The following is a 144179-nucleotide window of genomic DNA, read 5'->3' as shown; positions in this document are numbered from 1 at the left end:
AGTAGGTATAGCACCTGATTTGATACACCCAAGGGAATATAATATGGCAGCATTATTTAATTGCTTTTAATGTCGTTATTACTTTTTTGACATTGCATCTGCGCTTTTTGATCTCTATCATGGAAACGGAATCAATAAATCCTGGAGGATTACGTACTGAGAGGGCAATGAAAACAGTGGTTTTCACAGTGAGGAGATCGTGCTCAAGGATCTTTCTTTTTTTCTCCTTGGCGCATTTTACTGTCACGTCTTTTTTTGGGATTACAATATCTTTCTTTCTTCCTCTTTTTTTTCCCCCTGTCGCTGGGCTTTTGGCTTCAGCACCATGGACAGCGGCTCTGCTCCGGCAGACGGTCTCATCGGGCGAATCTCCTCTGGATTGCCTGCACCCTCGTTTGAACGGACAGCACCGTGCGTGTTAAAAAAAAAAAAAAAGTCAGCCTACAGAAAATATTTTCAGGGGCTAGGGGATACTTTGTACGTGTGTGAAATGATCCTACTTAACACCATGGAGATACTGAACGGACTTTTCTATGAGCCCATCTTATTATTAATATTATTGATATAAATATTATTATTATTATTATAATATTATTACCGTCATTATTATCATTATTCGTATTGTTTCCGTTTGCCCTCTCTTCCTGTGTTATTATTTATTTATAGGCCGGCCGGATACTAAATCACAGCCCCATGAGCTTTTCGAAACGGCAGGTTCGCCAACTGCGTTTTTCACTTAAACCGTTGCTCCCCGAATCCTCCGATGGCATCACCACTTGAGGAAACCCAGAAGAAGTTGACTTGATTGTATGTTTGGCAAATCATTGCAGGATCCGTTGTAACGACAAAATCGACAGTTCCCTCACTCTTTGGACTTATATAACGTAACCCAAGAATACGCAGTGGGAGAATAATAGTCTCGGCTTTGCCGTTTTCTGCACGTCGGAACAGTGGCGGTTCTATGCATTTATAACTGGGGTGGCCCAGGGGTTGCAACGGAATGTCTAGAGGTGGCAACCAAAGATGCCAATGCCTGCGCACAGTTAGGAGATTTTTGTTTTAGTTTGCGTTAATATTCTACTAATAATGGACTAAAACAGAATATGCAATATGCACACACAACTGTTGATGGCCGGTCTCCTTCTGCATAACTTTAAGTTAATTAAGTAGGCTACCATTCAAAATTAGAAATATAACCTTTTTCCTATAGAGCTCCCTTACAAAATGTAATGCTCACCACCAAACAAAAAATGCACTATGCAAACCCTGGGTTTCATCTTCCTCTAATAATTCAAAATTACTAATCTGAATTATGTACAGCATACATTATATCATATGCTGATAAAATAAGATAATTAGCCTGGAGGTTTTTGGATAACAAATAAACAGATTCTGACCATATTCAAGGCAGTTAAAGTCATGGACTTTGTTCTGCAGAACAAACTGCAAGGTGTTGGGCTACTCCTGTCACAGTACACCAACATCCATGTACAGTCTTACTCTGACGAGAGTGCATGAAGTAACTTGCATTGTTGTGTGTCATGTGATTTGTTTAACAAAGACTAAATGTGTATTACCATCTTCAGGTTCCTGAGCTTTATTATGAAAAATGTCATTCATTTTATGTATTGCATATATTAGAATATGGGAAATCCTCTTACCTGTAGCTAAACCTGTGCAAGTATTCATTGTCATGGATAGCAAACCATTCATAAAAAAGATGACGAGGCCTTAATAATATTAACAACAATAACAACAACAACAATAATAGTAATAATACAAATAGAATAACTATAACGGTAATAAGCTGACTTAATGAATGGTATAAGCTTTATAAGTAGAATTGGATGGAGTGAATGGATGCTGGAGCAGTTGCTCTGAGCATCTGTATTGCTGGGGATGGATTTTTTTTATTGGAGTTTTAATTGAAATCCCAGTGCGTCTCAGATACGCTTAAGGGTGCCTTGTGCGTCATTATCAGATCCCGAGGGCTGTGACAAACCGACAGTAATTGAAGACCTGAGAGTCCAGTCTGTGTTCCACTGAAAAGTTGTGTCCTGCTCCGGTGCTGGCACGTGTTTATGTTGCTGCAGAGAGTGGAGTTTTGTTGCCTTAGATGCAAACCAGCACGGCATCAACCATACAGGCACAAGTAATGGGCTGGCCAAACACCCGCCCCACAGCAAGGTAAAAGCCAACAATGTGGCACAAATGTGGGGTTGGCGTCTGGGGTGGCAAATCAGATTGTAGGGGTGGCACTGGCCACTGCTATAAAACCGTGCATGTGTCAGAGTCATTGGACCTATTTTGACAATTTTTTACCTTTTTTTTTAAAAAATATCTTTAAACTGGTTAGTGGCACTTTTTGGAATATCATATTTCTATGAGTTATAGACTAGAACATATAAATATGTTGAGATTAATCTTAACGAGACTGATGTTCAGCAAGTCCCTTGACAGTCCTCTTCTCTTCCCACTAATGGTCACCGAGCTGATACCTATTCCATTCCTGTCCACTTCCTGCGATATACTCTCATCTACCGAAAGAGGGATTGAGGTCCCTGTTATGTAATAAATACAGCAGGGGGACAGTGTCTCCTCACCACTAACCTTATCCACCTGCTGTTGCCTTCGTTTATTCACGGTGATAAGCATCTCTAAGGGTGATTTATTGCGACCTTACCAGCATGTCTGCTGTATAATAAATGACAATTCCGCCAATTTACTGTTGTTAACTGTCTCGATGCAGAGATTTGTTTGTGTTGCTAGGTTTCATATTACCTATCCAACAGTGCTGGGTTTATATACATGTTTTGAAATACCCAGCCATTGACACATCGGAAGTATTGTCTCCAATGTCATTCTATTATCCAATGGTATTCATTTAAAAGCTGTATTCCATTATATTAAAACTAACGCACCCTTCCTCTCTTTCTCTCCTACATCTGCTACTTCTGTGTGTATTCCCCACCCCCATTACCTCCCTCCCATCCATTCTCTCTCCCTCTGTTCTTTGTTGCAGTGCTGTGAAGTGGCTCTGTCCCTGGAGCCAAGACTTCATCCCTTTGGTGTCAGCGAGGATGCTGTGGGTTACCTTGCTGAGCACCATAGCCTTAGGATGGACCACCCCGATCCCACTACTAGAGGACTCCGAGGAGATCGACGAGCCCTGTTTCGAGCCCTGCTACTGCGAGGTCAAAGAGGGAATCTTCCATGTCCACTGTGACAGTAAAGGATTTACAAATGTCAGCCAGATCTCCCAGATATGGAGCAGGCCGTTCAAGCTCAACCTGCAGAGAAACTCCATGAGGAAGCTTTACTTTAACAGCTTCCTCCATCTCAACAACGCCATATCCATTAACCTGGGTAATAACGCCTTGCAAGATATCCACGCGGGAGCCTTCAATGGCTTAGGAATACTCAAACGGCTGTTCTTACATGAAAACAAACTAGAAGTGTTCCGGAATGACACTTTTCTGGGGTTGGAGAGTTTAGAGTATCTCCAGGCGGACTACAATGTTATTAAACGGATTGAAAGTGGTGCGTTCAGGCATCTTCACAAATTGAGAGTGCTCATACTGAATGACAATTTGATCCCCGTGCTCCCAAATTATCTTTTCCGATCTGTGTCACTCACACATCTGGACCTAAGAGGAAACAGACTAAAGACATTGCCGTACAAGGGCACACTGGAGTACGTTGGAAGGAGCTTAATGGAAATCCAGCTGGAGGAGAACCCCTGGAACTGTGTGTGTGAGATTGTCCAGTTAAAAACTTGGCTGGAGAGAATTCCTTATACAGCTTTGGTAGGTGAGATCACATGTGAGTACCCATTCCACTTACATGGGAAAGACTTACGGGAAATCAAGCGCAGTGAGCTCTGTCCGCTGCTCTCAGATGCAGAGATTGAGGCCAAGCTCGGAATTCCCCGGATCCCATTCAGCAATGAGAACACATGGCCTACTAAACCTTCCTCCATGCTCTCGTCTTTTCACAACACAGCCTCTTCTGTGGAATACAAGGACAGAGTTGTCAAGCCCACCAAACGACCTCGGCCCACAAAGAACCCTCCAACCCCTCGTAGCATCTATCCAGGCATCAACCAGCCCCCTGTTGCTGGCTACCAAACAAGGCCCCCCATCCCAATAATTTGTCCAGCTGGATGTACTTGCAACCTTCACATCAATGACCTGGGGCTAACAGTGAACTGTAAAGAGAAAGGCTTTCACAACATCTCTGAGCTCCTCCCACGGCCCCTCAATGCCAAAAAATTGTATCTTAGTGGGAACCTAATACAGAAAATATACCGATCGGATTTCTGGAACTTCTCAAGTTTGGATTTACTGCATTTAGGAAATAATCGGATATCCTACGTCCAAGAAGGAGCCTTTATCAACCTGCCAAACTTGAAGAGTTTATATCTGAATGGGAATGACATTGAGAAACTCGCCCCTGGGATGTTTCGGGGGCTTCAGATGTTGAGTTATCTTTACTTTGAGTATAATGTCATACGTGAGATACAACCTAACTCCTTCTCCCTAATGCCAAACCTCCAGCTGGTTTTCCTCAATGACAACCTGTTACGCTCCCTTCCCAATGACGCTTTTGCTGGCACCAACCTTGCACGCCTCAACCTCCGAAACAACTACTTCCTTTCCATGCCTGTGCGTGGCGTTCTGGAGCATCTGACCTCCATTGTCCAGATTGATCTCCATCAGAACCCCTGGGACTGCTCCTGTGATATCATCCCCCTCAAACAGTGGCTGGAAAAGCTCTCCTCTGTCATTGTGGTTGGAGATGTCAAGTGCAAGACACCCGAATTTGCGTTTGGGAAGGACCTGCGTTCACTGGAGGTCGAAGTCATCTGTCCTGAGCTCAAGTATTCTTCAGGCCCCTCCCCGGCCCTTCCTGGTAGGGATGACTTCACCACAGGGAGCTCTGACATGGGGGAAGCAGGTGGGAGAGGGGCTGTCCCACTGTCTGTCCTCATTCTCAGCCTACTCATCCTCTTCATATCTGCTGTGTTTGTTGCTGCCGGGCTTTTCGCCTTTGTTCTTCGTCGAAGGAAGAACCTTCCTTTCCGGAAACGTTCCGAGGTAGACCTGACGGGGATCCAAATGCAATGCAGGATTTTTGAGGACCCACCAAGACAGAGCAGTGCTGGTAACATCGGCACACCAGAGAAACCGACACCCAGTATGCACACACACACTCACACTAGTCACACACATGCCCATGGGCACGTTTATGATTACATTCCCCATCCAGTGACGCAGATGTGTAACAACCCCATCTATAAGCCTAGAGAAGGGGAGATAGCAGTGGAAGACAGAGCGCAGTTTTCAGAGAAGAAAGACAATGGCAGCAGTAGCAACAGTAACTACAGAACCTTATTAGAGAAAGAGAGAGAGTGGACCCTGGCCGTCTCCAACTCTCAACTCAACACTATCGTCACAGTTAACCACTCCACGGCTGACATGGCAGGATTCCATGAGAACGGAGGGCTCTGCCCAACAGTAATTGACAGTCAGAGGCCCACACCAACAGTGGGCTTTGTAGACTGTTTGTATGGGACAGTACCCAAACTAAAGGACATGCATGTGGCGCATGCGCACCCACCAGGCATGCAGTACCCGGATTTGCAGCAGGATGCACGGCTGAAGGAGACATTGCTTTTCACGGCGGGGAAAGGCTGCTACCCCGACCCGTCCCAAAGCGATTACCTCGAGTTAAGGGCCAAACTTCAAACCAAGCCGGATTACCTCGAAGTCTTGGAAAAATCGTACCGGTTTTAACATCTCTATCCCATGGAGAAAAAAAACAAAACACAAAATCAACACATTCACTTCGCCACCCTGAAAACAAAAATCACCCCAAACCAATATAACAGAAAACAAACTTAAGAGAGCAGCATGATATAAAATAAAATATTATATTACAGTTACAACAAAGTTTCCCCCCAAAATCACTTTGGAGGAGAGGCCATTCTCAGATATTTCAATGAAGTGCCTTTTTTTCAGAGTAGCCAGCAATGTCAACAGCCGTTATTTTTATAATATATAAATATCTCTATATGCCCAAGAAAGAGCAAAAGAGGAATGAGAGGGGCACCGGGGAATACAACATATAAAACATCCTAAAATACATCTGTCACCATAACCCCTTTTCATGGAGTTACCATGATGCTCAAGAAGCTCGGGAGCTGGACGTCTCCCTGACTTTGGGGTTTCTTTCTGTACTCTTTAACCCCTGACTAGGATGTACAAACACCCGGAGGCCGTGCACATGAAGTTTGTAGGAAATGATCGAAAGAGAGAGAAAAAAATACATATATTAAAATGAACTGCAGTTTGCTGCATGCACTCGCTTCAGTGCAGGAAGCGAGGGGATTTACTCAGACTATCACATCACATTATGAACAGAGATACTGCAACACATTTACAGTTCAGTGTTCTATTTAATTTTTATATCTTATTAATATGGTTATTACTATTAATGAGGACTTCTGTCTATATCAGGGTGCTTCTCGTAAAAAAAGGATGCGCCGACGCACGGATGGTAAAACATTTGTGAATATTATTATAAGACAACGCTCAAGGTTTTCTGGATATTTCCACGCACTTTGTTGACACCCCTTTCATTGCTTCTGGATTCCCCATCGTCACCCACTAACGGCTTTGTAGGAGGCACTTTTAATGTTTTCTCTCTCACAAAGATTTGAAGAAAAATGTGCATATATTTATTCTGTAATTTCAGTGAAGAATTTAATTGTAAAGGTAATGTTAAATCAATGTATAGTGATTATGCGTCTGGTATAGCCTTCTTAATAAAAACAAACTCTTCAATCAAATGATGAAAGGGTTGATGCCACGGGAACCTGTGTGTGGAGCACTATTGACACGCTGTGTATTTGGTGTCTTGTTAATGGCATGGAGGCGCTGTGGCTGACCATCATGCGGTAATGCTGCTGGAGATGAGAGAATAGCTACTGGACCAATAGAGTACTAGACAGGATGTTGTAGAGGGCAATAACATTTAAATCTAATTCAACTGCTTTTTATTTTTGGATTAGTACCAAATCAATTTAATTCATAGGGAAAGGGTCAACTAAAAGGGGAAACAATGTGTTTTGTTTTATTTTCAGAAAAATATAACCTTCTGTTTTTTGGTACTATGTCCTATGATCCTAACCTGCTGGATGTCATAGTGTGCTATCTTTTTTTGCCACTATATTACTTGTCCTAGTTGGATGTAGTACAGGTAAAAGAACAATTCAAGTGAATTCAGCTGGTTTTGAAGTCGATGATTTGACTGGATATACCAAATCAGTGCGGCGCGCTGCAATTTTAATTAACCTAACGGGTATTGCTGATGAAGGCCAATAAGCAGTAATTGAGAGGGCGAATAAAAACATGATTGGGTGTCGCTCTTTGAATTTGCACATCCAATTTCTGACTCCTTCCATAGTAGCAATGTCGATTTATTCCACTGGAGGGCGATAAAAAGTCTTTCAGATTCATTGGGCGTATAGTAGATTGGATGCAGTTTTTAATGTAATGCACAAAATGTTTATCTTAAGAAATCATTAATACGTCTCATATTACGTATTAACTATTTTGAAAATATCTATACGTAAAAAAAAAACTACAAGTGGCATAAGAATTTTATCCATTCCAGCACAGTTTCATCCGTGTCATGCTTTCTTTACCCTTCTTTTTTCTTGCTTTATTTCAACCATTTGACTTGAAAAAGGCAAAATCAAACAGGTCACTCTAGCTACATCAACAAAATGAAGCAGAATTTTTTTTTAAAGAAAACAATCTTGAAAGAGCTGACCATCACTTTTTGTATTGTTGATTTATTTTTGCACTGAAATCCCTAACGGTAAATTAACCCTCAGTAGTCCCTACCACAGCAAATAATAATTGTTTAACTTTTTCGCTGTGATTTTTGATATTTGATATTTCCATATCCAAGCCGGATTCATTCTTGGGACCAAATAGTAGATGTAGACAAAAAACAAGGTAGAAGCAGCTGCGGAGTAAATATGGTATTACAGTTCACATCATCATAGTGCTTTTCCTTTTTCTCTTTCTGAAGTGAATTTTTTTTATTTGGGAAAAATATGATGCAATCTTGATGTCTATACATTTGTGAATATCTATGGAAAGGAGAGTGCATTTCTGTTTTGTTTTAAAATGGGCACTTCATGCCTTTTACTTGGTTTAAGAGTGATGATCCTCAGTTGCAATTGGGTGTTATGGTTTCTCATGTGTGTCAACTTACACTAAATGGAAGACATGTAGCAAACCACATACTCCCCTGTTAAATGGGAAGGTCCTTAGCTAGTTTAGAGCAGTCATCACCAGTAAGGATCCAAGCTTGCATAATATGAAACATTTTACCTTGTGTTGTATTCATTGTTTAGTTTCTTTGACAGTTATTGTTGCTCAAATGAGTGGAGGTCATCTTCATATAAAGCCTTTGTAAGCATGGTAGCATTACGTCGAGACTCCGTTTCCTACTCGCAGAAAGTTTCACAATGCTGTACCCCTATGTTCTGCTGCCCCACCTCATCGCTCTGCTCCTTTGTTTATTTTATCACTAATGCACTCGCAAACACACACACACACACACACACACACACACACACACACACACACACACACAAACACAGGCATCTTCACACACACACACACACACACACACACACACACACGTTCAGCCTTCCTTTTCCTGACCAAGAGGTTAGACTATATGGTCAGCGTATTAAGTGTGCACTCAGTTTGATTAAAAACATAATGCATTACTATGTTAAGCCCAGCCCTCACCATTACCCCTACCCCCCAAATGAATTAATAAATAAAGTTTTGGGATCATTGATGATTTTTGCTATAGTCCCATATCTTGGTAACCGTTTATCCTTCACTCCTATCACATCACCAACCCACCATTATATTTCATAAATGAGTGCTGGGCTTTGTCCCATTATACCATGCTGAGTGGTTTCATCCCAATAAATCCTCTTGTTATCCTGCACTAATATCTCCAAGTGATTTTATACTTTGGTGGAATATTAGACAATGGCAACCAATAGGATTGAAGGTTGGTTAAATGTTTCTTTTTTGTGTGTGAAATGTAAACATTCACTGCTTGTTTGAATCTCTCTCTATTCAGTCAGTGGTATTAGAATTTTCGCAGTGGAGTTAACCTTTCCTTCAACATCTCTCTTGAGGTTTGTACGTTGGCAAGACTTCAGCACGGCAAATGCAGTGTGTGCCTCTGTGTCCTTGGCTTTGTCCGTGTCCCTACGACTTTTTTCTTTTTCTTTTTCTGTCTCTCTTTTGTCTACTTGTGTCTCCCTTTCTGCTCGTATGCCGAGTTTGTATTGTGATCTATTTAATTTCACTCTTGAACAGGTCTGTGGCTGGCTTCACAGCTTCCCTTATTCCTAGGTCTGGCATCATTGTTTTTCTTGTTAGTATAGGTTTTCCAATTTAACCAGCTTCAAACACAGGTATGTTGAAGGAGAAACTATTTGCAGATGTTGCCTGTCTTTGGAGTGGTAAAGGTTATATGTATCTCCATTTTGATTCCTTCAGACTGTCTCCTAACTTCTGTGGAAACAAAATGTCTGCCATGGCTCTCTTGCACACTCTTGATCCTTTGATTCTTGCATTATTTAAATAGAACAAACATACTTCAATGACCTTTGTCATGCATCAACCTACTTTATTAATTACTTAATAATACATTATGTGGTGGGCTGATGGAGGTTGGTTGACAATAAGTCCCTATGCTGTAAATGTTCTGAAAAGCTTTTGTCTGGAGTTAGTTTTGCTCCAAGTTAAATTATTAAAAATGCTTGGCACACTTTCCTTCAGGCCTTTATCTAAAAGTCTTATTAGAACATAATGCAGCAATAATTCAGCAATGCATGCCTATTAAAACAAATGTAATGACACATAATTTTATATCAATTGGTTGATTTAAACCTTAACCATGACATAGCTGTTTCAAATTAGCTCGTTTTAGAGATATGAGATACTATAAGCCTGTCAGAAGAGCTTCTGTAGTCTCTCACACCAGCTCAGGATTCACTCTAGCCATTTGCTATAAGTAAATATAAGTGCATATATTTCATGATGAGTTGAGGCATCGCCTGACCGTGACGTTTGTATTACCGTTAACTTTTGAGGTGGTCCCCACTAATGGTTCATACATTTTTCTCCTCTCTTCTTTTTGCTCAGGATATTTTTGGGCCTCTGGTTGCTGTTTTGCTGGTACGTGCCTGCACTGCATAGTGAAAGACGGGTGCTGTCAGTTGTCAGTGCACCTAGGTGTGTCTGTTTGTGCGCATGCTTGTGCATGTTTGTATAATGAGAGACAGAGAGAGAGAGAGAGAGAGAGAGAGAATGCCAGACGGACAGATAAACAGATATACGTCATTGAGGTGGCTACATTTCCGCCATGCGTTTCTGTTCTCTTGTTTTTCTCCGCTCTATCAGTGTGTGTTTGTTGATGGGTGTTTGAGAGTCTTAATTAGCCCAGACATGATTTTGAATGGCAGCACGGCATGAATAGCAAGAGGAATAAAACAAATGAGAGGAAGAGATCAGTTTGAGAGCAATATTGATGGGAGGGAGAGCACAGACAAGCGGCTTAGGGAAGGGTGAGAGAACATGGAGTTGTCAGTAGAGGATTGTGAAGGATGTGCCACTTAGAGAAAGTAGGGATTCTTTGTGCTCTTGTGTCGCTGAAAGAATCCATAATAGTCCAATTAACAAAACTGAGAGTCCAAAGCAGAGAGAGAGCATGTTATGAAGGCACTGAGAGAGGGTTGTGACCACTTCTATTTGGCATTATATGTTCGCGTGCATGTGTGTAGCTGGTGTGTGATATGCTTTCTCCATTTGGGAAACAGGGAATTATCTCCAGTGTGCTGAAAAAGCCAATCTGTCTCTGACCATGGTGCTGAAGTTGCAGTTTACTGCAGGTGCAGCATACAGAAAGGCACGTTCCACTTTCTGTGCATGTGCGTCTGTTTGTGTGTGTTGGGAAATGTTGGGAAGGCCCATGAATGTGTGTGTGTGTGTGTGTGTGTGTGTGTGTGTGTGTGTGTGTGTGTGTGTGAGCGTTTATTTGAGTTATGTGTGATTATGCTGATGGCTCAACTAACTTTTGGTTTTCTTTGCGGTGTCATAAAGTGCTGTGTATATATCTTGTACAAAGACAGGAGAGTGCAGTTTTCTCTGTTATATGCAGGGACCGCATGTGCTACTGGTGCTGTACTGAATACTGCATCAATGTGATGACTTGGACCTTGTCAACTGGGTTAATTCTCAGAGGACCGACTGTCATTTGACAGATTTCCCACACTTCAGCCTAGGTGTTACTAAAATTATGCCGCACTCAATTAAAAACAGGCACCAATGGTTATAGCCTTCAAATACAGAGAAGCACAAAAAGAGATGAGAACCACTCCAACGTGTACACTTGTGTTAGTCCTGAGATCATGGAAAAGCCTTCAACACATCACTCGACAGTGCTGCAGTGCAGGAGCTCGACTGACCCAGTATGTTGAAAAAGAGAGGTGGAGGGAGAGGAGAAAGAGAGAGAAAAGGAGGTGCGATTCTCAACCCTCTGCTACTTCTGCCTCCGTCTGCACTGTAAAGCTCTGCATTCGTATTGTTTGCCTTGTGAATTTTGGGTCCCTGGAGATTGTGGCCCTCTCTCTCCTGTCTAAAAAAATACTGCAAGTTTGGGAAAAGTTGCAGTCATTTGTGCTGCTCAGCAGTGCGCTACATACCTTGCTCTTGTATATAAGAAAGATTAGCAATTTGTGTCATTATCACTCATTTCAGGAAAGGCGAGCGGGAGGAGGAGAGGCATGATTTCATGAAATAAAATATGGAGCATTGTGTCCTTTGCTAGTGTTCTGAATAGACCATCTCTGTCTTTGTTGCGCAGTGTGAGCCCTACTTTGTGCTTTAGGATGGCCAGTAGTCAATTTTATAAAGATTTGTTTCATTCTATTCCTTCTTCTATTTCTTTGGTTTCTTTGCATCTGATTTTTTTTTTCTTTTTTTACATTTGAACAAAGTCAATCATCTGTTTCCTCCCCTGACTCCTAATCTCATGTTTCTTTTTTTTGTCTGTCTTTCTCTATCCATTCTCTATCCATTATAGTGCACTGATCTACATCACAGCTTCCCATCCATGTATCTCTTATTTAGTACACAGAAAAAACAAACTGTTGACCAGGCGACCTTGCTGCTAGTCTGTGTGTTGTGCTCGACTGGGTAATGTTCCACTGACACCAGCTTAGTTCAGTCATGTACTCTGTGCTTTTCTTTGGCTGATATGGTACAACTGCCTTTGCAGCTAGTTTCCAGGAAGGCAACTGTATGTATTTATGTGTGTGTGTGTGTGTGTGTGTGTGTGTGTGTATGTGTGCATGCCCATCTGTCTGGTTGTGTTACCACGGTGCGTTGCTTTTTAGAGAGTGCTCCATCACATCTACAAGTGACCTGAGAGAATGAGCCAAACTGGTTGTAATAACCAGTGATAACTGAGTATTACAATAAACCAATCTCTTTTATTTCCAAGGTATCGAGTCCTTGCTGTTAAAAGGTGCCTATTTATTTTATTGCTGGCAACAACATTGAGAAACATAAGAGTACTGTTTTGAGGATGAGCACATTGACTGGTGAGACTGATTGCTTCACAGTTTTAGATTTTTTTTTTTTTTTAGATTTAAACATTTAAACTTCTTTTAGGTCGTATTTAGAGAAAATTAAGCTCATGATATAAGAGGCCGAGGTCTCTTTTGTGCCTGCGTGTAGTGGTTTGACTTTCAGCTGCTCTACTAGGATTGTGCATGGTTTAGATGACCAGGGCCATCTGCTGGTGGCTGGTGTAGCTTATGTGCCTGCTTGTTTCAAGTATATAATGCTTCTTACGTAAAAACAGCTTTCAGGGGGTTCAGTGCTGTTGCAGATTTAGGAACGTTTGGTATTCAGAGATTTAGTGAAAGCAAGATCAAGCTTTCGATTTAGACATAAAAGCATGTTCAATTTATGCCAGCCCTGAACGGCCTAGTGCGGACTGCTGTGCCAGCACACTCTACAAATGTGAGTGACGTTGGAATTGTGAATGGAGAGGAAAGAAAAATAAGAGGGAAGCAGAGGTGATTAATGAAGAAAAGACGATAAAGAGAGAAAGACTGGAGATGAAGAGATCGTATGAAGGGAGAAGGCCGGGTTCTCTCATTCTTTGGTTTGTGTTTTCAGGTGGAACAACTCACACTAATGCTTCAAAAATGCTGCACAGACTACAGCAAGGTGTATTTGCATGGGAAATGCATTATTCATGTTTTAGCAGGGTCAACATGATACAAAGCTGAATTTATGAGGTCAAGTGAGGTGTCACGTCAGATTGTACCTTGAGCTATATAAATCTTGCTTTTACACATGATTATGCATATGAATAAAATATATGGTAGTTGCTTACACTCACACACAAACACTTATCCACAGGAAAAACAGCAGGGTTTTAGACTTAGTAGAGCTGACTTACATTTATTTTTCTGCGATTGTATTTGTGTCTCTAACAGTGCGTATCACCTCTCATCATGTGAGCGTGTGTGTGGTGTGTGTGTGTGTGTGTGTGTGTGTGTGTGTGTGTGTTGCTGGGCCTGGCTGTTCGATCAGCTTGCTGACTTCCATTAGCCCCAGGCTACGGTAGTGGCACCAAGAGGGGTCAGGTTGAGCAGGAGGAAGCAACTGAGGAGAAAGAAGCAGGGAGGAGTGATTAAGGACATACGGTAAAAGACGGAGAGGACGGAGGTGCAATTAACAGGGCCGCATTGGTCAGATTACATGACTGACTATGCTGACAAGACTGCTTGGAATTTCAATTGACATTCTTCAAGTTTTCGTTCTCGTTTATGTATTTTTTAGTTAAGCCTTATTTTGTTTTCGACCCAGTTTTAGTTCAGAGGGAATTTTGCCATTGGTCCTTCATGCTTAAAGGCCCAAACCTTATTCGGTATTATTTTCACCTTGAGTGTTGTCATTCCAAAATTGGATCCTGGAGATACCTATAGCAGGAACGACCACAGAGGCAGTCTTGAGTACTTCGCCAGGTATCTGTCTCTGGACAGATTTTGTCAATGCAATAGTGCAAGATGCAGTCACGAAACTTTACAGGAGTGTAGTTGAACTCAAAATGAAGGCTAAGTTCAAAGATGAGCATGATCTGTGCAAGGGCGCATGAAGTAAGAGTGGTAGGAAGTGTGCCCAATGTGGCATCGCAGCTTGTGTGATCCCGTCACAAGATGGTCTCGAGTTTCTTGTAGTATTTACAAATATGTGTTATATAAAGTATTTAAAAAAACAACATGGTTGTGTTTTAAATTGTGGTTGTTGGACCTTTTAAAAGGTGCAAGATACAGGATTGGGAGCATTTCCATTCCCTCTCAACAGCTCTAAACATAGCGACAGCAAGACGGTGGCTCATAGCCACGCTGCTAACGGCATGAGAGTGACTTCTTTCTCTCCTCAGGTATACTTTACTCCACTATATAGCTCCTTTAAGAAATACATTGTGTGTGTGTGTGTGTGTGTGTGTGTGTGTGTGTGTGTGTGTGTGTGTGTGTGTGTGTGTGTGTGTGTAGGCAGTTGTTGCCTTTCAGCCCACCAAGACAAACCAGTGGCATGTCTTCGCCCACTGGCACTGACCTGATGTTATTTCTGCTTGGTTAGTAAGTGTAATGATGCATAATGTGTCTCTATACTGTATGTGTGTATGGCCGTGACTGTGTTCTTTTGTGTGCGTGTGTGCATGTTAAGTGTGAGTAATGATGTGGATCCGTTGCGCTATAGTGAGAGTGCTCTGTAACTACTACTACGGCAGAGAGGGCCAAAGATTTACGGAGATTTTTGCCTAATGAGCAGGGATCACTTGCATTGTTAGCGCTAGTGCTGAACAATACAGGGGTTTTCTTAATTAAGGCCTGACTGCTTTTAGAGGATCAGCACTCAATTACACAGACTTGCACACACAAACACATGCCTATGCATTTCTATACTCTAGGTAATGAGTATCTTAACAATCACAAATCCACAGTTTTTTTATTGCCAAACACTTGTGAAAAAAGGAATTACTTTAAAATGTACCTTTAATGGGTAGACCACAGAAGACACTAGTACTGCTTTAATTGGTGAATATGATGTGTATACATCCGGAGTGTATCACAAAGGAGTGCGTAAGGATGTAACCTGTTATAATAGATAATAGATAAGACCATGATTGTTGCCATGTAATCTGCAATACCATGCAAAGTCCGGGCCCTTAGAACATACGCATCCTGTTTGAAATGTATAGTGCTCTGACTCAAAAGTGTGATCGTAGGCAGAGCATGCATTTCTTCTTGCCACAGCTAAGCGATTGTTATTTAACAGCACCACAGAAATTATAGTCTCACCACCAGGGAAGAATTGACGTCAAGCGCCTGTTTTTTTTTTGTTATTCAAAAAAATGTCTTCCTGGTGTCTGTTGGTCTACTAGCTACGGCTGTGTGTGTGTGTGTGTGTGTGTGTGTGTGTGTGTGTGTGTTTGTTTCTCGGAACAATGTCTAGAGAGTGTGTGGGTTGTGGAGTGAATCCATAATGCAGCCCTATAATTCAGCCAGAATGCTGATTCACAGCCACGGGCAGGACAAAAGCAGCAGGTTTGCTTTGGCACACTGCATGGGTGTACGCTCTTTTTGCAAATCAGCATGTGTCTCACATGTCTGCTTTGCTTGAAAGTGTTTATTGTATGTTTGACGATATCTTCTGTCAGTGTATATTCCTGTGTCTTCCCTGCAGGTGTATCTGAGTATTTGTATGTAGACAGGCATGCATGCAAGTGTGTGTGTGCACATATAGCCGCTGCCAGGCAGCGAGGGCAGCACCAGGCAGATCTCAGCTGTGTATGAGTGAAGCTGAGAACCCTTAAGGAAACATAACTAGACAAGAAAGAACAGAGACCCCTGCAGTGTGTATGTGTGTGATGAGTAAAAGAGAGAAATTTCGTGCAAGGAAGGGAGAGCGAGTTGGATAGCGAGATAGAAAACCAGGGAGGGGAAAAAGCCCCCCCCCCCCCCCACTTCCCCGCAAGCTGCTGTCACTCTTCTCTCCTCTATCTCCTCTTCCACCATGGTCTTTTCTTTCTCCCCCTCTCTCCATCTTGCCCGGAGAGGAGAGGGCAGAGTGTGATAAGAAACCGGGGGGGGGGGGGGGGGGGGGGGGGGGGGTGAGTCTGATGCGATGGAGAGGTGAAGAGAAGAGAGGATGGGAGATAAACAGTGTGGACACTGCAGACAAGTGAAATTATAGACACCTAAAGAGACGACTAGAAAATGAATGGGGAGAAGGGAGGGAGAGGAGACAGTGAGGTAAAAGGGTAGGAACTATTTCTAAATGTCTGATGTATGAGCATGCTTAACTGCTCCGACTGAGTAATTTTCCGGGTTCCATGAATAATGCGGTTTTGAGAATGACTGAGCGGTGAAGGGGAGAGCGGAGCAGGTGATGGACAGGCGAGTGAGGAGGATGGACTGTAAAATGTAAAGCTGTAACACTGTACTTTCCATCAACGGAGAGTCAGGCAGTAATTTAGACTGGCACTCAAGGCAAAAGCCAGGGTGATTTATCATCAATTTAACTGGTCATTATACCAAATTATTTTGTATTTTAAAAAAAATAAAAAGACGTCACAGAGGATTTGCACTGAGGGATTGCTGCTTCGTTTAATTGCTGCATTTAGCATTTTTGCTAGCATCACTTCTCCGAGTGCGAGAAGAAATGGAGGAAGATGAGAAATCAGGGAGAGGAGAAGGACGGGTAATAGTGAGAGTGGGAGAGAGAGATGCATGTGTAGCCTCTCTCAGTTCCTTTCATGGTTTCAGAGGCAAAAAGTAATCCAACCTACAGCCAAAACAATATTTAGTTTCATCAGAGGTGGTGTCCCTCTTTCTGACCAGGGTCACCCGTTCACTCTCTTCTCCTCACATCCTTCTCCTCCACGCCATGTCTTGGGGCAGCAGCACCAGCAGCAGTTGATGGATCGTTCAGGTTGCCAGGGTTGACAGGCAGGTTGATGTAAGAGACAGAGAGATGCAGAGTGCACATTTATGTGTGTGTGTATGTGTGCAAGAAAAAATAAAAAAAAAATCCAGAAAGAGAGGATGAGGGTAGCCACCTTACTCTTTTGCCCTCTATTGTTGCCCCATCCTTTGAACTTCTACAATCATCTGCTGATACTTTGACCGCGTCTATTTTCCCCATCCTTCTCCTCCATTCTGTATCATGGTTTTACAGCGGTGTTTAGGAGCAGCGGTAGCCTAGAGGCTGGAGTGGCAGGTCTGTGACCACGAGATTGCTGATACAAATCTCTGGCCAGGCAAGGAAAGCATCGGTGGGGAATGTGAATGAGAAACATATTTACTCACTAGCTACTCATGGGTTAACATTTAAAGAAAAAATTTGACGTTTTGGGAAATATTCTTATTCGCTTTCTCACTCAGAGATAAGCTATAAGTATTGATTATATACTTTAATTAGTTAACAAAGCACAAAGACTAAAAAACAGGGTAAAAAATATATATATACCTACCATCCTTTCTAAAGCTCACAAATGAATATGTGAAGTCTTGTTTGTTGTAGTTATACAGAGGGTTACGGGCGCCAGGCGCAATGACAATGGGAGCGTATCCATGTTCCTAGCATTCTATGGTCCCCAGTTTAATTACCTCTTGATATGACACATTGATGAGACCTGTGTCTCATGTTTTATGTTCTCAGCAATGTATGTTTCTCTAGGCGAGTTGCCTACAAATGTTATACTCATTTTCTTGCCCGAAAATTTTAATGTTGGTTTGATATTTCAACTAAGGGTGTCTCAATTTTGAAAATTGCTTGAATAGTGCTTTAAATTTTGACCATTGAAAAGCAGGATCTGCATTTTTTTGTTCCTCCCACCCCACTTCACAGCGTAGGTTACCAGTAGCCTGCAGCTGCACTCCGAGACATCACGGCCACTGCCAGATGACATCGAGATGACGGAGAAACAATCCTCCTGCTTCCCTGAAGTCACGAGTGCGGCATAATTTTTACATTTTGAAATCTGACATTTTGACCCCATGAGTTACGTAAAAAAGAAAACGCTGTTGACAGAAGAAATACAGTCTGTAAGCTGCAGAATATTTTAAGACTGCAGCAACCAATGGATCCGAGAGAGAGAATCCTTGATTACCTCCAGGGATAGTTAAGCCAAAGTTTACGTGCTTGAAAGAAAAACTAGCTCTTTAACTTCATAAAATACATCTAGCATCTCAAGATTTTATCTTCAGCTTGCCCTACCATATCTCAACCCATCACACTAGAGTGAAATCATCCCGGGTGTTTACATCTTGATCATCTTGGTGGAATAAAGAGGGCAGAAGTCCCAGGACAAACAAATAAATACCCTTTTCCCTTCATATTGGACTCTTAACTGGATGAATAAACTGTCAAGCATGCATGAGTAAACAAAAGCCAGGGTCTTTAAGATGTTGGAGAGGACTGACATTGAGGCTGTTACCAAAAGCTGTAGGCTATCTATGGCAGGCAGAGAGAAAGTACAAACCATGCTACAGTGGGTCACAGAGAAAAAACTAATTTGCTTTGTATCTGTTATTTCTATATTTAAAAGCAAAGAAAATGTAAAATCCCAGAGTTACAGTCAGAGAGAGCGGCGTGACGGGGCTCAACAGTCCCTGAATCAACTTCAATTCAGTACGCGTTAATATCATCATTTCACAAAATTTGAAGATAAGACACGATTCATATAAAATATCAAAATGGTTTTATCTCGGATCTGTGAATCAGCGGATCTGATCATGGTTTCGTTTATGAGATAGTTGATTCCCAATCCTATATTAAGGGTCTGAGAGGGTATATTTGGAGGCAATAAGTCTGAACTGTAAAGGGACTTACTGAGAGTCACTCAGTCATGAAACGTGCAGACCTTGGTGATTGGAAATGGCTGTTTCTCAGGTTTCAGCAAAGTACTGATTTGGGACCAAGGTTTGTGATTTTCTGTTTATACTCGTCAGTATGACAGCACCTCAGCAAGCTAAAGTCTTGCGAGTGTTCTCAGAGGGTGTTGAAATTGAAGAGGCTTTGTATTCTCTACAAACTTTTCACCTTTCCTTATTATCTTGAAAGTTTCCAATTTATATTCAGTTCCAACACTGCTTAAGTGGATTTGCGTCATTGCATTTACAAAAAAATATTTCGTCTCACTCTCAAGTTTCATCCCTGCCCTTCGTTATTGTTTTGCCAAATTAATTGAAATAAAAAATATTCCTTCTTCTCCTTCTAAGAAGGATAATTTCATCAAGTTATTTTATGACAGTTGGCTCGCTAATGAAACAAAAAAGTCACTGAAAAGAGAAAGATGAAAAATTCTCAATGCTTTCTCATTGCTGTGTGTGTGTGTGTGTGTGTGTGTGTGTGTGTGTGTGTGTGTGTGTGTGTGTGTGTGTGTGTGTGTGTGTGTGTGTGTGTGTGTGTGCGCATGTTGTGGGTCTCAGATTAGATTGGTCTGATTGAACCACTCCTCTGGATTGAACCAGACATCAGTAAAGCCTGACATAGCAAAGGGCTACTGCTGAGCTCGCACTGCTTTATTTATCACCCCGAAGTGAGTGAGCGTGTGTGCATGCATGTGTTCACATATTTGGGGCTCTCACAAGCGTGTCTGCGTTTCAGTGTGTGTGTGTGTGTGTGTGTGTGTGTGTGTGTGTGTGTGTGTGTGTGTGTGTGTGTGTGTGTGCATGTGTGTGAATCAAAGAAAGTAAGCGAGGGGAGATATAGTTTGTGTGTTCACACACACAAGCACACGTGTGTTTCAGAATCTGGACTTAGTCCAAGTTCTGTGTTTTCCTCCTGCTCTTTTTATATACATGGTATTTATACCACAAGGACAGCGATGGAGTTAGGAACGGAATTTCGATGAAGAATGTGTGTTTATTTGCCTGCGTGTGTGTGTGTGTGTGTGTGTGTGTGTGTGTGTGTGTGTGTGTCTACGTATTTATAACACAAGGACAGTGATGCAGAGAAGAGCTGCATACTGATTAAGTGAAGTTGAAGAGAGAGCCTCTGTGTTGGCAGGCAGAGCCACACAGCAACAACAAGTCATTCACCTAATTTAGGACCCCCCCCCCCCCCCCCCCCCCCCCACACACACACACACACACAGACATGTTCTGATAACTGTGCATGCAGAAGCTGCGCCATAGGAACGTTTTTGTCCTCAGCTGCCGTGTTGCTGTATGCTACTTAACTTTCACTAGAGACTAATAGTTTTTTTTTTCAAAATTATCGTTATACAGAAATAAAGATATGCTATAACTCTTCATGGCCTCTGATTCAGCAGAGAGGTCATTAGGGATGGAGGGAGGAGGGAAAAGAAAAGAGCAGGATGAAGGGAGGATAATGGATAGAGGGAGCGGTGAGAGACAGAGTAAGAGTGAGGACGGGGAAGATCAATACAGTCTGTACTTTGAGCGCTAAGAATCTGCATATCATGGAACAGGGTGAGGGAGGAGAGTAGGTGTAGAAAAACAGAAAAAGTACACAGCAACTTTTCATGTCGTGTGTTCCTTGTGTTTGAGAGCGACGGATACATGGGAGCAGGTGAGAGCGGAGGGGGGATGACGAAAGACGTGGAGTCCCTTTGAGTCATTTTAAGTGATCGGGAGACGTGAAGGAGATAATGGAGCATGGAAGATACGGAGAATGAAGCTGAGAAAAAAAGAGAAAGGGTCACTCTGCTGGAGGAGTGAGAGGGACAGACCCAAAAGAGAAGTTGCAGTCTTTCCTAAATATAAGCACACTGTTGTCTTTCTATCCTGCTAACCCTCACACTGGCACTATGTGCAAGTGTACACACACACACACACACACACACACACACACACACACACACACACACACACACACACACAGAGACATATATATATATAACCAACACTATTCCATGGCAGCAAGCTCTTGGCACCTGACAAAAGATCACCCGCGCAGAGTTGCCATGGCAACGGGGAAATTCGTTGTTGCTACCCGTACAGCCCGATTCCCAGCTTGATGGGGGGGGGGAGAGATATAACAGCTAATTGAACTTTAAAAGGGATGTTAATTAATCTCATCGTGATTTTTAATTCATGTTTGACCAACATGTTATTTTGCAACATCAATACACTCGGCGGCAAGTTTGCTGTTTTTTCAGAACCATGTATTATTCATTGGACTCTATTGTGGTGCAGTGGAATCGGAGATCATACCAATGCAATCCACCCACCATATTTTAGTAAATAAATATATGTAAGATGATTCTTTTGAAGTCAAGTTATCTTATTAGTAGTTATAAAAGAGGACGATGACTCCTAGACATCCCTGTGTAATTAAGTTTGAGTTGATGAATAATCTAAAGCATCAGTGTCATCTTCACATTTTCCAAGTACATGTAGATCGTCTGAGAAAACCTTCAACAGATAAACACATACGACCAGAATGATTCTTTTTCAGCAGCTTGTCTAAACACCGAGACACTAGGTGAAGCTTTTAGTTTTTAGTTTTATCTTTTTTAGTCTTTGAGTTCGCCTGACAGGCAGAGACATGAAGAGTGAATACAGTTGCTGTGAACGATCTACCGGGATGCAACCGCAAAATGAAGCAATGCAACAAATAATGTCAGCTACTAGAAGAGCTCACACACGCACACACACACACACACACACACACACACACACACACACACACACACACACACACACACACACACGCCAGAAGACATCATTTTATGTTATAAAGGCTGCAGAACCATCACCATAGGAAGGTACTCTTTCTAGGCAGGCTGGAGGAGAGGATGAGCTGCTCAACAGCACCTCTGGAGGGAACACTTCTGACTGCCAGCCTGTCACACAGCAGAATGCATGTACATCAATCATTACTCAAAAACAAGCCTCGGCCATTAGTGCCCCATCAATTACGGCTAATGTTATCTTTCATACCTCTGCCAACAAAGGTCAGTTTACTTTTACTGAAAAGCTTGGCATCTCTCACCACTCCACATGAAGAGTTGATCAGTGTTTCTCTGCAGACCTTTTTCTGAATAATTGCAATGTATGTCATGTTGCAATGGGGATATAGAGGAAGAAAAAACAATCTATGGACGACAGTGACTTTTGTTTGTGCAGTGTTTATCGTCAGCACATTCAATTTAAGATAATTAACTGTCAGATTATATTAACTTTTGAATCTGCAATATGCAATCTGAAAGAATGTGCTTAAGTGGGGAGTAGTCCAAAAACAAAAAAATATTTTATGTGCACATGCAGAGAGACAGAGAGTCAAAGAAAGAGAGAGCACGATTTTCTCTTCTGCTAAGTACACAGATATGAAATAATGAAATATTGATACTCCACAGAACGTGAGCAGCTCAGCAGCAGCTGCAAATTTGAGAATTCAACACATGAAAAGGAGAGCGAGACGTTTTACTTCATTTTTTTTTGTTGTCGTCTTCTCCAGGCCCCCTGGAGTTCACAAGGTCACTGCCAGGTTTCGCAACACAGCCGATGTAAAACGGTGAGGAGCTACATTACAACTATTCACACGTTGACCTTCTTTCGAAAGATAGTAGCGACTGGTGAGCTTTGCACCGAACTTGAATAGCAACACACACAAATAAAAAGTGGTTAATCATCAAATCGGATCTAGCATACAGTGCATTCAAAGCAACTATGAAAGCTTAAAACTGACAGTTGTTTGCTTACTCATTATTTAGAGTGTGTCTGTGTGTGTGTGTGTGCACATGCCCATGTGAATGTGTGTGTGAGTCTATATGTTAAAACATGCAGAGAGTAGCAGCAGGGATAGATGACATTTCCCTTAGAAATTATGTGTGTGTGTGTGTGTGTGTGTGTGTGTGTGTGTGTGTGTGTGTGTGTGTGTAAAAAGTTGTGCATATGCATTCCCCTCTTCATTCAATATGCTGTTCCTCCCCCATAGGGGTCTAACATCTGTGCCATGCTTTTGGGGAATACTGCATAATGGGAACACTTAGATAGGCCACCTGCATATTATGGCTTGTGCAGTCATTGGTGATGTAACAGTTACAAACACAAACACACACACACACACACACACACACACACACACACACACAATCCCACACAGTGAACAACTGCAACCACCCGGCCTAATTGCTCGATGAATTTGTCTCCTAGGAGGTTGAATGGCTATATCAACATGGACAGTTCATTGTTATGTTGCCATTTCCTGGGCTTGATTTCTGTGAGGCTGAAGGCAAAGATAATCATTTTTTTCCACCACTAAACTTCATTCTGTGGCAGCAGTTTAATATGCCAGGAAAGGGTTATCCCGTTGCACATCACAAGCAATATTACATTGTGTGGGTTTATGCAGTCGGAAACCCAACACACTTTAATGCGAATCAAATGCCAATAAAAGCAACATTCAGTACCGCTAATATTTATTATTCTCCAAAATGTGGGGATGTATAGATTTCGTCAACACTCTTCTACCAGCCTTACGCACCGGTAACATTCTTTTATTTGACATGCAAAAAGCCCAGGACACGAGGTTTATTAGAGATGGTGTTGAGTAGCATGTTTGTGTGGACTGTAATTATACGCTACCACCAGAACACGGACGCTTGTTAAGGAGGCAGACCTACATTTAAAGAAACAACTTGCTAATTGCAGATTGCTTTATCACTGGGGTTACATTAGACACTATGGTGCTTATGAGAAGTAGAAAGATGTGATGATTGTCTCACTGACATTTTGTTTTGCTAAGCAAATGCATTAATGAGTAGTAGCCTCACCCAAAAGCGTTACTCCGACCATCACAGACAGATTGCTGATAGCTCGAATCAACAAGCCCAACACTGTTAAAAGGTCTCGGTTTCAATGGAACCTGCCCATGCACTGTATATAACAGGTTTATCAAATTATGTATATGAAAAACTAAATGGGCTGGTGTGCACCGGACTCTACAGATGGACTTCAGAGGTCATTATGTAGGTCATATGTAACATATTAGAAACCAAGTGAAGGAAAGCACTTCTTCAGGTTCTTGCTTCTCAGTCGGCTGGATGTCCTTTCAGTCTGTGGAGATGTTCCTGCTCGCAGCGGGCCTTCCAGCCTACAGATGGACAGCACTGCCCGCTTCCCCCCCTCTTCCCGGATCAGACGGTTAGATAGATAATGTTATCATGACAGAAACACCTATTTAGAAATACATGTATGTGTACCTATATGCATAATAAATTCATGGACAACGTTCAACTCAACATTTCAGTACAAATCAGTGTCTTGGGAGTCAGACAGACAGAAAAAAAATGATTTAAGTTGTTTACTACATTTGGATGTGTCCTCAGGAATGTGGCCGATTGTAAAAACTGGAAAGATGGTTCATAAAACCTTTTACAGTTAGCCATAACAGTTTCAGTGCAATGATTGATCTCAAGTCCTATCTTGAGTTTGTCCAGGCAGTTGGTAAATTGAGAATCTAACCACTTTGTGACCTATAGGTTCCTGAGGGCAGTCTCTGGATTTACTAGTTGAGATTGTCAGACATTTCAGTTTTATCAAGATAATTCTGTGGATGTCCGCTACATCCGGGAACAGGATGATTATTGTGTCCGAACCTGTAGAGAGGTTTATTTAGATAAAAGGTGAAGTAAATAATAAATGTACATCATGGAAATGTCTCCTATCTCAAGCATTAGACTGTGCATTAGAAAGGTTGTCCTCCTGCGTATACATTTGCTATACCTCCATATGGTCAATCATTAATTATTAATAGACCTGGTATTTATCACAGGAGGAAATTATTTAGTGTACAGACACGTTCACAGACAGTCAGAGAGCCAAGGCCAGATAAAAATCTGTATAAGCATTTATTATATTGAGACCTTTAGAGTGGGAATGAAGATAATACAATGCAAACTTCATAAAATGTAGCAAAAAGATTCATATGCGAGCCAACTCTAAACGATACCAGTAAAGAGACATTTTAGCAGCTAATGGTTACCACTGTCTAAAAGTAGCTTAACTAACTCTGGTCTATACAGATCTGATATCAGGTAAACAGCCCAGGTTATTGATTCTCTAGGATACTGGTGAGGGTTCCCAGTCATACCCACACACAAAAACACACACAGATGACACACATTTATAATCAGGGTTGGTTGGCAGCTCTCAATGTTGAGTGCCTAGTCTTAAAGTGACTGGATCGATAGAGGAGAGTGAATTGCCAATTTCAGTTTGTTCTATTGAAATCGGCTTGCGCTGCATTCTAGAGGGAGAGCACCTGCAATTGGCAGTGGCAGAGTGGAATTGGATGTAAACGGAGAGAAAAGGAGTGAGCAGAATGATCAGAGACTGACTACATCTCTATGCTCTTACACACACACACACACAAGACGTTCATAAGGCATTGTTGCACACATGGTATTTGAGCCAAATTATGGTTACTGTAATGACAGCCTTCTGCCCCCCGTCTTTTATTCTCTCACCTACATGGACCCACTCACACACTTCAACAAAGCTCATATTGGCTTTTTTAAATGGTATAGTCCATGGCAATCAAGCTCTGTGTTGAAGGAGCCGATGATTGTGTCTCTCGATAGCGAATAGCTCACTTGGTTGAACCTCTTCATTCTGTTTATTTGGATTGCATGGACAAACGCCACCTCCAAACTATAGAGTGTATTGGCATGGATGGATCTCTGGCCATAGAAACTGTAAACAATTTAAACCACAGCTTTGCAGTCCTTTCAAGCCAGACAAACAAAATCAACATGGGGCACTTCAAATACCAGACCCAGTAAACTTAATGCTTGTGACATCATGTTCAGAGGAAGACCTCTGTTGAAACAAAGGGAGACTGCATTCCGTCATATTTAATCTCTATTAGCTAGGGCAAACAGTGGAACCATTTGCTTCAAGGCAGAAAGCCAACTGTGCACTTTGGTTTTCTGTGGGTCCCTACGACTCCCACATGTGTGATGGCCAGAGAGGAGGTGAGTGTTGTTCATCTTTGCTGCTGACCTGCTACATGATGATGATGATTGCAGCATTGTATTAGTGTCACAGGAGAGGGTGCAGTCATCTGTCTGCAGACCACAAAGACTGGGGAGCATTGTTACAAGACAAAGACGGTGTAAAATCAAGCAATATTTACACATTGTGACTCTAGTTCTGTGATTAAAAGCACTGTAGCTCTGTAGTTTTGTACTTTATCCCATTTAAAGCTCTAAAAATGAATCTATTAGTTGATCAATAGAGAGTTAATACTGAATCACTGTGATAATTCATTACTTGTTTGTCATTTTTCGAGGACAAATGCCAAAAATGAATTGGTGCAGCTACTCAATTGTTAGGATTGTCTACCTTTCTTCATTTTATGGAACTGTAAACTAAATATCGTTGAGTTTTGGCCATTTAAAGAAAGCAAATTTGGGCTTTATGAAATTGTGATGGACATTTATTTTAAAAGCCACACTCAAAGGCGGGTTGACCACCAAGTCTTCATAGGTCCCATTTACACGTCATTTTAAGTGTTTTGTATCCAAGTAAAAACCAAATGAGATTTAAGACACTTTCATTTAGCCATAAATATGCGTCCCTTTCAGCCAGATTACAGATCTAATTGCAACCAGTGTTCATTTTCCCTGGCTATAAAGCAGGGTCTGCCCTTTGAAACACACCTGAAGCTGTTCAGTAACGCCAGAAGTAGAATAACCTCTGCACTTAACGGTTTAGCTAGTGTTAAATAAGAACGATCCACACAAACACAGACTCATTAATGAATATGAACAACAGGTCAGAAGACTGTTTTATTGTCTCCATGGACTCTAATTTACACCGCTCTCTCATCCACACAGATCATTCAGCGGTGGAACTGATCAGGGTTCAAATAAATGCTACGGCAGCTTGGCGCACTTTGTGTTTGTTCCAATGAATAGAGGTTGCTGGAGTAGTTTCGTTTTTTCTTGTGGTTTTGATGAGACAGAAAAGTTGTCAATTTCAGTGCAGTTTTAAGAAAATTAGAAAGATGAGTGGCTATTTCCACAGACTGCTTGCAGGCATAGTTACATTATGGGAGGACTAAAAATGTTGTGTGCATCTTGCAGAGACAAATGTGTTTTAAACTTTTCAACATATGGCTCAAATGCGACCACTGAGGTGGTTTGAGACACATGAGAAGCATGAGAGATCCAGTACGTGATTTGCATGAGATCACACATTTACATTTAAAAGGCTAGATGGCAGCCTCATATAATAATGATAATAATAATAATAATACAGGGACTCCAGTATCATCTGTTTTATGATCCCGTTATATAAAAACACAAAACTAACTGTTAATCTTTGATCACAGTGGATTCATTAGACATTATATACATCACATTATACATAATATATAGTATGAATATTCTAATTAATTGCTTGTTTCTACTGCAACCTGTCAACTGAATACTGCTAAGTGTTTGTGCACAGATGTGTAGCAGTGTGGTGATGTGGTAACAGTGGGGTAAAGATTACCCGTGCTGAGCCACAGTTTATATAAAACAAAAATACACAATAATCTTTGAGTGAATTACAACCATCCACACACACACACACACACGCACAAACTCTGTGGAATCAAACATGATAGCGGGATTGATTGTAACAAGCTGATATGGGGATTTATCTGACATTTTATGGCTCCGGGGTCTGCATGCTCAGAATGTAAAACACACGCACGCACGCACGCACACACACACACACACACACACACACACACACACACACACACACACACACACACACACACACACACAGCAGTAAAGGAGTGGTGAGCCCCTATGACCACAATACAGCCTGTGGATTATAAGGTGCTATCTCACTTGAACTCAAAAGCACTTTGCCCTGAACATTGGAGAGCGCCAAGGTAAGACTGCAGCTGCAGGCCGTCTAGCTGTTCAAATAAAAAAACAAATCTTTAAAATACGATGCTGGGATTATAACTGTGATGCCAGTGGGATTACATTTTAATAACTACAATATTGACGTATTAATGTGATGAATAAATAAAACCGGATGCATTCGAAAAACTTCTTGTTACAGATACAGACTTGCTTTCAACCTCCTGTAGATTACAGATGTTTGTATTATGCAGTAGTATCCACATTACTGTAGATAGACGGTGACCAAGTTTGTGAATGATAATGTTGGTTAAGTGTAGCTCTTTGCTTAACACAGCTTTCTAATCCAATCTAAATAATCAAATGTATATAGACAGATGTCTATGGAGGCTTCGAATACTGATGTGTCGACCGATTTTTTTGTCAGCTGTACACGGCACTGATCCACATTTTTTTTTACACCAGTCTTGAACATAATTACAGGTGACAAACCTCCTCTTGACATTAACTTTTAAGAATGTGTCTCAAAGTAACCAGTGAACAAAAAGTAAAAAGTTCAAAAGCAATATCAGATAATACTCTAAACTGCCTGCACTCATGGGAATCCAAACACTGGAGCCAAAAAGTGCCCCTGCTTTTTTTACGTGTGTGCTTCTACGCTTATCAGGATGTCTGTGAGTTGGGAGAAGTAAAATGATATGCTGTTATGGGCGGAAGCTATTTTTAGGCACTTAGTGTCAGCTAAAGGGAAGAAGAGAGAGGCTAAAAGGTTTGTACTGTATGAATGTGTGTGCTTGTGTGCCTCGGTGTTGCATTGCATGTTTGCAGGCGATTATCGGTGCTTCTGTATGGTGTGCAGGGGGGCATGCACACGTTTGACTCTCTGTCTCTCTCTTTGCCCTCGCCTGCTCTTCACAGCACATTAAACAGGAGGGCTATGAGCCTCTCATTCACCCAAATAGACACATACCCACACACATTCACCTTGTTTTTGTCTCTAAGAGTAAATTGGAGTGAAGCCTAATCACTTGAGAGATATGATGGGTGCCTTTTCAAGATTAGGCCCAGCCTGTCGTGCAGTTTTGTTGACTCCCTGTTTCTCTTTTTTTTAAGTCTTAATTTATTCATTTTTCATTTTATTGTGTTTTTTTTCAACTTCACAAAGCTATCGCAGAGTCCAAGGTCAATACAAGGAAAATATATGCGTGTGTTTACTATAGTTTGCTTGTTTTGTGCGTGTGTGTGTCCTGCCAATGGGCCTCATTAAGCAGAGAAGTTTGAGACCTTTGAGACCTTGCCTCTAGTAAACTTGGTGTCATGATTGGGTGTTAATGATGTTGGCCTTTGTAATCACTCTTTTTGTATGTGTGCATTTGTGTTAGATGGGGAAAAGGCGGTTCTCAGGTTTGGAGGTGACCCTAATGGTCATGTTTGCGTTGATGTCCGCGGTAGCCATCGTTCTCGTAGTCCTGTTTGTCACCGGAGAACCTGGGGTCCTTAAAGATGGTAGGTGAACATCCTTACACATACATAAAGATATGTAAAGTTGAACCCAAAGCATTCACCATGTCCCCCCTATATTTGCAAAACTGTTAATGCTACTTAGCCTCTGCAAGTGTCTGGAATCATGCCATCAAGTTGGCTTTGGAGTGAGACAAGAGCACCTTATCCCATTTTCCGGGTAACTTGGATTGATCTTACTTTCAAGAATAGTTACGAAAATATTAGTTTTCTGTGGAACCAAGACTTTATAGAAATCTAGCTTTGCTCTAAGACCAAAGCTCATTAAAAGACCCATGTTCAGCCATAGTTCAAGAAAAAAGTGCCTTTCAGTTTGTATTATTTTGAATGGGACAAAATGTTGTTTATGGTCAGGTAACCTGCGTTGAAATGGTAAAGAACCATGGTCCCCCATTATAATGTTAGTTTTTTGACCCATCCATCCACCTGCACAGGGTGGATGCTGTTCTATAATAACGTCACCTCACTTACTCCTTCCCATCATAACTACTCCTGCCTCTAGAGGGCTTTGCGTAAATGACTTATTCTGTCACTTCTCTCAGTCAACCTTTTTCAAAGACAGGCAGCAACCTCAAGTTCTAAAAAGTGGGGACAATGAGAGGTGCCTTGAACTTGCATTCTCTCTACTTGTCAATAGGGGGCGACTCCTCTACTTGCTAAAAATAAGTCTGATTGTATGGAAGTCTATGAAAAACTTGACGAACTGACTTGATTTATTACCTCAATAAACATTGTAAACATGAGTTTATGGTCTTCTTCAATACAGCATGATGTCCAATTTGTGAATTAAGATCAGTTTAGGGTAATATAGACGATAAAGCAGTGTATGTTTTAGGGCGTGGCTACCTTGTGATTGACAGATCCCTATCAGAGCCGTATACAGCGCCTCTACGTCACTCCTCCACAATTCAAATATGGTCATTTCCGTTCACTGGTTGCAAAAAACCAAGATGGCGACATCCAAAATGCCAACTCGAGGTTTCAAAACTGCAGTCCACAAACCAATTGGTGACATCACAACAACTATATCCAATTCTTATATACAGTCTATGTTCGAAGCAGATAGTTTGGCTTGTCAGAGTAAGAAAATAACGGGTGTATTTAATAACATGAATGATGGCTGCATTCTACTCGGGACGTCCTGGTATTGTGCATGCTGGCTGACAGGAATAGCTTACGGCAACAATTAATGGAACCGAGCCATCGCTAATGTAAGCAATTTCACCTGTGCTTTTCCTACTATGACATGTCAAAATGTCTGCTGTGAAAAAGGTCTATTGGTGAGTGCCATCATCAGCTCATTGCTCAAATGATTATAAATCTTAAATTAGTAAGCGGCTTAGTTGTCACTGTGAAGTTTTGTTTCAAGTAAACATTTCATCTTTTGGCAGAAACTACTGAAGTATTCGTTCCTCAGTGTCCCAGCATTCCTTTGGCTGAAAGAGTAGACTGTTTCCCTGATGCTGGAGCCTCAAAGGTATGAGCCACTACCATTTCCAAGAATGCAAAGTAATGTTTATGGAGAAGGTATTTTTCAAACACCTTTAACCGAAAGAGTTGGAGATTCTGCGATGACTGGTTTCCTTACAACTCAATTGTTACTCGGACCATTGTCACAATTAAAATGGTGTAGTTCGTAATGATTTCTGTTACCCTGGTTATAATGATGACAAGAACAATGGCAATGATGACGATAACGCAACAAACATTGTTTAAAGTAGCAGCAATGGCAATAATGACAATGTGGATGACAATAATGACAACAGCATCCACCTCCCTGCTCGAACAGCTGCAATGTGAGCAGCGTGGATGTTGCTGGAGCCCACTGGACGAGAGAAATGTCCCCTGGTGTTTCTTCTCAACCAACCATGGATACACAGCGGAATCAGTGGAGAAACCGAGTCCTTATGGTAAATCCCCATTTCTCCTCTCTCTATCCTGCTCTTCCACTCATGCAGTCTTGGCTTTCTATTTAACTTATTTTTTAATTCTAAATGCTCCGCATTCCTTCAATTTGTCTGTCTTTCTTCCTCACATCGTTTTTCAATTTTCACTGACTTTACCTAAGGCAAGCTTTTCTGTGAAATATGACATGGATGGCATATCAGAAAATATGATTGACTTTGCAACATGCATGTTTTTCCATTTTCTGCTTGATTTCACTGCCTTATGTGAACACAGTTATTGTGTAAAAGCACAAAGAAACATTAGACATTTTCTATCAATATTTTTGGTGACATTTTGAATAGCATAACATTTTATGAAAAGAATGTTATGCTGAATAGCATAACATTTTATGAAAAGAAAATATACATGAAAAGAAAATATACATTTGCACTATATATATATATATATATATATATATATATATATATACACATATACACACACTTATGTGGACTGAGAGGAATGTTATCAAAAACAATAATTTATCTTGCTCTGCCTGAGATAGTTTTAATGTTACTCAACAGGGATTTTAACCACAGAAACAAATAATACACTCCTTATATAAGTTTAACGGTCTTCACATATTGTTACATTCTGCCATGGTCTCCCTCAAGGCTACTATGCAAACTACCCACGTTTACCTCCAGGACAACTGTGGACTCTGAAAGCATATTGCACCCTTTGATGTATTCCCAGGTTATACATTTACCAATATGATCAGTGTTTCAATGGATTCTTTTGAAAGCTCACCTGATGAGTATTATGAGTGCTAGAACTGAAAACTATTGCAGTGTATTCTCATTGCTGCAGTTCACTTATCATTGTAGGGAATAGTAAGTCATTTTTTTTAATTAAATGTTGTATTTTTTTCATTTTAATGCATTTATGTTGCCCCAATAACTAATGTGGTTGGTGCACACCACATCCACAAATTGAATACAGAATATTGGTCAGGTCAAGTATTAGAGCAAGAGTTCGACATTCTGGGAGTCTTGTCGTAACCATGATGTTGCCAGGTAACTCGCAGCGCATAAAATCACAATGTATAGTTGTTATACTTAGGTTTTTGTATGGGTTAAATAAACAAGATATACACATAATAATTAGTGAGCTTTATAAAGGTGATGGATTTTGTTACTTTCGGTCAGAGACAGGCTTGCCGCTGTTCCATTTCCAGTCTTTATGCTAAGCTAAGCTAATCAGCTGCTGGCATTTGCTTCATATTTACTGTACAGACATGGGAGTGGTACCAGTCTTCTCACCCTTCACAGCGATTTAAATTTAGTTTGACATTTTGGGAAGTTATACTATTCACTCTCATGCTAACTTTCCTGACTTCTTTGTGCTTTGATGGAAATAATGACTGCAAATATAATTACTATAGTTCCACAATAAGAGTACTGTTTTAGGTATAGATAGATTTCCTAAAGTGGATATTTTTAACTGTACTGTAACCTTTCCCCTCGTCTTTAATTTTGTAGTGATGACAGCCCAACTGAAGAGAATGGCTTCTCCTTCCTTATTTGGGGCTGATATACAAGAGCTGTCATTTCACGCAGAAATGCAGTCAAACAATCGACTCCGATTTAAGGTACACACTGACACCAGACACCGACACAGACACCACCTCTGTAAAACACCTTTTTACTCACAAATTCACACTAAATTATCACACACACACACACACACACACACACACACACACACACACACACACACACAAGTAGACAGCAACAGAGGGAATTGTGAGATAAATCTAGTCTAGTCGAATTCATTTTAAAAGTAGTTTTCATCAAAGCATGTTAAACATAAATGCTGGGCAGAACAAAAGAGGACAAAAATAGCGATGTACACAACAAAGTATGAACATGACCGTGAAATATGAGGCCACCCTCACTCTGCCTGTATGGTTGTTTCTCTCTTCTCTCCCTCTCTCTCCTCAGATCTATGATGCCCAGAGGCAGAGGTTTGAAGTCCCCCATGAGCACATCAGCAGCCTCACCAGTGACCCCTCCAGCCCCATCAGCAACACACTGGAGATGACACACAAACCCTTTGGTCTTACTGTACGCAGGAAGGAGAACAAAAAAGTCCTGTGAGTGCTCAGTAAACGTGTGTGTGTGTGTGTGTGTGTGTGTGTGTGTGTGTGTGTGTGTGTGTGTGTGTGTGTGTTCATTGTGTATTTGTGTTGGGCAGGGACATGGTTGTTCATAAGAATTACAATATCACATTGTTTTCCATCTGGACAGTGAAGGATACCCTGCTATGTGTTATAATATACTACATGTATATGTAGGATATACTGTACTACTGTATGGCTGCAGCTGGAGAGAGGGCTGATGTGTGAAACATGCATGGTAGCAGGATACTGTTATGGTAAGTTTTATTAGAAGATACTGAAAGTCATGCTCACAGTTGACTGTGTGGATATATGTCTGGGGACAAAACACAGCCTGTGCCATAGTGTCCAAAATTGTATTATTTTATTAGAAGACTAGCTTCTTTTTTACACTAACCAGTTCCATTTGAGAAATGTCAATACATTAACGTTGATTCTTTGTATCTCATTTAAGGCACTTATGTCAGAATCCCTCTATAGTGTTGCACCACATAATGTCATTGTCTTGCATTATTTTCTACATAATGATGGAACACCTTGCCATGTTACATGTCAGTTTCCCACAGCAGTAAATAATTATGTTCATGTAGAACCAGGCCACTTCGTTAGCCCTGGGTGACAGTGGGTGATCCATTACCCGTTAGAGTTGTGTGCCCCCCCCCCCCCACACACACACACATTTTCTATTAAAAAGGCATTGAACCATTATTATCATTGATGCAGTATAGAATATGGCACTTTGCGAAAAATAGGGCTTTTGAGCGCACAGCAACCCTGTTTGCATTACTACTATGTGGTGCTCAGGGTTAAATACCACCACGATGACCTTATACACTAAAGGCTGTTTTGTACATCACTGTGTTCTGTATTTGTGAATCAGAGCTGATTGCCATTCATGGTACATGACAAACACCTTGCAAGAAAAAAAACTTGTATCTTTAATTTAGAGGAGTCAGAAGTCTATTTCATGGGAAGGTGAAAGCTTCTCTTTTGACCATTTTAACTGAGACCTATGTCAGACAGGTCCTAACATATAGCAGCAACAGTACATGCCTTCTTTCCTTGTATTCCAATTATATGATTTTAGAGCTAAATATCTGAGTTTTTACACACATTTTAAGACTTTATAGTCTTTGTGAAATACATCACATGACAAACTTTGGCTTGCTTCACGTATCGGCGTATTAACCAGCATTGTCTTTCTCAACACCGCACATGACCTCCAGCCAGAGGCAGGGAGATTGCAGCTATTTAGTAATCAAATTGCTCTAACTTTGTTTTGCTTTCCCTGTCGCTACAGGGCCAAATGTTAATCACCATTATGACTATGTGTTTTGTAGTGTATTTGGGTGATAGGTCAGACTTTGGGTTTTTTTAAGAGCCTCTTTCTGTTAAGATTATAATTCATTCATTTGAAAAGGTGAAATTCTCTTCCCTGTATTATAGTTGTCCCATAGGACACACCGCCTAGGAACTCACCTTAGTTTAGAGGTCAGGCTAAGGTATCTGCCAGGCACAAAAATACAAAAAAAAATATTAACACCCACACCAGCAAATTAAATGATCTCACAGGACCTTTGTAGAAGTGTTCACTAGCATTTAGGTAGAATACCAGCATTTAAGGAAGGAGGGCGAGTAAGTTTCAAATGGCTTCATTGTTTAGCCTATTACAACATGCTATAGATTGAATAGTTTACTTGTATTCCTACATTTCTGGACCTCGTTGGAATTGTAGGAAAATCATTTGGTCCAATAATTTGCCACACTGCAGTTTTTGCATCACTTGGTTTTGTTTTGTTCCTTCTTTGGCAGCTGTTAGCGTTATCAAAAGCAGTCTTGCATGTTTTTATGACAACTTGATAATCAATTCATAGACACCTGACCACTGCATCACCACTAAGAAGACCATCAATTAAAGTGATAACAAGGTTCATAAATCACATCTCATAACATAAAATTGCAGTCATCCTGTTTATTAAGGTCTCATTTCCTCAGATATCCATAGTTCCAATAAAAGAAGTAGATAGTGAGTGTGTGCACACAGGGTAATGACACTTCTAATCATTCTACACTTTGACCTTTCTGACTCGTGTGTGGGCATTATCTTCTCATAATAAAAAGATAATTGTGAATTCAAAAAATCGTATTGACTGAAAAGTTACAACAAGCATCATCTTATGACTAAAAATGTAAATGTACCAAAAAAAAAAAAGTTATTTTGGGTCCATTTGAGTGTTTGTGTTGTCATGACTTTTCATAAAAATGTATTTTGACTGTATTTACAACCTTCACTAATATATTTTGTATCTATATCTGCATTGTGGCAGCTGTATACAGCTAGAGTATTTCAACCACCAGTGTATGTCTTGTTTTGAAGGCTAGAGAAATGCTACCCAGAGGGCTTATTAGAGCTTGATGGGATGGTCTTTCTTTCCCATCTCTTTTTTCTTTTTTTCCTTTCTGCAACTCAACTCCTCAACACGCCATCGTTTTGTTCCCACTCCCCCTCTCTCTTATCACTGCATCTCACTCTCACTTTCTTTCTTATGTCTTTGTCTCTCACCAGCTCCCTCTCTTTTTTTCACATTCCAGACCAGTTCTTTTGTTTGAAAACTGTTTTACTCTTTTTTTTTTCAGGTTTGACACTACAATGGCTCCACTGGTGTTTGCAGACCAGTACCTACAGATGTCGGCTAAGCTTCCATCCCATAATATTTATGGCCTGGGGGAGCATGTTCATCAACGGTATCGCCATGACACAAACTGGAAAACCTGGCCCATCTTCACCAGAGATGCTTTCCCTAATGGGGTGAGTATAAGACATCAGCAAATCATTTTTAATGCCACTGAACTTGACGTTATGCATGGTTTAAAACACACTTGTGTATGCATATCTACATACATTTGAGATGATAAATACAGTGTATTTGCATCTATACAGTATGTTTACCCCCATTTGTTTTTTTTTTCGGTTACTGCGGCAAACAGATTGTGTGCTCAAAGGCATACACAGGTCTACCTAGGATGAGTGTGTGTGCGCATGTTAGGGCTGGGTGGTATGACCAAAAATGTGTATCACGGTATTTTGTAAGATTATACCGGTTTCACGGTATATCACGGTATTTTTTTTTCGCATTAATGCATTAACTAATTAACAAGCTGTACCCAGCATGCTGTTCGGCAGTGAAATTTTATAAATGTACAATTATTAGTGTTACAAATTGTTTATGTGTCACAAACTGTTGTGTGTCGTGGTGTTGCCCTGTTAAAGAGCGTTAGTTGTGGGTTATTAATTGTTGTGTTATAAAGTTATAACCATAATTTAGGGGTCCCTCTCACTACATAATTAGCTCCAACCGTAGCACTCCTCGCGGTGAACAATATATTACTTCCTGTTGAAGAGTGACGGTATATGAAAAATTCATATCATACGGGCAATTAAAACCGGTATACCGGTTACCGCCCAGCTCTAGCGCATGTATTCAAGTGTCATGTTAACGTGTGCTCCTGACATGTATGTTTTTGAATGCCTTGTGAGCTGATGAGGCAGTGAGCTCGCCCCCTCAGTTTCAGTAAGTCTCCCACATCCCCCTGCACCTGACACCTCTTCTATATATCCCCTCATCCACCTTTCCCTCTGCCTTCCCCGCAGGGAACTCATAACCTCTATGGACACTATCCCTTCTTCCTCTGTCTGGAAGACGAGAGTGGAAAATCATTCGGGGTCTTTCTCATGAACAGCAATGCTATGGGTGAACACACACACACACACACGCACACACACACACACACACACATACATGCATGCACATGCAGGTGAAACCATGCAATGAAGTTAACAGACACAAAAACATAATACACAAAAAGAACAGTGTCATGAACATACATAGGCAGCTAAATCATTGGGAAACGAGAGCCATTTGAAAATGGTTCAAGGGCATGAACCATCAGTTATACCTCTTCCTACCAACAAAAATGGATATACTGTTGCCTTAATCAAAAAACTGTGCTGACAACTCAAAGAGAATATTGCATGGCTCTGTATTATATAAGGAGATGACTGAAAGCGATGGGAATGCCCGCTGCCATGTTTCTCTTGCTCATGTATACTTTTTTTGCCTCTCATAGATTGTCATGGCTGATACACAGATTATGTGCATCTGTTCATGTGTGAACCTTTCCATGGCTTTTTTCCAGAGGTGACTTTGCAGCCCGCTCCTGCTGTGACTTACAGGACGATTGGAGGAGTACTTGACTTCTACATTCTCTTTGGAGATACGCCAGAACAAGTGGTCCAGGAGTTTCTTGTGGTGAGGAACCAATAATTATTTATTTTGCTTTAAAAAGGTATACATAATACTGTACATAGGAATATACAGGTTGTTTGTGAGTTGCCTAGGAATATTAATATTAAATCAAACAATATGTCCAAATTCTGTTGTCCAGCTCACTGGCAGGCCCGTCATTCCCCCCTACTGGTCCCTGGGTTTCCAGCTTTCTCGGTGGGACTATGGCAGCCTGAGTGAGGTCAAGAATACAGTGGAGAGGAATCGTGCCGTGGCCCTCCCATATGTAAGATGCTGTCTGCTTGCTTTTCTTTCAGTTCATTTATTTAGGCTGTCTATAGGCAGTATGTCCGACAATGTGCGTGTCAATCTGAAATGGCTATCAAGGCTATTTCTGCCACTGCAGTCTGTGGTTTTGTGTCCATATTCTTGTGATGGAAATGTGAAATAACTGTTCTTTACAAATTTAAAAGAGATATAACTATCCATGATGTCTCATGTATTTCAGGTGCATGAATGTACACGTGTTTGGCACTTTCACCCTCAATAGCTCAGCTCTATGCTGTAAATCTCCAGCAGAAACATTCTTGTCACATTGTGTTTGCACAGTGTTAATCATCACAATAAATTTCTATCACACTAGGTGTAAGGTGGAGCTGCAGGCTCTCCATTCAATTCTGATGGTTCTGATATTGTGACAAAGAGGAATGAGCAATCTGTTACCGAGAAATCTACGTGACAAAATCCAACCTGAGAAGCATGCAATAATTATCAATCAGCTAGTCTGAGAAAGGAAAACATGTAGTTTCCTTTGCAAGGCAAAGAATGCAAATCTGGGATAAAATGAATCAAATTGAATTTGACCTCAGATGTCAAAATTTAAAAAGGAGGCTGGATTCTCCTTTTCTTAACTGTCTGAAGTCATGTTGTGATATTGCGTAGTACGTGCAGTGGGAATTTCTTTGCTGTATAGCTTTTGGGATGATGGTAGTGGGGGGTGGGATCGATACTTCACCTTAAGCACCCCTTGTTAAATTTGAACCACTCATGCACTACTGTGTGGTTCCAGAGGCAAGAGCCTCAACCACTACACTACATGTGAAGACGTGATATGAAGGGTGAAGCAGGAGTTCGACAGACCGTCAGAGTGATGGGGATGGCCTTTAGCTTAGACGGGGTAATCCAGCTTTCTGTCAAATAATGGAGAGTCTTCTGGGCTCTATAGGTTCAATCCCAGGACGACTATTTTTCGAGCGTCACTGAATGTTAGCGCTGATCAAAGATCAATCGACCGAGTTCCTTTCATTATCTCATTCATCCTGATCTGAATGTTAAAACGACTCCAACACCTCTTCCCTTCTGAGACATTTGATAAATACCAGCTCTGGTTGACATTTTCTTGGGAACGAGTCTTAGTGCTTATCTTCGTCTGAGCTTGCGAATAGTAACTCTAAAAAGTCCCCTCCACACAGAGCACTGATGTTTGATGCCATTTATTTTCCTTAATTACTAAGGTTAACTCCTAATCCAAATCTTTATATGTCCCCATAAAACACTTCAACAGTATCACAACTCAGCAAAGACTGCACCAATCAAGGACACAGTTTGAACTCTTATTTAAGGATAAAATGCAAATACATTTCTAACCCATCTCAATCTTCAATCTCTCTTTCATATCCGTAGACATTAGCATGCAGCTGCTTCCTCTCCTGCTGTACTCAGGGACATATTTGATAACCATTAGATAGACCACAGAGGGCATTATCACATTCTCCCTAATATGTCTGGAGCTGATTACCATTAGAGGAAGGATCTGGCAGAACCTTCCAAACCATCTGCTCTATCGATATGAAGTAGATTTTGGCAGACAACAGACAGACAGAGCAAGCATAGAGTCACACCCTGAGAAAAAAACAAAAGAAATAATGTGCATTCTCATTGTCCTCCCAAGGTTTAGCAGCACATTAGCCAAGTTGTTAGCACTCACGTAAGGTCTACAACAAAATCCAGCAAAGGAAGGTCAAACAAGATAGCAGTTAAAATGTGTTATTTTTGTTTTCTTTTTCACAGTACAAATGGTTTTGTATTTACCATCCATGCTGAGATGGGAATACAGTGTTAGGAGAACCTGTCAAAGTCATTTTGAAGATGCTGAATTTTGAGTGTATGTGTTCATGTTATGCATAGAAGTGGAAGCATGAGTGGGTACATTTAAGAAGCATTAAAAGTCATTTTTAATTCATTACATTAATGCAAGATGCAAATATTATTTTAATACATGGAAGCCATGCCAGTATTTCAGCATTTCCAATTAAGCTTTGAATATCTAATGACATCTAACCTATTTGAAGTAAACTCATCAAGGTATTCATAAACCATGCAGTATTCCAAAAGAATATTTCAAAGCGAGACTAGAAAACTTTTTTTGGATTTTAGTTTTCATGAACTGCGTATTAATATACATTGCATGTATATGAAGTGTTTCTTCTACCCATGCAGGACATTCAGTACACTGACATTGACTACATGGAGGATAAGAAAGATTTCACATATGACAAAGTCAAGTTCAGCGAGCTGCCTCAGTTCGCCGACTACCTTCATGCGAAAGGACAGAAATACATCCTCATCCTGGTAAGAAGCACTTTATTACAAGTAAAGCAAAGTCTTCGTCATGTATTACTGGCCAAATGTTGGCAGCTGTGACATCGGGTTGATAAAATCCAGCTGTAAAGAAGAATGTATACATATATGATCCCACAATGTGTTTTTCTTAAATCAAGTCTGCAACACTAACACGTTAACAGTTATTTTCAAAAGGCATTTGTTGGTGTTCTGTCCTATTCTCAAATATATTCCTCTGCCCCCAGGATCCTGCAATAGCGACCAGTAAGAGGGTAGGGGATTCCCCATACCTCTCCTATGACCGGGGGACTGAGAAGAACGCCTGGATCACTGAATCGGATGGGAAAACTCCACTGTTAGGAGAGGTGAGCTGCATTTGGGTGCAAGAGATAAATGGAACATGCGCAGAGATGAGGCAATACTCTTAGTGGCCATTGCTTAGATACTCAAAGATGTCCCTCCTCCAGATGGTAATGGCTCTTTAATACCAGGCTTCGATAACATGCATGTCCACTGTCTGCAGCTTGTGTAAAAGGATCATCACAGTGATATTCCAACATATTCCCATGCCAATGTAGTAAATAACGCAGCTTGGTCAGTGGCACTAGGCGTCAAACTAGGACGCTCTTCGTACCCCTCTTGAGTCAGATTTGGTCTTGTCAGTGGTTATGTGACGCTGGGTACATGTATAGCATTAGGTTTAGACACCAAAACCACTTGCTTAGGTTTAGGAAAAGAGGTCATTGACACTAAGGGCTCACATGACTATGGACTTTCATGACCAAATGTCAACTTTACTATTAGATTTGCACAGGAATTTTGGAATATCTTGCTCTTTAAAACTACATCAGCGAAAGGTACACAAGTTTGAGGGGTTCACTTTCAGTTCCATTTAGCATTACAATTGGCAACAGACATGATTTAAACAACCTTATCATGGCATTATTGTTGCCAGAAGTCTGTCTTCTCAAGAATTGCCAAACTGTTGGGAATTGCATACACTACAGCATATGGATTTTACACAGAAAAATGTGGTTATCAAAACACATTCAGTCAGCCATAGAGTCCCAGAGCAATAGTCTTAAAAACAGCTTGTGCTGAGACTTGTTCTAGGATAAGTAAAAGATAAGAAATAAAAAAACTAATCACCAGACTGAACATAGATGTTGGAAAATTCTTTAAAATGTCCTACTACATTGACCGAAACCTTTTATTATTTACCAACTACTCTCTACGCTATGTGGTTGCGTGGGAACTACAACATAGTGTTTTAATACAAATATCTCTGGTATCTCTGGGCTTCTATGTGTAAATTATATAACAGTGTATGCAGACACATCACCAAGCCATGCTTCCATTCCACTTTGTCAGTTGTAAAGGCAGGTGAAAGTGTTGTATTAGTATGGAAATGGTTTTATGGCCCATGTTTGCCTTTAAGCACTAATCGAACCTTGTATTGTACAATGTTGTTGTGGTATACAGTCCAGGTCTAGCTTTTGTGAAACAAATACTTAAGATGATTCCAGGAACATTAGCTTAATCCTACTAACTCAAACCCCAGAGGTAGACTTTGCCATCTCACAGGTGCTTTATTCTTTATTCTAATTTCCCACAACTTTGTAAATCATTTGGTTCTCAATGATTTCAAATCATTGTTTTCTCTTCCGTTTTAATTAGTGCTTTCTAAAAATACGAATGTATTGGGTTCCTGGGAACCAAAGTCAAAACCACCCAATTTTGACTATGCAGTTTAAAGAGATAAAGACTTTATTAGATGCAGCTATTGATTGTTATGTACTTATTTGTTTATTGTTTAACATGGGTCCTAATTAAAAGTATGACCAACTGCAAGGGAGGGTAGGGACACTGATTTTGAAGGGGATAGATACAGAGATTTCCTCATATGTGCAAACATATGTGCAAATCAAGAGAAACAATTCGTAATCCGTAGCAGAATCAGGAGTCCAAACTGAAGCAGTTTTTGACTACTTGAGGCCTATAACCGACAGTTAAGATTAGTAATGAGTCAATGAAGGTATGCAATTTGTCAATAAAATACGTTTTTAAAAATTGTGAAATCACTGCAACCATAATAATAGGTACTCGAGCATACAGACATAACAGAGTACAAAAATAGAAGGTATGATGGGTCCAGCAGTATGCCAGATTAACCGTGGACAAACAGACAGAGAGATGCACACTCACACACATGAGAGAATACATAATCTCCTGGTAGAAATAATATGTTGAGGAGAAACAAGTTAAAATGTTGCTATAATGGTTGTTTCTTACAGTAGTTTATTCTAGTCGGTAGTCCTTGAATGTCAAATATGTTGGTAGGATGATCAATTCTAATAATCTATGCAATACAAGGATATTAGCCTGAAGATATCTATTAAAGAATGAGCATGAATTGAGTAAATTTATAATGTTGGGCAAGATAACTCCTCAAATAATTTAGGACCTTGCTGAATCCATTACTAAAAAATTAAAACTGCCTTGAAGGTCCATTTTGCAATCGAGTATTAGAGCCTACACATTATACAATATGTCATGCAACATAAGCATAAATATATGCATTTGCTGTGTGTACGCAACCATATGTGTAACTGGCTCTCCACAGTTCCCTAATGGGAGTTCAAGCCTCCCGTATGTTGTGTTTTGATCCTTCTCCCCGCAGAGCACATGTTTAAAAAGCTCTCCCCTGCAGAGACAGGTGGAGGTGAGGGGTTAAAGTCTGCGGCTCCCAAGCTTTTATAGTGTTGCTTTTGGTTATGCACACGATTAGGCCCAGTCCTTCGGCTAATCGCCTTTTCATGCTGTTTATAACAGGTCAAACATATGCATTGATTCCGCATTAGTGTTTAATCTTAAAATGTTCTGCATCGACGCACCACAGATTAGGTGTGCAAGTGTGTGTGGGAGAGATAAAGAGAGAAAGAAAAAGTCAGTCTGTGTGTACATATAAGTGTATCCATTTCTCTAAACAAGAAGCTTTTCTTGCTTGTTTGTGCTTTATGTCTGTGCATGCATGTGTAGGATTATAATTGATTCTAATTTATTTCCATATGAAGTATGTGTCCTGGTTATGAAAACAGTGGGGTCTTTGCAAAACGACCTCTGTGGTAGATCTGTCAGTGACAAAGAAGATACAGAGACAGGCTGGTATTTAGTCTGCTCTTAAGACAGCTAATTGCTCGCAAAAGATAAAAGCTTTTCCTGGTGGCCCATATGTTTCAGTGTACGAGTAGAATCATAGCAGGACTTCACTCACACAATAAACAAAGCAGCAAGGACAGAAAAGAGGCTATGCGGGTTGAAAGGGGTTAAAGGTAGGAATGACAGACAGTAACATGGGCTGAGAAAAAGGCAGGTGAAAAGGGAAAACAGACAGTCACAAATAATAGATTTGAGAGTAATGTACAGAGATACAGACTGGTTGTCTTCTGTATGGTGGAGTGACAGGGAGGTACACAGGAAGTCAGTCACATTGAGAGACAAGAGACAAAAAGACAGACTAACGGGTAAACACAAAAAAGTCTTTCCACCTTCCGTCATGTCTGTCTCTTTGTTGGAGCAGAGGCATAGATGGGCAGACTGGAGAGCAATAAAACAGTTATAAAAAGATATAAAAGAGATAAAAGAATAAAGAACTGATTGGAAACGGTTAGATTGCAACAGTGAGGGACTATCAACAAGCTCTGACCTTGGAGTTCTGACCACCTGCCAAAAACATCTGCCTATAAATCTGTGTGAGCATACATAAGCATGATTCATGTCTTTGCTACAAACTGGGTTGTAAAGTCACTGGCAGTGGAAGTAAAAAAGGTAGAAAGATAGCTAGCATGGAGCAACCTTGAGATTTAATATCTACTGTGCTCTACAGGAGGGGTTCACACACAGAAACACTCTCACACACACATTCACAAAATCTCCGCCTTTCTCTGTGGATTAATCATTTTTCTCAATACATGCCATTAAGGACGACTTCTAACACACAGTCACGTCTAGAGATTTCTATTACATTATCGATTCCTCCTCTGCTCTCTTCTTCAACTCTCCCATCTCTCTCTCTCTCTCTCTCTCTCTCTCTCTCTCTCTCTCTCTCTCTCTCTCTCTCTCTCTCTCTCTCTCTCTCTCTCTCTCTCTCTCTCTCTCTCTCTCTCTCATCAATCCCTTCCTCTCCTATACTTCAGCTCTGTTCTGATCTTTTTTCTTTGTCACATCCACATCTTTAAGCTGTTTCTCTGACATTTCCATGGGCCTAGTTTTTGCTTTAGTGGAGCTCTCTACACCTTCGCCCTCATGCTCATGCTCCTTCAAATTGTATACCAGTATGATATTGTGTAGGCTTGATTCTCGCTTAATTAACTACATGTTATAAATGCTTTTTTGAATGAAATAAAACAGGAGAACAAGAAAAAGTCAAAAAAGTACAGCATTGTACTTTGGCGAAACTGAAGTGGATACCATCAGTAGGGGAGCTCACGTGCCAAACTAATGTTCTCAGAGTTTTGCTCCAAAACTATTCAAATGTGCTTGTAAAAAACACATTTCTCACATGCTCTCCCTCTCAGGTGTGGCCAGGACAGACTGTATTTCCAGACTACACCAGCCAAAACTGCATCGACTGGTGGGTTGATGAGTATGAGCGATTCTCTAAGGAGATCAAACATGACGCCCTCTGGATTGTAAGTCAATTTTAAAACACATAAAATGAAGGTGTGTTTCCACTGATTAGCTGTCCGCCAACCCAAAATCCTGACACCGACATTATTCTGCAGCCAATTACGTGCACACAGGGGCAGTGAGCTTACTTTTTTTGTATTTTTCGGTGGCGACTACTTCACTGTGGGTTGGACATTGGAGGCCAATACAGAGCACCAAACACAGGCTTACAAAAAAAAAACAGGATGGAATTCATATTATGTATAGTTAAAGGGTCCTCCGCAGAAAATGTTGATTTGGTTCATTCATTACTACAACACACACAAATTAACATCTTACTTCAAACACCATAGCACATCCCAGGTCACTTTGTTTATCCAAGAGGTGAAATAAAATGTAAAAATCAGAATCAGCTTTATCGATTCTGATTTTCATCAAAATCTACATATATAACAGAGTCTACTTTTTAATATATGATGATCACCTAAGTGGAATAATCCTGGATACATAACACTGTTCAAGCATGTTGCAAATAATTTGAATTATAAGTTTAAAATTATTATAATTGTTACAATGTCCTCTGATGCACTTCCAGGACATGAATGAGGTGGCTAGTTTCCAGAAAGGATCAAATAAGGGCTGTGCTGATAACAACCTCAACTACCCTCCCTACACTCCAAGTAAGACACTTTTGTTTATATGTTCTGCACTATAATACTATTATGCATTTGCTTTTCTTGCACAGTTTTGATATGCACAATATCTATGTGCCTTTAGAGACACGGTTGAGTCTCAAAACATTGTCATGGCAGCATTGTTTGCCCTTGCATACACACCAGTCATAAATCTACATACCTGCAAAGATACAGAGGAAGTCATGGGCTTGCTGCTTGAAGCCCAACTGTTGTGCACAAGTTGATAAATCCGTCACAATAGCTCATAAAGTAAGTTCAGGTCCAGAGGAAAACTCATCTAAAATAGCGGGTCCCCAGTGAGGGATTTTGAAAATGACTCTTCTGCCATGTCTTTTATTCCGACTGTGTCCCAGACAGGATGATCATAACTGGAAAAGGCATGCTCCCCTGATGCCACCTTTTTATTGCACTCCTCCTTAGTCATCCTCCTTCTCCATTGCTCTGGCTGTCTCTCATTTCCTCATTGTTCACACTTCCTATTGCTGTATATATCAGTGTCTCCCTTTCTTCTGTGCTGTTTCCATGCTTTTCTCCTCTTCCATCACTGCATCCTATGTTTTGTATTCATTCCATGCCTCTGCTCACCTTACTCCAATCTCTTTACCTTCTCCATCTTTTCGCTCCCCACAGAGATTCTGGATGAGGTGATGTACAGTAAGACGCTGTGTATGGATGCCAAGCAGGCCTGGGGGAACCACTATGATGTCCACAGTCTGTATGGCTACTCTATGGTGCTGGCTACTGAAAAGTGAGTACATTCACAAGGAGTTTGGCCAACTCGTGCCGAGGGCGCCAACTTGCTGCAACCCCTCCAGAGCAATGAGGCATTGGAAAACTCAAAGTGTGTTGTGTAATGTCAGAACAATGCGACACACAGGAATTTTAATGTTAAGTGCAGTAGAATCATTGGCTGCTGAGAAATGGCAACATAATAGTGGAGCTGAAATGGAAAAAAAAAAGAAGGCGCAATGGTGAAATCTGTCAGTTCAGTGCAGCCCAGTGAGTTATGCCCTCGGCTAAATCAAAGCCTGTGACTCTTGCAGACCATTTCAAGTCGTATCCCATGTGATAAGTGCGGAAATATGTTTTAATGAGTCCGGATCCCAGGGTGAGTGAATGAATTTCTCATCTGGGTCCGGCGCTGAAACAGTTTAAAAGAGCCCATTACTTACACAAACCTACAGAGAGGCATCAATGTGATTATAGGATGCAATGATAATTATTGAGATATGGAAATTGATGGAGCTTTAAGCAGGCTAATGTTGATTTATGCTTTATTTATAGATATAGAGGAAGGACACTCAGTATTGTTATAATCAACATCTGATAGTTAAGTGCACACGCTAGTTTGAGTACAAACATTCAGCCTGTATACCTACACATCTAGTTTAGTCTATGCATAATATCATGTGCATGCAAGTGGCACACCAGTTTGTGTATTTTCTACAATCAAGCTATGCAAATGCATGTAAAGCCCATTTAGTTACATAAAGTACGCTACATAAAGTTCGTCATGCTTCTGAAACCGTACTTGGGTGCCACACAAATGATATTGTGATGAGTCAGGTGGGCCTAAAATGGAGCTAATCTCTTTTCGTTTCCATCATGAAAACAAGCACAGAGTAATTTGAAAAAATGAGTAGAGGAGGTTCACGGGAGCACATCAGATTCATAATCCAAAGACTGCAAATTGTACATTCAAGGAAGTCAGTCTGGCACATGAGCAAGAGCTGCACAAAACACAAACCACTTAAATGCCACAGAGGTATAAAGGCTGCAGTCACATTTATCTTGGTACAGAAATTTCTATAGTCTCCAAGCCCCCAGCTAGTCATTTCACACAAGGCTAAATATGGCTTCAGTTGCCAGAATCCTAATATGCACTAATGGTGATGGTATGGGAAATTGCATCAATTAGAAAGCAGCACACACCTGCACTAATGGGTTTTTTGGCTGATGGAAAATAACACCCCACAACACTAAACAAATGCAATGCACAGCCTTTGATGCAGATTATATATATATACATACACACACACACACACACACACACACACACACACACACATACTGTATGTTGAGTCAAAAAGTAGCAAGGAACTGTTACAATATCTCACATCAGTGCTACAGGAGTTCCTTCACCTCATTTCCCCACTTTTGGGGATTTTCTGCAGGGATTTTCTGCCGATTCATCACTGCCACACACTTTCAGATGCATCTCAGAAGCAAATACAAAATAATACAAATAAATCACTGCATTTGATTGCTATTGTAACCTTTCAGGTGTCAGTGTTTTCCTGACCATGTCTGGAGAGGAATGGAATATTCCACGATAAAAAAAAATATCATGGCACAGCATTCTGTATATTATTTAAAGTTCTTTGTGACATCTTAAAAGGGAGAGGGTATATGGTTTGGTGTCATCTAGCAGTGTGTTTGCAGATTGCAACCGTCTGAATACCCCTCGGCTAACTTTTTGTTTTTCAAGTCAGCTGTGACGTAAGCCACAGAGTTCAAAACCGTGGCAACGCAGTTCACCTTGCTCATAGGCCATCCTTACCATAGTAACTATACTTTAGGAGCAACAGTAGTCAGACGGCAGCTGGTGGAACCATGGTTTTACACTCGGCGGCTCACATTACCGCAGTTTTAAAAGTATGTCCAAGAACTAGAGAGCGAAAGGCTCTCGTTAGAGGGGTTTTGGTTTGTCGGTTCTGGGCCACTGTAGAAATAAAGTGAAGCAACATGGCAGAGATTGTGAAAAGGAACCGCTCCCTATTTAGATAAGACGGGCTCATTCTAAGCTCACAAAAATGCACTGAAAACTTAGTTTCAGGTGATTATACACTAATGAAAATGTAGTTACACACTGGCCTTTAAAAGGTTATGATATTTGACTGCAAGATAAGCCAATCGCTACTTGGATTTATACGCAGAGAAAGGCCGTCACATAAAAGACATCCACTGCACATTAACATTTAGGAAGAAAGTGTGCAGTCTACATTAATAGACCTTACATTGTTGGGGCTTCCTGGTGCTATCTTAACAATAAAATAACCATTGAAGAGCTCCCTAGGTATGGTAAACAGCTGTCACTGCAGCCCAACTGTTGAGGAAAGCATTTAAACTAAACTCAAAATAAATTCAACACTTTTCATTTCACTTCCTGGCAATTACCCATCACAAACCACACAGAACCCTTTCTCATTTCCCAGTTTGTACATCCTTGATTCCTTTCCTCGCCTACTCTTTTCATGTCTTGGCCTCCCCCATTGAGATGCGAATGTAGGTAGTGAGGAAGAGATGCAAGGAGAGAGAGGAGTCGTGGCAACAGGCATTTAACAATTGAGAAATCCTTGCCTCAGAGCAATCATTTAAAGCAACAGATGAGCATAACAGTGTTTAAGACAGCTTATATATGTACTATGAATTCAATTCACAATGTGTCAAAACGTGACAAGACTGTAGAACACAAACTGCACAAAGTGAAGGGCAGAAAATGTGATCATTTTACTATTACAACTTGTGAATACAAAAAGAACACATTTGTAGAGTCCCGCCATTGTTTGAAGTTATTCCAGCCTCTTTCATACGTCACTGGTGCCAAAAAGACTACACCGGTGTTTCCGCGCTTATAGCTCCTGCGGCAGGCCTACGCACTCCTCGCTATTCAAGGTGCATTTCAGGAATTTGGACGTCCTTCATGATGGAGAGCTAAGATTGATTTCTGGGTCACAAGCCAGATGAGCGAGCTGACAATGAGACACAAATATGGAGAAATGAGAAAGGCCCAGTAAACACAGTTGCACAAAGAAAAACACACACACACACACACACTGTATGAAGGGAAACATAATACTAACATACACATGGTACACACATACAAACACACAAGGGCACATACACATGAAATGCATGCCCCCTGAAGTCCAGTTGGTGACTCACTCCTTTGGTACTGAATCTTTAACTTGTCTCCTTCCTCACATTCTCTCTTTTTCTCCCCGTCCAAAAATTAAAATGTTTTATTGGCAGGAAACACATTTCATAAACATCATCAGGGTTCCGTATTGTCATTGAAATCAATGTGGCTTCGATTTCCCTTTGCAAACTAAATAATAATGTACAATGGGGAAGAAGAAAAGTACAACTAGCCCTGGCTCTGTCCCAAAATATTCTCTCTCATTCTACTCGTGAGCATGTATGTGTGCTTGATATCAGTTTCTCCCTTGTGCTGTTGGAATCACCCTCTGCAACTGTTTTTATCCTAACAACCTCTTTCTTTCTCTCCCTCTCTTGCTCCGACTCCTCCTCCCCTCCTCCCCCCCACAGAGCTCTGCAGCGTGTGTTTGGAGGAAACCGTACTCTGATGTTGACCCGCTCCTCCTTCCCAGGTGTGGGAAAATATTCGGGTCACTGGCTGGGGGACAACGCTGCCAACTGGAACGACATAAAATGGGCCATCCCTGGCATGCTAGAGTTCGGGCTCTTTGGGATTCCCTATGTGAGTAGTAAACCTCCACAAGGGCAAACACTGTTCATATTATGCTCAAGGTAAGTGAGTTTGACAGGAAAAACAGTTTCTACCTGGATGCCATGACAGGGCTTAACAGGACTGCAAGGAGTAATCTCTCTTTAGCTTTTCACTTGGGCTATACATATAAACATTGCGTCACAACAGTTTAATGTGGACCACGTTTCAAGCCTTTATACTTATATTGTCACCACACACTCGCAGGAGAAAACGTCTTGTTTTGATTGATTTGGTGTGGGTAAAAGAAAAACTCGAGGCAACCAAGAGCTCCTTGGAGCCGGTTCATTTTTAGCAAATATCCATTAACGCAGGCACATTTCACTTGAGGCTCAGACTCCCTTCCGATAGCATTAATGAAAGACAGAACACTATTCAGTATGTAGAGCACTTGTATCATACAAAAAAAACCTTGTAACAAATCAATTTAGCTTGAGGCAGTCGTATGTCTTATTATGCGTTTCAGTTTAGTTAACATGTAGTTCTGGCATTAGAAACTTTCCCTCTTTTGCCTTTTTCAAAAGAGGATTCAGCAGCTAATTGAGATCTATGTTCATGTGTAAGCATAAAGACAGGAGGGCAGGTAAGAAAAAGTGTGTCTGGAACAAGATCCATTAAAATGTCTGGAAGAACACTGGTTCCTTTTGTGGGAACACCACCTCGTCCAAAAACGAGACTAAAAAAAAGCACACTGCTAGTCAGTACCCAAGTGCGCTCGATGTACTTGCATGCAGTGCGAACACAGGCAAGAAAACAGCAAAGAGTTGAATGCACACGCAAACGCATACATGCACGCGCATACACACACCTCCAATTGTGCACGTCAGGTGGTCTTATAGATGCCAACTACATCCTGGTGGGACTGTGTCAAGCAGATTTTAGGTTCTTCCACACACACACACACACACACACACACACACACACACACACACACACACACACACACACACACACACACACACACAAAACAAAGAGAGAGAGACAGAAAGAGAGAGCCGGAGAAATGGGGTTGGGATCGATAGCCTCCCGTTGAGTCCGTTGTAAAATGTGGCCAGTAGTAAACAAAAGAGAGCAAGCAGTCTCTGTGGACTGGCCTTTGACTGAAGTCTCTTTCTTGGACTCCATTGTGAAATTAATGTAAATAAAGATCACTGCCCACATCTACTGTCTGCCAGTAAATCTTGACTGAATTGAGCGGACATCAAGAAAGCCATTTTAAAAAGTATGTGTTCAGCTATCAGTGCCCCTTTTTCACAACTGCAAGAGATTTGTTGACCCCAGATGCAGTGTGGTTACTTTCTCAAGGCGCCTGGATTGACATTTATAATAAAAATAGAACTACATTTTTATTTCAGTTCCAATACACATTCTTTAACTGAAATCCACAGCATCCTCTATAAAATTCAAATACAGCAAATGTAACATTAATAGAACTATACTGTAGGTTCTGGCTGAATGTCAATCTGTCGTCCCCTCCTGCGTTTCAGATCGGGGCTGACATCTGTGGATTCTTTGACGACTGCAGTGAAGAGTTATGTCGTCGCTGGATGCAGGTGGGAGCTTTCTATCCCTTCAGCCGGAACCACAATGCTCAGGGCTACAAGGTACCGTAAAGGCATTCTGTTCTACAATTCTTCTATTAGACTGTCAGTTTTTTGTGTGTATCACATGGCCATTGTTTGGTGTAAAGTGCTGCAGGGTATACCCTTCATTTCATAGCATTGCATATAGGTTTTACAAAATGCCAAGAGGTAAAAAATAGAAACTTCTTTCAGTATCCATGGTGATTGTCATCATACCAGCACTGGTAAAGCCGTGTTGTACAATAAATGTGCAGAGGGACCGCTGACTTTGGGTTTAACACTGGAAATATGTATTGAAAGTCCATTGCTGGAGGGGGTATTAAAACTACTGAGCCTGAAGTAAAACAAAGCCCGGTAGGTCCATACAAGAAGGATACTCAAGGAGGTTGAGATTTTACACTTTATTAAAAAAAAAATAACATTAATGCTAGATTATGTTAAATTACTATCACATAATATGCAATGTGACGATTACACGGCCAACGTTTTGTAAAATGGCAATCTCAGTTTAGGTGGCCCCAGTAGGCATCAGGGTAGTGTAATCACTCTCCACTCACACACAGCACCACCTCCTTCAACTCCGGCTTTGGGTCTTGTTGCATGTGGAGGGCAGAGCGATAATATCCCAATATATTTGACCAAATATCTCTACCGATATTGAGACAATATTGCAGGGTTGACTGTTAAACAAAATATTCAAACAATGACATTTTTGATTAAAGAAAAAAGATCATCAGTTATGTCTATCTAATGACTAAGAGGGTAAAGAAAAATAATAGAAAAGCATGAACAGTGTGGTGAGTTAAAAAGTTAAAAAGATTACGTCACTAAACTGGATTACTTCTGTAGGTACTAAGCTTTATAGCTGGACATGTAAGGGTTTGCAGCATCCATCCTTTTGACTCCATGCTCACCACTTCATAATGCAGAGACCTGCCTTGCCTTTCATTCACTAAACTATGATTGTACAATCGCGAATGGGGTTTGTCAAACAGTAAATGAGTTTGTTATTTTTAAACAGTTTGAAGGCCAAAGAAACCAGATAATAATAATAATAATAATAATAATAATAATAATAATAATAGCAATGCACAAAACTACCACTTCTCAAAAATGCACAACTTTCATTTTTATTGTAATTTTCATCTACTCAAATTTTTTTCTTGATTGTCTTACTTTTTCCTTTTAAATCCAACTCTGAAAACTACTTGGCAATAATAATCATAATACTAATCATGAAAATCAAAATGAGGATAGAGTGATATTTATGTTTATCTTTAGGAAACACACTATAAATGTAAATGTCAGATTTAAAATGTCACAGAGAGACACAGAAAAAGCACCCACTGAGCCTACAGTGTTTATATTGATCAAACATACTGAGCTAGATGAACAAATAACTCGGTCGACAAAGTCTGTCTGCAGCATTGAATAGCGTGAAAATGTATGCTCTCACAACATTCTTCATGTGACATTTCCACGCTCATCACTGCTGCAAAAATAGCACAGCATTGAGGTAATGCAGGAGGGGTGGGGTGGGTGGTGGGGGGGGTGTTGTTAGATGGAAGAAGGGAGGGGGGGGGTATATGCTGGAGGACAGGGACATGAGGATGATGAATCTGAAGTACGATTTCCACTAAACGAGACAGCTAATGTGTGACCTTTGCTTTGCCCTAATCATGGCTCCCAACACATGGCCATGCAGGCCAGTCCAAACACACACACAGACACACACACTCCTCATCACACTCTGAGGTGCCGAGGGAATAAATGATTAGCCAGATGAGGGGAGCACGGCCTGTTAGCAGCTAATCACCCTCTCACTCTCCACTATCATCGGAATTAAATCATACTTCTGTTTCTTTCTCGCACACTTTTTCTCCTTTCTCTCAAGTTCTCTTTCGCTTTGCAAACGCTGCTTTTAGATTAGTCCTATTTCAAGTTAATTTCCATTTTAATCTTTATAACTGTTAATGTCCACTTATGAACGATTTGGTGATGTAAAACGAAAACAGTTCATTGTTTTTCGTTCTTTACCTTTCTCCCATCACACCTTTCTTTCCTCTCACTCTAAATCCATTTCCCCATTTCCCTTATCTGCCCTCCAACTTATTCCTTTTCCTGTTCAAACAAGCTCTCTTTTTCATCTCCGCATCTCTTTCCCTTTTCCCCCCCTGTGGATAAAAGACAAATCTTTATTTCCCATTCGCCCTTCTTCCCTCTCGTTCATCAACCTCATCCCTTTAATCCATCTGTCTGTCTCCAGCCCCAGGATCCAGCAGCGTATGGTCCCGACTCAACACTGGTGAAGAGCTCTAAACATTACTTGACGATACGTTACACACTTCTGCCTTACCTCTACACACTCTTCTACAAAGCCCACACTACAGGAGAGACTGTTGTACGTCCCGTCATGCACGAGTAAGTCATTGAAAATATTGTAAGTAGACGGTCCTCATGATATCAGACAGGGACACTCAAGGAAATTAACATTTATAGCAAATGGTTATACAGTTTGGTGGAAAATGCTCCGTGGTTTGAGGGAGTTATCGCAGACTTAGTTAAGCGACAAGGAGTCAGCTGAAGGAGCTAATACCCCTTATGTGACCATGAATCTTAGTTAAATCAACAACATCACATAGGAGGAGGTTGGGGTGATGGAGTTAGCTGTGGCAGTAAACGACGTTGGGAAGCCAGGAGTTCTCTCCACACAATCCAAATTAGCAATCAGCAGGAGTTTAGCTTTCAATGCTATTATGGTATGAATGACCATAAAACTGAGTTTGATAAAGTATTCTCTAGTGATCATCTATTTAGCATGCATGAAGAAAAACTCAAACTGCTGGGGGAAAACGTGCCCAAACTCAACTCAGCCCATACTGGAGTATTATTTAAATCATCATTTTGGACATCACAAGACATTTACTCAACTGCTATATGAACTTAATTTTTTTGGTTAAGGTGTAGACATGCATAACAAATGAATAGACAAAGATGTCATTTGAAACCGCACATATTCAGCAACATAGCAGATTGCAAACAGCCAGCAGCAAAACATCACTTGCAAGCACACAGAGGCCATAAATGGCAATAATTCATTCGCATCATAAATTGAATCATGAACAGCAACAGCAGTGCAGCAAATCTGAACGCAGAAAAAACCCACAACAATGCAGCCATGGCTAGCTACCGGCATTGCCGAGCAAACAACCATGAAGCAAACAGCAGTACACACTTACCTATGACCCTGGTCTAGTGGCAAGACGAAATCTGGTGTGTAGTCATCCATAAGGACAAGAACAGACTATGGTCAGCTGTGGCTGCAAACGTGTTGACATGAGCATAATGAACAGTCACAGTCTTAACGTCCACGCAATACACCTGCATGAATATGAGGGGACGTCACGGTTGGGAATGAGCCAACCTTTGTAGTACATCACAAATCGCTACCAATACAAGTGGAACTTCAGTGCTCTGCCTGATCTGACTTTATGCTTTATTTAGCACTTTGGGAAGCAGGATTATATTAGACTATTAACAAACATTGTTTCTTGTATTATTATCATTGTTCACAACAGGATCGTTTAACTGTTAGGCCATGGCAAGCCTTGGAGAAAAGAAAGCTTTTGTGCATTTATAAATTTAAGAGCCAGCTGAGAGAGCTTATCCCCTGAATAAACACCTAAATGAACAATAATCTTAGTTAAATCAGGAATATCACATACATTTAAGCGGAGGTTGGGGTGGAGCAGATAGCAGTTGAAGCAAACTGTGTTAGCAAGCCAGGCCTCCTCTCCTCTTCACACAAACCACATACACATTCACCAGGAGTTTAGCTTGACCAACCAAAGCATTCTATTGTGATCATCTTTTTCCGCATAGATGAGGTAAAAACACCTTCTAACCGCTGGGCAAAACATGGCCAAAACTAATTCAGCCCCAACTGAAGTAGACTATTCTTCTTATAATTGTGGACGTTAGCACCAAGGCAAGCAGTTGCCAGACACCATATGACATTAACTCATCTGCATGTCATCTCCTGTTACACAGTCATTGCAAAATGAACACACAGATTTCAATAAAAACGCACATATTCAGCAGCATTGCAGATTGCAAGCCAGCAGCACAACATCTTGAGCAAGCATGCACAGGCCATGAATGCAAATAAGGAACAACAACAACAACAACAACAACAACAACAACAACAGCAGCAGAGGAGCAAAGCTGAAACCGGAAATAGCTGACAACAACACAGCCATAGCTAGGTCACTGGCATTGTCAAGCAAACACACCCTGAAGCAACCATAAACACTTACCTTTGACCCCGGTATAGTGGCAAGTAGTTAGATATTCGGTGACTGGTGAGTAGCCTAGTCTCCCGACATTGTGGTCGCGATCCCACAGCAAACAGGAAAACTCAGCTTCTCGGCATCTGAAGTGACAGCTGTCTGACACCCAGCTGAGTCGCGTGCAGAGAGGGGCAGCAGAAGACGCGCAGTGCACCGCGATTATTGACTCATTAAAAAAAAAAAGTCTTTCACGTGGAGAAGCACAGACCGCGTGAGGTAAACTGTGGCAGCAAACGCATTACCGTGAGATAATGAGCAAACCAGCGACAGGTTGTAAGGCCCGCGCCGCACACCTGCATGCATATGGATTGGACGTTTTAGCTGGAAATGAGCTAATCATTCAAACCGCTGATGCCAATCAGACAGTTGAAGCGCGATTTCAGTGCTCTGCCTGAACAAACTTCACTACCTAAACGACCGTAATTTAGCACTTTTTGCGCAGCAGTAGCTTGCTAACGCAGGATTATATTAGACTAATTAAAAAGGTAATTTCCTCATATTCAAAGCAGGACAACCATATATGCATGTAGCATATCTTTATTGCTCTATTTCTTTACTAAAGGTGATGCAGGAAGTATTTCATAGTATGCATGTTTGCCTGTTAGGGCCATGACTGTTATGCATGTTTAGATTGTCCAACTATGGAAATTACGTGTCTGTCAGAAATGTATGGTGACCTCATGAGCTGAGTAAACGTTCTTGCGTCTAAATCATAGGCTGCAAGCTTAAGTTGACCACAACATGTATTTTTTATTTTATTTTCACTTTGTGACATTTGAAAACTATTGATTCTTTAATTAATTATGATGGTGGAAACAGTAAAAATGCACTACCTCAAAGGTTGTCAGTGACAATGTAGGTACTTGATAAGAGACATGATGCCTTTACACAATGATTGTAGTTCAAAATCTTTATTTTTTATTTTATTTGCAGGAACATGATGAAAAACACATCTAACTGATTCTATACTCTTCTTTGTCACTCCCAAGATTCTACTCCGACAGTGCCACCTGGACAGTGGACCAGCAGTTCCTCTGGGGAAAACACCTGCTCATCACACCTGTGCTACACCCGGTCAGCCAACACACAAACGACAAATAAAAGCTCTGAACATGCGTTGGTCCTTCAAATGCATGCGCACACTCAAAACGCACTTTGATGACCGTACTATATCACATCTAGACACAGAAACTACCATCATATACAGCTACAGTACATATGGAAATTTACATGTAGTACATAGAGAAATGTCTTGCAGATGATGCAGATGAGATGATCAGTTACTCTCTCACACACACACACACACATACCGTGACCTCCGCTGGGAAAACATGACATGGGATTTTCTTTGTTGCCCTCCCCTCCTCTCATCCCTCTTTCTTCTCTCTTTCATATCCTCCCTCTTTTCTCTCAACTCTAATGAGAGCACTGACCTCATTACCAGCAGATTAGAAGTGTAGATAGAAGTGTGTATATGCGTGTTTGTGCATGTTTGCCTCAGTGTGTGTGTGTGTATGCGTGCACCTGTGTGTACTAGTAAATGTGCGTGCCTGTACGTGCATGTGTATTCGTGCATACACAGCGATTGCGGTCATGTCAAAGTGGCCTGATTAATAAGCAATTTAGCATGGCCTCTTGTGAATTACAGAATAGTGGAAAGCGAATTGGATTCATAGTGGGGCCAAGGATAAAGTAGCTTCAATCAGTGTGATTGTGGAAAAGTTTCTAATACAAGAAGTGGAGGGTTGATGCTTGCAGTGCCTCATGGCTCGAGTTGGTCTGAGGGGAAGGGACAAGGAAGGCCATAAGGTGACTGTGCAGGTTGTAATTTGAATAAAAAAGACGTACAAAACAAATTAATAGCTGTCAAAAGTGCCCCTACTTTGGGTCCTTTCAGAGCAAGAGACACAGCTCAACTGTAGTGAAGTTGTTTACTGAATGGGATGAAGATAATTCCATTATAAGTGGGTGTTTTAGGGCCTGGCATCAATTATGACCAACCACCTGTTTATTTTCTCTGTAAAAGCACTGTGCTCTGCATCATTAAAGTGCCCTGATCGTCATGGTCTGTAGAAATGGCCAACAGAGGATGGACCCAAATGCACACAGACACAGAGAACAGAGGGATCTTAAACTGTGATTTAATAAAAAACGATACGAAACAGAATCAGGTAAATACAACTGCACAAGGGATACAAACAGGAGACATAGCAGACAAACCGACAATCAACAGACAAAAGACAGGACCATAAATACACAACAAACTAGTCAGACAACAAGACACAGGTGGGCAGACACAAGGACAGGCTGAAAGCTGATAGGTGGAAGAAACAACAAGGGAACAGAACAAGGCTGACGAGACAAATCCAACACAGGTGATCCATAGAAAAAAAGGAGGGCAAATCACAAAGACAGGAAGTCAAATAAACACAAGACACAAGAGACAGGAAATTTCAAAATAAAACAGGGAACAAACTAAACCAAAACCAAGATCGTGACACTGACGATTAGAGAGAAATGCCTACAATATGAAAGTTATTACCTTGCTTGTGATGGTACAGAATTGTCACGGATGAATTCACAGTGTACTGGATAAAGTTATTCAGAAATACTTGATAACCATGTTGTTGTCATGTGTAACTTTTTTTTTTGGGTGACATTGTAAACAACTGCATGGTTTGTTTATAAGAGGGCATCTAATATTGCCAGTCCCAAACATGTACAGATGATGCATTCAGGCCTACAGTTCTCACTTAATGCATCATGACACATTTGGACAGCTCTACATTCGAGACCAGTCGTTCACACCACAGCGTGTGCCGTATACAGAAAATTGTTTTCTTTTTTCTCTGCTTGAGGGTGTTCACATTTCAAATCAATTTGTCCAACATATCATCGACAGATGTTCCACCAGTGTTTGTAAGCTTTTGAGTAACATTTGTTCATGCGCCCAGAATTTGGGTTTAACCAAACCCGAGCAAAACACCAAAGATGCACCATGCTGCTCGATCCACTCTTACAATCAATACTTACAAGACCTCATGTGAATCTCCCCTCCCACTTCTGAATACTGAAGTTCATGGCATGCAGAAAAATAACAAATAGGCCCAAGCCAGCAGGCAGAAAAAAAACAGATCTGAGTGAAATGAAGATGAATGGCATAGTATAGCCAATACAGTCACAATGGGCACAAGGTCACCCATTGTCAATTAGTGTGATTTTGTATATCTGTTGTAGAAAAATAAGCAGTGCAGTGTAGCACACTGGCATACGCTTTAAAAACATGTCTGACCTCAAGCAATGCCACTTAAAAAAGGACTCTTTCCAAATGACAGGTCCGATGTGGCTGAATATTCATCTTGTCTGGTGACAGTGTGCTGCTGAGCCGCAGTGCTGTGGCTTAAGACAGGGTAAGGGCAGGCATTAAGAACAGAGCGCCCACTATCTGTTCCAGATACATCAGGCTGTGAAAGGGCCACATGAAGAGATAGTGTCAGCCACTTGAGCGAGGTCACAAGCTGATCTCTAACAACCCTTCACATCCTACCATCACTTTTCTCTTTTCATTATTCTCATATCTCTCTGTCGCTTTCTATTTATCGCTCTGTCCGCCTGCCTCTCCCTTTCTCTAATGATGCTCTTGCTCCATCATTCAGATCAGTCGATGCTTTAACCTTGATCTCTGTGATAAACTGGGGAGATCTCCTACTCTCTCTCTCTCTGTCATCCCCTCTAGTCTTCATCCATGCTTCCACTCTCCCCCCTCTACTTGCCCATTGCTCCCTTTACTTTTTTAGCTCAGCCTTTCATCAAGCAGTAGCTCCCTTATCTCATCTGCATTCTCTTAATCAGCTGCTGTCAACTCATCCTTATGATCCCATTTCATTTCATCCCATCTCTCTTTCCTCCTCTCTCGCTCACCCTCACTTCTTCTCTCATCTACCTCAGCTACCATCTGATCATTCTGCCAGTACGAATCTTTAGCCTACCTGATCAAATCTTACCCCATGGCTAACTGAGCTTCAGCACTCCAAATGAGGGTACGGGCCTCATGCCTTGTCCCTCTCAATCAAAGTTAGCAGCCATGCTAGGTCCTGCAGTCCCTTCCCATTAGTCAGTGTGGTGATTGATAAGTGTCGCGAGCAAATCAGACACCAGAAAACAAGGTATAGGGGGAGCATCCATTTCCCCAGGCTGTCACCCCACAGGCTGTGCAGCGCTTGTGACAGGTGATCTGCCTTAAAACTTCAATTGTGGAGCCTAAAGAGGGCATGAAGTCATTTCATTTGGTTAGTAGGACATTGTAGCAATATGTTTCTATCTTATTTTGTTCTTATATAGTTTCTCATGTACTTTTGAGGTGCTTTGAATTTCAAATGATTTGCTTTTGTTTATATATCCTTTGTTCCTCATCTTCTCTCGTTCTTCCTTGGCTTCCTGTCAACCCTCTTTCTTGTTCCTATTAACAGGCCTCAGAGGGCCACTCTCACTCTCGTTCTTTCAATGAAAAGAAAGAGAGTGAGAGAGAGGTGCCATCCGTGCCTTTGACAGACGGTCTAGGCCTACACAGCTGACATAGTGTATTTCACAATTTGGTCTGTTTTGAAAAGGACCTCTGGTTCGCTCTTTCTTTCGCTGCGCTCTCTGTGTTTATCTCTCTCCCTCTCTGTTCTGCCTTGTCAGAAAGAGCAGAGAAGTGACAAAGCTATCAAAGGCTTGGCGCTCTTCTATTGATTGTTCCTGTCTGTCCACCACCTTAAGCTATCAAAGGCTGTTACCTATCAGTCGTCCCTTGATGCTGTCTTTTCCATCATCTGTTGCATCATAGCACTGTAGACTGAAATGTCACAATGGGTTTTGAGGATACTTTATATCAGATGGTAGGCAGTTTTGAAATAACTCTCCGTGATAGAAACATTTTATCTTCTTCTTATTTATTATTATGTCGCAGTGATTTATAGCAGCAAGAAATATCCATGCTTTCTTTGTTGTGTTTTGTGGCTCCCATCCTCCTGTTTAGGCCTGTATAAGATTAAAGTGTCAGGATTTGTGCAGGGAGCGGAAGCCGGTGTTACTGGCTGCAAACACAAGTCAAACAGGCATGCTTTCACACAGAACACAAAGCTGACACCTATTTATGTCTACTTAACAAATCAGAGGTGAATACTGTTGTTTTCAATGGCAAAAACAAATGTTCAACACATATGAAGAAACATTTTGTTCTTGATTTCTGCAGGGTGTGGACAAGGTGTGGGCATATATCCCGGATGCTGTGTGGTATGACTATGAGACGGTAAGACTACATGTTGCTCATGTTAAAATAGTCTCCTCTAAAGCACATCCTTTTCCACTTCAGATGAGAAATTATCAAAATTACGTAAATTAATGAAATTGAAAACACCACTTCTTTCAGCTCACATTTGCGGAAATATTTGTTTTTTTGAAGTAAATAAGGAAATTTACCAACACAAAATCTCAGTGAAGTGCACATAGCATTGATTATAAATGTTTTTCTCTGTTAAGATGGCCAGACAATTATATACCTCTAAATTATGTTAGAAAAACTTGATCCATTCTTTAATTAGACATTACAGTGTGGGTGTTCCTTGTGTTTTTCCTACCCAATTTACATACATCTTTCTAATACAGCCTTAAGAAACTGAATATCATAAGCCTTCAAAATATGATTAACAGAAAAAGGGATGACAAAGAGGCTAAACAGGATTAATTGAAGGGTTACTTACTGTAGAATGCATTATTCTTTACAGGTGTACCTGATTAATTGGTACCACAAATGTTTAGTGCTCACTAAAAATGATTGCACAATGGCTTGTAATTATTATGTTACATTAGTGGAATCAACACAAATAACATGTATCACATGGAAGTCTTTGCCTCGAGATCTTTGTTTTATACCGAGAGACGAGAGAGATAAGACAGAGCGAGAGTGAGGACAAAGATAGAGTGAAAGAGGGGACAGGGAAGAGAGGGGAGAGACTATCTCCCTGACAAAGAGATAAAAGAGGCGTTGTTCTCCTTTGGGACCTTATTTGGGCGTCACAGTGGCGATGTAAAGTGCCCACTGATCAGATGAACGATTAGATTGGCTGTCTTACCGCCGGCCCCTTGTCCTGGTTGGTCCCCCATGATTATCTGGGCAGGAGGATAGAAGGGTTCGTGGGGGAGTATTGATGTAGTGAAAATGACCATGAAAAACAACTTAGAGGTAAAAAAAAAAAAAAAAGAATGGAGAAAAAAAAACAGAAGTATGAAGGAGCAAAAACACAGAGGATGGGAAAAAGTAGGTAAAAAAGAAAGGACAGTATGTGACATGAAGAGAGAGGAAAAGCAGGGACAGGAGAAAAGAAGAGAAGAATAGAGGGATGACAATCACAGTTTGCAGAGGAGCTGGCAGATGTGAGCATGGGCCTGCAGGAATAAGGAGAAGAAGAGAAGACAAGGCTAGAGAAGACCTCCATAAGGCAGACAATAAGGGGGTGATAAGATCTGAAATTGGTTGTAGACGCTCCACTAACTCCAGCCCACACACTCGCCAATACTCTACTGTACTGCATACAATTGTACACACACACACACACACACACACACACACACACACACACACCTCCATGGGAATGGAAGAAAACAGGATTAAAAAAAAAAGAATTAGAGCACCACAAGAGAGAATAACATGACGTGGAGAAGGAAGTAGGTAGATGGAGAATGAGAGAAGATGGAGAGAAGAGAGCTATAAATTGTTTTAGGCTGGGCTGAGAATTCAGTCCTCAGGAGACCAGAAATTAACTGTGCTCTATCTGGGCCCTCCGAGAAATGAGTGGAGGGGCAGAGAGAGAGAGACACAGAGAGGGAGAGAGAAATGTGTTTTCTCATCTGAAATAAATCCTTCTAAGCTGAACTGAACAATCATTATAATGCAAAACATATCACATTTGACATTGTCCTCAACTGACTCAGTCACTGCATTTTCTAAACTTTCTTTTTTTAAATAATGTAACATGTGATCAAGCCCATTGTCCAAAATGAGTCTTAATTTGATAACTATGAGCTACAATTACATGCAGTATTTTCCTGTTTAATCAATTACTTATATTAAAAAGGTCAGTTCACCCGAATTACAAAAGTACATACTTTATTACTTACTTAGTTATGTAGCCATGTACTGTAGATTTTATTTACTTGGTTTTCAGATATACTTCTCTGAGATTTCTGGCTCAAGCACAAAACAATGGAGGTGAATGGAATTTAATTTGTGGAACTCACAGGTTTAAACATAATAATAGAGCATAATCCACAAAATTCACTGTGAACAGATATCATAGGCACTATTTTTTTCTATAAAAACTAACTCCGTTAAAAATAGTCCACATTGATGTTTATGGATTATTCAGAGTAAAGAAAACATAGTCTATCCGCATAGCTTGATACACAAGCGGTAAGTGAGAATATATTATATTATTTTTTCGTCTCTCTTCATAATTTTTTGTAATCCAGTCCTTCAAAGCATTTATTGATTTTGAGCTATTCTGTAACAACTGATGAGATCAGGTTCAAGTATCCCAAGTATTTCAAAGAGTGATTCTGCGTCAGTGTTAAAGGGGCCTCCGAAAAAAGTAAATTGTAGAGACAGCAATATCACAAAAGCCCAAAGCCAGAATTTTGCAACCTAAGCTTTAAGCAAAATACTGGCCACTGTTGTAACCTTGAAAGGGGCCACAAGTAGGTTTTCTTGCTCACAGAGCATCACATCAAAACATTTAAGTCTGTTAATATATTCTGTCACCTTACCGATCAGATGGAGCAACTGGCAGACCGCAGAAATTATGTTAATATGCATCTTCCAGCTGACAAGCTTGGTTTACACATCAGAGGTGGCGCGATCCTCCCAACTCAGAGACCTGACGTCACCACCACATACAGGTATACACTCACACAAACACACACACACACACACACACACACACACGTATCACCTCCAATAATGATTTCAACAAGCTGTCTCACAAAACAATTGATTAATGTGATGTACATGAATATTATCATGCACACACTCGCAGAAGCACATAGACAGATCAATCAACACATTTCCACATCATAATCATAAATGCATCAAATTGTGCTACATTTGATTAATGTGCACTTGTAACAACATATGCGTATGGTATGCGTATGTGTTTATGTGTACGTCTTTAGTCGGCGTCACCCCATGGGTTTGATCGTTGCTCTTGATGACAACAACCAGGCAGCTGGGGAGCTATTTTGGGATGACGGAGATTCCAGAGGTATTGTGTGCAAATGTGCTGGTGTGTGTGTGTGTGTGTGTGTGTGTGTGTGTGTGTGTGTGTGTGTGTGTGTGTGTGTGTGTGTGTGTGTGTGTGTGTGTGTGTGTGTGAGACAAGATCATCCGCATCTTGTTATTACCACTCATTACAGGATTTATTTTTTGATGAGCATCCAATTGAAGCTCTTATCTTGTTAAGCACAAAGCATCACATGAGTCAGTGTGACTGTTCAAACACTGTCATTCAGCTTGCACACATTAACAAATGAAGGTCAGTTATCTTACTATGTGACAGTAAATCAGTTGTCAAACACATCTGCTCTTCTTTTTTTTTTCAGAAACAGTTAAATCAGGCAGCTACATCCACTACGAGTTCTCCGTTGTCTATGTAAGTTTCTCTTGCTCGCATCTATGCCATCTTTTAAATCTGGCCCACATATTCCTTCTGATCTGAACACAAGTTCAAAGTTCAAAACCACCAGAGACTTTAGACTCCCCCAGTCCACAACACCAAGCATAATCGATCCACGTTACGCTGCTGAAGCTTTTTTGGATCAAGTACCCCGTGTTCCTGCTTCACAAGGCAGTGAGAATTGCCTTGCATGTTTAATGTATGACGGGGATGTTCTTCCTGTACGTTGGCATTACACTGGGGTAGCGGGGTTTACAGGCAGGATATCTATCGGATCAGCTGTTTGACTGATGCACAAGAGTTTTGGGAGTTTATAAGCTGGTGGCTTAACCAGTAAACGTGATAGAAGGAAGTGCTGCACACTGGGAGTGTTGTAAACTGGAAAAATGTATTCAAAAAAGCAAAAGAAACGTATATGTTCCTAAATAATCAGCATTTTAAGTTTGACGGCATGCAATGAATGTAATGGGTTCAAATAAGGCATACAATTGTGTGTCCTCTGCCTCATAGGGAGTGCTGACGATGCAGGTGACACATGACGGCTACAAGGACCCAAACGTTCTTATGTTTGAGAACATTACTGTCCTCGGTGTACCTCATCCTCCCAAGTCCGTCTCTGTAACTCACGTTAGCAGCGGGAACCCTACATCCACTGTGCCGACCTCCAACATACAATACGATGGAGCAAAGGAGGTAAACACACACATAGACATAATCATGTGCAAATGCATAACATGCTAGATGAAATGACCTTTACAGAAAAGGCATTCAAATGTTCTACACAATGTAACAATGCTATGTAAAAAAAAAAAAAAAAAAAAAAAAAAAAAAAAGTCAGCAAAGCCAAGTTGTGGTATGAAATACTACAGTTAAATAATAATTTTCCATATAATAAAATATATATGCCAAATTGCATCTAACTACAAAGCAAGGAATCTCTGTCTGTCTCTCTGTGGGTGTGTCTTTCACCTATCTCGAGAAGCATTCGTCAGACCTTACACTTGGCGGGTGTATTGCTGCAGACCCAAGAGAGTGACACGTCAAATTTGGTGCAATTTAGACACCTGACATGTTCAATAATAGCCTGATAAACATTGAATATACAAGCCAACAGTGTTGGAGGCGTGAGCTTCAGGGCTCTGCCTAGCTGAGCATGTCGTCTGCAGCAGGCCTTTACAGACAGCAGCCCATTGACTGCAGTTTATTTCAGCTGCTGGATATACTAACAACCAAACTTTTCCTCACTGGAGTCGATGGGCGATTAGCTGTTCTCAACAATGCTGCAAGCAAAACTTTCTTGGGGCAGATACAGGGTTGATGAGTACTACCGTACTCACTCTTGCAGGTGTCCACCATTTGTTTCAATAAGACCAGGGATGAAACAATTTCTGTACATTTCAAGGTTAGCCTCTAAGTGTAAGAAATGATAACAATTTACATTAGGTTAGGATCATTGAAGCTTTTGCCTGAGCGTGCGTATGTGTGTAAGAAAGAGTGACTGAGCAATGGTCCTACAGTAAGTGCCCAGGGTTATAAGCAACTGGCGAGAGTCTGTAAAGTGTCAAGAGGTTCAGTTAAGTATTACTGTAGAGATTTGCTTTGTGCGCTTGTCTCACACACACACACACACACATGTGTTTATGTGTGTGTGTGGCCAGGGGCTATGCTTGTGTAAATCCTCAAGGTCTCTCTGGTCTCACACACACACACACACACACACACACACACACACACACGCATGCATTTATCAAATGAATCTCAGTGGTAATCATTTCCTGTGGGTGAAGGGTAAATGTGCCGTTAAACCTAAACTCTGGCTTGTCATGTCCATCGGTCTTTGTATGCCTAGTCAGACTGGGCCTTGAACGTAGCTCACAGCTGCCTAACATCATTAGTTCCATATACTTAAATAGAACAGAACTTTACAACACATGAGTCACGTTGACTCCCTGTATTTTATTTCTTTTTTTGACTTGATTGCCTTATGCTTTTCATCTGCCTGCTATATAGCCAGACTGCCTTTTGCTTTGTTCACAGTGCATGTCCATGTGCCTGCTTTGTCTCTTTTCTTCTTTCTAAAGATGCATTCTTGTGTACTTGTGTGTCCTGTGAGATGTATTTTACACAATACAATTGCTGAAGCATGATTCCAAAATAAAATGACACAAGGAAGACAGACTGATGAAGATCCTGGAAGTCTCCTAACCAGCAGAGGATGTATCAGATGGTGACTATAGTGACTAGCGTGAAAGGGACTCCCCGAGATTTGTTGTGAGGATGACTCATAATTCCCGACAGAGGCTGTTGTTGAAACAGCGAGGGAAATTAACAGCTGTGTCTTAATTGATAGCACACGCAACGTCAAGCACACATTCTGTCTCAAGGAAGATTGTCTTGCCATGTTCTCTCTCTGGCATCCTTAGATTTATTAATCACAACTTTCTCCCATCTTCACCCTCCCCTTCACTTCATCACACATGCACATATAGGTTATGTTCCTGCAAGGCCTCTCCCTCACACTCGGGGAGAGCTATGTGGTGCAATGGGAACTGGAGCTGGAGGTGAATCAGCGCTTTGACTGCCATCCAGAGGAGGATGCAGATGAGGCTAAGTGCAAGGCCAGAGGCTGCATCTGGGAGGTGAGGGGTGACACAGATGAGGTCCAAATGCATGTGTGTGTGTGTGTGTATATATATATATATATATATATATATATATATATATATATATATATGTACAATTTCTGTATTATATCACTAAACAACTGAAAAGAAAAAGTTTTGTTTTGAAACAGCTGCAAAATTCTGATATGCTTTCTGACCTCATTTAGCAAAGCACCATTGAAGGGGCTCCATGGTGCTTCTATCCAAAAGACTATGGCTACACTGTTACAGCAGTAAACGACACCAACTCAGGCATGACACTTGATATCACTCGGAACAAGAAGTACAGGAGCAGTGGTCGCCCAGATTCACCAGATAGTGACACCCTTCGTGTTGAGATCCGTTACCACAGCAACGTCATGCTGCAGTTCAAGGTGTGTTTCTTTTTGGTGGTGCTTTCTCTTGCATATCATGATTCATGTTCTTTGCCCACGCCGCTTCTTTCACTATTTTTTTATTTTTTATTTCAACGAATCCATCTGATGTGTCTGCTCCACACACACACACACACACACACACACACACACACACACACACACACACACTGACACACTAATATTCCTTCCCTCCCTGTTGAGATCTGGGACCCGACCACAGATCGTTATGAGGTTCCAGTGCCGCTGTCGGTTCCCCCTACTCCAGAGACTGATGAGAGCAAGAGGCTTTACAAGGTTGATGTTACCCACAACCCATTTGGTATCCAGGTCATAAGGAAAAGCACAGGAACCAAGATGTGAGTATTTCAGTTGTACAGGTGGTTCCGTTGGGATGACGTTGCTGTTATGTGTTTGAGATGTTTTATTCTGTTTCATGAGTTTTGGGTTCTTACTATTGGTTTTGGGTACCTTTCAACGGCCTTTCTGAAAAAATAAAGTTTTCCAGAAGTTTGCTTTCCATGTCCTTAAATTGGCATTCACTGCAGCATTTGCTATTAGAATTTCAAACCCTCTCTATTTTAACAAATTCAAACAATAATTATTTGTCAGCATTAAAAAAAACTACAGCTCCCCAAAACATTTACCGCTTCATAAATTCCCTAATTCCCTAAATTTTTATATAATCTTTATCTAAACCTATGCTCTGTGAAAAATGAACAAGCTTGTTCAACTTTAAATAATTAGTAACCTGGCACCAAAAAATAATATTGTTCACCAATAAAGATAGACATTGAAACATATGGCTAGTTTTGTACTTGGCTTTAAGGGATAAGACCATTACAAGGCATAATTATTATTCTTTCAACAAATCATATGAAAAGAAAAATAATTATTACACAATAAATACTGTAATAGACTCAAAATATCCCGCGGTTGAGTGTAAAATACCAAGCATAAGTACAAGTGTAGAACCAAACGTTGTTTACTGAAAGCTAACTACTCTCATGCAAGGCATGGCAATGAAAAAACAGTCAGTAGTTTACCTGTTCAGCACTTAATATAACATGCCTTTTGATAAATACAAGACTGGTGAAAGTTTGTTCATACCTTGAGAACTCCTGATCCAAAACAGAGTTTCTTGTGGCACATGGCGTTGTAGGAGGTGGGCAGTCCGTGTTTGCTGCGTGGGGCTGCCTATGTCTTTTTGCAGGGGCCACACATTATATAGTTGAGTCAACTAAGAAATCTAAGTTGCTTGAACTACTCTCATTGAACTGATTAGTTGGGCACAGTTAGACTTGACATTTTAAGTTCACAAAACGTTTCAGTTAAACTGACTTAGTAAAATTAGCTGAAGTAACTAAAACTCTGAATCCTTTTTTTACAGTGGGAGTGAAATGTCAATTTTGCAAGGCAATGTTTTTAGTGTTATTACAAATGCCAATGCAATTTTTAATCAGAGCAATAACTTTTTCTTACATCTGCAGTTCCAGTTCAAATAGAATAAAGGAAACTAATATTTTTTCATTAATTCTGATGTGTTGACATGTGTCTATTTAATATAGTTAGCCTTTAACTCCTCATTATTGCTGTCTACCATGACCAGGGAGCTCTTAAAAAACAGGATTTTAATAAATAAATAAATTATATACTACCCTAATTATCAAGGTAAATGAATATGCATTGCATCTATTTTGTTTCCACAAGCACTATGCAATCCCTTTCTGTTGTCCCTCAAATTAGCCCCTGCAGATATTCACCAGGCAATTTTGGGCAATATAGCTGCTCCCATTAACACATAATAAGGTGAGACATGGGGTGAGAATTCCAATCAATTATTTCCAGGCAAGATATGTTTTTTTGTTTCCCTGTGAGATTAAAGTAACAATGCTGAGTCAACTCTTCTGGCACTGTTACCCAATCAGATATGCTCAGGAAAGTTGCCCAGTGTATCAGCGCCTAAAGTAGTTTCCTCTTGTTCAGCAGTCGAGATGATGTCACATGAAGCAGTCAAGAGTCTTTTCAAAGCATGTCTCCAAGCAAGGGTGACATTATTTCATAGTTAAGCCTTCCGTGTCAGTTGAAATTTTACTAATTAAAATTTATGAACTATGTTGAAGGGATGCCTGCAGTTCCTGCGGGTTATTATGCTTATTTGTGTCAAACAGATTGTGAATAACTCCCTTTGACAATAATTCCCTCTACCCCTCTCTCTCCATCTCTCATTGATTTAATCCTCTGTCATTTTCTCAGTTGGGACTCCTCTTTGCCAGGTTTTACGTTCTCAGACTTGTTCATACAAGTGTCTACTCGACTGTCATCGGAGTTTGTTTATGGCTTTGGAGAGACGGAGCATCCTACCTATAAACACAACCTCAACTATCACACCTGGGGTATGTTCTCCAAGGACCAGCCTCCTGGTGTAAGTATCACACTGAAGCACATTGATGCACACATGTTAAAAAACTAATTTAGCACTTATGCTCATCAGATTTAGCTGTAATTTCAACCTGCTGTTGATGCATAGTTCACTTGCATGGCATCTGCTTGAAGGAATGTTTGACTGGTAAGGATGTAGATGAAGAAAATGTAAAATTGAACTAGCAATATTTTTCACCTCTTTTTCATGTTTCATTCATGTTCCATACAAACCAATTTTGCTGGTCATGGCATATACAACAGAGCACCCTGCACTGAATGTCTTTAACCTCCCACTCTCTGATTGCAGAGGTGACTTAAAAACAACCTTCCTGCACAGTATATAAAGTTGTCTTTCTCACATTTGTGTCACTTTGATGGGGTGCCGTTGATATGTGCGGCGGTTATAGTGTGTCATCATGTTTTCCCTACTGGTGTCAAGGCCAGACAGGATGAGGTTTCCACCTGCATCAGCATTATCAAGCCTAATTGCTGAGCTGTCAAGACAGCTCCACAGGGTTCAGACAAATGTTATGGGGCCCCTCAGAGAGCAAAGGAATTAGAGTTTGGAGGGGAAAAAAGACGGAAAAGCAGATGAAATGAAAATAAAATATAGAGCAGACAGAGACATGGACTCTGTATTTACACAGTCTTTAATATATTAAACCGGATATGGCAACACTTTAAATAAATATCATATTAAAATATAATTCAATATGGCATCATAAATTAGGTTTGATTAGCTTAATCTAAATTAATAGATGCAGTTCATCATAGCTACATTAATACATAGAGCAATAACTTTTAGTCACATTACTTAAAGAATAGCAAAATCTATGTCAAGTCACTTTATTACTGTTAGAAAAATTCACTCGAAGTCAATGTAAAAAATCATAAATCAGGACATTTATTGTTGCAAGAAGGAAGAGGGTTGAACACATACGAAACAACGTGTCAAGACTGCTCAGAGGTCAAACTCTGAGCCTTTGGTTTATATACCCTAAAACACATGGAGTAGCACAGGGTAATTTACGACAAGTTCTGGTCACTTAGGATAACACACAGATTTTATGTTCACACACCGTGTAGTCCGCACAGAGCGTCTGGAACATCACGTGAACATTTGTTCCAGTACAAATGTCACTTTCTTGTAATCAGGAAGTCAGGACTTCAAATCAGCTCTGCGTAAGTATCTGACGTCTTCTACAGGTTTATTATCTTTCGTATTTAGGAAAAACAGCGAAACGTGCTCTTCATCTCAGGCAATTGATACCTAAATAGCAAAACAGCTGTTATGCTTAATTTCAGAGGAAGTTCACACAACATGGTCTCAAAAGGTCCCTTAAGGAAACAAGGCATTGTAAACACATGACATTCCTTAGTCAGTAAATGCACACTAATTAGTCATTCGATTTGTCCCCAACAATTACACTTAATAAACCCTACAGTATTGCACAAAGAAAAGGCATAGACAGAGAGTATGAGACTAGTAGTTATATAAATACTACTTCTACTACTACTGAGCTAAGCTAGTAGTGGTGACCGGTGTTGGTGTTCGGGACACTCATTCATACCCCTTGATTTGACACTCTCCATTGCTTCTGTTACATCTGATAAAGCCTCCCTAAGCTAAGCTAGCAGTCCAAACGTTTCTGACCTGAACTACAGTTATGTCAGTGAAGGTGGAGACTTGTGCAATTTAAGTAATTAAGGGTTGTCCAAGTGAATCACAAGCCATTCTCATTAGAAAATAGACATTAGGTTCCAAATGTAACTACAGGACTGTGAATTATGGATGGCCACAGGATCTAGGCAAGAAAATGGCTGAAACTTGGCAGTGATTGGAGTTGAGACGCACCCTCCAATCCACTCACCCCGAGCTGCCCGTGGGGTTGAGTTGGGGGGCCTTAGCCGAGGCAGGCTGGTGGCTGCTCAACACCTTTCCACACCTGGTCCCTGCCAAAGCATTCAAAGCAGGCGTCATGGTCCAACAGAGGGTGGAGCCTGTGAGAGTTAGAACCAACAGTTACATAGATCATTTCAAAGGAGCAGACTAAAAAAATAACAAATTGATAAACAAACTGAATGTAACCCTGAAATGCAGAGAATATCGTCTGATTCTACTCTCATGGGTCTTTTTTGTTCAAAATTTGCACAGACATAGCCACAAGGATACACAACTGCAGCAACATGAAAGAGAGATATGTTTTGAGGTTGAACACGTGATCGTTGAGGGAAACTCAGACTTTGTGGTGGACTCTGGAGGGGATTTCTCCAGTCATTAACTAGGTCTCCTTTACTAGAAAATAAAGAAGAATATAAATATGAAGTTTAATAAGGCACTGCGAGTAATAAATTACTTATTTTATTTCCTATCTTTTTAGAAGAACATCATAGTTGGACCATTACAATCCATGTAAATGTACACAGTGTGTGTCCATACATTTTCATTGTGAGAGAGAAGTCAAGAAAGTAGAGAGAAAGACCAAAAGAACACTGTTACTGGCTGTCACTCTTTGTTATCGGACGAGTTAATGACCTTTCTCCTTCCTAAGTCAGGCCATGATCACACAATGTAGCAGGGCCACACTGAAAGAAGGACACACACGTAGCAAGAAAAGCACACATCCAGACAAAGATGACACAGAGACAGAGACAGTCCTAGGAGCCGTTATAATACAGTTTAACAACGTCTTATGAACCAGAAGTGCAGGAGGCTAATGGAGTGTGACGTACCCATGAGTCTTAGTTGCAGGATGGTGACATCTGAAAGTGGCAGATGTCCTTTCCCCCGCCACCTTTCTATCTGTTCCTCTTAGCCCGGTCCGTCTACTTCCATTCTTGTCTAAACTCTGAAGACAACAGTGGGACCCCCACAGTAGTTGCAGAAGAAACACACTCTGAAACTCAATTATTCCCACAAGAACAATATATTGCTATGCACATTTACTGCGCATTGCAGTGTATGCATGTGGAAAACAAATACAAAAGCAGATGCAAAAAATGTAATATATAAATTGTCAAAGGAAAATGAAGAGTAGTATAAGTCTGGCAACCACCAAGCTACAGCTGTGTCATTCATTTTAATGATCTGTATGCTACATTTAGGACTTCCTGATTTTGTTCTAGTACCCCACAGCAAATATAATCCCTAAATAGCATCCCAGTTGTCCATCGATGTTTTTTAACTCAGACAAGATGAATGTGTGGGATTTTGGAGCATTATTGGGTGCTATAATACAGAAAGTTTATATTTAAATAACTGTTCAGTGTACTTTAATTTGCTTATAGGATAGCTGGATGATAACTTTCTTTCGCTACTTTTGGAAATGCCATAGCCCATTACCCATTGTTGTTGTCATACAATGAGAAATGCCCTGTCAGGTGTTAAGGAAAATGGTCTTGAATAATAAATAAAGAGACGCACAAGCACACATTAGCACACGCAACAAAACAGACCAATTCTTTCCCCAACGTTCACCTATTTCACGCTTTGTCCTTCGTTCTTTCTCTCTGTCGCTCTGCTTCAGTACAAGATGAATTGCTATGGAGTGCATCCCTTCTATATGGGCCTTGAGACCACTGCTGATGCTCACGGTGTGCTGCTACTAAACAGCAATGCCATGGGTGAGAGAAACGCATACACACAAACACGCATGCACAAAAGCACACATATGCTTGCGCATACTGAACAAATTAATTGGCAGTGCATGCACATACACAATATGCAAATGAAACCAACCAACCTCACATGCACACTTAATCACACTCAATTACATAAGCGGTGAGAATGTATGTATTAATGAGTGAAGCTGTTCCTCATGTCTTAAGCACATGTCCATTGACGGGGAGTCTTATATAAGGTGAACACTGCGCAATGAGCACTTTCTTCTCATGTCTACTTTTGTATATTTGCATACTGAACAGTAATGCACACATACACATGCACTTTATCATTTCTCACTTTGCAAGAGCTAAGTCATTCACTCTGTGCCGATGTCCTTGTAAAGTAATTTCACACTGATCTGGTCTAATTCAACTGTCTTCATGAACAAGTGAAAGAAATACCTACTTTTTAATGTATTCCAACCAATTTCTAGAAAGAGTCTTAAACGTCATGCTTATGTAGAATAAACTGTTTCAGTTGTTTGTTGTTCTCCCATTCGTATCTTCCATTCCTGCACTATTTCCTAAAGTACTAAAACGTGCATAAGCCACACACAGTAAGTGAGCAGGGACACATGCTGAACACACACAAACATATCACTTCCTATACATTTTTAAGGGGCATAAATGTCTTTATGTCCAGATGTGACTTTCCAGCCTACTCCAGCTTTAACGTACCGGACGATTGGAGGTATCCTGGATTTCTATATGGTCCTGGGACCTACGCCTGAAATGGTGGTGGAGGAGTACACCGCAGTAAGTCTTCTTGGACTTCTTGTCTGCATTGTGTGTATCTGTGTGCATTTTTGTGTGCTTTTACACCTTTTTGTGTGTGTGTGTGTGTGTGTGTGTGTGTGTGTGTGTGTGTGTGTGTGTGTGTGTGTGTGAGTGTGTGTGTGTGTGTGTGTGTGTGTGAGTGTGTGTTTTGTGGCTGGCCCTGGGCCGCTGTTGATGGACTGCAGCAGCTGGGAGTTCCTCGCTTCATTGCGCTCTCTCATTTAGCCTATCTAAACACACACAAACACACACACACACACACACACACACACACACAGACAATCAAACAAACACTTTATGGACACCATCCCGTTTTCCTGCAAAACAACTTTTTCTGTGCTGAACTGTTTTGACTTCCTTGTTTGTTTTTCTTCTTCACAGCTGATTGGACGACCTGTTCTACCTGCCTATTGGTCCCTTGGGTTCCAACTCTGTCGCTATGGTTACGCCAATGAAACGGAGATAGAGGATCTATACAAAGACATGAGGGCAGCGGGCATACCCTATGTAAGTTCCCAGACAAAGATTGTTTTTTTTAAGGATGACAGTAAAGAATATTGTCAGCATTCAAAAACAAATACCAGAAAATATGTACCTGTTCAGTTTATGTATGATAAAAACAATATCAAAGCTCATGTATCATAACTTCAGAAAAGTGATGTCACAGGACACAATGCTGATGTTGCACACATTTATCTTATCCAATTACATTTTCAGTATGTTTGCTTTCCTCTGCCAAAACATTGATTTCATTCAATCAGTGTCTTAACTCAGGGATTTATTGTGCTGCCCTCATACAAACAAATGCAATCTGAAAACTTCTTCTTGTCTGCTGTAGGTTGTAGAGTACAGGTGACTTCATTGATTATATTAGGTACATCCAGTTTAACCTAATGAAATGTGACCTCAAATTTAATTTGAAATCCATTCCATTGTAGGTTCCACAGCCTCTACACCTTTCCAGTTTGTACCAATACCAGTAATTCTCTCTGATAATGAAATCTGGGGATCACATTGGAATAACATAATAAGTAATGCGCAACTGCGAGAGCACTGTGTTTGACTGTGGAAAGATGTCCCACGTGAAAACAGGCCAGGATTCAATCTTCTTCATCATGTAGAACAGAAGATATGACTGATAATATGACTTCACAAAGCCCTAACCTGCAAGGTGCTGACGCTTGCCAAAACTAATCCTGCATCATTAATTGAAATGAAAGAAGACGAAAGCACAGCTACTTACTAAGACTACACATCAGCTAGTTTTACTGACTAATCAACCTTAAACTACCACGGACACACCAGGCAACCGAAGCAGATGAAGTTGTGTTCTCTCTGTAAGAGTCAGAAGCAAATGGAACCCTCCCTTCCCTCATATCTTAGGTGTTTTGAAGACAGATTTCCATATTTTTTTATTAGGAATCCCAACATTCAACACCACTGTTGCAAAATGTGCAATTAATTTTTTCCTGACCTGACGACAAGAGCGTTTGCTTTTTATGACATGTAGGTTATAATTATTCATTCATTCATTCAAACTTTAATTACATTCACATAGTGTCCCAGCTCTTAACTTGGAGTTTGATTATATGAGTTTGAAAATATTTGAATAATGCAGCAAACAGTTGATCAGCAGTGGAATACATGCCCTAAAAAATTAGCTGTCTTTTGCTGTGATTGCGTCATGCTCATAGCACAAAATAAAAGACCATACAGGGGAATGTTGTTCTGTAAATTACTGTCTTCTCCAAACAATATTCAAAGCATCAAATGACTATTTGCTATATAAAGATATAATGGACTACTGTCTACCTGAGCAGAGAATGAAGGCATACTCACTTTGTGTGTTGTAATCTCACTTTCTCAGTGCTTTGTTTACATTACCGGCCGGGTACACGTGTTTTTTAGTGCATATGTTGAAAGTTGTGTGGAGACAGAGATATGCCCTTAATTTTGATTTTAGCACCTTTAACTTTCGTCTGTTGCAGGATGTGCAGTATGCAGACATTGACTACATGGACCGTCAGCTGGACTTTGTTCTGGACCCAGAGTTTGATGGACTGCCTGTCCTGGTTGACAAAATGAGGGGAGAGGGCATGAGGTTCATCTTCATTCTGGTAATGCCATTTTATCATAAAGTATTGATAATGTACAAGTTTGGGCACTCAAGGATCAGCAATCCATAAGGCTTGTATACATATTATATACAGCATGTTATATTACTGAATCCCTATAGCCTCTGTTCTACTAAATACACAGGAATGGTGTCTCTTTAATTCCAGGATCCAGCCATCTCTGGAAATGAGACAGATTACCCCGCCTTTGAGAGAGGTACAAAAGCAGATGTTTTCATCAAATGGCCCGAAAACCTCAGTGAGGAAATTGTGTGGGGGAAGGTAAGAGGGAACGGAAGGCCAAACAAACAAGTGGGAAATTACACAAGCTTGTATTAATAAAGCGAGATCGAAACCAACATGTTCATGTTTTTTAAAGGTCTGGCCAGATTACCCCAATATCACAGTAGATGACTCTCTGGACTGGGAGACCCAAGTAGAGGTACAATGTTTTTGTATTCATCCCTCCGAAACATATCCCTTCTAGCTTCCAACATTTTATATTTGTATGAGATCTTGAGATTTATTTGGGTTGTTAACTTTTCGGCATTTAATTTCCTGTCCCATGTCCCATCACAAGGAATTCAGGGCATACACTGCATTCCCAGACTTCTTTCGCGCTACAACAGCAGCATGGTGGAAACAAGAAATACTGGATTTCTATAATAAAATAAAGTTTGATGGCATCTGGATTGTGAGTGACCCGAAAAAAGACATTTTAATAAAATTACCTTATTACCTCATTATGCCTGATTTTCTTTTCAACTTCACTTCCTGCACAATGTCTTCATCTGCAGGACATGAATGAGCCTGCTAGTTTTGTCCACGGCACAGTTGGTGGGAATTGTCTTGGTAATCCACTTCTCGAGAACCCTCCATATATGCCACGTAAGTCACACATGATTCTATTTAGTTTTTCTTCTTTTATCCCTGTGTTGTAATTACATTATTAAGCTATGAAGTTGTGTTTGTTTTTGTGTTTTTTTTCCTCCAAAAGCCCTGGACTCTCAAAAGCTAGGCTTAAACCACAAGACTCTGTGCATGAACAGCGAGCAGATACTCAGTGATGGAAAAAAGGTCAGACACTATGACGTCCACAACCTCTATGGCTGGTCCCACGCAGAGCCCACCTATGAGTGAGTGATGTATTTATATTTGTTTGTTTTTGGGTTGTCAATATAGTAGTTGGCATTAATTTACACTTTACAAGTAGATATATCACCTGAAAGAGGGCAGAGTAAATATATTACTGAGAAAAAGTATGACACAAAATGCCCCTATGAACCAACACAGATGACTGATGTAGATTGTTCTTGGGTTATTTTAAACACCGCAAATAGGACACATCATCAGGCAATTGCATAATTATCACAATTTACATAATTTGATCACAGTTAATTCAGATGTAAGTGAAGAGAAAAGAGGACAGGAAGAGCAGAAACTATAATTGCAAACACATTTAGGAAGAAAATGCAGCCACAGGAGATGCATAACTGCATATCTTCCAGCTATCTACAGAAATACCGTCTCATCAAAAAATAATCACCGATGTGAAACTGCATTGGTCAATCTGGAGGGAGTCCAGATTGCAAAGTTGGCCACAGAAGGGCCTGGGGATGCTCGGCACCCCTGGGCCTTGAGCCCAGGTGCTTTAGCTTAGGAATTGTCTCGTGTTTAGCCCCGTGCTAAATTTAACAATCACAATTAATTGGCTTATTTGCTTCAAGAATGAATGTTCTTTTCTTAAGGGGAAGAAACTTTTACATTCTATTTGTTGCTTGTTTATGTATGTTTGTGTGGGATTTCCACATGTAAAACAAATCCCTGAGCCTGTCTTCTCTGTGCAGTGCCCTGCTGAATGTGACGGGTAAACGAGGCATAGTGGTGACCAGGTCCACTTACCCCTCCAGTGGAAAATGGACTGGACATTGGCTGGGAGACAACTTTTCAAGATGGGACCAGCTATACAAATCCATTATAGGTACATATTGACATATGCTATAAATAATGTTTTGGATAAAACTTGAGTAATCTAATAATATTAGGGTTTTGCACACATGAGAACAGGTAGATGTCACTAATCCCACTGGTTGCAAACTGTGCAACATAGAAAAGAGACTTTCATTTGACATAACTCCCCATTTCCCATTGTTCTACAGGCATGATGGAGTTCAGTCTGTTTGGCATCCCTTACGTAAGTATCACCATCTGATCTTGGTTTTGACGAGACATAATCTTATTGATGTGACCTTGTCCTCTCTAAATAGATTACAGCGGCCTGAGTGATGTTATTTTGTTTGCCAGACCCTTTCATCAAAGGATATCTTGAGACAAAGTGTGAAGCATGCCATTACAAGCCCCACCCCAACCAAGAAGCCTAACGCTAGTCCGTTATGACCTATAAAAACTTAAATAAAACATCCTTACAGTCCTGCTTGTTTGCCCCGCTATCTTTTTGCGTTCACTTCTGTCTCTCTCTCTCCATCACATGCTGTCCTTCTATTGTCTCTCACCTCCTCAGTGCATCTAATAATAATTGTAATCTGACACCTCATTGATCCCAATATGGTAAATCATTTGCATGCCCCAGCCAGCCAGAGGGTCAGATACACAACATCGTTCACTCTTGCGGTGTCGCACTCAAGGACAAGTAAATGTGATGCTTGCAAACAAAGTAGAGTGACCAGGGGCATAAATATAGACAGTACAGGATGTGCTGTTGCACTGGGGGCCATGTGGTGGGGGGCCCTGAAAATAGAGCAGGTCCTCAAACAATGTGTTAGGGGGAAAGCGGGCCTTTGGACCTTGGAAATAGCCTCTGTACAAAGAAGAATTCCTCTTAAGTGCCAATTGTCGTATATGCCTTCAAAAGCAAACCAATGCCTGTCATGTTTTATTGGGGGTAAAATAGTAGCAATCTATAACATAGTAATAGGCTTATTCTTCATAAACTCTAAATTAGTTATCAATTAAATAATCTTTATAGTCACACCTGTACCCTGGTGCCCATATTTCTGTCCATCTATGTCTCCTCACACACACACACACACACACACACACACACACACACACACACACACACACACACACACACACACACACATTCATACTAACAGTTTATTATCTGTCCCTCTTTTTCAGACTGGTGCAGACATATGTGGTTTCTTCAATACCGCTGAGTATGAGATGTGTCTTCGCTGGATGCATCTGGGTGCCTTCTATCCATACTCACGCAACCACAATGGCAAGGGTAACGAGGTGGGCAAATTCAAATTAGGAGAAAAACACTCCCAATTTAGATGTACGGGACACTAAACCTACTTAAATTAAGCTTCCTACCCCAAAAAATACTAATATTTGCTCCTATTTGTGGTTGCTTGTTTCATGCTGATGGTCAACTATGGAGCCATATCTTAAGCATTGTTGCTTCGGTACATTCAAGCTAACTTGCCTTTTTTTTTTTTGCAACTACAAATGTTTTCTAGAGTTTACAATAATGCTTGGAATTGTGATTTTGATAATGCCGGGGTCCTCTAACTACAGAAACAATATACCACAATGGCTGCATGCTTCAGATTTTTTTCTGCCCTTTTCACACAGTACAATGATAATGGTAATAGGAAACAAATGACATCTATAAAACCGAGGATAGGATGATGTCACTATATGGTTGCCATTGTGTTTTCTCTACCTCAAAGATAGAGCACTTTTAAGTGGAATTATTCTGCTGCCAATAATCTAATGAATATTAAAAAAATACACCAGACAGTACAAGTAAAGATCATCACAAATCATGCAACACAGAACAGTTGTTGCATTCCAAATGTGCTTTACAAATACTTTCAGGTATGAAAGCTGATTTCACTCGCCTCAAATGACACCAAGCCTGCTCACTGTAGCTCAAGAGATGACCATACCTCTGCTCTGAAAATAGAGGCTCAAGCTGTATGAATATAGTATACAAAAAAAAAACCACATTCATCAGTCTTATTGTCTGTTAAAAAAAACAAAATAGGTTGCTTTCTCTACCCAACTCTCTCTTAATCTGTGTCTGACACACACAAACACACAAAAAGATAGACCTGTTTGGTGGTGTAGTGTCGGTGGCATTCATTCTAGCGGTAACCTTTAAGAGCGTTGGAACACATCTGAAAAATCCAATAACGCCCGTCCGGAGATCGATCCCACCGGGCGAACTTTCTCTGCACCGGAGTCTGCAATACCAGACAGGACACAGTTGTGTGTATATGTGTGTGTGTTTGTGCGCGCATTCATGTGTGTGTCAGTGCCTGTGCTTTTTAACGGCATGGGGTGGGGATATAATTGAATTCTCAAGGTGATCTAGGCACCACTGCACACCACCTAACCTCCACTCCATACACACACACATACACCCTGTGATTCCAATCATTTAATAATGTCTTGCAAATAGGTGTTTAAACATGGAGAAAATTGACGTGAAAAAGCGCACACACATGGCAGCCGAGGGCTGCACATGACAATTTCAGAGTAAAAAAAGTAAGATAGATAGAGAGAGAATTGGTGGGAGAACAGTGTAGGCATATGAAACAAAAAAACAATAGGATCGAGAGGTGAAATACTGACAAGCAAATACAGATAAAGGAATAGGGAGGGGTTGAAAAGTTCAGAGGCTATGAGACAGAGAAAGAAAAAAATTATGAGGAATAAAATTGGCGGAGAGTGAAACAAGATGGCAATTTAGCAAGTTAAATGGTGGTGACAAAGGGTAGTGACAAAGAAATGAAAGCTGGGACAAGGCTGAATAAACAATTGGATTTTCAAACACCTGTGATCAAGTGAGGAAAGGAATGTGAGAGAGGAGGGTGCTTGACAATAGGAGAAAAGAAAAAACACAAACCAGGGCTGTGAGATGGGAGACAATGGAATCAAGGTCAGTTATTTATGTAATCTCCTCTAAAAACTGTATTATTTTCCCCTTCAGCCACATAAAATCCCCAATCACCAGACAGTTAGTGACTGTAACCTCCTCGTCTGCTTAACCAGGCATTTGACAACAAAGTATTAACACCACAAACCAGACCGGAGGGTACACAAGGTCAGAAACAGTGAAGAGAGAGAGAGGGAGGAGAGTTTTTGCAGAGTCATTCCCAGAGCTCTGTCACGCATAGTGTCTCTTTGCCCTCAGACAACTTTCAATGTTGACCTTGAGATCATTTCACTGCACCAGCAATACGCTGCAGTGTCCACAGTCATATCAGAACAACGCAAAATTAATTAAACAAGATATATATTCTCAGACAATAGTTTCATTTTTGAGCCGCGCATATTGTTATTCGCCCCGAAGGGACATATTATTGTTTGTCTAAATATTTTCTTTTTAAGATGTGTGCTCTAAAATGCAAAACAGAAACTCAAAAGGTTTATGAGGTGGGGCGATGGACTAGATTCCAGACAGATAAATGAAGAGAAAGACCATGCAGAGGAGAGAAAAGATGAGAACGGCTGACACGGCCAGATAACCTCATTTTTCCTTGATGCTGTGCATGTATGTGCACAAACACACACACACACACACACACACACACACACACACACACACACACACACACACACGCATATCTGTCTACAATCTGTGTGGTTCACAGGGCCTTTTGCCACTATCAATGTGACCATAAATTAGGTGAATTCATAAAATGGATTCTCTGTCTGCTTCTCACTCTTCAGCACTCCCCACTCTCATCTTTTCATCAATCCCGTCTCTGGTTTTCCACTAATGAAAAGTCTACCTTGAGGGCCCAACAGACAGTGGTATAACTGCCAAGTCATGTAAGATTTGTGCGACTGAATGTTTAAAAGTATCAAAGTCTTCAGGAGATTATCTTGTTGGTGATCGTACTTCCTACACAATGACAGCATCTACACCAAAGTCTTTTAGGGGTGCAGGCTGGACGAGCCTTAATTAAGAATATTTCAAAGTAGGAACACTATATAGACACTCTTTCTGTACACTTAACAGCAATACAACATCCACATTGCATGGTAATTTAGTTTTTGGAGATGAGTATGTCCTTGTTAATCTATGTTCACATACCACAAATACAACTACCAACAAATACTTAATTGTAGGGCCAATATTTGAAAAATCTTATTTTTATTGATTAATCGGTTGGTTTATAAATCATGAAAATAAAAGTCCCAACTCTCTTTCAGGTGCTATCTCTCAAGACAGCACTCCTCCTAGCACTGTGTTTTCACACACCAGCCCCTTGAGTAAATGTCCTGTGTTTGTGTAACACATCCACCAACTCTTCCACCCCCCATTGGAAGACTTCTCACTCTTAATACTGTCCGTTGCTTTGAGAATTTAATAATGACGGGGATTAGTTTACATTGGAGGTACTTGAAAGCCCGGTGCTTCTCATACAAGACGCTAAAGGATGCCCTGTGTGTCGGTATCAAGACGCTGCAGGCCACCGCCCAACCGACGGATATTTCTCGTCCTGTTAGTGGGACCAGGACGAATTGTCGCTGCAGAGATAATGTCAGAATATCACAGGGATCTCTACACTGCATATAGCCAGTGGCATATTCATCAGTGGTGACAACAAAGTCAGAATGTTTCCACAATGCATTGTCCTTCACTGAATAATTTGGTATTTTAAGATTTTTTTCTTTTCTTCCAGTACTGATTAGCTCACCAGGCTAATTCAACTATCCACTATGTCTCTCTTCCTGCTTCCCACCAGGCATTGCATATGTGCTTGCAACACATGACACACATGGGCATAATTGAGATGATGATTGGAGTTGAGATGAGAGAAAAAAAATGAGAGGAATGTCTTAATGAATTACACTTGAAAATAACCCACCCTGACTTGAGCCTGAAGCTTTACACAATAAAACCGCCCGAAGCCGGCCCTGGTACTGTGTTTGGACTCATCCGGCTTGGGTGGGTAGGCTAAGTTGTATGCATTGCATCAACTGTATCCGTCCTCTCTCTAATTGTGAAACCAAAATAAGCTCAATACTCATTTTGATTTATTCAAACGTACGATGATAATTACTTCACGGTGATCACATCTTATCCTAAGACATTGGGGTGCAAATGAGGGTTGGTGAAAAGGGAGACAGGTATAGAATAACTCCTGGGTTTCCAGATAATTACAATCTTGTAAATTTCCTCGGAAAATGAAACGGTAATCTGGTAAACTCCTTAGGTCATAAGATAATAGAAATCCTCTGTATTCAACCGTGTGCTGTTAGGCCTATACTTAGTAACCACTGGGCTACAGTTAATAACTATTATCAAATCTGACCCAGTAAAATTGCAGCTGGGAATAAAATGGCTGTCACTTTCATTGCTCTCTGTGAAGATTTTTAGGACAATATCTTGGGATTTTTTTTTTCTTACATTGAAAGACAGGAGACACATACACAGATTCACTCTTAACTGCATAATACACTGTGAGAAGCCCCACAAACACATACACACACACACACACACACACACACACACACACAGTATCATGGGGAGAGGCATATGCTGATGACACGCTTCAGCGTCCTCCTCTGTGTGTGTGTGTGTGTGTGTGTGTGTGTGTGTGTGTGTGTGTGTGTGTGTGTGTGTGTGTGTACTTGACCCGATTGATGATTGTCCTCACTACAATTCCAGAAAATGAGCCGATACATTTAGATTGGCCCATATCTATTAAATGACAGTACACCGTGTCCTCTTTTTATGTCCTTGTCTCTTAAGGGGACGTTACACTTGTTGGCAATTAAAAATGAGGTAAATGTCAGTTCAGTGTGGGGCAGAATAGTTTGGGCATCATTTATCAATATAAATGCACGCAGGCCATTCAAGTATTTCTGGTATGCTACAAACTATCTAGTGTTCCTGTCAGTCTCTCTACACATTGGCACATTTTACAGTTAATCATTTTCAGCATGTGGTGAAATCCAAACAGGAAAGCGTCAACACTTTGGAACACAGTGGCAAAAGAAGAAAAACGAAGCTGTGCGCAATGTACATCTATTGCATGGACACATGTAAACGTAACATGTTCATGCTCTGCTTGCTTTTCCCCGTATCTGTGCTTGTAATTAAGAGAAATGAACCATAGGCATAGCTTTTGAAATGTACATCGATTTACATCTATTGAAGCGGTGAATATGTTTCCTCAAACACTGAGGACTTTTCTCTTGCTGCAAGTAAACTCAGTCAGTGGATGTTGTACAGGTATTTTGACTTCTCCATTTGGCATTCCTTAAAACAGATTGTCTCAACTAGGGCAGTGTTTCTCAAATGGGGTTACTACTCTGAACTACTACTCTAAAGAACCCCTAGGTTAATGGATAATATAAATATAGGCTACCTTAATAAGTTCAATAACAAAATGCATATGTAAGTTCGGTAAACCACATTTTATATGAGATATTCCAATTTTCAATGCAATCATTAACTGCCGTAGACAGTCATCTGTCGCAACAAATACAATCACTTTGAAGATAACGTTTGTTCAGTGTGACCGGGAAGACAGTTTGGATATTGAATGACAGACGAAAATCAAGATAAAGGATTCGTGGTTGATTCGTGGAAACACGGAAAAACAAGTGACATAGCAGCTCATGTTTCTCACTATAAAGACACAGCAATTACAATGTCGTCTTATTGGTATTGCACAATGACATAGAATGGGTTTGCCATTAATTTAGTGATTTAGAACATTTGAAACGTAGCATTAATGAGTTTTTCAGTTACATGGTTGTGGTTTAGTAAATCAGACAGTGTTGTACCTCTTTATAGGCTTTTATTCTTTCCACAAATGTTTTGCGCACGGTAGGGGATACGTGGCTGAAAAAAATATTTCAAAGGGTGTACATTGTTGAAAAAAAGTTTAAGAACCATAGAATTAGGGGATCCCCTAATAAATTGACTGATTTAAGGAATGTCACTTTATTGGATTTGGAGTTTAGAGTCTAGAAACTCCAGCCATTGATACCAGAGATAATGTTTTTGTTACCATTCGTTTTGGTTAACCTGTCTTTAATAATAATTTTTACATTCTTTTCCTCCAGAGACAAGATCCTGTTGCTTGGAATTCCACATTCTCTGAGGCGTCCCGGGATGTCTTGAACATCCGTTACAGCCTCCTGCCCTACCTGTACACACTGATGTATGAGGCTCATGAAAAAGGAAGCACAGTAGTCAGACCGCTCTTGCATGAGTAAGCACGGACTCTTGACACACACAAGTTTTATCTTTTATTCTTACAATCGGGGCTCAAGCATTACATGTAATCACTTAATCAAATCATGAAGTTATTACCAGGATGGATCTTTCTTCCTGATTTACCTCCAATATAACCTGATTGTATACGACATTGCTTCTCATTAGTATGCACAATATTGTACGTGATGGCTGCTGGACTAAAAAACTATTTAAGTAGAGCTCCAACACGTTTTCAGCACAAATGCTTTAATTCCCAATTCATTTTCAACTAGTTGTTGAATGTTACCATCAAAGCCTCCCTTATAAATTACAGATTTTAAGTGAAATGGGTGGGGGGGGGGGGGCATCAACCTACACATTGCAGGTAGGTTAAACAAGCTGGTTTGTGACTTTTTCCTCATTTGAATATCTTGAAAGGTTTAGAAAAAATAGGAGTGTATTTCCTGCTACAGAAGCTGCCATTAAGCGGCCCTTGAGCAAGGCACTTTCTATTTCAATTCTAGTGAGACAGTTAACCATAGATTGTGGCTATACTTTGCAGCTCCCATGTGTGAATATGTGGAACTGTATGACAAGAAAAACATATTTATCCATTTTAAGAGACTCTTATAAAGTCACAGATGGTATTTAAGGAGCTGGCAGGGTGAGTCTGGCAGGGATATTTGGCTTGCATCTTCAAACCATTGAAATCTGAATGAGTACTTGAGCAGTCGTCTGGGCTGAGGACACAGGAGAGAGTGCTAGTAATATTTTTTTTTCTAGTCAGGCTTATTGGCATCTGTGCTGGTGTGTCACAGGTTTGTGAAAGATAAAACCACATGGGACATCTACAAGCAATTCCTCTGGGGACCTGCCCTACTTATCACCCCTGCTCTCGACCAGGTATACACACATACGCACATGGCTTCTTCATTTTTCTTTCTCTTTTGCTTCTAACGCTATGCATTAATAAATATGTCACACATGCAACTTTTCAATCATTTCAGGAATATTTGTCAGTGTTTCTTGTGCCTGTGTGTTCCTATGATTTAGTTGGACTCATTCTTTTGATTGACTAACTTTGTGATTGACAGGGAGTCATGAGTGTGGATGGCTATATTCCTGATGCACGCTGGTATGACTTCCACACGGTGAGTCCAAGTCCGTAGCAGCCAGAAAACAAAGAATATTGTCTAATGCATTGCAAAAATCCTGCAGATGAAAATGAAGCACTCCTGGTACACCCCTGGTGCAACAATACAGTATATAACACTGAACAGTAATTACAGCGTCTATTATTGAAAGAGATCTGACTGGCTGATTAGTGTGGATGCAATAACAATGCATAGCATATAACAATATGTTCGTGCATCATATCTTTTGTCTATCTGGAAGATGCTATGCACTGCATCAATGAGGTGCTTTATGTCTAAAAACCTATTTTTACAAAAAAAAAAAAAAATATGTAGGTAAACCAAGACAGAATAAGAGGCTGAGAGCACATCAACAAAAACACAAATTACATCTCTGACAACATTATTACAGACTTACAGCTCAACAACGGCAGAAGGCGCCTTGATGACAAAAACAAACATCCAATCAGTCTGTCTCTTTCTAGCAAGGGGACTCCCCATCTGTTAGACAGCATCATAAAGCCAAACAAAACTTAAGGAACAACAATTTAAACTGGGGCATTGGATTTTGGAGAGGAGTGGTTACCTTCATTAAACGTGTCCATTAATCACACAGACAGGTGTAAGCTGTAAGAGAAGGGATCAGGGACAAAGTGGAAAATACTGGAAGAAAGAAGTTTGCAAAGAATTCTTTTGGCATGTAATAAATTACTGAAATGTTTCAGGTGTAGCCTTTATAGATGTCACATATTTTACTGCGTGCTTTGTGATTTACCGGCGCACAAATGCCAATTTCACACGAAGGAACTGTTGAATAAAAATGAATCAAAGTTAAATTACTAATCCTATTTATAGTATTTTAATAAAATGGAATTATTGCTGCTTTCATCAGACCAAAGAAGTTGAAGTGCGCGGCCAAATGCTTAACATGCCCACACCCTTGGACCATATTAACCTTCATATCCGAGGTGGATATATCTTACCCTGGCAGAAACCAGAGAACACTACATATTACAGGTAAGCATGCACACATCATGGCTGATGACAGCACACAACTACAGGTCAGCATCCTGTGTGTTTTAGTGTGAAGTGTGTGTGTGTGTGTGTGTGTGTGTGTGTGTGTGTGTGTGTGTGTGTGTTTTCCAGCTGTTTGTGTGTGCAGAGATACCGGGTGCCTGGGAAAGGGGAATACACGCGTATATGTGTCACTGTTGTGTTTCAATGTTTTTTTTGTATGGTCAACATTCATCAGAATGAATGCCAAATATGATTGTTAGCGTGTGTTAAAAAAGGAGGTGAGAATGAGAGAGAGAGTGAAAGTTAGAGGGTGATAAATGCTCCAGCAGAGGTGAGATCAGACGGATCCCCCCAGCAGAAATGTTAATGTATTTGTCCTCAGCAGCAGGTATAAATAGATGCCGTCCTGTAGCAATCCGTTATAACCCTCTCTGCCCATTTTGTTTCAGTCGGAAGAATCCTTTAGGACTGATCGTTGCCCTGAGCGACAGCGGAACTGCTCAAGGGTCGCTCTTCTGGGATGATGGAGAAGGGATAGGTAAGTGAAAGGTTAGCCTCGAACACCCAACACAAGAGAGAGAGAGAGAGAGAGAGAGAGAGAGAGAGAGAGAGAGAGAGAGAGAGAGAGAGAGAGAGAGAGAGAGAGAGAGAGAGAGAGAGAGAGAGAGAGAGAGAGAGAGAGAGAGCGAATAGCATGTCATTTTTCTTTTTACATATGTATTTATTGACTTATTATTTGTGATAGTTACTGTGTTATTTGTGTCTCTTATGTCATTTTGTATCTCATTGTCGCCATTTTTTGCCCCTTTTCAGAGTCGTTTGTCGGTGTCTTTGCATAGGTTATGCATCTCTTTGTTGTTTTGGTCCGTTTCTTGAGTTCTCTTTGTTGCTCTTTTTTGTGTGTTTGGGGACATTTTGAGTCTCTTTGTTGTTGGTACGTGTCTCTTTGAGTACCATTTGTAGGTTAAAACCTTTTGGACCCCAGACCGATTTTTAGGCCCTCAGCTCGAAAATAGCATACCCATACGATAATGAGTGTAGTGTTGCAACTGTAAGGGCTATTTTAATACTTTTGGTATTAAAATAACCCTAACACTTGTGAGATGTGTTGATATGTGTAAATATCAGTATATATGTTACTGGTTAAGGCTGGGGGGGGGGGGGGGGGCCCTGACGCTTGGCTCAGTAGGCCTGTTCAGTAATCAAATCAAAATAAAGGATAGACACATTTTATATGCTGATTCCAGATTACATCAAATTTTAATTTAATCCTTTCAGGAGCCCATCGTGATACAGTTAATTACTAAAAATGCTGAAAACTCATGTGAGGAAGAATTTGACTAAGTACCATGATTTAGTTGACCTTGAAAAGCAGCTGGTAGTACTTAAAAAACACACACACACTGCAAAAGTCAATTCATAAATACTTTTGCCTCTTTTGAACCGTTTAATTAAGACAGTTGGTGTGCCGACAAAAAGGATCAAACATACTATTTATTTTGAGATTTACAGATGTTACAAGCTCTCAAGTGGCCATAACAGAAAAGAAACACGCCATGTGAACATTAAACAGGTTACAAGTTATTAGGTAAATAAAGTGTGGGGTGTGGATATCAGTGAAGGCAGAGGTGTGTGCTGTGCATTAGTGTAAGGTGTGAGGGTTGAAAAGATGCAAAAAAGCAAAGCAAGAAACTAAAACAACACAACCAAACAATAAGGGAGAGAAGCAAAGCTGCTGCAGCAACAGAATGGAGGGTCAGCCAGAGAAGAGAAGGCTGAATGCAGTCTTAAAGAACCATCACCACCTAAGGAAACATCCTCTAACGGCCCCCTGCAGCAAGAGCAATAACACCGACAAAAAAACAGTTACTGTTTAGATTGTTCAGCTAGTATTTACATTTTATTTTTCATTCACTCATATACAGTTTGCGAAAGCACATGGAGTTATTTTCACTGAATATGAATTTCTTCATTGATTTAATCAGATACACAGACAACTTAGAACACAGTCTCTCTCCACTTTCTCAGTCGTTCACACACACACACACACACACACACACACACACACACACACACACACACACACACACACACAGACACACACACACACCGATATGCGGACAGAATCAGCCTCTGAAGTGCTTCTGTGAGAAGTTCACTGCTCTGTGAAGGGCGTGTTTGTGTTGGGACAAAGAAAAGAGGGAGAGATAGAGAGAGAACAAGGGATGACAGAGAAGGGGACTGACGGAAACTATTACAGTAATTCCCTGTGTCGCTGCCTGGAGATATGCTCTCCATCATTCCTCTTGTATCTGCTCCCTCGCTCCTCTCTTCTGCGTCTCCCTGTCTGTCTGCAGTGTAGCCTGCCTCAGTCTTTCTAGTTTGCTCTGCTTCTCGCTACAGCGCCTGCTTACCTGTGTTGTCTCTGCTGTTCTTGAATCCTGCATGCTTGAGTTTCACTTCCGAGGGATGCGTGTTGTATTCACTCCGCTGTCAACTCAGGCTGACTCATCTGTGCTTTAGTTAGAGTATCAGTTTCATCCAACCAGTCCTACATTTACTCATTCATGCAACCAATTAATTATTCAGCCTTTTTCATACAGCTAAGCAGCATAGCGAGTTGATAATTTATTTTACTACCCTAATTATATTATTTTCTCATTTAATCAACCAGTAAGGCTTTGTGATGAGTCTATTAATGAGTAAGTACTCCATGTTAACTCATCCATCCAGTCACTTGGCCAGTTGTTGTTTTTTTATCCATTCATGATGCTACTAAGTGTTTCATTCACTCATTAATTCAACCCTTCACTACATGACTCAGTCATTCAAGGTGATTATATTTATTATTTGTCCATCCAGTCAGTCAGACAAATACAAACTCAGTCGTGTGGTCAATATGAATACTCACTTTTCCATACAGTTCCTCATCTCTCTGTCCTGTCATTCATTCAGGTAGTCACGCATCTATTTTCTCTGTCCCTCCAATGACTCCATTTCTGGTTCGGTGTGTAATCCACTCTTATTCTCTCTCTTCAGACACCATCAAGAACAAAAAATATCTGCTGACCTCCTTCACAGCAGAATTGGTGAGTTCAAGGGTCAACTGCATGTCGCATCTCTTTTTGTCTTTATCATTGTTATTGCTATTTATACAGTGAGACTGGACAATGAGTCCATGCTTTACCACGCAACAGGGCTGCGGTAGGTGCTGATGTCAAAGGTTAACTGTTGGAAACCATTAGCGCAGAATTCATGTCTAACTATAAGGTGGTGATTTAAATTTAGCTTTTACCCCTTTTGGAGGAGAAAAAAAAAAAATTGACACCTATCAAACGAAGTAATGACATACAAATGCTTTAGTCGATGAATCACTTTATAATAGCATATAATAATCTAAAAGTACAGTAGATTCATTTTTATTAAACTTAAGTCACAGTATATAAAAACTATAACAAAGGAGATTCTACAGTCTTCAAAACAACTAAAATGGAAAGGTAGTGGAGAGGATTACTGCAATTGTATTGTCGTGTTCTCCTTGTTTCTTTTGATGTACAATTCAGCAGTCTTGTGCATGTCATGCTGAAATTATAATTATTTTACAACCCTAACACTTTTAAGATGGTTGAATAAGAAAGTAGATTCTGCAAAATGGATTTTGCAGAGTCAATTTGTAGAATTTACACAGAAATTTGATGTTCCAAATGTAATAGTAAGAGTCTAAAGCCTGAAGCTTTGCGCCATCACCAAGCTGACAGCCCTAATGAAGTCACAATGTCATCTTCAACAGATGCAAGGCTTTTGTTGTGCACACACCTGGATTTTTCAAAAAGATACGTGCAGGCGGTTGGAGTGGAGCAGCTGTGGTTGTGTTTATGCAGATCACAGTGTGTTTCTGGTACTTGTTTTGGCATGAAATTGCACTTATATTTCTGCCTGCACGGGCAACCTCTTATCACAAACACAACAATTAATTGTGTGGCTTCAGTTGCCTAAAGCAGGAACACTGATTTCAAAATAACAATAACAAAAAAAAGAAGAAAAAAAAAATCTTTTGTTGTATGTTTCACTTTTTTCAATTTGTGGAGATTGACAGGTAATGAGTGATTGTTGTCCACAGATGCTTCCCTTAGGTTGAATATGTGTAGCTGTTAGATGCGCTCCATCTACCACCTCCAATTTGATGAATACCCTGTTTTCATAAAATAGTATATGTATTAGTATTCGGACATGGCAAGTGGATTAAAAAAAGAAAATACACTAAGGTGTGTAAAACGGTCTGCCAGATGAAGTCAAAAACTATGTTCTTTGTGTTTGCATTTGTACGAAGAGGTGGCCTGAGCAGCAGGAAGCTGAGTACCGAAATTGTACCTTGCAACTTGAGCAATAAAACCTCAACTGCGTCACCCAACTGACTTTGCCACATGCGCCATGACATTACCAATCAGTTAAATGTATATACATATATATATATATATATATATATATATATATATATAGATGGACAACAAATATGAAATTGTGCCTGTGTTTGCACCAAAGAGTTTGTCGTATGTGCACAATTCTTGTGGCTAATTTCAGCGAGAGGAGTTTACCAGGCCGCAGTTTGATCACATTTAGAGTCAGACATGACAGAAACCCCCTAATCACTGGGACTAATGGGACTAACCCAGCCCTATTTGCTTCCTAGCCAGGCAAAGGCACACAATCACACACAGACACACATTAACGAGCAAACGCTTAATCGCAAACGCACACATACATATACGCACACATCTACAGTATACACATACCCACATAGAGCTACCATGGCCAAACATCTGTGGCTGTCCTCTGCCTACCATCAGGCTCATTCCAAAGCAATTTCACACAGCGATAAAACAGCCACACTGTCTGACAGCCAAAGGGGGGAGAGAGGCAGTAAGGGTGTGTGTGTTTTTGTGTTTGAATGTGCTCTTGTGTGCATGTGTGTGCATGTGCGTGTGTGCATGTGCGTGCGTGCGTGTGCGTGTGTGTGTGTGTGTGTGTGTGTGTGTGTGTGTGTGTGTGTGCGTGCGTGCGTGCGTGTGCGTGTGCGTGTGTGTGTGTGTGTATGTGTGTGTGTGTGTGTGTGAACAGGCAGATGTGAGAAGATGAGGATAAGTTGGGCAATAAGGCCAGTGCTGCCTGGCAGATTAGCAGATCGTATGCCATTTTGGATGGGTATCCAAATGTAGGTGTGTGTGTGTGTGTGTGTGTGTGTGTGTGTGTGTGTGTGTGTGTGTGTGTGTGTGTGTGTGTGTGTGTGTGTGTGTGTGTGTGTGTGTGTTGCTATAGCTCCATAGGAGTTCTGGACCTTCAGTGTGAGGCCATTTTTTACAAAGTAAGAACATCTTAGTCTTATTCAAAATAGTCTTCTTTAAACATTTGTGTTTAAAAAGCACAGATGTAAAACTATTCCGACAATCAAACTCTCTCTACAGAAGATTATCTACAAAAAGCAAAACATAGAGTAAGAAATTTAATATGGTGGATATAAAACCAATGACATGGAGAAAGAAACACCAATGCTCTCGGTAAAGAGATGAAGCTTAGAGGACAATAGATTTCACCTAATATGAATCAAGAACATGATTTTCTTTTCATCTATTTGGAATAACCCTGTGTCTTTGTTCCTGCTGTCTCCAACACTTTCACTTCCAGAACACCTTGTCCTGTCAGGTCGTCAACAACAATCTGGATCCTGCTGACCGCTTGACCCTGGGTGAGGTGAAGGTTTGGGGAGCAGGCAGTGTTATTATCACAGAGGTAACCTTGACAGACGCGGCTGGAACGGCACACCCACTGACCTCGAAGCACGACCCTGACACTCAGGTCAGTACATGTAACTCTATTAAGATATTTTAAAGGTTTTTAAAAAGGCTTAAAATCATGCTTTCTGCCATTGTGCAGCTTCATCATGATAAACACAACTCAGCAGACCGCTGACCAACAGCTTCAACATAGGACATGGTCCTGTGACCTGCAGATGCAATTTATGGTTATTTCTGTGGACACAGTCGCAGACAGAAACTGAATGGTATAGCCTGTTTATTTGATGTTTTATTAAATGGACAAAGCACATCATACTGCAGCTTCAAAGCCGCAGGAAAACCATTTAGGAAAACAGAAAAACGTTTCCAGTTTCAAGTTCACAGTGGATTGCCTCACAGCATTTGCTTAAAATCACCTGTTTTTTTGTCTTATTCACTGATCATTAAGAACATAAATAGTAGACTGAGGCACCCCCTAGCAGGGATTGGAAACTTTGTTGGTAATGGAACACTATTAAATGATGTGTATAAAAGCACACATGCTGTTGCATTCACCCTCACTTATGCTTGAATAACCTCAAAATAAACATATTATTAACTGTCCAACATGCAAACAATCAGTGTCATTGCATTTAATAGTTCACTTTGAGCATTAACACACTTAGTTCAGTAAGCCTCCTTCATCATTACATGCACAAGCCTTCAAGTTGATTGAGCATTTCCCTGCCAGTCAAAAGCTGTCACTACAAAAAAAAAAAAAACCCAGCTCAGGTTCACAACCCCCTGCTGTGCCACACTTTGTCATCTGACAGCTGTAATCAACTCTGCATTCCCCCTGACACTGTTGTTTTGTAATGAATACAGAGCTGAAGATTTGACTCAGGACAGCGATTTTAAAGCCGCCCATATAAAATGATTGTCATTTCCTCTCGCTCCCTCCATCATCTGCTCCAATGGTTTAGCGGAAAGAACTGTGACAGAGAATCAGGAGGAATTGTGTGCACAAGGCCAAGCCATAGGGCTGGTTACAGTACAGCACAATGTGCTGATTCATTTGTCTAGAGTCTCATTTTTATACTGTGAGAACACTTGCATATTGTCAGTTCTTTACATCGAAGGACATTCCTACAGTGCTTTGCATGTGAATCTCCTCTGTAGTCCTCAGTAGAGAGATCAGAGGGTTAAGGTCGATTACAACATTCAGCTAGAGCTATAAGGTGTCACTTTTAATCAAGGTTATTCAGCTAAAGGACACATTCTTTCATTTCTAGAAGAGTTTAGATCATTCAAGGAGAAACTGGAAAAGAGGGGAGGGAGAGTATAGGGCTATATTACAGTAACTTGAGGTGGAGGATGGGTGATATAGATATTTACTACTCCAAGCGTTCGAAGCAGCAGAAAACGGAAACCAAGGCCAAGTTTAAGAAGAGCATGTGTTCCTTCTCCTCATTTGGCCTGTGATAAAATATTCCTGTCGAGGTTGTGTACTGTACTCAGTGCACTTATCGGAAGCATGAAAATGATAGCTACAGCAGCTCCATAAATAATCGTAGGTGAAAAAGCCCGGAAGCGTTTGATTTATACTGTTCTAGGAGAAGACGGACAGCGAGGAGCAAGAAGAGACGGCAAGAATTGCAGATGAAGAAAGTCAGAATGACAGAGGGATTTGTGTGCTTGTGTGTGTGTGTGTGTGTGTGTGTGTGTGTGTGTGTGTGTGTGTGTGTGTGTGTGTGTGTGTGTGTGTGTTATGGATGCAAGGATGGGTAAAGAATAATGAAAAGTCATTCCATCTTTGAAAAGGAGAGAGGAAAAGAAGGACAGACAGTGGTAGAGAGAGAGAGAGAGAATCACAAAAAGCAGATGAAGAGAGCAACAGAGAGGTGAAAGAGATAAACAGGAAGAATGAAAGATGGGTGGAGGGAAAGAGGAAGGGCATAGAGGATGGAGAGAGAGGGAAAAAGGATGACACAGTATGCATATGGTAATAAGTGGTTTTGTGGTGCAAGACAATCCATTCATCTCCCTAAGTATTGCCTGATAGGTTATCAACTTGAAAGAAACAGTAAGCAGCTGGCGCTGTGCCATTTAAATACAGTGAGGTGGGAAAGATATTTCCGTCTGTTACAGGACGTTTTATTCTGAATCATTATAGGCCTATTCATACTGTCATTTACAATATATGATCACATGTACAAGCCCAGGCTTGTTTAACTTCACAGGGGACCCATGTTTTCTATATGACATGAATGAAATGGGATTATTTTTCCTTTAAATCAGACACAAAGTACAGCACAGGAGGAATGTAGTGTCCATTTTCACACGTGTCACATTAAGCAGACTTGACTTCTCACGGGCAAGTTCCAACCATCAATTATCTGTACTCGCTTTTGCTGTGCAGGGTTGCATGGAGCTTAGCTTATGCAGAAAGCATTGGGCAAGAGGCAGAATATGACCTGTACATGCCACAAGTCTATCACAGGCAAACGTGTAAAGTGTGTAGACAGGCAATTATTCACACTCACGTTCAAACCTATGTCAGGATGTTTTATACTTCTCTTGCACACACATTTTTTACATACATTACTTTTACATAGCCTTTATAACAGCATAATAATATCAGCTAATGGAGGTAAAACAGAGGGGCAGGGGAGGTCAAGGAGCCATAGGTTAAAGTTAGAATCACTCTCTCCTTCTTTCTCCCTCTTTCTATTCTGTATATAAAAAAACAAAGTTGGAAAATGAATTAGCTGTGTTGCTTTAGTAAAGCTATTCTTAAAAGGTCACAATATAAATAGAAGGTTAGTCTAGGGAAAGCACTATTGACATTGGAACACAGCATATCAGCTGAACATAATGTGGACTGACAAATCACAGTTTAAACCCTTTTCAATCATACCACGGAATAGACTGCACAACGCCCAAGAAAAATGGCTACCCAAAATAATTTGAGACTTAATGCAAGCACTGTTGTGGTTCAGTAATGATCTAGGATCACTTATGCTGGACAGGAAAACAAATACTAAATTAGTAAATGAGCATTTGGGGAAAAACTACATTTACTAATAAATAACATTCATCTATCATGAAGTCATTGTGTTGTTCTTTTTTCAAATGTTTCAGAAGATAGCATATGTGTAATGAATGCTCTTCCATAACTGTGCAATATGCTATTTGAGGAAATATTGGCAATGTCTGGTTTGACAACATGTATAATTAAGTACACTATAGAAACCTGTCTTATTGTGTCTATAGGAGCTGATAATAGATGCTACTCCAAAGTCTGTTCGTGTGGATCAGAAATTCACCATCACCTGGAGGACCAGCATCTAATCAACCGAGTACAGTTTTTGTGTTTTATTAGATAATTATTATACCTGGTTTATTGTCATGAATTATGATGGAAAGTAAATGCAGTGTTTTTTTAACATGAAATCACCTAAATGTACTCTCATTGATGAGCCTTTTTTGTACATTACTGTACCGTTAAAAAATTGAAATAATCCCCCTAATTATTAAAGTGCAAGTGTAATGTCAAAATAAATTTTGCTTTTTATTGTTTACAAATTACATTATGGGTTCCTCTTACAATCTTTGACAGGATTATAAACGTTCAGATTGCAAACACTTTATGAGGAAGGAAATGTATTCAACACAACACACAACTTTTGTTTGCTTCAAAAAACTCACCAGGGCCTTTAAAATCTGCATAATGTGTTAAAATAGCACCAATACCAGAGGTGCTAACTGTTTCTTGCACATATGCACACACATGCTAGTAACCTTTTGGCAGTAACTTGACTAATGACTAATCTTTAGAATTATGGCAGACCATTCAAAGTGCACAGCTTTTTGGGGATAATAGTTCAAAATGGTATTAATATATATTTATGTATTTTTTGCTTGTAAAATGTGTGAATCGTAAATTTTGTTTTTCTCAAATGATCAACTAAAACGTTTAAATTCTAACCTGCATGTTGCACTTTATCTTTTTGTGCTTATGCTATGTAACTAAATGCAGTTATTTCTTTAAGATGGACAGGGGGAAATATGATCTAATTTCAGTTATGTTCACATTATCCATTTAATAGAGCAGGACAGACATGTTAACCTGATTTGTGTCCACAACACATGCAGAGTGAGTAATTTTGTGAAATTGTTCTGGCCCTTGTTTCACCACACAGAAACATCAGTAGGCAACCAACTGCTGTGCAAAATAAGTGAACAGGTGTTTACAATGAAGTGAAAGACAGCCAGACTTAATGACCAGTGGAAAGACACACATGCAACATCTCAACAAGTCTGCTTTCGATTGGCCTAGTTGGAAATGCTTAGATTCAAGAGATGCATTATGCTTCGAGTGAGTCCCTGCAGAACTGCAGTCACCAACAGAGTAGCAATGACTGAAGTGGAGTTATGATATGCAGCTTGAATTGCTATGTTTTAGTATGCATGGGTACCTGCGTGATCACACAGTTGAAATTATGAATGCATCAGTACATGTATGGGTGTGCCAGGAACTAGACACTAATTATAGCTCTCACCTGCAGGCGAGCTGTCTACCTGTGCTTTGCCTCGTCCCATTACTTCCCCATATAATGATAGAGTCATCCATTATTCAGCCTGCAGTAAACATAATGATATCAATTTAACCATGGGCACCTGAAATTGATTTCCACTCTAATCGCCACTGCTTGGGTAAGAATGTACAAAGGGGTTCACTGCTGGATGGTGGATGTGTGTGTGTGTCTCTGTGTATTTCTGTGATTCTTGTCCAAAAAGTTTGTGATGATTCATTCCAGCCCTCGTCGTCAGGTACAATGTGATTTTGAAGAGAAAAGTTATTTGTTTTGACTTTCGGAAACAAAGGCGACCACCCACGAGTGCCAGCAGGACTAATTGAGCAGGTGATCTGTCTAGTTATTCATCCTGGATTAAGAGAAAACGTCATAACAGAGAGGAAAACAACTCTGAAACAATCGTTTTATCTGTCCCATCACATTCATACACTAGTGGTTATCAGTACAAACTAAAAACACTAAACTAAACACAAAAAAACAACAACATATTGCATCTCTGATTTTGCTGGAGACAGAAACTTAATAATGAATGCCCCCTGACATTATCATCATCAAAATTCAGTTTGTTTTTGGCAGGAGAAAAAAAGAGAAATCAAAATTCTCTTTAATTCCTGCCAAAAACAAACTACCTCGACAGACTACACCAAGTGGGAGTCAAATCTGGCTTTCTTGTTCGACATTAAGAGGATTTTACATCTATTTGTGCTTGGACCTGTTTTGGCTGAAACGTGTAGTCTGTAGAGTATCACAACATGGACCTGCCTCAGCTGTACAACTGGTATACGGTATCTAGAAAACACAGGACATATACCGATGATGCAATGTTTGCATGTACAGCATTTACGGACAGTATTCATGGCATTACATTCTTTTTTCAGAGTTCTTCTTTGTAATAATAAAAAAAAAAGTTATCTTCTTCCAACACAATGAAATAATGTGGCCCAACACTTTTCACAGACAGTCTCATTTATATCTCATTGTCCACAGATCAATGTGTTTTTCATTGACTTTCTGAAAGAAACGTCTTACCAGCCAACATGCTTTTAAATGAGCTGCCGTAACAATGTGTCTTTGTTGCTGGGGTGACTGACAGATACAAGTGTGTCACAGATGAAGGGGGAAACAAAAAAATAAAACAACATGCGAGAAAGTAGGAAAACACTTTGACAACTTCAAAGACTGTCAGATGTGACGGGTCTGTGGGTGTGTATGTGTATGTGTGTGTGGGTTTGTGTGAACATTTGTTAATGTGTTGATATACTGTTGTATGCTTGTGCATATTAGTGATTATGAATTATTTGTTGTCTTTGTGCATGTAACCTGAAATGTCAAGAGCCTAAAGTCAACTTTATGCGGGTATACAAACATTAACTGAGATGATTAAGCATTGGGTGGTTGTGGTTCTGTGCTTCTGGTGACATGCTAATGCACCAGTCAGTGAAACATCTATGTGCGTAAGATACCACCTACATTAATTCGTATTTCGAAAAAGAAAAGTTGCATCTTGAATTTAAGACTCATTAGAGTGTCTCTTTTCTAGCTGCTCCCTTCCCTGACACACAGTATATACAGGTAAGAAACAAATCAAGGAATTACAGAATACACAAGTCTCGTCTCACTTTCTCCATTTCTTTGCACTCTTACATACTCCTTTTCACACATCGTTTTCTGTCACCCTGTCAATTTGTCAGCATATAGCAACTGTGCCGACAACCCAGTAGCACCACACCTGACCACATCCTCGCAGTCATTTTCACCAGTTGACAAACTCCCACACTCTCACTCACACATGACACACAGGGTCAAAATCTCACCTGTTAGTCGTGAGCTATTTCATATCTGTTGACACCATGCTTCAGCCATGCAATTTTCCTTTCACCTTCACTAATCTGCCACTCATAGGGCAGTCATGCACACTGACAATTCATACATATCTGCCTACTGGGAGCCGTCTATGCTAATTATGCTGCACTGCATTAAAGGTGGTTCCTGATAAAATGAAAAGCTTCCTTAGATGATAAATACATCAGAAATAAAACGAAATCTCAGGAGATGCAATTCAAAGAGAAATTCTCCCTCCCCCGACAGCTGGTGGTGCAAAACGCACCAAAGGTGAAAAAGAAAAAAATTCATTTTCAAAGAAATCTTTAAAATTGTTAACTCATTTTGTATGTTGCAACCCCTTTACTGATTCATGTCTGCCTTATTCTTTCATTTCATCCTGATTTGTCAGCATGCCCTGGAAGTAAATGGGATGCTTTTTTTTGCTTGTCTCTACCTTTTGAAATGGCACTTTTCTCTTTTGTTGAAAATTTTCTAGGTGAAATCTTGTACAGAAATGTTTAGTTGATGACAGAATAACAACAACTGCATCTGTTTTTGTTTGCACTTTTCCACTCCACTGCTTGATCTGACGCTAGCAAGCACATTGAGATTAATGATATTTCACATGGGCAGGCTGCTAGCGGGTTGGGATAGTATCATACATAAATTATTGATATTAAAAAGCCAACACAACACTGATAATATGATTGACTGTATGAACTGAGCAACAATGTGGAGACAATTGCGCATCAGACATAGTCAATAAAAAACATGACAGTGAACATCTAAGGGGAACTTTTAAGACAAAAAGGTGCGACAGTTTTCATTCAAATCAGCATCAGCAAGGGCAAAATCAACAGAGATAAATCTGCTGAGAGTGAACGACTATAATTAATAAATGCCATTAAAACACATCTGTCGACACTAGCGCTACCCCTTCAGGTGGCACGGCAATCATAATTGCCACAATCACCATCATCATCATGATCATCACTGTCATCACTCTTAAAATGCCTCAGTCAAGAACAGAACCATGACTTGACATGGAAAAAGCAAAAGGGAAAAGAACATTTGTTGATTAGAGTTGGACAAAATGTTGATAAGCACTTAAAGGTTAAAAGGTAATTTGTGTTGTGTTTGGTAAAATTTGTAAATCAAATTTCACTGTGTCTTTGACCTTGTTCTATTTAGCTACCTACCAAATACATGCTTTTAACTGACTAACTTGCTAAACATTAGGATTTCTGGCTGGAACTGACTGATGTCAACAGTCAACAACTGTTTCTATTTGCTTTGAAATGACTAATACAAACCAATTAGTCACAAAGCTGACAATAACATTTAGGTGGAGTCAAATGAGCAAAATTATGGATAACATTTTTTTGAATTGCTGAAAAGGAGGGTGAAACTGCAAGGCTACTTGGAGTCTGTGCAAATTACGAAAGAAAATATATATTTTTCTGGATAAAGCACTGAGGGGGAAAAAAAATAAATTTCTTCCTGGCAGACGACAGATTGTGGATTAAGCACCGAAGGATGGCCACACGCACACATCTTCACAAAAAAATCACATCAAATCACACAACACTACACCCACACACTTACACACTCACACAAACATTCCTTACAAATCAAATCAAAAACAGGGCACGCACGGAGGAAGACCAATTTGCCAATTGGCCAGACCATCCACGCAGAAAAGGATTTAAATATCACTGGAAATGGGGCCAGTGTGATTGCATCACTTCCGGTTCAGCAGAGCTAGTTAAATGCCTCTGGTGGCCAAGCAATTCAATACTCCAGATAGCATGTGTAATTTCAAACAAGATTCAAATCAAGCTAGCCCAATAGTGTCGTCGAGGGTATATGCAATTATACTAAACACAGTCTGCCCTTTAGTGTTTTGACTGTACCAAAACACCAGCTTCATTCCGTATGTAATATGTAAAGGGTCAAACGTACTGCCCTTAACTCCTGAATACAAATCTGAATATGAGAAAGAACGTTTGACAGCTGCTCCCTGTAGCTGTCAGCTGATAAAACGGGGACAAGAAAAAAGACCGATAAACAAATGCATAACCCCTGCTAATTATGTGCGCAGAGAGTGCGGTGAAATCTGTTTATTTTTTGTTTGCCTCCATTTATCATTATTTTCATTTTTTTTTCTATTTTCAGTCACAGCACCACCATAGAAACAAGGGGACTGAAGCATCCACCTCGAGCTTCACTGCAGATTACAATCACCCCCAGAAAATGACACATACATGATTCATTCATACACTTCACACACTTGTGTGTGGGCTCAGGCACGTTTGTGGGAAATACATGTTATATTTTCAGCACAAGTCAGGAAGTGTCGCAAAGGCTGACAGTCGTGATGTATTGTAGTAATTGCAAGGCTAAAACTGGAAAGTGTTTTATTTAGCTTGTGGATGAATGTTGCCATGACAACACACATTACGCCTGACATTTATAAAGGACACACTGGGATTGCTCTGCTCTATTTTAAGTCCACACATGCGATGTATACGTGAATTTATAGTGCAATTACAGGCTAAATATGTAAGTGTGAATATTGATCAGTTTTGCTCAACTTGTTACCAGAGACAGTCCATCTAAATGGGGAACTGATGTTATCACCTAAGTTTAACAACTCTTTGACCTTTCACAATGCCGGTGACACTGAGAAAGAGACAAATAGGACAGAGAGACAGAAATTGCAGTTTATTGTTCACGTAAAAACTTGAGTATGTCCTTATTTCCACACATGCAGAAAATTGTGTTCTTCCTTGGCGCCAGATCAAGAAAGCAAAATTGTATAGTTACAAGAATGCAGTGAAAGAGTAATACAGTACTAATGGTATAAATGAAATCAAGACGATCAACTGGTCAATACTGTAAATTATTAGAAATACACAATATGACCACCTTTGAATGTAACAACAGCCAAGCTCCTGGGATGCACAAGGAGCCTACTGTTTTCCAACTTTGGCAGCAGAGAGAATATTCCACTTTGACTTATTTACTTATTTGAGTGGTTGTCCCTGGTGTTATGATATTAGCATGAGACTCACTAGCTAAATCTAACACAGCTAACTAAGTAAAGGAGTTTGACAGATTCATGGGGATTTCCAGCGGTGTGCAGTATTCCTCAACCATTTACAGTAAAAAAAAAAAAAAGAAGAAGTGAAAAGTCATCGTACAACATTGATATTTTAGGTTTGTCAAGCGTTTGTCTCTCTTGTGGTTTGAGCTGCAGTGCTAAGGCATTAGCATTTGTCCCAGCTAACAAGCAATAACTCGTTGAGGATTTCCAGTGCTGTGCAGTGAGCTATTCATTGACCATATTTTGCCAGACCTTGACGCAACACAGTACATTCTATACACAGAAAAAGTCACTTTACATGTGTAATTCCATCACATTAATTTGAAAGCATAAGGGAAAGAAACCACAGTGAGCTAATGGCACTCATTTTGTAATTTGTCAATTTTACATAATATATTTAAATTGATTCAATTACTTCACTTTCACAATTTCAGCAATTATGCATATATAGATATTTAAAAAAAAAATATCCTGAAAAGTAGCCTTTTTGTCAATATGAGCTTTTTTGAACACAGCTCAGGATAGCAAATTTGAGAATTCTCCGAAAGGACAGATTACCATCTCAGAACAATAGAGCCGATGATGACAAATTGAGAGTGATTACTGTGAGTGGATGGGGGAGATGAGAAATGAGAGTAGAGAGAGGGACGCTGAGAGACGGGGAGTACTGACATGCTGAGGGAGTGGGTCAGGGAGAATAAAGGATGGTGGATGAGAGTCAGGAATATACTGAGGAGCAGGGATGGATGGACGGAAACAGAGAGGAGGAGAGCGTCCTCTTGGTAGAATAGTTCTGATTGAGGTCAGTTTTTCCACCAGATGAGACTCCACTTTAATCACCCTCTGTCAGTCTCATCGGCATGGAGGGGCTGGCCTCATCAGGGAGAGAGGAGTGTCAGTGCTCGGGGAGAGGGGGAGACATATCGACAAGAGAAATTACGACGAGCGAGACACATACAAAATGTGAGCGGGACGCGCTCAATAAGAGAGTAGGGACGGCAGAACTACAATGAGAGAAATGAAAAGCAAAGGACAAAGTGACAAAGAGAAATAAATGCATAGGCTGCATGAAATGCAAAGTTGTTGAGTACAGAAAAAAACTTCAAGTAATAGACTAACACAGCACCGGCATTATAAATAGTAGGGCATTTCAATCCAACTGAATGAAAAAAGAGACATGCATAAAACCAGTGATACACGAGGAAAAGATTAATAGTTTGTGTATACAAGAGGAATAAGATTAAGAGAAGCAGAAAAAGAGAGACTAGCTGGAAGGAATACTGAGAAGCAGAGACTGTTTGAATTTAAACCCAAGTGCAATAGTCTGCTACCCTCCCTAACTCTGCCGGCCGGCTTTCACACTTATTTACTGTTATTCTGATGATGATATGTTTATGTGATACAAAATATGTCAGCAGATAACTTTCCTCATCAAATTGCAGCTGTGTACTTACTACCATTGCTAGGAAGTCATAATGGGACTGAATATTACATTCAGTAGATAGGTATTATACTTATTTTAGGCTAGTTGTATTGTATACTACTTTAGACTTCTACTCCAGTACATAGGGGTGATATATTATGCTCCACTACATTCACTTAACATTTACGTATACAATTTAATTTAGGAGCAGTCATTATATAGATCAGACCAGCCAACAGTTAGTCCACCGGGACCATAAACAATATTCAAGGTAATGCTGCTTACCTAAGCATCACTGATAAACCATAGACAACTACCTGGCCAGAACCTGCCCTGAAGTAACTGGTAAACAAAGCGTAGCATTTTGGAACTGAAAACTAAGATATTTCTCTTAGGCGATTGTGGAGAACAAAATAGAGATAAAGAAAAGTAAATATTATTTGCTATATGGCCAGAAACAAACTCCAAATAATGCCAAATGTTCCACATATCAACTTTATAAAGTGAAATATGATAGAAACAATGTTGGAATTCAAAGTGATGAACCTTTTTTTTAAATCAGCTGGTATTGCTAATTTTGCTTCAGTAAAATATCTGAAAACATCTTCCTTCACTGTAATGTACAGGGAGTTCAAGCCAGGTGAGCACAACTGAAGGGAGCATGTCATGTTATTCTCTAATGATCTGCATTATAAGCAAAGCAAAGCAAACTGTATTGATATTCAATGTATTTAGAGTAATGTTTGTCTCCCCTTTTTAGTTAACAAGTAAAGCAAAGCATGCCACTATGAATGTTATCATGGCATGACATGCAGCATTATGGTACTGTAGAAGTACAAATTGTGTTCTAAATGCACATAAACTGCACTTCATTGTGACTGCAACCAATCTCAGACAGCTTCATTGAAGACAGTTTGGTGGATTTCGTTCTGCTCTGGAAAAAGTATTCATCCCATGAAATTATGTTTTTAAGTATTTTATGGATAGGAAACCCCCACCGCATTCATACAAAATTGACAGAGCAAAAGCCCACTGAGTGAAAAGACAGCCGGCACTGATGCAAGGATAAAAATGGAGATAGGCAAACAGAGAGCGATAAGAGAGAGTGAGAGAGAAATAGATGAGAAGATTCTGGTTTCAGCATGGGGTCTCCCATCTGTCTGCAGCCAGAGCGACACCTACTTAGCTTTGATTCAGAATTGCACACTGAGCTTTAACAGGCAGCACTCATTTTGAACAAAGGCCATATTATTTCGAAAATAGTGGGGCCCTGTATTTTTTAGCAAATGTTACGTAAAAGGTGCATTTGCTGCCCAAGTGAGGATACTTTCCGCAGAAGGATGGCGTATGTGGGATGGTTCAGATATACACCACACAGTCTACGACTACAGTGTGGTTCATTGATGTGTTCTTAATAGTTTTTGAACCAAGATGAAAGCCTACAGCACTTCAGGCTTTGGCTACATGTATGATATTTGGTTGCAGCATCAATTCATTGTTGGTTTAAATCTTATTTGTAGACTATCACCAGCCTTTTAAATTCATAACAGCAGAATAGTAGATTTGCAAATAATAAATAAAAGGTTTTAAGATTAGTAATGCAAAGTTATGCAAAATTCCTACCCTACCATTGTATGTTACATAACTTTAAAAATAGTAACAAAAGACAATTTGTCCCTCTTTTTAGATGGCAGGAGTGAAAATTAGGTTTGGGCTGAGCCCTGAATGTTTACAAAGTCTGGCTCCGCTCTCTGGTCAGATGTACCAGCTGCAGCCTAAAAGTCTAACTGCAAGTCTAATTAATGAGTGAAACATTATTCGGGCGGCACAGTTGTCATTGACCCCTGCAGAGACACAGGGTTGCATGTGGCCGTGTTCAGGGATTGGAAGCCATCAAGGGTTCTCATCCTTGTCACTATACGGACTCTCACCAGATGGCAGGGGCACCCACACAGTGGCACATGGGGGGAAAGAATGAACCGGAAACTTCAGCATCATGCCCTCCCTGTGAAGCTCATGCTTGGCTAGAAGCGAATTGTGACTAGCCATGAGTCATGGAGGTATGTGGCTCTCTGCTGCTCTTACCAACAGCAAAATAACAGCGACAAGAGGACATTCATATCACACAAATCATCACCGCTAGCAAGCACATGGTGGCCCTTCCTCCTTATTGCCTGTGTGTGTACATTACATAAGACAGCTTTGCCTTCAGTGCTATTCTTGGAATTGAACCCCAGCAGGATCTGTTGTCCTATACCTCTATACCCTCCAACAGGCAGTCTAATAACATCCTCATCACATAAACCCTCTCTGTCTCAGATCCTGATGAAAGTAATAGCCGCAGTAACTAAGATGAGGATGATGACCAAATCCTTCCTAAACGCCGCCGTGACGTCACAGGACAGCAAACTAAAAGAAGTGCTTGTTGTGGATTATTAAGAGCACAAACTTTGTGAACCTTGTTGAAGAGCTCACACATTCAGCTAGTGAGAATAGTTGTGTCAATTTGTTTCTGCTGAACTTGAATTGATGTCCTAGATCAAATAATGTGCAACAGTTTAAGGAGGTGTTGTTATTAATATAATGGTAAAGCAGCAGCTAATTGTAATTTCAAAAACATAAAAATATAAAATTATGAAAGGCGAAGGAGACAGTACTATAGAATGTCGATGTTTGACCGACCACTAAAACAGTGGTTTGACTTTATTGAGTTATATGGGCTTAACTTTACGACAAAGGACATCCGTGTATGTTCATGGACAGCTGTCTGCATATGGATGTTTATGCGATTTCATGCATGGTTTGTAATGCTAGTGGAACATGGCTATGTTTCTATATATGGCTGTGTGTGTGTGTGTGTGTGTGTGTGTGTGTGTGTGTGTGTGTGTGTGTCTCATTAGTTATTAAGCAAACAATTTAATAATATGATAGTGTCTATATGAAAATACATAGCATATCATTTTGTTTAGCCCAATGAGTGAGAAATCTTGAATCAAGACTTTACAAATCACAACACATTGTAAAATTCATACACTTTCCATGTGTGTGCAGATATGTTTAGTGTGAGTGTGCGCTTGCATGTAAATGTAAGTGTGTGTGCGGCCTGTGTGTCACCCTGGTTTAACCTTGGGGCTTGTGTCATCCAAGAGATAGATCGGTTTGGGAGGAATTGCAGGCCCCGCAGACACATTAAGGGAGTGCAGCTTCACTGAAGGATTACTCTGCACAGCAGGAGCCTGCCTTTAAATGTGTTAGCATAATGCTGGAGACAGCCAGGGAGCGAGAAAGAAGGCGAAAGACGACCAGAGAAACAGAGAAAAAGAACCAGAGATAGAGGGACAAGAAGACTGAGAGAGAGAGAGAAGAGCACTGAAGTAAAATCATTTATATCTGTCCACAAAGTGTAATGATATCAAATGTAATCTTGTCCATATGGGGACACGATCATGCATCACACCATATTACACAAATAAAGGAAAGTAATTTGGGTAATAATTGTATGAGCTTTCTTCAGAGCTCTTGTCTAAACAATAAAGCTTTAGCCTATAATTCTCTCACAATTACCTTAAGGAGAAAATTACATGCTAGGTTTATTCTTGCTCTCTTTTAAGTCCTCCTGATGGTCTTTATCCAATAATATTCACTTTGTTTCCAAGGGTTACTGTGATAATCTGTTCAAAAAAAGAACTCTTTATATCTAAACCACAAATTAGTTTTTTAAATGTTTTAAAAATGAGTCATATAGGCATGTTCTGCTGCTCCGTGGTTAAAGCATGGCTATGCCTAGGCAATTAGTTGGTTAAGCATAGGGGAAGATATGTATATATATATATATATATATATATAGTGGAAATTGTTTTTTAATGAACATCTTAGAAAACTTTCTTAATTCACCATCTTATGTCCTTGTATGTACAAACACCTTGACACAGTGTTATAATGGAAGTATAATGAGTATTTTGTCTCTTACAATTTGGTACAACTGTCATATCTACAACATTAAAGCCCATTTCCCATTGTTTACTTTTCTGGTGTTAATATTACTCGTGTTTTTTTACCATCTGCCCAACATTCGTGATGTGCAAATGAAGCGTAGAAATCTAGTGAACTCTGTTCATACGTTTACGACTGAAGAGTGAATGGTGTGTTGCTTTATGGAGCGTTAATTAGCTGCAGGGTGAAGAACTGGTGGTGGAGGGTTTCATATTACTGTTTGTGTATATGTGACAAAAAGTATGAGCATATGTGTGTGGACTGATCATGGGGAATCAAAATGTATGTGACACAGGCAATCTTATGTGAAATTTGGCTGTGCATGCAACTGTTGTTTAGATGAGAGAGGAGCTAATTTGTTTAGGGTAATTTAATTTTTACATGGTACATGAGATGTGTCAGTCGAGTGTGTGTGTGTGTATATATATATACACACACAGTATATATACACAGTATATATATATATAGTATGGGCTCCTTGTTTGATTAATTATTTGCAAAAATTAGCAATATCATGAAAATGCAGCAAAGACTGTGATTTTGTTTGGTAGACACATCTTCACTCGTGCTTAGGTAGGCAATCTGAATCCAGAGCAGGAAAGGCTCCACCACCATCAATAAAAAACGATATAATAACTGATTGTAAATATGTTTGAATTGGCTTTTGAAGAAAAAGGCAGACCATAAATAACTTAAAAAATGGAGTTAGCCTCCCTGAAAATGTTAGAGATTTTAACTTTAAGCAAGTTGAGGAAAAGCTCAGTAATGTTTTCCTTTTCAGTAACACGTACAAGCAAAAACATGTAGCTGCAAACCCTCTGCTCACCACGGCCACTGCCCTCCATCACAGTGAATAATAGTATGAATGTAGAATGTAAACACAATTATTCAGGGGAATATAATCAAAGCATGATACCGTCTGATCACGTACAATATATTCCTCTTGTGTTGCGGTGGTGCTACCAACGGCTGAAAACATTGAACTATAAATCAAAACCTTGCTGGACTGATGTTAACCCTCAAGAATAACAATAAGGAATTTATTGTTACATAAATAAAAAGATGAATGAATACATGTATCAATCTACCTGATACAGTTAAAAAGGATTGCTCATGTCTTATATACGTGAGCATACAAAATGTCATTTTACATCAGACATAAGCCTTATAGAGCGAGGCACAATGCTCTAGCAGTGTAATATGTGTTGTGGAATAAAACACTTTTTTTGATACATGCCTGTCACAGCAGCTTATAGAAAAATGGTTTGGTCTCTCACACACAGATACACAAACATGCACTTGCCCTGTAAGCCTTTGAGTGAGTGCTGTCCAAGGCGCTGAGAGTTAAGCTCCTCTTGGCGTTGGCTGTATCACTGAGGCTGCCACTGGCCATGGTGCTGAAGTGGCAAGGTGTGCTTGTGTGCCCGTGTGTGTGTGTGTGTGTGTGTGTGTGTGTGTTGTGTGTTCACACCACAGCTTTTGTAACAGGTATGTGCGATTCCAGTGAGGTGGTGATTTCAGCTCTCAACTGCCTGTTTTTAGCACTGCCAATCCCAACTGGTTTCCCCCTCAAAGAGACTCGGAAATAGAATAATTCCTCAGAGACAACGACTTTTCCCAACAGTTTCACAAAGCCACTTTATAGGCAAAGAAAAAAAGCCCTCTTACCGGGGCCTCAATGGTTACTGCAAGTCACCTGTTTAAATGGCACACAAGCCAAAAGACAGGCATCTGGTGGACAGAGAGAACTACACAAGATGTCATCTGACTCCCTGACCCTTGGCAAATCTTTCCTTTCATCTGCCCTTCCCCATCCCATCAACCGCACTCCATCATCCTTTAGGCTTCACTCAGGTGTTTGACAGCAAATCAGGATAAATGACAGACATAGACTGTTCATTCACTTTCCTGTGGTCTCCTATAGTAATTTCAAGCTGGTAGAGGGAGAAAGGAAAAAAAAAGATGCACATCTGAATAATGCAACAGTCGAGAGAGAGAGGGCAAGAAACAGTTGGGAGTAAATGTGGAGACGTATAGTGAGATGATTGACAGTGGGAGGGGAAAGATGGAAACAGAGCAGAAGGCACAGTAAGTTGAAAACAGGGAGAGCGATAGAGACAAAGGAAAGGAAGAACAGAGGGGTAAACAGAAAAAAAGAAAGAAGGATGGAAATAGAGATAAGAAGGAAAGTGGGAGAGGAATGGGGAGGCGGTGTGGCAGATAGAGGAAAGGCGGAGCACAGAGTTGAAAATGGGGGGTACAGAAGTAAGATAAATGGAAGGAATAAGGGCAAGCTGGAAAAAGTAAGACTAATAGTAGAAGTGGGAAACAGAGGTGGAGGCAGAGAATCTAAGAGGCAACAATTCTGTTCCACTTCTGGCAACACGACTGCCGAGCACAGAACGAACAGAGGACAGCATTGATATTCCCTTCTTCTGTCTGCCATGTTTTCTTCTTTTCTCATTGTAGCTTGTTGTCATTCTTGATGTGCCTTGCTTTTTGTGTTTTTTTCTACTGTTTGTGGCTTTTCAATCATAGCTATTTCAATACCCTACTCTCCTTTTGCATTTCTTATCTTGCAAGCTGTCTTTGGACCTCGCTGACTCCACATCTCTTCTCTCTGTCTAAGTACCACTTCTCTATCGTCATCCTGCTGTGCATTCCTACTCCTCATGTGCACTGTTTTGTCTGGCAGCTGCACAGTGATGACAACAAATGCTAAATATCTATTGATTTAGTGTGTCACTGTTTAAGCACTGTTTTGATGAACTCTGTGTGTGTCAAAGAGGGAAAGAAAATAAGAGAGCGTTGACTTTGTCAGAAATGTTCTTTACATGTGAGAGCATGTATGTGCCGATTGTTATCTCCACCAACCGTAAGCCTGGGAGGAGGTTACGAGTTGTGCACCTCTGTGTGCTGTCGCAAACTGCACAAAATCTTGGGTGCCCAGTTATAGCTTATTTTAGGAAACCATTAAGTTGTATTGTGCAAGAATAAATAAAAATAAAGGAAATGGTCAGCTTGTCTTCAGTGACTTTACGGCCAACTGAGGAACGCAGCAAGCCCACAGCTTGATTAACATATAATACCCATAATTAGGGCCTGAGCACTCACCAAATTTTGCACACTTCTCAGGCCTGGTAAATATAGCCATCTGATATAGGTTGCATATTTGTGTGTAAATAAATGGCTCTCTAGCGCCCCCTAGAATTTGGACCGGTGACGCCACTCAGCCAGTATGTCCGATTTACTTGAAATTCAACACACATGTCCACCTCCTCTAGATCTACAAAGAAGCCTATCAGATCCTTAATTAAACTCCGCCTTCTTAGATTTTCCGCAATTTTTAATTTTGTGAAAAACACATTTTTGCAGACTTCTCCTACACACTGATTACCAAATTTGCTCTGAACCATTATTGAATCTACATCATCAAAAGTTATCAAAAGCTTTTTGATATCTCTTTGTTTACAAGATATGGACCAATAAACTTCTTAGGGGTGTGGCTTATATATAAAAAATACACAACTTCTCAACCATTTGTCCTAAAATCACCAAATTTGCAGCTTATGTGCACATCGCATCCTGTAACATACCTTGACATTTTTATTTCATTCAACCACTAGGGGGCACTACAGTAAACCCGCCATTTTCATTTAATTTGCAGTTTTTAGCCTTTGTACTTTAACAAACTCCTCCTACAGAATTCATGGGATCAACCTTACATTTGGTGAGGATGCTCTTCAGGCCTTTGTGATGAAAATTATCAAATTGGTGAGTTTCCATAGAAGAACCTTGACGTGGCGGCCATTTTGCCTCATTCAGCATGAACAATAAAGTTGTTATAACTCCAAGGTACATTATTCAATCTGCAAAAAAATTACATATGCATAATGCTAATTCAAGAATGAGCATATATCAATGCCAAAATGTTCAATAACTCATAGCGCCACCTGCTGGCAAAAGCAAATGTCACATTTTATAATTTTATTTACTCCTCCTAGCCAGTTGACCAGATCAGTCTCAAACTTAGTAAGGAAAACCTTATGACATTGAAGACGCTTCATCATGAATTTTAAAAATTAATAAGATACATTTATTTCCAGTTGGGGGGAATAAATCACGTAAATAAGTCACGTAGATCCCTCGATGGTGACTGTATCACTTGTTGCACCCGCGTTGGTGACCGCACGTCACGTAGATCCCTCGATGGTGACTGTATCACTTGTCGCACCCGCGTTGGTGACCGCACGTCACGTAGATCCCTCGATGGTGACTGTATCACTTGTCGCACCCGCGTTGGTGACCGCACGTCACGTAGATCCCTCGATGGTGACTGTATCACTTGTCGCACCCGCGTTGGTGACCGCACGTCATGTCGGTCCCTCGATGGTGTCTTTACAGTGACAACAACAGATATTTAAACATAAAAACACACCAACATTTGAATAAAGGGAGAACTGTCACTTTTTTCCACTTCAAGCACTGAATATAACAAAATAACAATAAAAGAAAACCAAAGAGGAAAAACTTACCCCAATAGGTGTGTGTACCTGTGAGAGAGGAGAGAGAGAGCGACCTATACCTACCGTATGCCTGCTGCAAGACTTGAACTAATCTTTCAACACACCCGCGTTGGTGACCGCACGTCACTTAGATCCCACGATGGTGACTGTATCACTTGTCGCACCCGCGTTGGTGACCGCACTTCACGTAGATCCCTCGATGGTGACTGTATCACTTGTCGCACCCGCATTGGTGACCGCACGTCACGTAGATCCCTCGATGGTGACTGTATCACTTGTCGCACCCGCGTTGGTGACCGCACGTCACGTAGATCCCTCGATGGTGACTGTATCACTTGTCGCACCCGCGTTGGTGACCGCACGTCACGTAGATCCCTCGATGGTAACTGTATCACTTGTCGCACCCGCGTTGGTGACTGCACGTCACGTAGGTCCCTCGATGGTGTCTTTACAGTGACAACAACAGATATTTAAACATAAAAACACACCAACATTTGAATAAAGGGAGAACTGTCACTTTTTTCCACTTCAAGCACTGAATATAACAAAATAACAATAAAAGAAAACCAAAGAGGAAAAACTTACCCCAATAGGTGTGTGTACCTGTGAGAGAGGAGAGAGAGAGACCTATACCTACCGTATACCTGCTGCAAGACTTGAACTAATCTTTCAATGCACCCGCATTGGTGACTGCACGTCACGTAGATCCCTCGATGGTGACTTTACAGTGACAACAACAGATATTTAAACATAAAAACACACCAACATTTGAATAAAGGAAGAACAGCCACTTTTTTTGACTTCAAGCACTGAATATAACAAAATAACAATAAAAGAAAATCAAAGAGGAAAAACTTACCCCACCAGGTGTGTGTACCTGTGAGAGAGGAGAGAGAGAGAGAGACCTATACCCACCGTATACCTGCTGCAAGACTTGAACTAATCTTTACAGCTAAACTAACCAACAAAAGCTATTCATGAAAGTCATTAAACGCCAGTCATAACGTGAAAAGTGGCCTTCTCCTTCCACAAATGATGGACATTTCCCAATGTTTCTTGATGATCCACTGGTATCAGAAAGTTAAGCATAATGAGAAAAAACTCTAAGTAGTATCTCTAATCCGATCAGCTCCACTGTGTGACTGCCAAGTGGTTTGTCCAATATGTAGAGAATACCTTCAAGTAGAAGGAGTCCTGTCACTCAAGATGTCAGTGACATCACTGTAGAATCCAGAGTGATGTCACTGACATCTTGAGTGACAAGACTCCGCATAAATTAGAACACGGAACAATTGTCTCACACACACACACACATAACTTCAGATACAATAGTCAATCATACATATAATAATCATACATATATGTATACACATATGTATATATGTGTATACATATATATACTGTATGTATATATATGTATATAAATATATGTATATGTATAAATATGTATATATATATGTATGTATATATGTGTATATATATATATATATATGTCTATTGTAAAAAATATAGTGCGTAAATAAAATATATATATATATATATATTTTATTGTTGAAGCTTTGCTAAAAATACCTACTATTAAGGTCAAAGTTCATTCCATTTGTGGACTAATTTACTGAGTTTCTTCAAATGGCACTAAAATAATGTTATGAGTTTAAGATTGTGAATAAGTAGCCTGGCTGTTACAACCAGAGCCTCCTCATTACACTCGCTTGTATTGACATGTTTCATAACATTGAAAAGGTCTTTGTTTGGTCATGTGGTATTTGCTTTTTGAGGGAAAGGAGAGGAAAGTGGTCGGTCATTAATCTGTATGTAACTGTCTGCATTTGTGTAATGTGCATAATGACACATTTAGTCCTGCACTCATCAAACTGGCTATATCTCAGCATTATACATAGTTCAATGTGAACCATAGGCTGTGCTTAAAATACACATCTGGTCGTACATACACTCCAGGAAAACAATTCCTACATGGCCGTCAAGTAAATCAGAAGTTTGGCCAGTGTGGTTGGAACTGGTTCTCAACTGGTCTGGCTGCGGGACCCACCATCACCCCTTATTGATAAGCCGCGACCCAAATATTCAACTTCTCAAACGTATTTAATGAAAAGATGGTGCAGTTTGAACCTGAGCTGAAGATGTCGTCTGCAGTCGTAGTAGTAGGGAGCTCTCTAGTTCCTGTCAGTCCCCGTCCCACATGTTTCATGTAAACCAGTATATCTGTTTGTTGTGTCTGTAGATTCGTCCATTTGTAATGCAAAATGCCCGCTTGCCTTATATCGAGCTGTGGTCTGTTGTTTGATGTCATCCGACATGTCTTCAGTCACCTACTTATAGTGTCATTTGACAGAGGGTTAGTTTTCAGTTCATCCGCTGCGGATTGATCAACAAATGCAATGCCGCTTCAGTTTTGACGGCTTCGTGCTTTCTTGTGCCAGAACCTCGCTGCACAAAACACTGAGGTTTTTGTTCTCTTTTGTCCTCAATGTAAGAAAATCCATATCTCATGTAGTCGGTGTCATACTTGCGTTTCACTCAATTAGCATGAAAACAAACTTTGTGGGTGTTCTTCTATACTGTGAAATGGGAGGCCATTAGCATTATAAGGCATTAACGACAAATACTGTTAAGCGCAGATTAGTAGCATATACCGTCGAAAAAAAGTCTATTTATGCATGTGTACAATTTATGAATGTGTACATGTTATATACCAAAAAAAAATCTGGGTGTCTACAAGCTAATTTTCACTAATACTCACAGCGCCACCTGCTGGCGAAAGGAAATCTGCGTTTTCTGACAAACGACATCCGATTTACATGACTTTTACAAGATGTGGTTTAGACTTGATATAGAGCAACATAATGCATGTTTGCGCGTGTTCTGTAGCACCACACAGCGAATACAGGAAGCGGTGGACTATTTGCAAAGCATAATTTCCAGTGTCAGGCAGTCCACGCGGGAAAAAAAATTACGACTCGCGGACGCGCTGTCCGACGGTCGCGGACGCTCACGGCCGTGCCAGCCGGAGCCGGGAGGATGCGAGGGCCCATTCATCGCTGCTCTTGTGCTCTTGTGATTCTTAAATCATCAATTAAATGGGGGGTATTTGTAAAAATACAAAATAAAATGCATATTGTAAATAAAATAGTAACATAGCTACAAGTGAGTTGTATACACATAAATACCCCGTATGCTACACATGCTTTTATACTGCTGACTCATGCATGGGCCTGGTTAAGAGTGGTGCGTGATAACACGGCTGAGTGCGGCCAGAGACACAGTGGAGCTGAAACAGTTTAAACACTTTTATTGTTTTGGACGATGTGTTTGGCTAACAGCTAACATAAATATACAATATAAAAATACTGCTATACTTTGTCACCACTCAGTTGCTGCTAAGGGGGCAGACATCTTGGTGAGTTTACTTCTTTTTTTTGACACATCTTGTTTGCTTTACAGCACTGATTGTATTCAGTCAATCAAACAATACAGCAGTGGTGATTAGCATATTTAATTTACAGGCTAGTCAAAGTGCTAACAGCTATTGTTAACAGTCATTTAGATGCAGTGACTACACGTCCCAGTTTGTCCTCAATTGCCCCGCTTTCAGGCTGGCTGTCCCGAGTCCTGACAAATATCTGTACAACTCAAAAATTCCAAACGTAAACGTTTAACATGTTTTGTCTGAGTCAATATTACCTAACCCTTAAATGTGTTTCTGATAGTCTGTATGTGTGTCAATCAATCATTAATTGTGCCAATTGGTATTACGCTTGCGACTCAGTACGCTGACGGTTAGCTGTAATATTCCAAGAGGAAGCCGGCCTTTTCTAAAGAGCTCCAGGAGGCCTCCTCCATCCTTCATAAAGTACCCAGCATTTTGCATACATCGAAGAGTACTTTTTCAGACTGGTGATTTGGAAAATTTGATATAAAAGATCATATTAAGACAAACAAACACAGACAGCATTTTCGTCCAGGAGATTGGTGTTCATATCCTTTGTGAAACTAAATATAAACATTACCTTTTGTCTCCTGAGTAATTGGTCTTTAGTCCCTTGAGTCACGTGAATCAATTGTCTCTAGTGACGTGAGTCAACATCAACTTATTTCCTAAAGCTAAGTGGTTTTCTTCCTAAACCTAACTGATGAAGAAGTTTACTTTTGAAAGGACGCTATGCATGTAACAAGCCCATATTGACATGCTGTTCCGACACATTTAACATTAACGCCAATGCGTAGATCTCCGATGCCATGGGGCACTGCACATCAACAACAGATGATGAAGTGAACTACTGTCATAAAGATGTTTTACACAAGGGACCCCTGTAATTTAAGTTGCGTCTGGACCAAGCGTTTTATTCTGAGCCTGTAACACAACCGTCAGCTCTCTTTTTTCTGCTTTGTTTTATATTCCGTGTCTTCTGGAGATCAACTTCTGGAAGTCTGCCAGTCTCCTTACTGGCCTGTTTCAAATCTTCACGCCTCACTCTAAATTAAGAGTTAAAAATCTTTGATGTTTTATGCTAAAATATGAGAAAAGAGAGACTGAGAAGGACCAGGGGGGATGTAGATTGGGGGGACATCACGCTGAATAATGCAATAACAAGCCGTTAGCAACTTGTTGTCATTATTTATTTATTTATTTTCCTTGAAGAGCAGTACATCCATTCCTCTTCTCAGGCAATTACTTTTAATTGGATAACCTTTTCGTTTGCGGAAGAGCACTATTTTTAACTTAGAAAGTGCAAGGTGTTGAAGCGCCATGCTTTCCCTCAGGAATAGCTCACTACACAGATAGGTAGACTGAAAAAGGGAGTCTCTGTTATTATGGAAGTGAGATGCAAGAAGTGGGAGGGAGACAGAGGGAAGCACACACATCAAACAGATGGAAATTCCTTGTTTAGGGTGAATTCATATGGAAAAAAGGAGACGAAAGTTTGAAGGAAAGAGATAACAAAAACATTCACTCTTAATATATATGGAGCATAGAGTCTTAAATCACCACCGTTTTGTGATTCATGATAGGCAGTGATATTATCAGCCAGTGCAATCTGAGGTATTTCCCATACCTTGAAGTACTGTCTGTGATAAGAGACCCAATCCTTCTTTTCAAGTCTCTCATGGATATTTTGGGATGAATTTGACATTATCTGCTAGTGAGATAAAATAAAAAGATCATGCAGTATGTTAACTCATGGGTAACAGCCCCAGAATGTCGCCAATTAGATTTAATTGAATTGTGTATTACATTTAATAAGTGTAAAGATGTGTCTGAATATAGGCCTATTGTACTGCAAGTCTTACATAATGTTTGCACGGTTAAAGAAAAGAGAAATACTACTAAACGTGCCATATCTATTTCCTCTTTGTGGTAATTGAAGGAATCAGAGACTGTATACTTTAGCATGAATATCCGGCGGACAAAACTTTGACATTTGATGAAGTAGCAATCGTTTTGTATATCTTGGCTATATGTGTCTCTGAAAAATACCAAGGGAGACAGATACAAGGGAGACTGTGGCAAGAAAATGTTTAACATTGGTGGATGTCATTTGCTTTTTACCGTTAATGAGTTGAATTGGACTGTTGAGTCAATTTGTACACTCTGTGTCATTTCAAATCGTTTGGTGCAACCTGCGTCTGCTGCCATAGGTTTTCAAATCAGCAAACAAATCTAATCCCAGACAAGGTTGGTTCAGCTGTTTGTGACTAAAGTTTTCAGTTCAAAGATTAGTTTCATCATTGACTTCTTATTACTGCTATACTGTTGCTTTTATAAATAATTAAAAAAAAGCTATATTTAAAAAGGTACAGTTGGCACACCACAGTTCAACTCCAAAATCACCCCAAACTAGTTTCTAAAAGGTCACCCACACCAATAAATTACTGGAGTTCTGTTGGTTTTCTTTAGGGATGTTTGAACGGCCCTGTCAAAGCCTCAGAGCCAATAGCAAACACAGGGTTCATGATTTCTTCAAAGTGGGAAAGAATGAAGAGATGGGTACAACAGAAGAAGTTGATTACAACATGGAATATATTATAAGATTTCTATAAGATATATTGCAGTTAAAACAGCCTTATATTGAAGTGGACTGGAAGTGTGCCAATAGGTAAGGAAACAGAGCAAGTGCAAACAAAATACAGATTTTGTTATGTTTTGGGCAACCCAACGAGTAGTTGACAAGGCATGAAATCAGAGGAAAAAGGCTACAAAAAACTAAGCTGTTGTGATCTTGTTCTCTGGACTGCCTTCAGTGTATTTTCAGGATTATACTATCTTCCTGCAGCACTCTCCAAACCGAATGTTTTTTTCATCTATTTCTTTTTGTTTTGACACAGCAATTGCTACTATTGAATAAACACAATTAAGAGTACCAACATTTAATTGTCCATGTGTAGTACCTGACTCAATGTTTCAAACAGGGTGGAGCAATATTATGACGGTTGTTTATCGTTAATTCCAATCCTTGCGTGATGATTATTTTGGATGTTGATTGCTCAACTGACTTCATCATCTAACCTGTCATGGGTGGGGTCCATATTGAAACCATCCATTCATCCAACTGATTTTCATTTCATGTGGTCATGATGCACACATTTAAATTATGACACTATATATATTATTCAAATAAGTAGTCAGTACAGTATAGTTCTAAAATGAATAGGTGATCTGTAATTCAGAGTTATATTGCCTTGCATGGCAGTCGGATTCTCGCAATGTCACAAGATCATGCAAGAATCTCTGAATCACATATTGCACAAAAATCCATCTTGTCAGGCCTCAAGTAATGTGTTTGCATCCAGCAAGCCAGAGCATGGACAAATCAGCACCCTGTGAGGAGCTACTTGCAGATACAGGCATGGCTTGGGTGAGTGCAAGACGACACACAGATCTGACTGTCTGTTCCAAACAACAATGGTGGCTCCTAAAGAAGTTAGCCTAGATCAGGGGTCACTAATAGGCGGACTGTCGTCTGGATCCGGACCCAGACGTTGTTGTATCTTGACCTAAAACCGATAAATAATTGAGAATTATTACATTTTTACGGTAAGCTTCCTGACTTGAGTGAGATTTACACACACGGGGGAGACGGGGCGAGAGACAGAGTAGTCTGAGTAGTAGTGAGTCAGAAGTTATTTCACATGGCTTTCTTCAAAAGGAGAAATGTGGTCAGGGAGACCAGATCCTTTCACCAAGAATGGACAGACTTTTAAATGTTAATTCTTCCCACAGGTAGTTCAGAGACCGTGACGATTATTAAAAGTGGCAATGTGAAGCGCCACTACGGGACAAAGCACAACTCTTCTGAGCAAACGTACCCACTCATATCCAAAATGAAGGCACAGAAAATAAACCCAACAGCCCAATATGATTGATCCATTACAATCCTAACACAATAATTCACTGGCCAACAATGATGTTAACAGAGAGTGGAATGAGGCTGAGACAAGTGGTTTCAATAACCACAGATAATCCCTGGACACAAATTTCTCTTTTTAAAAGATGACAAGAATATAATATTGTGGCTTTTTTGATTGAGGCCACTTCACACCTGAATGAACTGAATTCAAAGACAATTCAGTTAAATTAATTTCTTTTAAATGAAGTACTTTTTCAAAAGCTTTCTTTTATGTAATTTATTATTAAATGTATATCTCAGTTTACTTGAAACGAGAGAAGAACATTTATTCATTATTATATTATGTATTATTGATAATTCATCTAGTTAAATTTGAAAACTGACAATACATATTGTTGAGATATTATTCAATTGAACTGTCTTTTTTTGATTTGACAGTCAGTTACATACAGAAGTTAACACAGCTGCTAGACAACTTCAATATATATGGGACTAAGCTGGAGCGCAAGATAGACAGATAGATGTTCTGAACCTTTGCTTGAGGAAATTCTCTCTAAATGGACCTCGTTAAATTATAATTGAAGACCCCTGGCCTACATGCTGCAATGGCAACAGTTATGTCAGAACTGGAGAATATTTTGTCGTTGAAAGAGCAGCAAAGAACGGCACTGAAGGATTTTTTTTTTTTTAAATGGAAAAGTTTTCACTCTTCTCCCGAGTGACTTTGGCAAGCGTTTAATTGACAGTTGATTCATCTTGATAAATATTTTTTGAAAGTGCCTGCCCTTTTCCAAACACTTTCCAAAGACTGCTTCTCAGATGGTAACTAACAGGATGAACAAACCATCTGGTGGGTGAGGATGCCTGACATTTTCACAAAGTTGATGGTTAAGGAATTATTTCCAAACCTAGAGAGTTTGGAGAAAAAGTTTTTCATGTCTTTGATTTTCATCTGCGTCTGTCTACACTTGTGTCTGTGTGGATGCGTTTACATCTGTTTTGCCTGCACAATATTGCAATTGTTAAAAAAAAAATGCATTGATCAACTGTCATATGTATAGGTTGGCGGACTGGTTGCACGCTGAGTTGACTGCATGCAGGATTATTTAACTAATCAATCGTAAAGAAGATAGACAGTCAAATACAATGGCAGCTGAAGTATAACTAAAATACAAATATGATTGCCATTTCTAAAAAATAGTTTTCCTATATTTGATAGGAGGCAATTACAAACAAAGAATGCATTTCATGCTGAGTGATGTGAAAAAATTAATTTGATGTTTATCTACACGTCAATTTTTTTTTTGCAAGAGATATATCTGCCATTTTAGCAGTGGCAGATCAGATACCCATTTCATAATTTTTTTTGAAAATGGTTACAATTATCACAAATAAAATCAACAACCAAAATAATCTCTTTATTTTTATAAGATAAGGCGTTAACGCTGGCTTCACTTTGTCACTTACAGCATCACTGGCAAATGTGCAGGAGTGTTGTTGCAATTATTAATTTGGGAAATTGCTGACTGCATTGCTTAGGAACGCCAAATTAGTTGCAAAGTGCCATGCCCATAGATGAATATCCATTAAGGTCAATGCACTCAGCTGGTTGGCCATTTGTTAGCCTCAAGGTGGCATTACTATTCATCAAGTTGAAGTCATGTTGGTAAATTGGTAAATAGCCCTGTACCTTCTATCTGTTAACTTAAATTGACTAATGATGGTATTGTATGAAACTACAATATCAATATGACCATCTCAAACTGCAAAACAACTTAAGGCTGTGATGTGGGAAGACATTTTTCATATCAGACCATGTTTATTTCAGTGACAGTATGACCCTCAGTAGAGTCGTTAATTTCCCCCATTCCTTGACTTAAGCAGGTCCTTTCAATTTACTGTTCAAAATTATAAACTATAATTTTTTAACCCCGGAAAGCTGAATCTAACGTGACACACTCGTACAAGCCCGCATTACGAAAAAATGGTAAGAGAAAGTTAAGCTAAGGATAAGGAAATGTTCTTGAATGCACACAAGATTCTACAGATTGGGGTCTATAGGCCTCTCGTTCTATTTCACACAGGCTAGTCCCTCTTAGAGGCTTTAACTCTGTGAATCAAAACTGTGAACTTTTGTGTGTATGTGACCAGCCAATCAGAGCCTATTCAAACCTGTGGGAGTTGTCCGGATAAAATGGAAAAGGTCAACTCATTCCTCATTTAGTTTCCTTCAGTAACAGCAAATGACAATATAACTGCAAATGGGTGTTCTTTTATGTGCCTCAGTGCTTAGCAATCTGGCGTCTTAGGACTGGCCAAACTGTACTTGTTTGTAGCGGTGGGTCTTCCAGTAATCTCCACAAATTGCAGTGTGCATGCCACTGCATCAGGCCCACCACTTACTCCTCTTGATTGTGATGGCGGATTGTCACATTCAAATTCCTGTCTCACTGTGACAACGTTGCAACATCACCAGACATGTATATTCTTACTGTTTTACTAGTTTGTGTCTTGACACCCATTGTAGGACTGGGAGATAGCAGTCTCTCTTGGCCTATCCACTCAGCGCTATATAAAGCACTATAAATTAAGCCTTGTGTGTTGCAGCAACCTTGAGTAAATATCCGTCAGTGTCTCAAACACAATTTCTAATGTACGTTTTTTTAGACCTAATTTTCACTGCATTAAACCACAGTGTATGTTTGCTATCAACATACATGTGTAAGATTACAGGAATGTGTGTGCTTTATGTGTAAGCTAGTGTGTCTCTGTCTTCATCTACTGAACAATTGTGCACTTTACTAAGCCATAATCCAGAAATCAAGTTTGACACTCTTAATGAAACAGGACTATTAATGGTGATCGCGAGGACTTATGTGGTATGCATAATGGTTGCGTATGCAAAATTAATAAAAAACCAGCAAACCAGTAACATTAAAGCAAGTTATGAGTTTTCAGTTCTCTTTGTCTTTACATTTATTATCAAAAGAGTACACTTTGTTTTTAAGTCTTTTTCTTTGTTGATCTTTTCTTTTTGTCTATACTTATTCCTTGCAACTTTGAAATATATTAGTTTTCTTATTGTAAGAACAAGGTTAATGTGTGTGTGTGTGTGTGTGTGTGTGTGTGGCAAAACATATTCTCTTTTTGTCTATTTCTTCTATTATGAATTGACAATAACATGTAATACTGGTTCAGTTACTATATGAGTCCCTCTGCGTGAATGCATTGATTGTGTTCAATTAGATTCTCAGTGGAAGTAAGGAAAATATATGTACTTTGCAAGAGCTTGAATGTGCAGCTGACTGGTTAAAAATAATTATATTCCACTAAAGCTGTGAGACAGGTCACAGTGACATGCCCATAGCAGAGTTTAGTTCATAACGTTCAATTTCACTATGAAAGGTCAGGGCAAACACACAAAGCATTGCTAATTGATGTAAACTGAAAAGGGAGTGCATTAAAGCTACTAAACTATATGGAGATTGTGTGTGAGTGCGTCGGTGTGCAACTCTGTGAGCTTCAAAGTGTGTGTCCATGCCATGTATTTGTGTGTCAGTGTGTGTAATTGGCCTGACGTGGTTTGTGTATTTCAGCCCAGGGGAGGCAAGTTATTGGACTGACCTCTGTAGTGTGACAACAGTAGAGTCTGAAGCAATCTAAAGGTCCAAACATCAGCAGCCACAAGCAACCAAAACACATTAAAGATGAAGGCAGTCGCTCAGAACAAAGCCACTGGTGTGTGGTTTGTTAAAAGCGGACTTTGTGTGTGTGTGTCGTCGGTTCCGTTGGGGCTGGTGGGGGGCGCTGTGCGTGTTTGTGTATTTAGGAATCTGAGTCACTGTGTTTGTTGCTGTGGACTGATGTTTCTGATTGTTGCTGAATCCATGGTGGCCACTTTGAGAGCCACTTATGAACATCCTGATGTGTGTGTGTTTGTGTGTATGTTGTTATAGTTAGTTTTGTGCTTCAAAAATGTACCCTATGTACTGTTTTGCTATATCTAATACATGCTTCAGTAGGAGACATTTTGATGGCCACAATAACTGATGAGGAGTGTGTGTATATGTGAGTGTAGATCATGAAGGAGAGGATTTTGGCAGGGTTGCAGGAAGACAACACCTCCTTGTTAACTTAGAATCTGTCCCCTTATTAACAACATCTTCAGAGGAAAGGTGACTAAAACAACCTTGTGGTCTGGCTTGGTTTGGCTTGTTAAAATTGAGTGTGTGTTCTGTTGGCCATGATGTGTGAGTGCATAGCAAAATTTCTGTAACGTAGTTGCATGGTGTGATAGAAGGCAAATGGAAGTAAAACAAGAAGGGCCTGATGTGAGTGACAGGGGAAGGGAAGAAGGGAAACACTGAAGCAAATATAGTATAATGAGATAAGAATGTCAAAGAGACTGCAAGGGCAATCAAACCAGATAAAGGAACAGAACTGGGCAGATGTAACAGTGACTAAATAAATGGGAGGGATATAGAAGAATACTCAATGAGACACATAGAAGAAACTCAGCTCCCTTTTAATATTGACCTTACATATAACAAAAATAATGCAAGTACCTGATAACGATATCACCAAGAGTTAATATTTTCATAACCCAGCATTAAATCTATATCTTCGATTCAAAATGACATTAGTTTGACAGGAAATAACATGATTGCTACAAAGATATTGTTCTTTTCTTTTGATAAATGACGGAACAATATCTTTAGGCAGTATATATCAGGCACTAAAACCTTTGTATGTTGTTCTATGTTTTTTAAAGTGTTTAGTATACTAAGCATTTAAATAAGAATGTATTCTTTTGGCATAGTGGTGGAAAGTAATGAAACATACACTATTGTAACCCTAGTTCTATATTCACAGTTGGAGTCCTCTACTGGACTCGGTAATACTCTCCCCCCTTACAATTTGCAAAGTTGTGCCTACCCAAATAAGTGCCCACACCCTCTTCACTAAGTGGCGTAGGAGTGACAGGGCTCTATTGGTAGAGGGCTCTGGCTGTACTGAACTAGGGTTACGTTATCGTAACCTTCGGTCTAAATCACACAGGTTCCCCCCGCTACTGGACTCTATGGGTACAGATGGGATATGAAGGATGTGGATGCTTTACTGATCTGGTATATGGTATTGTATAGACAATTACCTATACCTCGTGCGCAAACTAGCATGCACACAAACTATGTGCTTCCATATATCAAGCGCAAACACACACATAGTAATTCCCTTCTGTCATAATGCACATTTAACACACCACATGCTCTCATAAACTAACACAATCCCTTTTAACTCCTGAAAACAACAACACACACATCCAACACAAATCTCACTGTCAGTCATGTGGTTATTCTGCTCAACTTGTCCTCTTTAAACCAACTTTAATTTTGAAAAGTGGCAGTCTTCTTCAAGACAAATCACTGCAGGTAGAAACTTTAGTACATATAAATCTCCAAAATTTCACCAATACCTCTCATTCACTTTTATCCTCCCTCTAACCTCTCATCCTCCCATCAACTGTATTATTAAGGTGTAACGGATGATAACATCACACTAATGGGGCTTTGGATGGGAAGAAGGGGAAAAGCAAAGAGACATGTTATATATAGGTATGGGGATAGGTTGGAGGTAAAGGAGGCAGTAGATAAGAATGAATGCAGGGAGATGACAAGAGGGATGCACATCGGTTAAATGAATCAGAGAGGTAGTCGTCGCCTTTAGCAACTAGAGGCACACTGATCGATGCAAATAATTTATCTGCAAGTTCATTCAAGTACCTACTTTATTTGTCTGAATTTCCCTGACCTCCATACAGTTTCGGTCTGCCTTGTAACCTCTTTGTTTATTTACTGACTGCCTCTTCAGCTCTTGTGTGTGTGTATGTGTGTGTAAGGATGTGTGCTATAGTTATAGGTTTGTGAAAGTTATTAATAAAGGATTCTGATAAATTCAATTTAAAAAAAATGATGTAAGACAATAAATTGAAGGACAATTTGAAGGGACCTGAGTCCATTTATCTGGTTTGAATTTGCTTCTATTCCGTATAGGCTTCGTCCTTCAAGAGCTGTCGCTATTGGGTTTATGTCCACGTACATACACAGTTGGCAAGATTTCATTTGCGCCCTGGTGCTCTGTATGAGCCACACTTCAACTGCACTTGTAATATATATAATCGTGCAACCATAGTTCTGCTACCATTCTTATTCTATAGCATCAAGAAGGCAAAAAGTGAAGAAGTAAAGGCAACGAAGACATCCAGTGATGTCTGTTTATGTACTGGCTGATGGGTTGGCTACATCCTCCCTACATAAATTCATTACATCCAAGAAGCTGCCTCCACAACGGGTTAGCTAGCGGCAACCCCACAGGCAGCCAGCCAGTCTGTGCTTGCTTACCTATGGAACAGCTGCAGCATCAGGCAGAGGATTTCATGGTGCTTTGTGTTGAAGGTGGCGGGATGGCAGCTGGGCAGATGTCAACTTGCTGAAGGAGGAGCTGGACATCTTCATCTGTGACTTCCCGGACATGCTGGATCAGGACTGCTGTGATGGACACCAGCTGCTGGCTCAGTTCACTGCATGGTGGGCTATCTTCCTAACTCTCCCCCTTCTCCATTGGAAGCACTGGAGGCTGATCCCCAGAAGTGCTGTTTTTTTCTCTGCATGTTCCCAGCGTGGCCGGGAAATCCGCAGCTTTCTCTCTTTTGATTATTTTCCCACCGCTAAGACACTTTTTCTTTATTCTAGGACTTTACGGGCAGATCTGAAGGCATCGTAATGCCGGCAAAACAACGTGTACCTGTTTGCAGCCTCTTAGACGTCTATCAGCAATAGCCGCTGGCCACACGTCCTTCCCTGTGGCCTGCCCTTCACAGAGGCGGCTTTTTCAGACCTTGGAAAACTACACCACCGTCTAATTGGGACCAGGTTTATACTCTCCTCACTGACCACTCAAACCAGTGTGCTACTAAGGTGGCTGCAGCACATAACAACATCTCACTGCTGCCTTATGCTGTCTTGGACATTGGGAAGGCTATGACTGCTGTCCTGACCCTTACCACGGCTTCTAAGGTGGCTCAGATCAGAGGGGAGCAGCTGCTGTGATCCCATAATCCCTAATGGGCTGTTTGGACCACCCCTCCAGGGGGCCATGACCCATCTGCACAAAGCAGCTGAGGAAGCGGAGAGGGTCAGGAAACAAAGCTGCGCCTCAGCCACAGGACTAAAGACAGCAAGACGCTCACCCGAAGATGAGGCGCCTTCCAGCTGCTGCTGCCATCGCAACTCGTCATGCTCCGGCTCCAGTGCCTCTTAGAATTATTCAGTCTCCACTACACAGACACGCACTTAATACACAAATTAAAGGCTTGTCGCTTCACACAAGTCACAATACAGCAGGCACAGCCAAATCACTTCCTCAAATTTTCATGATAAACAAATTTCTGACCATAAAGGAATATCAATAACCTCCCACCCACTGGGCAAGTTAGTGGTGATATTCCAGCACGTCTTATGTCAGACTCAGGTTGTGTACACATAGCTTGGAACACTTGCGTGCGCCTGCTAGCAGAGCACAGCTCAGTGTAGCAATGCCTGCTATCCATAAATACATGATGTCAAGGCTAATTTCAAGAGGCTACAAAATCCAGTTCGCCGGCCCCTTTTCACTCAATGGGGGTCCATCCCACAATGAACAGAGTCCCTGACTCTTTCAATGTTGTGGGTCAGGTCTGGGAAGTCAAATCTATTCGTCTCACCAGTGAATGCACAATGCACATTGTGGTTCTCCATTAACACACCACCAAGACCACCCTCCAGTAGGAGTGAGTGCATTCTCTCACTATCTGTGGCACAGAGGTTTCCTTTACGCATTTCCCCCAGCTCCTCTCTGATTCCTCATATTTTAGCACAAATTCAGGAAGAATCTCCAACTGTCATTCTGGTGGTACCAGGACGCACATGGTTCCTGACCATGGTACAGCTGCTGGTGGAGAACCCATAGCAGCTCCCATGGTGCTGAGATGCACTGTCACAGCTGGACAGTGCGATCCTCCACTTCCCGGAGATAGGTCAGCAATTGAGGGCCTGGCTAGGTTATGGCTGTCCCGTGCAGTGGTGCACATTATCCAGGGCGCTAGAGCCCCATCTACTAAAGAGTGTTACGCAATAAGGTGGTCTGCTTTTCAGCGGTAATGTGTGGAGAGAGGCTAAGTTCCTGTGTCATGTCCCTTCACTTCTCATGTTAACTTACCTTCAGACGTTGGTAGGAAACAACTAGTATCCATCAGCTAAATAATATGTTGCAGCCCTTTCGTCCTGCCACAGAGGCTATGGAGTAAGATTAATTTATGTGCATCCCCTTGATGAAGCACTTTTTGAAGGGAGCAGCTGATCACTAATAACAAAGAGCACTCGCAAGGCGTGGCTCTGTCAAAACAGCATTTGTCTCACTAGCAGTGTGAAGCCTGAAGAGAAGCAAGATTTGAGCCTCTGCCCGGGCTCACTCCTCACTCCCAGATAACTGTATCCTCTTCCGTATCCGCAGAAGGTGCAAGTTGCAGACATATAAGCAGAAGCATCCCAAGCTTCTCAGTACCCCTTTCACCTTTTTCTGCAAGACCTAAGCCTTCCTAACTCATTCAGTTATCAATGTGCTAGACAGCTTTTATGCGCTTTTACTCACGTGTTTAGCGGTGTGCATATAATCTGGACATCACTGATTAGTGGGCTGCATGGGGACTGTTATCATACACAATATTTGTGCAGAGCATAAGGGTGCGAAAAAAATCTTCATCACCACACAGGGATAAATCCAATGGCGACAACTCTCAGAGGGCTATGCCTACACTCATAGAATCTGTACTTACAATATGTAACTAAAACTCTTCATTGCTCTCACTTAAATTCTCACCCAGATTGTCTCTAGTTAAATAAACCACATATAAGCAGTACAAATGCTCTCATCAATGTAAACTGAAAAAACATAATGCAAAGTTTTTATTAGCTGTTCCGGGCAGGCAAGTTTTGTTTGGAAAAGCTTGCACCATATTGACTGTTAATGCTTGGCTGCGTTTTTGGCTTCATGGCTTCTTCTGCCGTCCCTCTTGGAACTTCAGACAGGTGTGTATGTCCATGTGTTTGTCAGTCTTTGTGATTGTGGGAGAGGAAGAGATGGCGAGAAGCGGACTCAGACAATTGATTTCAGTATGAATGCAGGGGATTGATTTGTGTGTCTTTGTTTAAAATGCCTCTGTGTGAAAAGTGTCTGCAAATCCATATAAAAGACTCAGATATTCCATACTTAATAGCTGCTGGATGTGTGGTCACGTGCTTCAGATGCACATCTGTGTGTCTAGATGTTCTTTCCTGTTCTCTCTTCGACCCACACTTTATGATTCCTGCACAAACAGACACACACATATGTAAACAAACGCAAAACAACTGTTCACACACACAAAGTCTCCGGAGCTCTATGCCAGCAGACCGTCGGCAACTGCTCTTGTTTACGCTGGCGATGATGTGACAGATCGTTGCTAAAACTTGCCTAAATAGTTCCCCAAACACAACAACAGGTGGTCTGTTTATGTGTGTTTAGGTAATGTATGCATATGTGTGTGTGTGTGCATGGTGGGTGGTTGGAGATAGTGTGTGGTTGCATGTACTGTATGATTCAAAGATCTAGTGGCATGTGCCACCATTTCATTGTTTGCATTTACTCCCATCCCCATTGACTTCCCTCTTTTCTATTATTTCCTTTTCCTCTTTCTTACCCTCTCCACTCCCTTTTGTCCTCTGTGAAGAAGTGTAATTCTTAATTTGAGAACAAAACCAAAGTATGCCAAATTTAGTAATATCCTGAAAAAGCATGTCAAATATTAATTCTGAGTAAAAATGTAAATATGGCCCCTATCCAATCACTTTAATTGCAAGTAGTTAGTTAAAATTGTGAAGGTGGACGAAACACAGAGGATAATACTACTGCTCATTTGGAGTCTGGAGAGGAAAGCAGAACATTTTAATTTCTTCAAGTATACAGAATATTTAAACAGGGAAGTAAAATGTGGCAACATAAATGGTCACTCTTTCCCTGTTGACATAAGAAATATATTGGAAAAAGAGTTAACAGTTTAGTTCGAGCCCCTAACTGATTCGCTTCTGGAAAAAGAAGCAGTCTACTTTGTCCCTTCAGGAGAGAAAGCTATTTTCTCACACCAAATAACAAAAGCAGGATGATTTTGAATGAGGCTTATGTGTTGGAATGTGTGAACGACATGATGGATGGATAGACGCATGATTCAGTTTAACATCTTAGATGCACTTTACAAAATGTCTCTCAGAAAAAAAAGCCCAAATAAAACAACAAAAGAAGTTGTACTTCAAAACACTTACTCCATTGATTAGCATTTGAGACACATTCTAGGAAAAAAAAATCAAAAGACATCTATACTTTGTTTGTAATTGTTTGACTCAAAACCCTGGGGACTAAAGTAACTTGTTGACATACTTTGCCATCTTTTATGCATTCTAAAGTGTTCAACATTTGTCTGAGAGTTTAGTACAATAAAGTCTTTGCTGCTAAGATGTATTTTATGGCTATATGAGCCAAAATGTGATGTTTACCACATCCTTCCGGGGCCAATTTTAAGTAAGCCTCAAACAGCCTCACACAGAGCTATTTGATCACAGTCAAACACAAGATGAGAATCTTGATCAACATAAATGTAAGCAAAAATTACACGACATAAGATTTTAGAGTTATTATCCTGAACTCACATCTGTGCACTCAAGTCCCATGACACATTACCAACATTACACAATACTGTCCCAAACTTAATAGGCTTCATTTAGAGCACATCCTAGGGGCGATAGTGTATGTGTGCATCTGCAGGTGTGTGTGAGCGAATATAATTGCGGTACGATATTTGTGAGAGAGTGTGTGTATGTGTGCGACCTTGGAAGGAGCAGAAAGCAGGTCGCATTCCTGGTTGTCAGTCCTTTTTACTCTGAATTTTTCCATCCATGAAATATTCACACCAATTACAATGAGACCTCATCAACTATTTACAGCAAACCTGCGCATACCTCAGACTACTGAGACTTGTGATGTCAAATGAATACGTGAAGGTATACAGGTAACATCTTTTTTAGAATATCAATAATGCAGTTATATACATACTGTATTAAACAATGCAGGGAGGATGTCATTTCAAGTGCTAATAAGGATTTCCATTCAGACTATGTCAAGAAAGTGCCCTCAAGGTAGTAGACAGTCTTTTTACCTTGATTATTAGGAATACTTCTGAGAAAACCAGACCCCCTGCTGCTCAAGTGTGTTTCAAAGCTGTGTGCTGCTGAAAATGTATTTTGGGCTGCAGTAATGATTTCAGAACTATTGCCATGTCATTATCATCTTCAACTAAAGGCCTGGAATTCAAGCAACTGTGACTGCAAGCATCCTCCCGCCTTGAGTGACCTTGAGCAAGAGTCAATGAACTGCTGAGAGGCTGTTCTGAAACTAAATCTTACATTTGACCCCTGTCTGGGATCTGTCGGGTCTCTATATGTGTGTGTCAACCCTGTGATGCAGTGGAAACCTGCCCAGGGTGTGCTTCCCATAATTTTCTTACGTACTAATTTTGGTTGGTTGGATTGAGCAAAAAACTCTCAAGCCATTTTGAGCTCCTTCAAATACTTTCAGACTTCTGTGCTCTTTTCCAAAGAGTCAGGCAGTTTTATGCTTCTTTTGGCAAAATGATACAAATTATTCGAAAACTACAGCAGTGGTGTCTTTTTAAGCTGCAATGAAAACTGGGCCATAGGCAGTAAAAGGCAGACAGATAAGGTCTGGAATGAAGAGTGAAATAAGGTGGCACAGCAGAAAAATAGACAGAAAAAGTGACAAAGTCAGAGGGAAGAAAGCGAAGGAAGGGAGGAAGGGAGTGTGTGCGAGACAAGGCTGGCACCATTACACAGAGGGAGAGCAGTGTAAGCGACAACAGTGCAGTTACTTAAGCTTGAGTACAGAGCAAGATGATAATGTTATTAAAAACTCTTTGTTTCTATTTACTGTAATGGAGCTCACTGTAGCCTGTTTCCCATCTCAGCCATTTATCCATGTACAAGTATAAGAACATGTCTTAAATGCCATACATACAGAATAAGTTCAGCACACACATGCTGTTGCACTGTAAGCACACAGATCCATATAATGCTAGTTTTCTGGACAAACACACACATAAGCTAACACGTGCACAAACACTGCAGCAGACGCAAATCCTCATTCACATGCTCAAATGCTGCCTCAATCTTTGACATACAGCTGCACCCCAGCCAGGCAGCGTGCTGTTGTATGTGTCCATCTGCAGTGAACATTTATGACAGATAGAAGACACTTTGAAGAGCCATTGGCCATTACACTTCCCAAAGGCGCAACTACCTGGAACGACAAATCACTCCTCTGTTCATTTCTCCTCTTTCCCTGTTTCCTTCCATCTCCACAGGCTCCTGCAACAGCAGGGGAGAGATTTAACGCGACACACCGCTGTAAATGACAAAACCGTCAGGCACATGAGAAGAAAAGAAACTGGAGGCAGAGCGGATGGGAAGAGGGAACTGTGGAGGGCTTTAGATATATTGGCAGATGAGGTAGCGAGAGGCAAAATAGAGAGTGAGTGAGTTAGTGAGTGAAAGAGAGAGTAGGACGTCAATCCAAAGATACGTACAGTGGATATGCATTATCCATAATGTGAAGCTTTTGAAAATTAATACAAGCAGAGAGATGGCAGGAAGAACCAGTGAAGACGCAATATAAAGAAGGGATGGAAAACATGGAAAAAGAAGGGAGAGGTAAAAAAGAACTGATTATCCTAACGCCTACAACTGATAACATATGGTATACTTGGGTCTTTGCAACAGCAAAGTGTGAGTGCGAAATGGGCCTTTCTGAAAAAGAAAGCATTGGTCTCTGTGATGGTTCCGTTTCAAAATAAAGGTTACAAAGTAGCATTTTTATTGCCATGAAGTCACTGCATAAAAAGGAGGGCTGGTGGTACAATTTTCCTGTCAGGAAATACTGTAACTGTGCCGTCTGTATGTGTAATTTGTGTGACTTTCAAAGAATACTGTATGCAGCAACAAAAACAATCAATCAAACCCCTTCAAAAGCTTAGAAACGCCATATGATATGATTAACAGTATATGATATGATATGGTATGATGATACAGTAGGAGTTTCTCTACCTGGAAATAATGAACAATAATTAAAACTAAAATGCACTTTTATGATAGGTAATTTCACAGAAACTCAGGATTTTAGTATATATCAGTCCCCTTTCACAATTTCAGGAGGCCCTTCTTATCTACATTTTTGAATATCAAATTGATTATAGGCAATGGTTACAGGTTTTTCTCACATGATTGAAAATAAAAAAACACTGTCCTACCTACTGTACTGTAAAGGCGCAATACTTTATGAGCTCGACTTGATAAATGGCACAGTCGGTTGGATTATTAAAGGTCATGATAATCTCTTTAATTGGCCTTTCCACTGGCCCCTGTTGTGTGAAAATTGTGTGTATGTGATTGGATCAGTAGTCAGAATTAGATTTACTTTGTGCATAGGTTAACAATAGGGAAATTGATGCAAAGCCTTCACTAGCCAAGTGATTCCTTAAGAGTTTGAGTATGTGAGCATAATGATGTGAAAGCATGTGACAGAGAGAAAGCAATGGTTGAGAGGTGAAGATGGCCAAAGTGACAGAGACAGATAGAGATTTCAAAAGGCTACCGTCTTTTATCAGCAAAGGTCACTCAAGCAATTACGTGACACATTGATTTATATCCCCTGGGGCTAACACACCACAAAAGCAAGCGCAACACACAAACACACTTACACACAAGCTCAAATACACACAGAGACTCGGTATCAATCTGATGTCCACCCCTAATTATTATTGTTTTCTGTGGAAATCTTGTGGTTGGCTCAGATCATTAAGGTCTTGGCCACTGGGATGGGGCTGTTTGTAGTATCTCCAGCTCTTCACCAAATCCTGACAAGCCAGTCAATTCATCACATAAAACGTCCGTCAGTCACTGCTCACAGCCAGCAGCTCTCCTGTTCGCAAATTTGTGTTCAAGCACTATGTCTGAAACAAGCGGAGAGGCTCGACAGTGCATCCCAGATGCATTCCAAATATCTAGTAGTCTAAATATCTGGACCTGTCGGAGAGTCTGTCACAGAGCTACAGCCAATGAGAGTGCAAGACATAGGCTGAGGGAAACCAAAGGGAGGGGTCGCCAGTAACTGTCTGTGCATGCCATTGCCCATACTACCATACTATTGAGCATGGTGTAAAAATATATATATAGTATGTCTTAATACATAGTATGTTAAATGCAAAATGCCAAAAATACAAGGATGTCCACCTGCATCAGGTTGCATTTTGCTGTGTACAAGTCAACATGCTTTTCTGGCTATTCTTACCCACAATCCTATGAGCAAGAGGGTCAAAGTTCAAGATGCAATGTTATAACAAGGGCAGCTGCAGTATGTACTGAAAGTGAAAATAAAAAGTATGCAATTTTGGAACGCAGATCCTCTGTGCTGTGTGTTACATCTACATGGACCGAAGTTGTTGTCGGCCAAGAGGAAAATAGAGTAATAGACAAAAAGGCATGTGGAAACAGGCCATTTTGTGAACATGTGTGCCAACAGCAACATCGACAGACATGACAACTTGCAAGGTATTTATCATTACCATTTACTTCTCCTATTTGTTTTCGAGACCTAAACATACTTATCTGGGATTGCTCCTGGTGAAAGATCTTGTACTACCCTACTGCCGGTCAGTCATGTATCGTGGAAACCACGGTGACTTTAAGACTCCCAATTACAAGACTGCAGGTTGTGCAGTGTGAACAGTAGAGTGATCGGATAACTTTGAAAGTTGTGTAGTTTAAATTAGGCTTTAGCTTTTCCTCCCTCTCAGTCAGAGCAAATTTAAGTGTGTGTGTGTGTGTGTGTCCAGTTATTTTGGTAACAGATGTTTGAGGTGGGTAAATGAAGGTTGATAAGATCACAAGCACTAGTTGAATTGGATTAAAGGGAACTTTCTCTCACATTAGACTCGCATAATTAGAAATCATTAGTCCTGGTAATCAAATACAAGGAGCATGTATTATTTATTTATTTTGGTAATTCATTTAAAGAGAGAGCTGAGCTATGAAGCAAAATTGTCAATGTGCTAGTCAGTCCGTCATTCCCACAACCTCACCAATGGTCACAAGCTCAAAATTAGATGGATGATTGAAATCAAAAAATAAATGATGGCCACATTCAGTCAGATTTAAGCTACAGCCCCCATCATTAACTGTGCCACTGCATAGGGCTGCAGCACAAAAAAGTCTGGCAACAAAAGTTTAACCTGGCTCAACTCATCATCCGACATGGTGTTGCAGTGGCCGATGACATACAATACATGCAAGCAAACATTCTTTGTGAACCACATTATAACATGAATATCATATTCCTACTGCCTAAGTGATAGTTGCGTGAATACTTAAGCGTTGATGCTGCAATAGAATCAATAATTTTAGAACTGGAGAGTATTTCTTCATCAAAACAAGAGCAAAGAAACGACACCGAAGGCTTTTCTCAATAGAAAAGGTGTTTTTGCTCTTCTCCCAACTTTCTCCGGTAAGAGTTTTATTGACAGATGGTTCATCCAATCACCTGCCACATACTTCTTTTTTTTCTAATGAAGGCTTCTCAGATGGTTCTGTGTAACAAACCGTCTGGCTGGTCAGATTAGTTTTAAGCAGTATTTTCACATCTGATCTATCCAAAAGTTGTCAGGATATTTCAATCTGGACCCAAGTCCCCAGAGGCATGTTGCTAAGTTCGCTCAGCCAACTAGCTGCAACGCAATTTGGGATAATACATTATATTTTATGCTTTATTTATTGTGGAAAAGCAGGCAACACCAAAAGTAAATACAAAAGCATAGCAAAAGTTGCACGTCATCATTTAAGTAGTGTCAGGAAGTCTTTGGATGTTTGCAATAGGCTCTTAGGTTGCTGCTCCATAATGCCAAGTCAAAAGCTTGTCATCCTGTACCATTAGCTCCATATGGCACCACAGCAGAAAACCCCAAGTACTCCAAGTACCTTCTTTCTGATTCAATCAAACCATTTTCTACCACATTTCTCTGCTGCCCTCCCAAGGGCAAAGTGTGTGTGCTCACCAGGAGGCAAAGTAATTCTGCTCTGCCACCAAGCCAAAACTAAAAACTCCTCCTGGAAAAATGTGCAAATACTTACACTCTGAAACACACACTAAACAGTGTGTGTGTGTGTGTGTGTGTGTGTGTGTGTGTGTGTGTGTGTGTGTGTGTGTGTGTGTGTGTGTGTGTGCGTGTGTGCTAGCTTGCATACACACGCCAGCCAAATGGTTCATTAAACATCGCTGTCTCCTGCAGTGAGCCCTGGTTTTCCATGGCGTCTGTTCTTCTTGGCACTCGACACACAGCTAGCACACAGGAGACTTTAGAAACACACACATACAGTCATCATTTGATACCAAAGAAGCACACAAACACATAGCTTGAGCACATTTAGATTATTAATGAGTAAATGTACATATCCAACTGACACACAGTAGCTCACCTGCAAGCAGCCATGCCCCGTCAAACAGGTTCTGATCACCCCCCCCCCCCCAACACACACACACACACACACAGTCACTTCAGGTGACATTGGTTGTATTTTATATGGCATAATTACCTGAGGCAGTGTTAAACAATTACCGAGTCTTTGAATGGATTTAATTGACTTGTGGAGAGGGCATTTTACTTTCAACTGATTCATTAGGCAAAAACAATGGACAACTAATTGAATTTGAGCTCTAAATGCAAATAGGTGAAAAAGCAATAAGTGTCCATACTAGGCGACCTCTGCACACACACACACACATGCACGCACGCGCACGCACACGCACGCACGCACGCACACACACACACACACACACACACACACACACACACACACACACACACACACACATTGAGTGGTTGTTTCTAACACTTTCTAACACTGAGTGCCATATGTATGTACAGGAAATCACAAGTCATATTTGTTCCAAAAAACAGGAGAGCCCAGTAGGTACAGATCAGTGATGGAATTAATTTGATATCATCAAATAATAATAAATACTAATGTCCCAATGCTCCAAAGTAGTACTCATTAATGTGAAAAAACTCCCAAACCTCAGCTCCTCTGGGAAAAAAAATCTGTGTAATTATCTTTTTAATACTGAGACTAAACAAAAGTAAAAGACATTGAAAGCAAATTGTATGAATAACATAATAAGATGCAGGAAACAATTGATAGACTATAAAAACTGGCATTCAAGTCAACACACTGGATGAGAAAGCTGAGAGTGAGTCAGACAGAGCTGTCCAAGACAGAGCAGTGTGGGTTCTGCAGTAGTTACTAGATGGTCTAGATGGTGTTAATACAGCGTATGTCTCACTATTAAATAAAGCAAAAGCAGCCAAATGCACAAAATAAATGTCTTAACAAAAAAGTTGTGTTATTTCACAGTTCATTGAATGCTAAATTCAAGTTTAATGAGCAAAAGAACACAACTATCCATTCTCTTTCAGTTCCCAATGTACATTTCTTTCACTGCTTTTTATTTTCCAAGAATATCGTCGGACTCTGTCCAGATGCAAGTGGACAGTTATGGTATTATTTTCTGCCAGGGTATTTCTCCAGACCTTGTTACTTGCTCTGCAGTGAGATAAGAGGTGCTGTAGGGTACAGTAGGGGGAGTTCTGGCCATCTTCCTCCCTGGTCCAGGTCAACAGTGCACTACAACATCACCCATATATAAATCTCCAAAATAACAAAAAAAAACATTCTTTAACCAGTCGACACATCTAAATGCAGAGAAAAAAAGTTTTGTTTTGAAAAGTTCCAAAGAAGCAGACACTTTGAGAAATGTGCAGGGTCAAAGCACCATTACACAACACATCAAATCTGGTTATGTTGATTATAGAATAACCACACGTTGCTTGTAGTTTCTTAACTGATGCAACTCAACAGGAATGTTGGAGATGGTGACATCCTGGTAACATTTTAGAATGTAGACTTGCCCAGGCATTATGCTCTGTTTGCAGTTGTGGTTGTCTGTAGGAAACTATTAAGATACATAAGAAAGACTGGATTCTGCTTGTGACACACACAATCAAGCTTAGTATTCTACAGTGAACTAAAATATGTGCATGTACCGTATATAAAAATACAACCCATATACATTTGTTAAGAATTTTTGAAAAAATACATTGGCAGTACGTTCAACAACAATCTGCAATAGAACAACTGATGTGTTTCCTCATTTGCTATGCTGCACTCTACTAGTTAATTTGTGCAGCAGGTCTGAGAAACACATCAAATCTGTCCATGGAATTGGATTCTAAGTTCAATTTGCTCTGCAGAATTACTGTTTGCCATCTCAGCTAGGTGGGATTCTTGCCATTACACCCCCTCCCAATTGTGTTGTAATAGAGTTGTCAGAGGAGAGAGTGGGGTTTGGTGGCAAAGTCCTAGGTACACACTGTACTACTGTCTGGTAAACTTGAAGGGGAATTGCAAATATGTTGTGTTACTTTTTAAAAATTCCTTCCCATTTTGGCGGAACGAAAAAGAACGCTGGATAGACTGTGATAAATATTAGCAAATTGTAATGAGCCCCTCAGAGATTTAAAGATTGCCTCCTAGTTGCATATTCTAAAGATTTGTCCAAACCATTCTGCAAATTCTTTTCTTGTATTTTCATAATATGATCATTATTATGGTCATTGACAAATATGCTGAAAAGGAGAAACAAGGTGCCAACAAATCATGATCAAAAATGTCAATATATAAAGGGGATTTATTAACTCTGAAAATAAGGATAATAATACCATTACAAATATACTTTATTTGCTTTAAAAGGTACTCAAAAGCAATTTAAAAGGTAAACACAGAAAGAGTAGGATAATAACAATGAAACATAGCAAACAAATGACATTCTAACAGTAACAAGACAATTACATTATTACATTAATGTTGAATCACAGGTTAAAGGCAGATTGAAATAGGTAACTTTTGAGTGCAGTTTTGAAAGAGAGAGTGAGGGAGGATGTCTGTGATGAGGGGGATTTTAGTTGTATTTTTCATTAGAGGAGCCAGTGGAGGTTTTGAAAGACTAGGGTGATGTGATCTATGGTGTGGGCGTGGCTGAGCGCTGAGTTTTGGATTCATTGTAATTTGTTGATGATTTTGGTGGATGTGCTGTATAGGATGCTAGATGAGTAGTGAGGTGATGAAGGCATGGATGAGTGTTTCAGCGGCTGAGGAGGCGAGGGAAGGGCAAAGATGAGCAATGTTTTTGAGATGAAAGAAGGTGTTTTTTTTGGTAATGTGGTTGACGTGGCGTTCAAAGGAGCGGGTATGATCAAAGATGAGTATATAGATGTGTGTGGAAGCAGAAACAGTGGTGCCATTGATGCAGAGGAAGACATTGTGGCAGGATTTGGGTCTGATGATAAGGATTTCAGATGTGTCACTGTTAAGTTTGAGTAAGTTAGCTTGCATCCAGGTCTTTATATCTGTGAGGAAGTTTATAAGGGTGAAATGAGTGGCGGGAGGGATGGATTTTGTGGAGTTGTAAAGGTTAGTGTCGTCAGCATAATAATGTAAAATTGAAGAGGAAAGGGCCGAGTATCGGGCCTTGGGGTACACTTCTCCTTGTACCTTTTCAGTCATATTGTATATTAGCTCGTATACAGGCTACACTTATTGTGTTGTGTGTGATGGTTGAATAAAATACTACTACTATATTGGATCTGAAATGATTCGTAGAGTTGGATGGAGTACAGGTGGGTTTTGATTTGGAAGGCAACAACCCGTTCAATTATTTTAGACAAAAAGGGGAGATTGGAGAGGGCTTTGTTGGGGATGTCAGGTCAAGGCTTTTTGAGGATAGGTGTGACAGTTGAGGGCGAAAGTGATCAAGCCAGTGGACAGGGAGGAGTTAACGACAGAGAGGATGAGCGGGGGGAGGGCAAAGAGACAAGTGATGACTAATGTGGAGGGGGCGTGGTCCAGGGTGCAGGTCGTAGTCTTCATGCCCGACAGTAATTTATTGAGTTCTGAAGGGGAGATTAGGGAGAATTGGGAGGGTAACCGGTTGGTTAATAGGGGAGTGACATATTCAGGGTTGAAGAGGGCTGGGCTGGAAGTGGCCAACCAGTAGCCAATGAATGTAGATGGTCTCAATTTTTGCTTTGCAGAATGACAAGAATGAGTTACATTTATCAACTGTGAAAGAATAGGAGAGATTTTCCATTGGTTTGAGAAGTTTGTTTAGTGTGGAGAAGTGGACCTTGGGGTTAGCTGAACCAGCGTGGATGAGGCCAGTAGAGCATGCATTATTGAGAGAATCTTTGTATTGCTGCATGTATTCTTGTATGCCAGGGTGTGCACTGTGAGGCCGGTTTTGTTGGAGAGGCGCTCTAGTCGGCGTTTCCTGGATTTCAGGGGTGAACCCTGGGAGCAGTGTTGGTGAAAGAAACAGTTCTAGTTTGGGAGGGGCAAGCTGATCGAGACAGAAGTATAGTGTGTTATTGTAAAGGTTGACCAGGGGCTCAAGGAGAGATTGAGGGTGAAATATTTGTTGGTGAGATGGGCTGACAGGGATGAGGGACAGATGGACTTGATATTAATTAAAGAGTGATGGTGGGGGTTTGTTTGGGTTCTGGAATGGGGATTTCGATGTCAATGATGATGGTTAGGTGGTCGGAGATGGTGAGGTCAGAGTCGCAGGGGTGGTTAATGGTGATTCCAGTGGAACAGAAAGGGTAAAGGATGTGCCCAAAGTTTTGGGTAGGGAAGTTGATGTGTTGAATGAAGCATTAAGCATGTCCAGAAATTATTTTTGATAATTTTAGTTTAAATTTGGAAGTCGGAGCGGAAGGTAGGGTTGAGTTTGGTGGTGCAACAGATACTTGCAATGACCAGGGGTTTAGGATCAAAGGGTTTGAATGTCATGTGTTCTAATGATGATGGAGTTAGGATGGTTGGTATTTATGTGTTGGTGATAAAGGCCGGCAATTCTACCACTGTGGACATTTAGGACGTAGTTTGTCCATGTAATTATATCCATTAGGGGAATTTTGGTTGAGTAAGAAGTAGTCCAGGGGGTTTTGCCAAGTGTCAGGGAAACAGAATATCAAGGTTATTGTCAGTATCAATTAATTGAGGATACAATTTTTGTTATTTAGAGACCAGGTGTTGAACACAGCAGGTTGCATACAATGTATTGTGATTGGTTAGGAGGATTTGGGTAAGGTTCTGAGGTTGGCTGTATTCACAGGCTGTTTGCTGCGATGAAGTAATGAGGAAGTGGATGTGTGCCAGTGCTGCGTACACAGAGATGTACGCTGGCTGCTGAGGGGGTTAATGACAGTAGAGGGAGTAATCCAAACGTTTCAGTAATAGTTAACTAGAAATATACTAGATCAGGCCTGGCCAACCCGCGGCTCCAGAGCCGCATGCGGCTCTTTGCCCGGTTTCATGTGGCTCTTACGTTTATATCGAAGTTTGTATTTGTGTTTTTTTAATGTGCGTGTTTGCTTCGCTTGAGTTCAATACGGTATTTTCGTCAAACGCGCATGTGCGTGTTCGCTTCGTTTGAGTTCAATACGGTATTGTCGTCAAACGCGAATGTGCGTGTTCGCTTCGTTTGAGTTCAATACGGTATTTTCGTCAAACGTGCATGTGCGTGTTCGCTTTGTTGGAGTTCAATACGGTATTTTCGTCAAACGCGGATGTGCGTGTTCGCTTCGTTTGAGTTCAATACGGTATTTTTGTCAAACGCGCATGTGTGTGTTTGCTTCGTTGGAGTTCAATACGGTATTTTCGTCAAACGCGCATGTGCGTGTTCGCTTCGTTTGAGTTCAATACGGTATTTTCGTCAAACGCGGATGTGCGTGGGATGAAGATACCTCTGTGTCAAGTTTGCTCTCAAAATGTCAGGAAAAAAATGCACAGAAAAACGAAAATATGAAGATGAACACAGGACGTTTTTAACAGAGTGGGAGAGTTTATATTTTTTTGTTGTACGTAATGGAAAGCCATTCTGCCTTATATGTCAGGCGTCATTAGCGCATTTCAAAGCTTCAAATCTTCAGCGCCACTTCAGCTCACTCCATGCTAACATCGACCAGGAATTTTCAAAAGGGACTGAACTTCGCAAGCACAAGTTGGTCACTTTGAAAAGTCAGGCAGAAAAGCAGATACAATTTTTCCAAAAATTTACGAAGCACTCAGAGACTGTAACGCTTGCATCGTATCAACTGGCTTGGAACATTGCACAGGCCAAAAAGCCATACAATGAAGGGGAGTTCGTTAAAAAATGCCTCGGTGACGTTGTTGAAATCTTGTCTCCTGTAAACGACAAACTAAAACGAATGGTATCAGACGTCCAACTGTCCCGCCACACTGTTGAACACAGAATATCGGACATTAACACGGCTATTGAATCACAGTTGCACTCTGACCTTCAAGCATGTGAGTATTTTAGTGTCGCATTGGATGAGAGTTGTGACATACAAGACAAGCCTCAGTTGGCAATATTTGCACGGTCTGTGTCAAATGATTGTTTGATCAAAGAAGAACTCCTTGATATTGTGCCATTAAAAGACAGAACCCGTGGCATAGATGTGAAAGAAACAATGATGGCTGCATTTGCGAAAGCAAATCTTCCCATACCAAAACTAACTGCAATAGCCACGGATGGAGCGCCAGCCATGATCGGATCTGTGAACGGGCTTGTGGGGCTGTGCAAAGCTGACCAAACATTTCCCGAGTTTTGGAATTTCCACTGCATCATCCACAGGGAGCAACTCGTGTCTAAATCATTGAATTTAAACAACGTCATGAAGCCTGTGATGGAAATCGTCAACTACATCCGCACACATGCACTTAACCACCGGCAATTCAAAAATCTCATCGCTGAGCTGGACCAAGGGCTTCCAGGTGACCTGCCGCTGCACTGCACTGTGAGGTGGCTGTCAAAAGGCCAGGTACTCTCTCGCTTCTTTCAGCTTTTGGAT

At 40.4% G+C, this 144179-nt stretch overlaps 2 protein-coding genes across 3 annotated transcripts in view; both read left to right on the top strand.

Moving 5' to 3' along the window:
• The window catches only part of slitrk3a (SLIT and NTRK-like family, member 3a), a 10630-nt gene extending 1591 nt beyond the window's left edge, over window positions 1–9039 (top strand). For both annotated transcript variants that reach the window (XM_068708747.1, XM_068708756.1), the window contains exons 2-3: window position 1; window positions 3023–9039. The exon at window position 1 is cut by the window's left edge and continues 87 nt beyond it. In XM_068708747.1, coding sequence (XP_068564848.1) covers window positions 3081–5795 — 2715 coding nt within the window. In that variant the 5' untranslated portion in view covers window position 1; window positions 3023–3080 and the 3' untranslated portion in view covers window positions 5796–9039. The remainder of the gene's footprint in view (window positions 2–3022) is intronic.
• Window positions 9040–28007: 18968 nt separating this feature from the next.
• On the top strand, window positions 28008–97772 carry si (sucrase-isomaltase). The gene is made up of 48 exons (XM_068708737.1): window positions 28008–28052; window positions 29409–29532; window positions 30939–31024; window positions 31337–31457; window positions 32976–33085; window positions 33438–33589; window positions 36251–36422; window positions 37266–37365; window positions 37811–37923; window positions 38060–38185; window positions 40399–40530; window positions 40767–40886; window positions 45099–45212; window positions 45785–45869; window positions 46515–46632; window positions 50214–50385; window positions 51900–52016; window positions 54262–54416; window positions 57334–57418; window positions 61581–61637; window positions 64158–64282; window positions 64556–64644; window positions 64982–65031; window positions 65566–65748; window positions 67545–67694; window positions 67886–68092; window positions 68297–68451; window positions 70349–70517; window positions 74044–74140; window positions 74823–74935; window positions 75338–75463; window positions 76945–77073; window positions 77239–77352; window positions 77450–77512; window positions 77651–77764; window positions 77868–77958; window positions 78068–78206; window positions 78918–79051; window positions 79230–79264; window positions 80212–80328; window positions 86131–86279; window positions 87082–87166; window positions 87358–87414; window positions 88289–88413; window positions 88863–88951; window positions 91453–91502; window positions 94096–94266; window positions 97458–97772. Exons 2-48 carry the CDS (start codon window positions 29409–29411, stop codon window positions 97533–97535), a joined length of 5463 nt encoding a protein of 1820 aa, XP_068564838.1. The 5' UTR covers window positions 28008–28052; the 3' UTR covers window positions 97536–97772.
• Window positions 97773–144179: the final 46407 nt, after the last annotated feature.

This window comes from Cebidichthys violaceus, unplaced genomic scaffold (genome assembly GCF_023349555.1).
Source record: "Cebidichthys violaceus isolate CVI_PGR_0920_01 unplaced genomic scaffold, fCebVio1.0.p SCAF_1, whole genome shotgun sequence".
Lineage (NCBI taxonomy): Eukaryota > Metazoa > Chordata > Actinopteri > Perciformes > Stichaeidae > Cebidichthys > Cebidichthys violaceus.
Note: the sequence above shows the minus strand (reverse complement) of the source record. Positions and strands in the feature narration are given on the sequence as shown.

What these genes read in the sequence shown, in the direction of transcription:
- si (XM_068708737.1), top strand. Translation starts at nt 29,409, where the DNA reads ATGGGGAAAAGGCGGTTCTCAGGTTTGGAGGTGACCCTAATGGTCATG. An exon ending in TGGTGGAGGAGTACACCGCA is followed by an intron (nt 74,936 to 75,337) that starts GTAAGTCTTCTT and finishes TCTTCTTCACAG; the next exon opens with CTGATTGGACGACCTGTTCT. An exon ending in CACGCAGAGCCCACCTATGA is followed by an intron (nt 78,207 to 78,917) that starts GTGAGTGATGTA and finishes TTCTCTGTGCAG; the next exon opens with TGCCCTGCTGAATGTGACGG.